The sequence below is a fragment of the Microcebus murinus genome, chromosome 13 (genome assembly GCF_040939455.1).
Source record: "Microcebus murinus isolate Inina chromosome 13, M.murinus_Inina_mat1.0, whole genome shotgun sequence".
Taxonomy (NCBI): domain Eukaryota; kingdom Metazoa; phylum Chordata; class Mammalia; order Primates; family Cheirogaleidae; genus Microcebus; species Microcebus murinus.
In genome coordinates, this window is record NC_134116.1 from 82,550,457 (window position 1) to 82,694,635 (window position 144,179).

Genomic DNA, 144,179 nt, shown 5'->3' on the forward strand with positions numbered 1-144,179 from the left:
GGCTCCGCGGCGGGGCCGCCCACGACAGCCACCGCCATGCGGAGAGCGCGGGCGGCTGTCCCCAGGCCGGCTCGGGCGCCGCTACGGGTCTGCGGGGGGAGACGGCGGCGCGGGTCGCCGGGCCGCAGGAGCGCGCGGGATCCGAGCCCGCGGGGTGTGCGGGCCCTCCGCCCCGCGCCCGGGCCTGGCTGGCGGACGCGCCCTTCCCGGCGGGGGGCAGCCGTGTGTGTGTGTGTGTGTGTGTGTGTGTGTGTGTGTGTGTGTGCGTGTGTGTTCTGTGGGAACAGTTTGTCAGAAGTGGCTTTGCAGCCGTGTGTGTGTGTGTGTGTGTGTGCGCGCGCGCTGTGTGAACAGTTTGTCAGAAGTGGCTTTGCAGACCTGTGTGTGTGTGTGTGTGCGCGCGCTCGCTGTGGGAACAGTTTGTCAGAAGTGGCTGCCGTGTGTGTGCGCGCGTGTGCTCGCTGTGGGAACAGTTCGTCAGAAGTGGCTTTGCAGACCTGTGTGTGTGTGTGTGTGCGCGCGCTCGCTGTGGGAACAGTTTGTCAGAGGTGGCTTTACAGCCGTGTGTGTGTGTGTGTGTGTGTGTGTGCGCGTGTGTTCTGTGGAACAGTTTGTCAGAAGTGGTTGTTTCCCCAAGGAGAGAGACTGGCTTTGCAATTACGTTTTTCCTTGTTTACTTTACTTAAAACTGGTGGCGTCTTCTGAACTTAAAGTCTTAACGCCCTGCCCAGCTGGCTGACTGGAAGGCTCTGGCCGAGGGGACCCAGAAACACCCGAAGCTGAGTTGCTGGCCGCGGGACGGGAGCTCAGACTGTGCCACTGAATACACAGAGAGCTCGCTGAATCGGGATGTGCTAGAAACTCAAATTACAGAGTCATTTTGAAAGATTTAGTACAAAAAAACCAAACTTCATTAATAATATATCGATTACATGTTGTAACGATGTTTTGGAGACATTGGGTTAAATAAATTATTTCAATCAGTTTTGCGTCTTTCCTTCTCTGTTGCTACTGGAAACAGTAAGACGACACGCGGGGCTCGCCCTCACTTCCGCGGCATTTCCGGCAGCCGTGGCCGCTGAGGGGAGCCCTTCCTTTGCAAAGCTCAGGCCGCCTCCTCAAAACACCAGAGGCGAAGAAGGTTATGACATCGGGAATTTTAAAATAATCGTTATATTGCTTCCCGTGTTGAACATCATATGTGTTATCCATACATGGTTATAACCTTACACACAAGGTTAAATGCGCGGGTTCTCCCGCAGCGCCGGTCGCGCGCGGAGGGGGAAGCGCGCCTGGCAGTCGTGAACCTGTGCGGTCCGGTCCGCTGTCACTCGCGGCCCCAAGGGGCGGGGCTTGGCGCCCTACCCAATCAGGGACGCTGGGTGGGAACTGTCCAATCAGGGCGCGGCAGGAGAGGAAGGGGCGGCTCCCAGGACCCGCCGGGGCCTTTGTCTCCAGCCGCAGCCGCCCAGCAATAACCGTGTTCCCTGCTTTCTCCTCAGCGGTGGGAGGGCAGGTGCCCGCGCCGCAGCGTCTGTCGCCCTGTGACCTGCGGGGACTGGGAGGTCTGTAGGGAGGATGCCGGGACACCGCGGAGGCCGGGAGATGGTGAGCGCGCGGGGCCGGGTGTCCCGGGCGGGGGGTGGATGCGGCCGGAACTGGCTGTGGCGGAACTCGGGCCTCCAGCGTCCGCGGACCGGGTCCCCGCAGGCGCGGCGCGGCTGCAGACGCCTCTGGCCGTCCGGTGAGCTGGGCCGGCTGGCGGAGCTCTCGGCGTCCGTCCCCTTCCCGCAGGTGACCTCGGCCCTGACCGGAGCCTGTCTGGGCAGCTCTGCGCCCCCAGCCCCGCGTCTCCTCAGCGTGCGGGACGACCGGAGGGCCCTCGGGGAAGAATCCCCACTCGATGTGTGGGGCTCCTGCGTGGGCCGAGCTGGGGTCCGTGGGGTCCCCGTTCCTCCGTTCTCCTGTTTAAAATTAAACGAAGGCACCGTTAGAATAGGAGCTTATTAGAGCAAATGCGATTAATTAGGAAGCTCTCAGGCAGGTTTGCGGTTTGGGGTCCACCGGAGGGAGGGGCTTGAAGGAGAGGCTTTTATAGGTGCATGAGGATTCATAAATTTCTTGGTTACAGTTATGTAGTCGCCTTATTTGGACTATCCAAGTGGCTATGTTCTGGTTGCACAATCAGGGATTAATTAGCGGTTTAATAGCTGGTAAAGCTTAAATTTTGTTTCTCTGTAAATTAGTAATTTACAGGAAAAAAAATGCATTTGGATTAGATTTCAGTGTTGTTAGGTAGGAACCCAGATAACTAGAGGCAGTTCAGTCTAACTGCCTCTAAATAGTTATTTTAACACTCCACAGAGAGTCTACTTTGATCCTGCATTTTACAAATGTATGGCAAGTGGGGTCTCAAATCCACCACACTGTGGATCAAATCCCCCAGCAAAACTCGGCTAGGGCTTGCAGTAAAATTCTAAATTTCTAGTTCCTTCACACATTCCCAAATATTAACTTCCCCTCAGCAATTCACAACACTATCATCTATTTGTCCTTTATTTTACTTTTCATGGAGACAATGTTTTAGTTTTTTTTATCATTTTTTTCACAGAGCAGTGGGTGGCTATTTTAAAAATATTAATAAATTATTAAAAATTAAATAAATTAATAAATTTCCATTTCTGAATATTTCACATGAGAGAAAATCAGAATATTCACTTGACACTCCCCTGTAAAAGTGTCTTTCGCCTTTCTTCCTTCCCTAGGCAAACACAACTTACCAGAATGTCTTTAGGTTGAGGTTCTCCTTTGGAAACTCTAGAGGGTGAGGTGTCTTCAGCCATCCTCCTGTCTTTTTATGGTCCTGATTTCACAACTGTCTGTGATGACTCAGAATGCCCGTAAGTTTCCATGTCTCTTGGAGTGTCTAGTGAATGACAGTCCTGGGTCATCTCCCAGAGGACAGCCTGAGGTATGGGGCTGGAGCCTCTCAGAGGTGCATTTGGATGCCCTGGTACTGAGAGGAGTACGCTTTGGGATTTTAATATTTTCTTTCCCCATTTCCAGTTTCTATTTCTTGGAGACACATTGGTAGTCAGCCAGTTGGATGCAGATATTGAAGGGAAAAGATTTTTATTCTCTGGATTTTCTCACACTTATGTAGGGAGAAAAACTATCCTTCAAGAACAAGGAAAGCCCACACCAGCAAAGTGGTGCAGGAACCCACAAAGCAGTTTGCACTTTAGGCCCAAGGTGGAGCAAGTGCTATATTTCCTGGCAGGTTGGTCTTAGAGCTCTTTAGTAATCAGGATGAGGGTGGGAGAATGTCCCAACTGATAGGGTGGCCTGACTTGGCACTTGAGTTAGACATGTCTCTGTTCCTGTCACCACTGCTCCCTCCCTTTGTCACCTTGAAAGTATTTGTTCACTCAATTCAGTTTTTTATTAACTGTAAAATGAATTTTAGCAGTAGAGCTTGAATGATAAGAAAATATTTTCAAAGAGTCATGAAAAATGCAGATTTCAGAAAAAAAAATCTGGTCATATATTTCGTTTGTTAAAAATTCTCATTAACATATTTTCTTCCCCAGAGTGAGTAAATGAGAAAATACCCAGTGTTTGAAGAATCCAGCAAAATTGCTTTAACTCACTGTTTATCTTTATAGGAGGGAAGTAAATTCTGAAGGGAAAAAAATCAAACCAGAATATTTTTCCTCTGCTCTCATACCACAACAATCAACACAGAAGATTTCTTTGACCAAATGTGTGCAAATTTCTTCCTGTCAACAAACAATAAATTTTACAGGAGACACCAGCTAAACTTTAGTAAGTTTGGAGTAAATTTCTTAGGTCTTTTCTTTATTGGAGATGATTTTCAGAGCTTAGCTTTGGGAATCCTACCTGGGGCAAAAAATAGAAAAAAAAAAATCTCTCTTCCATTTTGGTTGCAGAAAAATGAATACAGATTCACAAGAAAGTGTGGTAGAAAAATGGGAGGCCAGGTGCTCAGAGGGATGGAATTTTTAGTCCCAACCCCAACCTCTGGCGAGGGGAGAGGCGCTGAAGGTTAAGTTGATTGCAAATGGCATATGGTTAAACTAATTATGCCTATGAAATGAAGCTTCCATAAAACCTCCAAAGGACAGGGTTTGGGGATCTTCCAGATGTCTGAACATGTGGAGGTTCCTGGAAGGTGGGGAGCCTGGCAAGGGCTTGAAAGCTCTGAACCCCTTTCTCCATACCTTGTCCTATGTTTCTCTTCATCTGACTGTTTATTTATATCTTTAAAAATATCCCTTATAATAAACCAGCATATATAAGTAAGTGTTTCCCTGAGTTTTGTTAGCTGGTCTAGCAAATGATTTAATCAAGTCTACGAGGGCACCATGGAACTCCACTTGAAGCTGGTTGGTCAGTTTTGTAGGCCTGGACTTGCAATTGGTATTGAAGGGGGGGACAGTTTTGTGGGAATGAGTCCTCAGCTTGTGTGATTTAACACTATCTCCAGGTATATAGTGTCAGAATTGAGCTATATTTGAGGATGTTTAGCTGATGTCTCCTGCAGAATCAATTGTTTGTTGATAGGAAGAAATTTGTACACATTTGGTCAAAGAAGTCTTCTGTGTTGATTGTTGCGGTGTGAGAGCAGAGGAAAAACATTTCTGGTTTGATTTTTTTCCCCTTCAGAATTTACTTCCTTTCTATAAATATAAACAATGAGTTAAAGCAATTTTGCTGGATTCTTCAAATACTGGGTATTTTCTCATTTACAATTTTTTTTTTTTTTTTGAGACAGTCTTGCTCTGTCACCCTGGGTAGACTGTGGTGGCATCTTCATGGCTCACTGCAACCTCAAACTCGTGGGCTCAGGTGATCCTCTTGCCTCAGCCTCCCCAGCACTCCTGGGACTACTGGCATGCATCAGGACACCAGCTAATTTTCTACTTTTAGTAGAGATTGGGTCTTGCTCTTTCTCAGGCTGTGAACACCTGAGCTCAAGCAATACTCCTGCCTAGGCCTCCCAGAGTGCTAGGATTATAGGCATGAGGCACTAAGGCTGGCCTCATCTACATTGATAACCCTGATTGAGAAGCAGAGACCTGAGCCCTGTGACTCCAAGCTAAAGCCAGTGTTGAGCCTGCAAAAGAAGGTGATTGAATGCCCAGTGAGTTCTTCCTGGGGAGCCTCACCTGCAGGTGTTCCTGTTCACACCAGCCATGGGAGCATGACTTTATACCGAGAGGTGCTGCAGATCCCTGGAAAGTTGGGGACCCACAGGGAGATTTGTTTGAGTTGGGATGGAAGGAGTGTTTGATGCCCTTTCTGAGAGTGCAATTGTTATTGTCCTGGGGCTGTTTTTAGACATTGACAAATAAAACAATTTCAGATTTAGATGAGAAATGACTTTATTGCAAAGGAGTATTGCAACAGGGGGAAAGTACCAAATATAAGATATGCAAGCCTCTTAAAGGTTAGGCAGAAAAGGGCTTTCTTTTCTAGGGAGGAGTAAATAAGACAGGTAGGAAGTGAGGGCAGGCTGTGGGGTGGCAAAATTACATGGTAAATGAGAGACTGATTTACCCTGAAGGCAGACTGTTCTTAGGAGGGACACAGACAGGGTCTGTGTGCTGGCTAAGGCTGAGGGGGCATCAAAGTTCAGGGGCCTGGCAGAAGGAGTGTAACTTAAATCATATTTGGCTAGCAAATATTTTGTTCAGACCAGTGAAAACACAGTTGTTCATCTAATTGTTTATGAGGCAAAAATGGGAATTTGTAGAATCTTTGGCTTTGTGATAAGTAAAACCGGGAGCACCATCTAAATCCAAACATAAAGGGTGTTTCTTTGCAGTGAGCTGCTCTTAATGAACAGAGGAGGGGGTTGCTGTAATCACAGCTGTTTACAGGATCACCTTCAAACCCCAGCTTCCCCACCACTTTCCCTGGCACACAAGTCCCTTCCATTTAGCCATTTAAATTTAGCCATTCATTAAATTGCTAAGTGTAGCAATTTAATGAAATAATAAATGTAACTAAAGTGTTTTGCTGAGTTCCGTGAATAGTTGTATCAAGTTATTGAACTTGAGAAACAGGTTATGGGAACCCCTGATTTACAAGCAGTTGTTGAGAAGTATAGATCGCCCCTCAGGGCTTGCATCTGGCATCTGAAGTGTGAGCACTGATGTGGGACTGATCCCTGAACTTATGGGTCCTGTGCTAACTCTGGGTGGTATCAGAATTGAATTGTTGGACAACAAATTAGTGTTGGAGAATTGAGTGATGTTCAACAAATGTCACACATTTGGTGTGAGAAGTGTTGACAGAATAATGACATCGCAGGTCAAACCCTTAAACCAACTTTAGGTGAGTGGTCACTGATGAGAATTTAGACCTTGCAGGTCTCAAGAATGAGACTTCAGACTGGGCGCGGTGGCTCACGCCTGTAATCCTAGCACTCTGGGATGCTGAGGTAGGTGGATTGTTTGAGCTCAGGAGTTGAAGACAAGTCTGAGCAAGAGTGTCCCCATCTCTACTTTAAAAAAAATGGAAAGAAATTAGCTGGACTACTAAAAACATAGAAAAAAATTAGCCAGGCATGGTGGCGCATACCTGTAGTCCCAGCTACTCAGGAGGCTAAGGCAGAAGGATTGCTTGAGCCCAGGAATTTGAGGTTGCTGTGAGCTAGGCTGATACCATGGCACTCTAGCCCACATGGGCAACAGAGTGAGACTGTCAAAAAAAAAGAAAAACAACTACCCATGGGGGTTAGAAAACGTTATAAATGGGTATTCCAAAAGGTCAAGTCATATAAATAATTTAAAACAAACATATCAGATTAATTTTTTTTTTTTTTTTGAAACAGAGTCTCGCTTTGTTGCCCAGGCTAGAGTGAGTGCCATGGCGTCAGCCTAGCTCACAGCAACCTCAAACTCCTGGGCTCGAGTGATCCTTCTGCCTCAGCCTCCCGGGTAGCTGGGACTACAGGCATGCGCCACCATGCCCGGCTAATTTTATATATATATATCAGTTGGCCAATTAATTTCTTTCTATTTATAGTAGAGACGGGGTCTCGCTCTTGCTCAGGCTGGTTTCGAACTCCTGACCTTGAGCAATCCGCCCGCCTCAGCCTCCCAAGAGCTAGGATTACAGGCGTGAGCCACAGCGCCCGGCCAGATTAATTCTTATAAATGTTTTTTGCCTAAGCTAGAGGTGTCCACTGAGAAAAGAATAAGTTTGTGGTAAGTGTAAAGAACTTTTCTAACTCCAACGGACAGAGAAGGGCATGGGGGAGGTTATTGTGTCCTTTATAAATCCTTCAGCAAAGTCCAACAGGCAGTTTGAGCATTTAAAGGGTTTTTTGTGGGAGTTAAAAGAGAGCTTTAGATTTCAGCCAGGAGAAAACAAAAAGTAGGCCTCCCATTAAATTTTTATGGTTTTAAAACTTTTTTCCATTTTTGTGTGCAAATATATTAGTTCAGGAATTTCAGAAAAGCTTTGTTTTGGCTGTTGTATATTTGGGTCATCTCAAGTCATGTGGGTCCACTTATGTAGATATTTGCAACCTGGAGCTACACAGGTAATATACATAAGTTTAGCTGGTGTTTCCAAGTGAGGTTGACCTATAAGAGAAAGCTCCAGTTTGACATGTAGTTTCCCAACATTTAGGTGCTTTTAAAAGTTACCAAGGCCAGAGTAGTGTACTAGGTCAAAGTGTGCTACTTCTGAGCATGGCTCCTCAAGGTGTCACCCAAGAGTTGTGAATCACTGTGTTACATGTCTTACAATCTCTGATCACCTTGTGGTAGAAGAGTGCTCAAGGTGCTGGGTGACCAACCCACACATGCACGTTCCAGCTGAGCAGAAAGTCCCCACAGATATTCTTGTAGGGAGGCCCTGAAACTGCTGCACATCAATGAGAAATGTCCCAACATATCGGTAAAGTCTGTGGTTGCCTAGAGCATTTAAATGGGTCAGAGGGAGCAATTGGTTCTTTTCAGGGTGAGAGAATTCATCCTTATGCAATTTTTGGTTTAAATGTTATAGGAATTGGTCACAAATTAAAAAAAAAAACAAGTCTGAATTATAAACCATAGAAATCAGCTGCAATTTTAAAAGCATGCTGTGTAATTTTATGCCAAAAGAAGTTGGAACCACCAGTGCTAGACTGTCAACCATGAACCAGACCTTCTGTCCAGAGGCAGAGGCAGAAAATGCAGGTTTGTTTATTGATTGATTGATTGACAGAGCCTTGCTCTCTTACCCAGGCTTGAGTGCAGTGGTGTTATCATAGCTCACTGCAACCTCAAACTCCTGGGCTCAAGTGATCCTCTTCTCTCAGCCTTCTGAGTAGCTAGGACTATAGGAATGCACCACCATGCCCTGCTAATTTTTTTCTATTTTTGGTAGAGATGGGGTATTCAACTACTGAGCTCAAGTGATCCTCCTGCCTTGGCCTCCCAGAGTGCTAGATTTACAGACATGAGCCACCACACAGGGCCAGCAGGTTTTTAAAATCTTGAAACCTGAATATCCTGTCTGTAGCCAGAGACAGAAACCTCTGTTTTAGAAGGGGAGTGGTTAAAAAAAAAAAAAAAAAAAAAGTTAAGTAAAGTCTAGACCTCACCAAAGAGTAGGACGATCTGAATTCACGGGGACTCACCCCTTATACTCAACGATGTATTTGGAGCCAGAGGAACACAGGGGGCTCTGGCTGGCCAGGTAGTGAGTCCAGGAGGACTGTTTGATGCTTGTGGTGAGGGAAGTCACTCTGCATCTTGTTCACAGCACCAGAAATGTCAACCTAAAGGAAGAAGCTTGAGACACAAAATTTAATTTTAAAGAATTTACTTCATCCAGTGCAAGGTCAGCAGCCTGGGAGACTCAGACTCACGTAACCTTGGATATGAGCCTTTGTACAGCCTTTGTTTTGACAACCCAAAATAAGTGACTGAGGCAAAGATCTCAGTCATTTGAGGTTTATTACACCAAAGTTTGAGGATGTGCCTGTGAAAAGTACAAACCATAGAAGAGAAGCATCTGTGATCTGTGCTTTCTGACGAGGGATGTGGGAAATCACTATTTAAGGGCAGAGTGCATACAGAATGAAAAATGATGGGACAAGTGAGGCAAATGGTTATATTCTTGTAAGACTTCTGTCAGTGCTTTGAAAATCTACATTTTATGTAAGACAAGGTGAATGTTTAAAGAGAAAAAGGGAGTAAAGGAAGAATCAGTTATGTAGATGTCCCTGGGTAGGTGGAAGAATGATTGATCTTGTCTTCTGCCCTATGCCTGAGAAGATTAACTTGGAATCAACATTAGTGTGGAATTAAACAGACTTTAGTTTTTGGAGTAGACTTAGCTTATAGACCTAAAATTACAATTTGTATGTCTTTATTTATGGGAGGCCAGCAAAGAATTTCCTTATGAATGCCTGCAGTGGCAGTCCTTGTAGATACCTGAGCCCTTTTACTTCTCATGAGGATCTGGCTGATGTATGATGTTAGTAACAGCTATTCATTTGGAAGGGAGTGTGGCATGACTCAGCCTTTAGACTTAACCTTCCTTTTTATATAAGTAGTTGGGGATGTTCTGAGATTTTTATTTTCTTTCAAGAGAAATTTATATGTAGTGTAATTATTCTTTTTTTTTTTTTTTGAGACATAGTCTCGCTTGTTGCCCAGGCTAGAGTGAGTGCCATGGCGTCAGCCTAGCTCACAGCAACCTCAAACTCCTGGGCTCAAGCAATCCTTCTGCCTCAGCCTCCCGAGTAGCTGGGACTACAGGCATGCGCCACCATGGCCGGCTAATTTTACATATATATATTAGTTGGCCAATTAATTTCTTTCTATTTATAGTAGAGACGGGGTCTTGCTCTTGCTCAGGCTGGTTTTGAACTCCTGAACTCGAGCAATCTGCCCGCCTCGGCCTCCCAGAGTGCTAGGATTACAGGCTTGAGCCACCGTGCCCGGCCTAATTATTCTTTATATAAGTTTTGGTCCACAAACTGGCTTATAGGGTAACCTGTGCTTGTCTTTTAAACTGTAGATTAGGAATATCCATAGAAGCTTTTAAAATAAATAATACTTTGGTTTACATAAAAGTAAGAATACAGGCCAAGTGTAGTTAGTGGCTCATGCTTGTAGTCCTAGCACTCCGGGAGGCTGAGGCAGAAAGATTGCTTGAGCTCCGGAGTTTGAGACCAGCCTGAGCAAGAGCAAGACCCTATCTCTACTAAAAATAGAAAAATTTGCCAGGCGTTGTGGTATATTCCTATAGTCCCAGCTACTCAGGAGGCTGAGGCAGGAGGATCACTTGAGCTCAGGAGTTTGATGTTGCAGTGAGCTACGATAATGCCACTGCACTCTACCCCGGGGGGAAAGCATGAGACTGTCTCAAAAAAAAAAGTTACAAGGTTCTGGTCATCAAGCCCTACTGGCCTGAGAATCTAAGACATGAGAGGGAGAGGATTATAAAAAACATATAAATCACTGAAATTTGTTTATAAATCCAGTTACAATAGTACAGAGATGTTTATTTTTGAGATCATCTACTTTATTAGCCTTTTTCAATGATACTTTTTATATGTTGTATCTTGTTTAAAAAGGGCTTTTATTCTTGATGCAAATGAACAGTAGTCTCTGTTATTGTCAGGTAATAATCCTAACCACAGCTTTTTGTTGTTGTTGTTTTGTTTTTTGCAGACTCTCTAATCATCTAGAAGTTTTAAGGTAGTAATCTCTCATACTTTCTGAATGAATGTGTAAGTCTTTGGACACTATGTGATAGTCTAACTTTTATCATACATTTCAGATATATCTTTTATTGGACACTCCATTTAAGTGCATTCTTTCTGGTACATTCTATGGATTAATAGATAATAGATAGAGATCATATATGTAGATATAGTTATCTGTTTAGACATGCTTTTTTCATAATCATGAACAATGACACTTTTTTATCTCTTAAACTAACTGAATATAACAACATGTTTTACATCTTCAAATATATATGCATTTCAGTGATATATACACATAAATATTAATGTATACAATGTATTATTTTTAATGAAATTCTGAGTTCAATTTAATCTTATTAGGATTTCGATACCTATTTTGACACTTGCAATTAACTTCAAGTTGTCTTGTGCTTACTTTATTCAGTTTTTACGTCAGGTAATACTATATCATAGAAACATATTGAAAGCATTCTATATTTTTATGTTTTGTATCAGTTTCTAAAACTTGGAAATTGTGTCATTTTGAATGTCTGGTGGAAACAATGCACTCCACTGAGGATGTCTTATCAGTATACTGCACTTTAAGATTCTTTTTTTTTTTTTTTTTTTTTTTGTATTTTTTTGTATATATGCTTTTAGTTCATCAATTAATTTCTTTTTATTAATAGTAGAGAACGGGGTCTTGCTCTTGCTCAGGCTGGTTTCGAACTCCTGACCTCGAGCAATCCGCCCGCCTCGGCCTCCCAGAGAGCTAGGATTACAGGCGTGAGCCACCGCGCCCGGCCAGTATACTGCACTTTAAAGTCAGAACAACTAAGCTTTTCTCTGATCATGTTGATATGATATATATTGATAGTTATTTTCATTCATTTTAATTTGCTTTTAGTTTTAGTGTTTGCTTTTGAATTTACTTCTTTTTAAATATGCATAACATTCACTTGAATCAAATGTTCCTGTCTTACACATAAAGCAGCAGGCATTTTTCTCCACCACGCTTACATTTTGTCTTTTGTTTGTTTACTCTGCAATATTCCTTGGCCATTGTTCCGTACAGGCAAAGAACTTTCATCTTCATGCCTCCAAGTGTTCCAATGTGAGGGTGTCATGAGACTAATCAACCTGTTCCTTAATAGACACAGCTGCTGTTTCCCTTATTTTGCTATGACATATAAAGCCACAGGAGTAACCTTGAAAATATTTCTTTCATGTTGGTAAAACTAATTGCACAATACATTCCTACAATTGGGTTTCTGAAGTCCAAGGATAATGCCATCGTACATTTCTGTCTATTCTGATTATATAATTTTGACTTCCTAGCAGAAATGCACAAAAGTGCCTGTTTCTTTATAGCATCACTGAAAATTGTGGGCTTTTTGACAACTGATAGATGAAAATAGATATCTCTCTGTGGTTTTAGTGTGCATTTCTATTTTCACTACATTATAAGCCACATGCCTTTATTTGTCAACTTTATGACTATTGTGTTAAACAACTGTTTTAAAATCAGTCTGCAGGTATTTCGCTATATTATTCCAATAATTTTAAGTCATTTTGTGTCTTTTGGGGTCTTAACATTTTCATTATATATGTTTTACATACTACTTTTAAAATTTTCTTTTGGATGTATTTATTGTAGTTTTGCTAATGTCTTTTCCACCATTACATTTGCTAATTTTTTTATTGGTTTTATGTATAAAAACCATTTTTTAAAAAGAATATTGTAAAATATTCTTTGAAATATATGTAAATCATCTTAACAGCTAAATAGGCCTTTGGTTAGTCTTTTTGACTAAGGAGAGTCATTTGCTAGAACCTTTAAGCCATTGCTTTGAAATGTAAATAGCAAAGAAGCTAGAGCTCTATCCCACAGTTTCTGTTGGAGAGTAGGAGCCTACTTTCAGCAGGCACCTGGCTCCAAGTTGCAAAACTACCTCCTATCATGAAGATGTAGAAAGTTTACTTTTTCTTTGAATATAGCCAAAACACAGATAACTTCCCCAATCATCTGGTGAATTTAGGATCAACGATATGTGACAAATGGTGCTGTCAAGAATTCTACTTTATTACTAAAGCAAACTGAGGTCTGCTGACCAAGCACAGCAAATGCAGTCACCGAGGCAGAGAGTTATAGTGGGAGAAAGAGACATTTTATTGCATGATGCCATGCAAGAAGAATGGGCAGCCAACACTTAAGACCCCAACTCTCCAGGGACTCACAAGGAAGGATTTTTAAAGACATGGGTACATTTCAGGAAAGCAAAAATTGCAGGCAAAATTACAAATCAGTACATGAAGGTTATACATTTGTTTGGCCCAAGAAAGGTGGGGTATCTTGAAGCAGGAACTATGAGCTATAGGTGGATTCAGAGATTCTTTGATTGGTGAAAAGGGATGTTAAAGTGAGTGTGACCTTCTCCAGGGCCTTCAGAAAGACATTTAGAACAAAGCTGCAGTCAGAGTTCAGTTCTCTAGTTTCCCATCTGCATTTTCCATTTGGTGGGGGTTTCTGATAAACAATTCAAGAACTTATGATAGCATGTTGTCTTTTAGTTTTCCTAGGGAACTGATACACTTCATGTCTCTGGCTTGGTTTGAAGACTATTGTTATTACTGTCTTCTTACCCAGCAGGCTCCCCATTCACTTTTCAAGGCTAGCTAGGTGCCTGGAATTTTTGTTGAAGGGAAATTCTGTCTTTTTCCCTTATTTCCATTCTTGTGGGGCCCTGCAGGCCCTTAAGAGGGGTCCCTGCTTCATCACAACTTTAGGACTAATTATAGTGACCTTGCTTTCTGTTTTTGCAACCTCTTAGCAGATTGCCTGTGTTGCACTTCATATTCTGGTTTAATTATGTAATAAAACAGTTTTCTTTCTGTTATACCATTGTCGAGATTTTTTCTGAGGTTGGAGATAATTTTATTTTTAATTATAATTCCAAACTCTGTCCAGAGTTATCAGACATGATATAAACATAGAAAGTGCCTACCAAGTTTCACTCTAGAGAGCCCTTTCCCTCTCAGGCTTCCAGTTATAACACAAAATTGTTGAGAAGAGTGCAAGTTGTCCCCAAATCTGCAGGCAGAATGGTCTCTCTATTTTGGATCCTCAGTCCCTTCTAGAGCAGCTTGTCCATATTTCTACAAAAATAGCTTCACAGGCAAGCAATCAGTCCTTCTACCTTTTTCAATGCCCATGCCATTGAAACCTGGAAATGATTCAGAGACTGTGGGGCCCAGAAAACCAGCCAGGCTCACACTGCATTGAGTAGGTCTGAGAATCTCACCTTCTCCCTCCTTCTCTTGCCCAAATGCCCACAAATGTGCAGGGGTTTCCTACTACTTCCTGGACCCTCCAAGACCTAAATCTGCAGCTTCAGATTCTGAATCCAGGTCCTAGGTTCTTCAGGATGTGATAGAGCAGTTTCTTGAGTTTCCCTCCTCTCACTTTAACACTGAGGGATACAAAGCCAGGTTAATCCCACCTAGAATCTGTGCTTAAGAACTGGCTTCCACCTGGGATTCATAAGACAGAGCCAGGATTTGGACTGACGATGTACAGAAAACCCTGGGGAGACGTTTTTGGCATTATGAGAGATCAGCATACATGTTGTAAATCCCCCTTTTTGCAGTGGGGCCCTCCCAAGTTTTTCACATTTTGTTTAGTGACCTGCTGCAGTTGTGAGGGGCTCCTGGTGTAAACAGGATCTGGTGGCAGAATCAATAAGGGTAAACAAGCACATCAGCAGTGAGAGGTGAGGGCCACAAAATATTCAGAGCCATGCCCACAACTATACATGCCTATACACTATATTACTGGACTAGAATATTGTTGTCCTTCCTCATATTCAAAGGTTAGCGGATCAGAGGCAGGTAGTATCACACGTGAATCCCAGGGTGGCTGCTATACCAGGGTAGTTCCATTTCTATCCTGGCCCCATAGAGTCATGGCGAGTCTCTCCTGACTGAATCACCTTGGGGAGGGACATCAGCCCAAGCTCACTGGGGCCATTGCCACCAGCTTCTAGGAGTATTTAAGACATTTGGGGATGTCCCGTGCAGACCAAGTTCAGGCTGACAACAGGATCTAATTCTGGTTCTATCTCAGGAAAGGGAAGGTTTCTTCCTCCCCTGACAGAAGAAATCTTGGTTGGAACCCAGTTAGGAGTTGCTCCAGTTTCCTGGTACTTGGGTAAATAACAATGAAGAGGTCTGGAGACACAAACTAACAGATAAACCACTTTCTTCCATTTCATATGGCCATTAGGAAAACAGATGAAGCAGTCACAATCCCTACCATCCAGGAACATTCACTCTGGAGCAAATGGAAAAATGGTTAAACTCAACATCATGTGGTCAGTATAAAGAAGGGAGATGTACAGGGGACTCTGGTTTCATTTGGACACTTCCCTTATATTGCTGTGAGTTCTGATGTGACCACCTGGAGGGTTACTTATGCACAGAAGAGTTGTTTTTATTGTTATTTCTATTGCTTTTACCTTGCTAAGAATAAATATTTAGCTTCTAATATAATTGTCCTAAAAAAAAACCTAAGGAATTTGATTAAATTGCTTGTTATTATATGTTATAGAGTATACTAGAAAGTGGTATAAATATATTGAAATTATACAGACTCTAGGAGTCAAGTTTCTCTCAAGTAGATTGAAGAAAGAGAACTGAATATACCCCATCTCTCTATACCCCAGGGTCATAGAGAGATGAGAAGACTGGAGCCCTCTCCCTGCCACAGCCCTGCCCAGATTCATCCTCTTCTGAGCCTGGTCCAGGTCTCGCCCCACCCTAGAATCTCCTTGCACAGAACTTACTAGAGGAGATCAGAGTATTGGCTGCTTCTCCTGCTGTCTCTCCAGAGCTGGTGCTCACAGTTCCTCCAAACGTAAAAGCAGATAAATGAGAGCAAAAGACTATTGTTTGGGGACCTTCATTTATTTCTCTTATATTAAAGCCTATGTTTCTGGAGATACTCCACCCAGCAATGTGTTTTCCATTCCGTTAGATTTAGTGTTAATGGTTGCTCTATAAGTTTCAGGAAAGTAAATATAAACATAAAAATGAAAAATCCCTCTGAACTTCCCTCCACCCTTCCTTCCTGTATCCCTCCCATCTGTCTATATTTAGCTTGTATTCTATGCATCTTCTTTTAAAAATCAATAGTAGATGAACAAAAAAAGAAATAGGGTGGGCACTTAATCTAAATACTGGGAATTATGGGACATTTAGTATCCACCTCCCAGGGTGTTAAGAGGATGAATTCACAAACTGAGTTTTCCATGCACTATAACATACTTGTGAGCCCACAGTACATGCTCAGCAAACATTGCATTAATGCATGTGCACATGTTGTTTTCCAAATGCAGAATAACTCAGACATTTCTTGCTGCCTTCTCTAGCTTCTGTAAACTTTAAAGGGAGTGCCATGTTTCAGCATGGTGATTGGTGGTCTTCACTTTGGACCAAAAGTATTTTTGCCATAAGAGTGTTGGGTGTGAGGCTCTCTGTGTGCTGTGCCAGCTTTCTCTATCTGAGTGCTACTGATAACAGGTCTAGGGGGAGCAACATCAGCACTAACAGAGGACTTCTTAAACGAGGCAATTCATGGTCCCCTTCCACACCTGCAGAATCACAGTACTTAGAGTGGGGCCAAGATTAGCAAATACTTATGTGCACATTCTAAGAGACTCTCAGTCCAGGTTTTCTATTAGAATTACAAGGTCAGCTTGAAATATCATCACCTGTTCCCTCCATGCAGATTCTGTCTGTTGATCTGGGTGGGAGCATCCATGTGGTTTTAAGTGCCCTGGGTGATTCTAAGTTGAGGCTAGGGTCAAGTACTAGGGCTCTGAGCTATATTCATGAGACTTGATTTCAGACTTTGTTCCAAAGGAAGGTCACAGGGCCTTCTGGCTTGGGTTTTGTAGCTGCAGCTCAGTGTGGCCCATATTTCCATTGTTATAGTAGAATTTACTGGTGACTGTGGCAGGAGAGGGCACCTGAGGTCAGGAAAGAAGAAACACACTTTGGTCTCCATGTAGAAGTTCCTGACTCTCCTGTAATGAAGGACAAGGAAGGATACACTTTTTATGCACTTCAGCGTCCTTCTGCCTGTGGGTGTGGTGGCAGCAGGAGAAGGGATTGTGCTGATGCCTTTAAAGGCATATTATCAAGATGCAGCTGTGATTTGTGCAGATCATCTTACCTAAGAAGGAATTTCAGAGAAGGAGGAAGAAATGGCTGGTTCTCAGGTAATTATGTCACAGGTCAGGGGCTATGTTCACTTTTCTTATTGGAATGTCATATGTTTACACTCTGCAAACCTTTACTCTCCTTTGATGTTTCTACCTGTTGAGTTTCTTTCAACATTTTTTTCCCTTTTTTTTCTTAATGATAGTCAAGAGGCTCAGAAAAATTGTTTTTTCTTATATACTAGGGCCTTCTCTCCATTCTCTCCATCCAGGCTTCTTTATGCCATGAACAATTCTCACCATAAATTTATGACCTCCAATATTAAAAATATTCCCTTTGTGGCTGTTGAACATCTTGGAAGCAAAATCTTTGATGTCCAAGATTCCCAATGGAGATGAGTTCAGGCCTTGGGATACCAGTGAAGAAGGGGACATGTACTGTTCACGTTCTATCTGGATGTTGCATCAGCTCTGTGTAGAACAAGATTAGTAAAATAGACATTAATTGCCCAGAATAACTCAGAAAGTTCTGAGAAAGAGAATAAGTAGAAGGGAGTTGCTCTCTAGGATCCTAAAGAAGGATTATTTACACTATTAGAGGCTGGGCGTGGTGGCTCGCACCACCTGTAATCGTAGAATTCTGAAAGGCTGAGTTGGGAGAATCATTTGAGCTCAGGAGTTTGAGACCAGCCTGAGCAAGAGTGAGACCTTGTCTCTATAGAAAATGGGAAAAAAACTATCTGGATGTGGTGGTATGCATGTGTAGTCTCAGCTACTCAGGAAGTGGAGGTAGGAGGATGACTGGAGCCCACGAGTTTGAGGTTGCAGTGAACTAGGCTAATGCCGTAGCACTCTAGCCTGGATAATAGAGTATAACTCTGTCTAAATAAATAAATAACAACTAACTATTAGAGATTACAGAATATGAGAGATGGCTGTAGTTTGAACTTTGCATAAAACTGACATTTCTTCATAATTAGATTCAGAAATTTAGTGTTTTTACACAGCCGTGATGTCTGTGTGCATTGGCATCTGAAAATAATTTGTCCTATTACAGTTGATGTTAATTTTATTTACTTGGTTAAGTTCTCGCTGACAGAGTTTTTTCACCGTAGAGTTAATTATTTTTCTTTTTATTAATAGGTCCCTATGAAGATTTACCAACTGATGTGCAGAAACCATCACATTTAATCTGGAAGCTCCTTTTTCTTTTTAGATTCCCTTTGCATATAACTTGCTTTGGAAAATGAAGGCCATGATCTTTGTTTCCTGGTCAGATGAACTAGAATACAGCCAGGCTCTGCCACTTACTGGATGTTTGAAAAACATTCCCCTTGAGCCAGAAGCATTGACATAACTGGTGAGCTTGTTAGAAATTCAGGCTTCAGTCCAGATCTCCTGAATCAAAATCTGCACTTTAACAAGATCTCCAGTTCATTGTTGTACACATTAAAGTTTGAGAGATACCTTTTAACTCAGCATGACTTTTTCATCTGAAATATATATACAACTTATCCTGTATGATATAAATATAGCACTCAAAAATGTAGAAGCTTGTGTTGGCAACCTGACTTTTATACTGTATCATCCAGAAAACTATAATATCTATACCAGTTTTGTGGATCTTATGTCATTTTTCTCCTCAGAGTTAGAGAATAAGTTAGAGAATATTTCTGTGTTAAAAATTGTCTTTTTTAATAAATCCAGTCACTCACATGAGTAAGAACCTGTATCCTTCTTTCTCCCATTTCACCTGGAGTCACATTAAGAACTCTTCCCACGGCCACTTTGTAAATATGTGTTTTTCTTTCAGGAACTGTTGACATTCCGGGATGTGACCATAGAATTTTCTCCAGAAGAGTGGGCATGCCTGGACCCTGCTCAGTGGAATTTGTATAGGGATGTGATGTTAGAGAACTACAGAAATCTGTTCTCTCTGGGTGAGGATAACTTCAATACACAATTTGTATTTCACACTAAGGATTTCATATCCCTTGTAGAATGTTTTCTGGGAGTTTCTGCTTTATATGAATGAATTTCAAATTATTGTTTCCAAGGAAAACTGAGGGATTTGTTGGTATAGAAAAAAAATCTTCAACAATCTTTATCTTAACATTAATCTTACTCTTTTTTGAGCTGATCTGTATCTTTCACTCTAGATCAGTGGTAATCCTGGAAATTTAGTGGTATAAAATACTGTTGTCCACAACTTAAAATCCAATTTCCACCATCAATTTCTGATTCACTAGTACTAGGTAACAGAGCTCAGGATGTACAAGTTTCAAGTACTTTCTAAATATTCTAAATTTTATCAGGAAATGGTACTTTGGGATTAATTTTCTAAAATCTTCTATAATGTTCACTCTTCTCTGCTGAGCACAGTATTAGGCTGGTGATTGCAGAATTCTAGCAAGAGTCATGTTACTTTCTTTTAATAAAACAGGTCTTGCAGCCTCTAAGCCAGACCTGATCACCTGTCTGGAGCAAAGAAAAGATCCCTGGAGTGTGAAGAGACCTGAGACAGTAGCAGAACAGCCAGGTAGGTGTGAATGAATGAAGCAGATGACACAGGTGGAGGGGTCCAAAGGTCAAGGAGGAAGCCAGACCTTAAAAGTGTGGTTTGGGAAGCTCTGATCCAGTGGAAATGGTTTCTGAGAAGCCTGGGTTTCTTTCTCTTGTTGTCACTTATGGGCATCTCTCCCTTCTTCTTATGTAAGAACTTGACTTTCCCTTCAGTGATCTTCCTTTGAGGTTACAGTAAAACCCAAGTCTTGTTCATGGTGTATAAGGGACTGCAGGATCTGGCTCTTCTTTCACTGCTTTTCATGACATGGGAATATCTGTGTATTTTTGAGGAACTCTATGTTAAACCATTTTGTAATTTTCCTTTTCGCATCATATCTGAAATGTGTGAGTATAGTGGTGATATTGGTACTAGGTTCAGAGATCCCAGGAACACCACAAGCAGATGTATGTTCTCTGCTCTATGGTTTCCTATCCTATGGAAGTATTAAATGTGATTCCACAGAAATTCATACTCTAGTATTATCAAAACACTAAGTATTTCCATTAATATAATAAAATCTAATGTTATTTTACTTCAAAATTCTGTTTTTAGTGTGTGATCTCTGATTAATATTTTAAACTCTATATCCTTAAATTCCTCAACTATATAGTTGAATTTATCTACTCCCTAAATTTCTTAAATATATTATGTCATTGGGGAGCTTGAAATACTGCTGAGCATATATTAAGCTCTAATATTGACTTTATTTTTTAATAACTTATGTTATTATTTTCTCTTTTTTTCTATGAAGCTTACTGGGACTGCATCGGTCATATATATGTATGTGTGGGTGACATGGATTTTCTTCACAAAGAAGTTGTATAACTATGTGGAATGTAATCATTCAGCATGTGTATACATTGTGAAATGATTAATGTAATCAAGTTAATGAACATATTTATCACTTCACAGTTACCTTTTTTTGGTAATGAGAACACTTAAGGTCTACTCTCAGCAAATTATAAGATACAAAACATTATTATTAGCTGCAGTCACAATGCTACATATCAGGTCCACACAACTTTTTCATCTTATCACTGAAAATTTGTACCCTTTGAACAACATTTCCCCATTTTTTCCCCACCTCAGGCCCTGGGAACAACTTTTGTACTTTCTGATTCTATGAGTACAACCTTTTTAGTTTTCTCCTATAAGTGAAACCATGCAGTATTGTCTTTCTGTGCCTGGCTTATTTCAGTTAGCATAATGTCCTCCAGGTCCCTCTATGTTACTGAAATGGTTAATTATTTTTTTATAGCTAGATAATATTCTATTGTATATATGTATCATATTTTCTTTGTCCATTTAGCATTCACAGACATTTAGGTTGTTTAAATGTCTTAGCAATTGTAAATAATATTGCAGTGAACATGGGAGTACATATATTTCCTTGAGATAACTGATTTTATTTCCTTTGGTTATCTACACACTAGTGGGATTGCTGAATTGTATGGTAGTCCTATTTTTTTTTTTCCAAAGAACTTTCATTACTATCCCAGGCAAGAGTACTGTGGCATCAGCCTAGCTCACAGCAACCTCAGACTCCTGAGCTCAAGCCATACTCCTGCCTCAGCCTCCCAAGTTGCTGGGACTACAGGCATGTACCACCATACTTGGCAAATTTTAGCTGTATTTAGAAGAGATGAGGGTCTCATTCTTGCTCAGGCTGGTCTTGAATTCCTGACCTCAAGTAGTCTGCCTCAGCCTTCCAAAGGATTACAGGTCTGAGCCACCACACTTGGCCCTAACAGGTGTTCTATCCAGGGGAATGTTACATTGTTGCATATTTTTTCCTTCAATTCTGTCAGCATATGCTTTTGTTTTGCAACCTTGACTTTACACAGACACACATGCACATATATAAAATATATATAATATAAAAATAAATCTCATGTTTCCAGTGAATGAACCATTTTTATTTAATTTTCTTTTTAATTTTTGAGACAGGATCTCCCTCTGTCACCTGACTAGAGTGCAATGGCATCATCATAGCTCAAGCGATCCTCTTGCCTTAGCCTCTATTTTTTGTAGTGAGGAGGTCTTGCACTTGCTCTTGCTCAGGATGGTCGAAAACACCTGACCCCAAGTGATCTGCCTACCTCAGCCTTCCAAAGTGCTATGATATAGGCATCAGTCAGTGTGCTTGGCCTAATATTTCTCTTTGTCTTTTGTGAAAGTTTTGACTTAAAGTGTATTTTATGAAGTCAGACAGGATTTGCCTCAAAATACATTGTGCCTAATTGTGACATCTACTGTCATTTGCCTGGGGTGACTAGTGGTGATAAACTTTTTCAGCATCTAGTTATCTTGATAAGTCTTTATTTTTTTCTTCATTTATTACAGAAGTTTTGCTTAGTATAGTATTTCTGCTTTTATGTGTTTGTTCCTTCAGCACTTTGACTATATTACCCAACTCTCTCCTCACATGCAAGGCTTCTGTTGATAAATCCACTAGTATTTTATGCCTTCATTTTTATTTTTAAAGACATTTGGGAGTTTATCAGTCTTTTCTTATTATATTCTTCAGCTCCACAATTTCTATTTCTTCTTTGTGCTTTTATTTTTTGCTGATATCTCATTTTTCTGATTTCATTTAGTAGTCTGTATTCCCATTTCACTTACTGAGCATCATTAAGTAAGTTGGGTATTTTCAATATTGTGGGTTTATTATACATCTCCATTTCTTTGTGGTTGATTTCTGATTATTCATTTCATTTGACTGGGCTGTGTTACTCTGGTGTTTTGTGTATGTTGTAATCTTTGGTAGAGATTTGAGAATTTTAATATTTGAGAATTTTAAAAAGCCACCTTTCACAAACTTTATAAAGTGTCTTTTTCCTGGGGGAGTTGGACACCAATTGACTGTACTAGAGATTTGAGGTGTCTCATATTCTATTCTTATGATATTTCTTTTGTGGAACTATGTTTATTTTCCAGTTAAAGCAATTTCCGCACATTTCTTTTTATGAACCTATACTTTTTATGAACCATCACTTGCTACACCTGTTTTCTGTCTACGGTAGTGAAGTCTCTGCTGCTATAACAATATTTTACCTTTGGTTTTAGCACACCCAGTCTATTTTTCAAACTATAGCAGCATTCCTTTCAGCACTCAGTGTTATGGGAAACAGAAACAAGTCTTGGAAAGGTCCCCAAAAGCTGGAAGGATTGACAGCTGGAAGGATTTTCTTTCTCTTTTGAGGCTGAAGCTGGGAGTTGGGAGTCTACTATGTATTAAGAAAGAGGAAAGGCTGTGGTGGTGGGTAAATATAACAAACTTTTCTTCCCCTTATATGTGGCTCTTGGCATTGTGCTCACCTGGTGTGCTGCAGACTCTTACCTAATTTTTAGAATTTCCACAAAGGCAATTTGGTCAGTTTGTTTTATTACATTTTACATAGCTAAAAGAGAATTAGAGCATGTGTATTGCATTAATATTATGTCATTTTTGTAATATGCTTGGCACAATTTTACATATTAAATTTGTAATATATATTTATCTGATTCTGAAAAATAAGTGGAATAATTTATTATTTTTAAAATTTCTTTCAGCTATGCCTTCTCATTCCACCCATGACTGTTTGCCAGAGCAGCACATAAATGTTTTATTCCAAAATGTGATACTGAGGAGATATGGAAGCTGTGGCCTTGAGAATTTAAACTTAACAAAAGACTGGGAAAGTGTGGGTGAGTTGAAGGAGCAGAAAGGATGTTATAATGGGCTTAAGCAATGTTCAAAAACTACTCAGAGCAAAATCTTCCAGTGTAATAAATGTTTGAAAGTCTTCAGAAATTTGTCAAATTTAAATAGACATAAGATGAGACATACTGTAGAGAAATCTTTTAAATGTAAAGAACGTGGGAAAACCTTTAAACAATGCTCATATGTTACTGAACGTAAGAGAATTTATAATGGAAAGAAATGTTACAAATGTGAAGAATGTGGCAAAGTCTTTAATCAGTGCTCATACCTTACTAAACATAAAAGAATTCATACTGGAGAGAAACCCTACAAATGTGAAAAATGTGGCAAAGCCTTTAATCAGTGCTCATACCTTACCAAACATGAGAGAATTCATACTGGAGAGAAACCTTACAAATGTGAAGAATGTGGCAAAGCCTTTAATCAGTGCTCATACCTTACCAAACATGAGAGAATTCACACTGGAGAGAAACCTTACAAATGTGAAGAATGTGGCAAAGCTTTTAACCGGTGCTCACACCTTACTATACATAAGCGAATTCATACCAGAGAAAAACCCTATGAATGTGAAGAATGTGGCAAAGCCTTTAATCAATGTTCATACCTTACTAAACATAAAAGAATTCATATCGGGGAGAAACCCTACAAATGTGAAGAATGTGGCAAAGCCTTTCACTGGTACTCAGACCTTTCTGTACATAAAAGAATTCATACAGGAGAAAAACCCTACAAATGTGAAGAATGTGGCAAAGCCTTTAATCAGTTCTCATATCTTACTAAGCATAAGAGAATTCATACTGGAGAGAAACCCTACAAATGTGAGGAATGTGGCAAAGCCTTTCATTGGTACTCAGACCTCTCTGTACATAAGAGAATTCATACAGGAGAGAAACCCTACAAATGTGACCAATGTGGTAAAGCCTTTAATACATGCTCATACCTTACTAAACATAAAAGAATTCATACAGGAGAGAAACCCTACAAATGTGAACAGTGTGGCACAGCCTTTAACCAATGCTCATACCTTACTGCACATAAAATAGTTCATACAGGAGATAAACCCTACAAATGTGGAGAATGTGGCAAAGCCTTTAGCCAGTGCTCATACCTTACTGCACATAAAAGAATTCATACTGGAGAGAAACCCTATAAATGTGAAGAATGTGGCAAAGCTTTTAATTGGTGCTCAGATCTTACTATGCATAAGAGAATTCATGCCAGAGAAAAATCCTAAGAATAAAGAATGTGGCAAAGCCTCTAACTGGTTCTCAGATCTTACTATGCATAAGAAAATCCATGCCAGAGAAAAATCCTAAGAATGTAAAGAATGTGACAAAGCTTTTATCCAGTACTGACACCTTTGGGTGCATAAGAATTCTTACAGGAGAGAAACCCTACAAATGGAAAGCCTTTAATAAATGTTTGTTCACATATTACTCAACATCAGAGAGTCATACTGGGTACAAATGGCATAAATTTAACAAATGTCAAAGTACCTTTCAGAAAATAAAAGTCTTAGAGTGCACCAGAGCATTTATACTGAAAAAAAAAATTACAACTATAAAGGGTGGTGAAGTACCTTTACTTATATTACAGATCTTATTGTGCCCAAGAGAATCTATTATGTAGGGAAACCCTCCATTGATTGCCCAAGCTTTATTTAAATTCCTAGAATTTTGATTGGAGAGAAACACTACAGACATAATGTATTCAGAAAAAGCTTTATTCAACAATCACACCTTTGAAAACACCATAGGTTATAGTAAAAGATATTTTACAGATGCCAGAATGTAAAAAAAAATTAATAAAAAATCAAGTCTAAATAAATATCAGAGTGCTTGCTAATGTGTCTGAGCAAGTGGAAAAAAATAAATAAGAAAAAGAAGTAAAAAAAAGACAACTAAGGTGCTAATACTTTTAGACATTAAAGGAAGAGTGTTGATTATAGAGAATAATCCAAAGTTAAAATAGTTCAGTAATTTATGTGTATGTATGTTTAGAAGGAAGAGGAGATTGATTTCATGGAGAGTTATAATTACATTCAAAGTATACTTTTTTGCATTAAAATTTTAGATTTTTTGGAAAATTAAATATTGATGTAATTCAACTCTCAAATTACTCGATGCTATGCCTTTATTCCTAGTGTTTCTGTGAAAGCATGTAGTCAATTCTGCTGCATCAGAACTATGAAATGTCCTTCTAAATTAGGTGGGCATCATTTACATACTCTTCCAAGGAACACTAAGGACACCGAAATGTATGATGCATGAAGAAATCTAAGTGGAAAGGCTTTCTGTTTAACTTAGAGTGTGGTAAGTGATGTCAGAGGTAGATGTTCATAGTAATATTCTCCATTATAGTTAGAAACATTTTGAATTTTAGGAGTTTTATCGGTTACATATTGAGGTAATAAAATACAGTGGATTTTGAAATGCTTTCCCCACCCCCTGTTTTTCCTTTCTCAACAATTGACTAGACCATGAAATGCTTTTTTAAAGAGTATGTATGAACTTGATTTGTTTTAATAAAACAAAATTGTGTTCAATGTTTAAGAGTGTTGTATATTGAATATAGTGTTATCTTGCCACAAACATTAACCTGTCCCACCTTATTCAAGGTTGTAGGTAAGAGATGGTAATAATATACTATTGGGTAGCATAGTGTAATAACATCTTTAGTGACCTTTATTCCAGTAGGCTATAAACTTTAAGTAATTTGAGGAATATCATTTCCATAGGTTATATTTTTACTCCTTATGTAGCTAAAGGGTTGTCAAAGGCAGACATTTCTGAATTCTGAGTGACAACTTATAAAATTTCACCCTGCATTTTTCTTTGACCAGGTGATCTCTCTGGCTTGCAAAACACAAACATTCTTTTATTTTTTTTACATGGAGTCAAATATAGAAGTGTATCACTCTAAAGATAAACTTTAGTTTATAAGAGGATTATGGAGAATATAATTAAGTAAATATGTACCTGTTTTGAGAAGAAAACAAATATAGGAACAAAACAGATAATTCCAAAAATGTCAAGAATTTACTAGTGAAGTAGAAACATCGTGAATTCTGAAAGTATATTTTCTCTGCTTTCTATTGAATTTATTTCTCAAAAATCTTACAGCTCCTGGTTCAGAATCCCCCATGAAAATCCTCTGGTTTTAATTGTCTCTTGTTCATGCTAGACCTAATCCATAATTTTCTTCTACCTAAGTTCATGAAGTTTTCTTTATATAACCTGCTCAGAGATTATATAAATGATTTCTATGAAATTTAATTGTGCTCACAAAATAATTTGAAGATATGAGCAATTCCACAGTGAGTGTATTAAGTTAAATTGTGTTAATTTGTACATTTCATTTTTTTCTTCTCAATTGGAGAATTCTACTTGAGGTAATTTTTTTAGTTATTATTTGTTTCCCTTTTTATAATTGACATGAGTTGGTTAACGTTATTGAGCCAATTTGTTTAGGAGAATCTGGGGAGGCTTCATACATCGTGCGCTGTTTTGATGTTTACATGAAGTGGACAAACACAAGACAGCATTAGGTGTGTAACAGATGCTCCATCATTAGCAGTAAGTGCTCTTTTTGGAGTAAGTTTGTGGCTCCACATAAGATAGAGAAAATAGTCACAAGTAGAAATGGCACTGATTCTTCAGGTGCAGAGAGGACACCTTTTCGTAAGCTACACAATTGACTCTGTGTGAACTTAGAAGGAGAAATTCTGTCTCTTTCATTCCCTAATTATCTCCAGTTCATCTCCAGAGTTGTGGGGGAGAGCAGGCCACCCCCCAGCTCCCAGGCCGGCTCCTCCGGCCTCTGCCCCTGTGTCCGCAGGCTCCCTGCAGCCACACGGGCCCCTTTCCTGTCGTCCTGCCACCGCACGTCACCTCCGCGAGGCATTCCGGACCCACCACACGGCGACTCCCCAGCCCTCCCTGCCAACAGGGTGCCCTGTTTTCACTACAACACTCTTCTTTCTCATGCGCTTGCTTTGGGGTTTTTGTCCGGCTGTCCGCAGGCCGCGGGCTCCGGCAGGGGCGCTGAGCGAACGAATAAGGGCCTCATTACGTGGAGATCGTCGGCAGTAACGGGAAGTACAGCGGGTCCGAGGCGAGGAGCGAAAGGAAGGACCAGGCGGGGCTCCCCCGGCCCTGCCACGCCGGCCAAGCTCGTGGGAACCGGAGAAACTGGCGTCTGCTGCCACCTGGTGGCCAACGCCAGCAACGCGCCCCTGCGGCAGCGTGACAAGCAAACGGCCGCTTGCGTTTGGGGTCCTCAGGATAGTGGCTCTCTAGGGTCTAGGGCAAGGGACATAAACAGGCTTTTCTCCAAAGAAGACACAGAATGACCAAGACATGAAAAAAAAAACAACTCTACATCACTAATCATCAGAGAAATTCAAATGGAAACCACAATGAGATATCATCTCATATGTCAGAGTGGGTATTAAAAAGTCAAAAAACAGCGTGGATGTGGTGGAAAGGTAACGCTTACACGCTGTTGGCAGGAACGTAAATTAGCACAACCTTGACGGAAAACCGTGTAGAGGTTTTTCTAAGAACTAAAAGTAAACCTACCATCCAATCCGGCAATCCTGCTTCTGGGTATCTATCCAAAGGAAAAGAAACCCTATCAAAAAGACATTTGCATTCACATGTTTATCGGGGCATCATTCACAACCGCAACAACGTGGAAACAACTGGTGACTGGATAAAGTGTGATGTGGATACCTCCATGGAGTACTACTCAGCCAGAACAGAGAATGTCTTTTGCAGCAACATGGTTGGAACTGGAGACCATTATGTAAGTTAAATAACTCAAAAAGTCAAATATTGCACGTTCTGACTTGTACGCATGGGCTAAGGAATGAGTGCACATGGACACAGAGTGGAATGATAGACACTGGAGATTTGGAGGGTGAGAGGGTGGTGTGGGATGAAAAATTACCCAATGGGTGCTTGGTACACTAACCAGGTGAGTGCTAGACAAAACATATCCGTGTAACAAATCTGCACGTACATCCCATAAGTGTACATCCCATAAATAAAAGGAAAAAGATGTAAAAGAATCAATATTTATTGGAACGCAGCCATGCTCATTCACTCCTGCACTGCCTAGGGCTGCTTCTGGTGGACAAGGGCAGAGCTGAGTAGTTGTGACAGAGACGAGAGGGCCCACAGGATCCAAAATGTTTATTGCCTGGTCTTTTACAGGAAACCTTTGCTGGCCCCTGCTCCAGATTAGGAGCATGATGAGGTAGAGGCTCATTGCTCCTGTGTGCCTCTGTGGTGCCATGAGTCAGCAAGGGCTCAGCACTCACTGCCTGGGATTGCTCTTGTCAGGCACAGCTGGGAGGAGGCAGCTGGGATCCCAGTGTGGAGGGACTGCCCCAGCTCCTCCTCCACCTGCAAAGATACTCCCAGGTTCTCTGTTTCCACCTCATGAAATCCTTTCCTGCCCAGCAATTGCTTTTGGATGGAACACCAGGCAGAGTCTGCGTAAGGCTGGGGATGGGGACTTCACTCCATGGCCTGGTCCTGCTCCCTGAGCTCTGCCTACTTCATGCCTAAGTACCCTGGGGAAGCCCTAACAGTGGTGGGGACAGCCACCTTCACGTGCAGGTGCTGTGTGCTGCCACGTGCTCGCTCACTGAATCCCCCAGGGGTTTCTCATTAGCTCTATTCAACAGACGAGGAAACCCAGGTACAGGGAAGTGAAGGAGCTTGTCAGAGTCTACACAGCTGGAAAGTTGCAGGTGGGTTTAGGAAAAGGGAATTGTCCACCTGCAACCCCCACAGGCACAAACCACATCCTGCTTGGCCTTGCTGTGCTGTGAGTCAGACTTGGACTCCCATTTCCGTCACCTTTCGGTCATGCCAACTGTCGTAGCCCGCTTGCAGGATGGGGGATGACACACATAATGACATAGACATAGAACTCGGACATAAGAGAATTGGCTGCAGTCCCGGAAAAATAAAGTACACAGACACAAAGACGGTTGAAGACTGCAGCACCTTGAAGCGCCAGTTGTTTTAGTTTTATACTGTTTAATTGGGCAAGCGTCCCGCAGCTATTTTCTCATGCCAGCTATTTTCCTAGCTACGTTTTGGTACGTGACTTCCCACGGCCAACAGCACCTGTTCCTCCAGTCATAGCACCAGAGATGCCCTTCAATGATATTTACATTCTCTCTTCTACTGTCTGTTACTGCATCAGGACACCAGACAACCCTGGCTCACATGCGAGACCACAGGTCCTCGGCCGTCTGCAACGTCTGGCACCGCGTGCAGGACACCAGACAACCCTGGCTCACATGTGAGACCACAGGTCCTTGGCCGTCTGCAACGTCTGGCACCGCGTGCAGGACACCAGACAACCCTGGCTCACATGCGAGACCATGGGTCCTTGGCCATTTGCCTGGAGGAACAGTTCTCTCTGCTGGTCAACAAGTCACGTCCTGCTAGTTGTGGGAACAAGCAATGGGCTCCCCGTTCTGCTGACTGGGTCTCGGCCAATCTGACCCAGGGACGGCTTGCATCACCAACTGGAAAGCTAGCTCTCTAAATATATTATTAAATAATAAAGCCTGAATGTATACACAAAATCTAAAATAAGGCAACCTCCCCCAAATTAAATATTTGTCCGCAGTTATATCACGGGATCTACTTAAGCTACTCAACATACCCATCACTTCATATATTTATCTTTTTTTTTTTTGTATTGTGAACATTTAAAACCTATCTCAGCAATTTTGATACATATTACCTTATTACTATTAATAACTATAGTCACTCTGTTTTGTAGTAGATCTCAAAAACTTACTCTTGTGGGTTTCTCACCTAAAGAATTTGACTAAGGGGACAGGGAGGAGACATTTTGACAAAACATTACATTCTCCCCACAATGCAAGTCATTATTACAGAGGGGGTTTGGAGTGAGCCCCTGGTCTTTCCCTGCTACCAATGCAGCAGGTGGAGAGAGAAGGCTCTTGAGAGCAGGGGCAGCTCTGTTTACAACGGGAAGCATCCCAAGCACCCCATGGTATGACCATCATTGAATCAGTACTACCCAGTGCTGTGCGTGAGGCAGAGCATCACGGGTAGAGTCTGCCACTACGGAGCTCAAATCTGTTACCATTCACTGTGGGGTCAGCCAGCACAGGGTAGCAGACTGATTACCAGGCCCACTTCCGTTGTGAAGGGAGAAATATTTTGTTCTTACCGGACTAGGCACTTACTCAGGATACAGATTAGCCTACCCTGGATGCAATGCTTCTGCCAAAAGTACCAACCGCTAACTCACATAAATCACCTGTCAACCAGCAAGACATTCTGGAAACATTATTTATGGTCAAGGGACTAAATCCAGAGATAATAATGTGTGGACTGGGCCTATGTTCGTGCGATTCTGTGGTGCTACCATATTTTCTCCCGCCCCCAGTCGGCTGGTTTGATGGAGTGGTGGGGAGGGGGCTTGAAGAGTCTGTTACAGCACCAGATCCCTGGCAATACTTTGCAGGGCTGTGGCAGGTTCTGCAGAAAGCTGTTATGCTCTGAATCAGCATCCAACATGGGTGCTGTTCCTCACACAGCTGTGACGTATGGGTCCCTCAATCAAGGTGCGGAAATGGGTCAGCACCAGTCACTGTTGCCTCTAGTGACCCTCCACAAAACGTTTGCCTCCTGACCCCACAGCTTCATACTCTGCTGGCCAGGAGGTCTCAGAGAGAAACACAGGAATGGAGACAGCAAGGGCCCTACTGAAGTGGAAGTCAAGACGGCATCCAGACACTGCCCTGCCTCTCAACCAACAGGCAAAGAAGGGACTCACGGTGCCGGCTGCGGGATTGATGCTTACAACCGTGAGGAAATCGGGCTTATTTTCCACACTGGAGGTAAGGAAGAGTGTGTCTGGAATACAGCAAATCTCCAAAAGCGACTCCTAGCATTACCATGACATTTTAATAAATTTAAGGGAAAACCACAAAAACACAATTGATACAGGACTACTAATGACCCAGACCTGTAAAGAGTGAAGGTTTTGGTCACCTCACCAAGGAAAGAACAGGGATTAGCTGAGGCGATTGCTGAAGGCAAAGGGAATATGGAATGAACAGTGCAAGAAGTTGGTTATGAATATGAACTTAAAACATGTGACCAGTTACAGAAACCAGGATTATAATTATCATGAATATTTGTTCCCTATTTTGGTATGAATATATGAATGTGTGTGTATATATATGTATGTATACACATCTATATGCATACGTGTATACACATTTATATACCTATATATATATACACGTGTGTACACATACCTACCTCTGTGTACACACACACACACACACACACACACACACACTACAACTATACTGCCTAGAACTGAAAACACACTAATCCTTTCCCAAGATGAGAATGCAGAGTCTTAGATGATCTTAACTCCTTGGTATCTGGTAACTTACTAAGGTGTCACATTAACAATACTTAGATAGTATCGTATAAAGTGAATATATCTATTACAGGATTTTTAAATTTCTTTTTACTTTTTAAAGTGATTGTAAATAGAATTGCCTATTTCATGTTCAGATTGTTCACTACTAGTGTATAGAAATTCTGTTGATTTTTAATATTGATCCTGAATCATGTGAACTTGCTGAACTTATTCTAGTGGGTTTTTGTGAATTACTTAAAAATTGTTATATACAGAATGTCATCTGTAGGTTTCCAATTCCCACCTAGAGGACATCAGGCTTTTTTTGTGGTGGTAGTGGTGGCATAATGTTGAATGGAAATAGCAAAAAAAGATATTCTTGTCTTGTTCCCACACTAAGGTCAAATTTTTATTTTATATTACATATACTATTAGCTGTAGGATTTTCAAAGATGCCCTTTAGCAGGTCTGGGAAGTCTTATATTCCTGGTCTGCTTAGGGTTTTTATTGTGACTGGGTGGTGGATTTTTCAAATGTTCTTCTGTATTTATTGAAATGATTCTTTTTTGTATTTTATTGTATTCTTATGCTGTATTACATTGACTGATTTTTGGATATTAATACAAATTTGCATTTGTGAGATAACCTCTCTTGGTGATGGTGTCTAATAATTTTTGTATGTTGCTACATTCAGTTTGGTCATATTTTTGAAGATTTCTTTCTATAGTCATAAGAATAATTGTGTGTAATTTTATTTTCTTGTGATGATTTTGCCTGGCTTTGTTATCTGGGCAATACTGGCCTCATATAATGAATTTGGGAAATTTTCTATATTCTTCCATTTTTTGGGAAATGAACTTGAAGAACTGGAATTCTTTATTAAATATTTGACGAAACTCACCAGTGAAATTATCCATGTCTGGGATTTTCTTCATGAGAAAATTTTAGATTAATTTAATCTCTTTTGTTGTTAGAGGTCTATTTATATATTCTATTTTTGAATTTCCTGTAATAATGTGTGGAAATTGTCTACGAATATATTTCTAATGTGTAGTATTACATGTTTGTATTAATAGATTTTCATGATATTTGACATTAAAGAGAAAGGAAGAATAATATGGGAAAATGAGTGTTTTGAGAATCTATGATACCTGGTGTCTCTTAGTCCTCTGTCATAGAAAAGGGAAGATTATTTCTGGAACTAAATGAGGTATGTATTCTAAAGTAAATTAAGGAACTGTGCCAATTGCGACCAAATGACAGGCTGAGCCTGCCTCTCTTTTGATCAACATTTAGATTGGACAAAAATATAAATCTGAATAAAAAACAAATACAAAATAATACAGTAAATAAATGGTATAAAGACACAAGAATCTGATGAATCAGAGTTGTTAATACTTAGGATATATATGGTGTTTCAGGCATAACTCCAAATTATTTACATGTGAAGACTTAATAACACAGAGTTTATTGAATAACTCAAAGTTGAATGCAAAGGAAAATCTGAAATCTTTACAACCATATTAGGTGACATTAAAACCACCATACATGCCAGTGAGGTCTTTGCTTAAAAAAAAAACAACAAAAAAAAAAACCACCATACAAATCAACTTTTCTGGTATGAAACGAATGAATGAACATAAAGAATGTTAAATAACGTTATTTAATAATTTGGCCAATCAGGTAGACAACTATACATCATTCTGAGCATAATACCTAGAATTAAAATGATTGTCAAACACTACAGAAAATTATTAAAAATTCCTAGGACTTAGGTTTGAAAAGGAATTATTAGTTTGATGAAAGCAGAAATCCTACAGGTGATATTTTCTAAGTATTATGAAATAACAATAGAAACCATCAATTAAAGTATAACCGATAAGTAATATGAAACCACATGTGAAATTTATTTAAAATCATTTAAAATAACTACTGGTGTAAATAGAAAATCTAAGTTGAGATTACTTTTACAGTGCCAGAGAATTGCTAAAGAATAAGCATTTCAGCTAGAGTAAAAAGACTTAAATTCATGTAATTAACTCTACCATAACTAACTTAATGTTAGAGGAAAGCAGTAATTCTGCACATAAACAGATAGTATTCATTAAATTGAAAGATTACCACTTAACAGATTTGTGTAAAATATAAACGTATTTTCAAATATTAAGAAAATAATTACACTTCATCAATAATGTGACCATGTGGCAGCTATTAGCGGTGGTGTTCTAAATGAAGGAAGTTAGGATTTCTAGTGAGATACCACTCTGCCACAAAATATCATTGTGAAATAGTTTAATAATATGTGCAATATAGATATTTGATGTTTTTAAACACACACACATATATATATATATATATATATATGTATTTGCAAATAGCATTTGATGCAACTGAACATCTTCATGATTACAAGACTTTGTAAAATGCCCCAAAGAGCTAATAGGAAAATACAGAAACTTCCCAGGATCAGAAGCAAACTAAAAGGAGAATCTGTGGGAGTAATCAATTATCAAACTGAGAAGCCAGAGCTCCCTGCAGGTACCGGCTGGTAACATAAAGCTCAAGCCTTTGGAGATTGTACAACTTGTCTTCTTGGAATGAAGAAAACTACTGACTAACGTTATTCCCAATGTAAAATTTCCCAAATGTAAAAACCAAATTATAAACTATGAGACACAAGGAAATAAGCTACTAGGATAAAGGATCAGAAGAAATTAGACATCACATAAGCTTCACATATTGGAAATATGTTTAAAATGTTAAGTAAAGTCAATAAGAAAAAATAGAAAATCAAAATGATTTTGAAAAATTAGGAAATTATAAACTGAACAAACATATTTGGAAATAAATGAAGCAGAAATTAAACAACAAAAATAAATAAAATTCAATGTACAGTGTTTGGGTTAAAATTAAATTAGAATGAGCTGATAAAAGGATTAGTGAGATAGAATGATGAGAAGGATGAAAATCAAATAAAATTAATAAAAATGCCAATATAATTATAGATCTATAAAAATAGAACGAAAAGAGAAAATAATTTAATTGCACCACTAAAGAACAGAAAACAATAATTATAATAATAAAATAAATGATTTATTAACTGCTAAAATTGAAACCCAGACATGTATCCATAAAACCATAATTGCACTGTTTCAAAAAGAGATAAATACTCCAGTAACAGCAAAACTGCGTAACACCAAAGAAAAAAAGTCTGTGAGACAGGACAGAGAGGTGAAAGCAAAAAGACAAGGGCGAAAGCAAAATCTGCACAGCTTGTGTAGACACAGAAAACAGAAAGTGCTGAAAGAATTTATTGTTCAATCTGTAATTGGATACTTAGCTAGAATCTCTTTAACAAATAAGGGTACTGAAAAAATATTTTCAGAAGCAAAAAAGAAATAAACATAAAGTAAAACATGGATAGATTTTATAACCAATATGAGTTTCTTAAGTATACATCTCAAAAAGATAGAAAGTTTTTTTATAAGAAGGACAGAGAATCAAAAGAAAAATTAACACATTTCTAAAACATAGAACAGTAAGTTGTGATGGAAACTACACTAAAGAAACCACAAAGTCTTTGCCAGTGACTGTTTCAAAATATTTAGCTATAATAGAAGTGCAATTTTACACGTGTTAAGTAAATCAAATAACAAATTTTCTGCCACTTGAATAGTTTAACTGAAGGCAGAAACACTCATTTTTCAGAGAATTATTTTTATTATTTTGTTAAAAATCTATGACCTTTCTGTGGCATATTTTGCAGAGTACTGATTATTCTTTTATCAAAAACGATTATTACCAAAGGACTCACTGTGGCATAGGCATTGACCACCAGCGTCTGGACACCCAGCATAACGGGGCCATATGCCAGCAACACAATCGTGCAGAAGGAGATGACCAGGTCCACCCAGTACATGACCACAAAGAAACTGACCAGGAGCAGGATGATCTGGGTGGCCCTTTTCTCCGGGGAGATGCTCGGGGAGAGGGACATGTGCAGGTGCTGGGATCGCCTCTGATGCCTGAACAAGAGAGTCACCATGTACACACTCGAGAGCAGCATGCCGCCTACAAAGGACACGTCTCTCACTTGTATCATCATGAAAAACAGGCTCCACCTGAGGTACCTTGCAGAGGAAAGTGAGCAGTATTTACCAAAGCTCAGCACTAGGGTCTGGGTCACATTAGAAGCAGCCATGGTAAACAAGAGCAGGTTACTACTGAAGGAAAAACAGAGAATCCACAAAAAGAGTAAGGAATGGATGACGTAGTGTCTGGATTTCTGTTTGAACAGCCCCAACCAGGAGGAGCTGGGGCTGATGGTGACGGCCTGGAGCATGCTCAGGAGGCAGGTGGTGCAGATGGAGAGGCCCCGCATCACCCTGCTCAGGTAGAACAGAGCCTTACACTTGATGTCATTCTGCAAACGCAGGGACTCAAATGGGCCTGGAGAAAGAAACAGCATGGTGAGCATCATCAGTATGTGGACGAGGGCCAAGTTACCGGTGAGCAGGTCGTGGGGCTTCGGCCTGTGATCCAGAAAGAGCGTGAGGATGCGGAAGAGCAGGAGGAAGGTGTTGGCTGTGAGTCCAATGCCAGCTTGCAAAAGAAAGGCATTTTTCAATGGTAACATAAGGGAAAAGTGATTGTTTTAATGGCATTGAGAAAACAATTTTTATATCTGGAAAAAAATTAAAGGATATATCATCAATTTTTTTGTTCAGTAGTCTACCCTTCATCATTATTGTTACTTCACCTAATTATTATTTTGTTATTTTACAATATTTATGTCATGTAAAATTTTTAGGGCCTTTAACGACCCTGATGTTTTTAATAACCCTGATTATCCCATATAAATTATTGAAAATACAGCCTTAGCCATAGATTCTCCTGAAAATAACACAGACTTGTGTGTTTCTATGTATATATAATTTATACATCATGTCTAGATTATATATATATCCCAATAACCACAATTTTGCCTCAATATAGTGTCAACTATGTATGCTTCTATCTGAGTTGGGCCTCTAGCCTTAGAAAATATTTCTTTATTCTTCTGTATTCTTTCATTTAATATTTAGACCCCAAAGCATGATGGGCATATAAGATTACTCAATATTATTTGTAAAACTGAACTGAATGAACTTTTATGCTGATGGAAAAAGACTCAACCAAAAATTTAGAAAAAAACCCATTTGCATCTCACAGCACGTCACCTTCACACCTTCTATTTTCATCTGTCTTTCATGTTTATGGAAATCTATGCTTGTCCCCTCTGACATGATAGTCCAGAAAATCTGCCTCTTTTATATAAGAAGATTATTAGCAAGGTGGATTTCATATGCAATCTTTTTTTTTTTTTTTTGAAACAGAGTCTCGCTTTGTTGTCCAGGCTAGAGTGAGTGCCGTGGTGTCAGCCTCGCTCACAGCAACCTCAAACTCCTGGGCTCAAGCAATCCTCCTGCCTCAGCCTCCCGAGTAGCTGGGACTACAGGCATGCGCCACCATGCCCAGCTAATTTTTTCTATATATATTAGTTGGCCAATTAATTTCTTTCTATTTCTAGTAGAGACGAGGTCTCACTCTTGCTCAGGCTGGTTTTGAACTCCTGACCTCGAGCAATCCTCCCGCCTCGGCCTCCCAGAGTGCTAGGATTACAGGCGTGAGCCACCGCGCCCGGCCTCATTTGCAATCTTATTTCTCTTTTCCATAAGATCTAACGTATTCTCAATTACTGGAGATTTAGGATGTATTTTTGGGGGGAGGCTTTAGTTTACTTACCACAAGTCTTTTTTTAAAATTTTTATTTATTTATTTGAGACAGAGTCTCACTCTGTTGCCCCGCCTAGAGTGCCCTGGCGTCAGCCTAGCTCACAGCAGCCTCAAACTCCTGGGCTCAAGTGATCTTCCTGCCTCAGCCTCCTGAGTAGCTGGGACTACAGGCATGCGCCACCATGCCTGGCTATTTTTTTTTAATATGTATATGTATATTTAGTTAGCCAATTAATTTCTTTCTATTTATAGTAGAAATGGGGGTCTCACTCTTGCTCAGGCTGGTCTTGAACTCCTGACCTTGAGCAATCCACCTGCCTCGGCCTCCCAGAGTGCTAGGATTACAGGTGTGAGCCACCGCGCCCAGCCACCACAAATCTTTTTAATGGTATTTCCTTGAAATGACCCTCTCTCGGTTTAGTTTCCAATCCAGAGATATCACACGCATAGTCACTGCATCTTAGCAGTGATTGCCAAAGTCCAGCTCTCAACTATCAGAACAAGAACTCCATTTATCATCAGAATAGTAGCGTAATATGGGACCAAAGTGTTTATGTTCCCATAATATTCTGAAATTAAAGATGAGAATAATAACATAGTTGTCCTTTCATTGAGACTTCACTTCTTGTACAGGCAGCCTCCCATGCCAGAAAAAGTATTTTAGGTTTTCAATATTAGATACTTCCCTTCAAGTTTTTATCAGGACATCACCAAAATCATAACACTTTACAAAATTTCACTAGAAAATTTTGCAAGTATTGTGTCATGTTATTTGTCCTGGATGCAGGCATCATTACTTTATGAAATTAGCTGAATACACAGCTTAGAAGACTTCAAGTGTATGAGAGGAAAAAATGGAAAACCACCACAATCACTCAGATTCCTCTGAGATGGAAGAAGGTTTCAAGATGTTTTCAAGGACAGTTCGAATCATAGCAGCCCGCAAATGTGAATGTGTATGACAATGCAGAAACACCGATGGTTTGTTTTATTGGCTCATCCTCTGGAAGTCCATGACTCAAGTAGAACACTGATCTCAGACTCCTGATAAATAGAAGAAATCACTCATTTGATTTAATAGTTGCTACCCTTTCTCCAAAAGCTGGAACTAGCAAAATGGCACATGTGTCTTAACCTCTAGAACCAACTGAGCAAGTGACATTCACCAAGAACATTGATCTGCAGCCTCAGTGTCACTGCCCAGTGGATGTAAAATAGTATTTGTGCCTGTACTACTAATATATAAATAATTACGTATTAACGATATATGTGAGCAACTTTATTTATAGATGACATGTTTTATAAGTTATAACCAAAAAATAATTACATAATGTTATAAAATGTTATAGAGAATAATTTTAATATTTCCTTCCTTTACACTATGGGGTATCTGGCTCTCTCCCCCCAGTCTATGCTGCTCGCCCTGTAAATGGCCACCACATACTGAAAACGGGCAGATCTTCTAGGCTGTCAAGTGATGCCTTCCTGTTTGCCATGCATTTGTGTTGATAGCTAAGATTCCTTATGTGTATTAAAACTTCTGTAAGTTTTCTCCAGTGCCAGAATAAAACAGATGATATTTGGTACTAACATACATCTTCCCCCAAAAGAGGCATTTGCTGTTGATCCAAATTATAATCTTAGCCCCGTGTCCTGCATTTTTACTTGATGAATCTGAAATCCCCACCATGGAGGAATCCTGGGAGTGACAATGGTACGGTGCCATCCTGGGAGCAAGAGAAGAGAAGAAAATCCACAGAGGTCACCTACAGATGGGTCAGAGTGCCAAAGAGAAGTGGGCCCTCACTGATTCATTAATAGTTTAGTAATTTGAATTTACATCTCAGCACTCACTGTGAGAAGTGACGACCAGAGATCTGCTGGGGCCGAAGGTGAAGCCAGTGACCAGATGGTGCAGAGAAAGTGCAGCCTCACCCCACTGGCTCTCACCTTACACTGTCCTCACTGTCACAGCCCCAGGTATAGACACAACGACACAATCACAGGTAACGGAAGAGAAAATACTGGCATTAAAGTCAACAGGACCGAGAGACTGACTGATCATAAAGTCTGGATTAGGTCTCACAGCTGAGTTAAAGACAAAGACTGCACTGAAATGAAGACTTTTACAAGAACCTAAGTGCTATTTCACATATGAACATTCTTTTGGACAAAGTGAAGCTTGGTAAAATCCTTTGCTTTTTCCCTTTAATAATAAGTAATTTTAGAGTGGTGTTACTTAATGTATGATTTTATTTGAAGAGAGATCTTTGCACTTTGTTTCGTGCAGATTTACGAATATAATCCATAAGACGAAAATCCTGTCTTTGTTATATTAATTTAAGGTGGCCTTTTCTCCATCAATTTCATCACCCTCTGTGAACAGCACTGCCAGTCCTATGACCAGACACACCCAGCAAAACATGACTATGAAAACTGCAGGTGACAAGACGAGGGAGTCTGCTGGTTTAGTGGCAGTGGTCGGCCACATGAGAATCACAGCTGACAACCACAGGAAAAGACATCATCTTTTTCACCAATGTTACCTCCGTAAAAAGACCTTTATGCAATGTATGAATAGCAAGACACTAAGCAGGATGAGCATCAGACCCCACTGGGTAGCAGCGAGCCATCCTCTACTCTCTGGCTGCTGAACTTAGCCTGGGTGTGGCCGGAAGCCCAACCCTGCTGACTCCACACTGCTCAGGGCCTCTAACCCTCAGCTCCCTGCAGAAAAGCCGAGGCAGATCCTAGCACTCTGGGAGGCTGAGGCGGGCGGATTGCTCGAGGTCAGGAGTTCGAAACCAGCCTGAGCAAGAGCAAGACCCTGTCTCTACTATAAATAGAAAGAAATTAATTGGCCAACTAATATATATAGAAAATTAGCCAGGCATGGTGGCACATGCCTGTAGTCCCAGCTACTCGGGAGGCTGAGGCAGGATTGCTTGAGCCCAGGAGATTGAGGTTGCTGTGAGCTAGGCTGACACCACGGCACTCGCTCTAGCCTGGTCAACTAGCGAGACTCTGTCTCAAAAAAAAAAAAAAAAAAAAAAAGAAAAGCTGAGGCAGGGACAGTGTCACCACAGGTGATGGGGACAGGGAAACTCCAGAAGGGCTTGATAAAGAGTCCTGTGTAGCAATTTGGGGAAATCCTATAATTCCTATACATAGTGTGTTTTCTTTTCACCACCATAGCCTAGAAGATATCAGCAAAATATAACACAACTTTTTTTTTTCTTAAAGGTTTTCTTTTCTTTTGTTTTTCTTTTTTCCATCATGTTCCTGTGCATCATAGTAACATGGCAAGGAGAGTCACACCAACTGTGCCAAATATTGAATTTAGAGACAAATTTCCTATTTGGAATTTAGAGGGAAGTATTCTCTGTTCTGACATAACCTGATTAGGATGATTTGTGCTCTGTCCCCACTGACATTAGCCTCCCTAAATATATGAAATTCAGGGCCTTTAGTATTAAACATACTTAAATGTTTACAATATTCAGAGACACAGAGGTTTTCTACCATTAGGTATCTTCAGGGTTTGACATCCTCATGTGACACAAATGAAAAATACTTATTATTATTTTTCTTCTGTTTCAGTCTTTTGTTATTCCATTCTCTATGCCTTACCTTAATAAAAATATATGCTAAAATATACTATTAATATCATTACTGAACTCAAATTGGTTATGAATTTAAATGACAAAATTTAAATATGTAAATATAAGTTTTAAGAAACTATGATTTGAAACTTTTAGCGGGAACAGCAGAAACACAAAATTTAGAGTATATTTTTAGACTGGGCGTGGTGGCTCACGCCTGTAATCCTAGCACTCTGGGAGGCAGAGGTGGGCAGATTGCTTGAGGTCAGGAGTTCGAAACCAGCCTGAGCAAGAGCGAGACCCCGTCTCTACTATAAATAGAAATAAAACTAATTGGCCAACTAATATGTATAGAAAAAATTAGCCGGGCATGGTGGCGCATGCATGGTGGTGCATGCCTGTAGTCCCAGCTATTCGGGAGGCTGAGGCAGAAGAATTTCTTGAGCCCAGGAGTTTGAGGTTGCTGTGAGCTAGGCTGACGCCACGGCACTCACTCTGGTCTGGGCAACAAAGTGAGACTCTGTCTCAAAAAAAAAAAAAAATAGAGTATATTTTTAATAACTGGATGGCTTGTCTTTCAGATTTGAAAATGGTTATTCTCTCGTTACTAAGCAATCTTATCTAAAGACATGTACAAAAAGGTTATATAAATTTAATTTACTTAGAAGACATAAAATAATGAGACTGAGTTTATTTTATGTAAGTATTAAAAGCATGCTTAAAGTTATTAGATCACTTCATGTAAGATATTCATTAACTCTACAAAGATTTGATAAATCACAAAAACTGATATTTCTAGACAGTTTTATGGTATCCTCCCAATTTTATTGTAACAGAATAAAACAAAATAATCTTTATGGTAAACTGATAAAATATAAGAAATATAAATGGTGAAAACATCTAATTTTATGATATTATAATTTTAAGCAGCTATCCAATATTATAAATATGCTAAGAAGTCTTAAAACCTAAAAGAACAAAGAAGTATGACTAAGTCATTTTGAATTTGTTCAGATTTCCTGCATTATAAAAGGTAAATTTTTATTTAATTAAATGCAACAAGTTCAACTGGTAAAAATTAGTAAATAAGAAGATCAAATACAATTCCAGTTCAAGTACAACATCACAAAACTATGTGATGTTTAAATCATGTTCTTTAAAAATTCTATAATTTAATGGCTTCATAAGATCTATAAAACTGATCATTCATTTGGAAAAGTCTACTAGATTTAATCACAATTCATAGAGATGTGACTGAAATTACGAGGAGAGACTCTCCCAGCTCTTCACTGAGACAATCCTGCCTCCTCCCCTCCCTCCTCCCCCAGGTCTTGAGCTCTCACCGCTGCTGAAGCAGAGAGACACACACTCACCCAGCTGAGTCTGCCGCGGAGTCTGTGCCTGAGACGGGCCGAGACATGGTTATGAGGAAGGGGCGCCACCAGCTCCTCTCCCCCAAGGCCCCAATTGTCATGTCATCTGTGGAGTCAGGACGGCCCTCGCCTTGGGATTGCTGGAAAGGGGAGCCCACAGGGGAAACTGAACTCCTAATTCCTGGAAAACAGCAGGTGAGGAACAGCTGGGCTGCAAACTCCCCTGTGAGCTCCTTGTCCTGATCACCAGCCTGGGGGGTTGGGAGTCTCCAGCTCACCCTGATACAAACACGAGTAGATGCCCCTCCTAGTTCTCAGTGTGTCCCCACCGGGGCAGGGGATTCCCGGTGTCTTCACACGTGCCCTCAGTGACCTCTGGCTGTGAGGGTCAACACTAGATGACAAACAGCTTTGAAAGAGTAAGGACGACGCCACCTCTGCCACAGGGCCTCGTCCTCCAGGGACACAGGGCACTGCCGTGGGGGCAGAAGGCAGGAGCAACGTCAGCTATGCCTTGGAATTGCCTTCATCCTGCTAAATTATGAATATAAGCAAAACTTAACTTGGTTCATTTCTGGTAAATAATTATTCTAGACAAATATACAACTTAACTTCAGCCAATTGCAAACAGCCACCAGCATGTGGCCATGTGACTGGGGACTTTTCAAACAAGACAAACCAAAGAAGCCAAATTAATACACGTCTCTGGGCCTTGCCAGGGCTGTGCCACACCCCGCACTGGGGCCTCTGCTTCCTGGAGTGAGGTGAGTGGGCCAGGGTGGGAGTCAGCCTAGCACCAAGGAGGGGGATGAGCCTGTTTCATTTCCTGTTGGGGAAATGCCAGGCTCTCTAGTCCCTCCTGCCCTCCCCACTCTGTGCCCACTGCTGGCCCGAAGCCAGCCCTCACTTCCCAGAGATGCCCACCAGGATGGTGTGCCAGACATGGGGAAGGTTGACCTCGGGCCATGCAGGGGTGCACAGCACTTTCCTGAGCACGCAACATCCAAGCCTCATGACCACCAGCGGGGCCACCTACAAGCAGGGACTTTGTGCTCCAGATGTGGCTCCTGTGCCTCCAGCAGTCTCATGGGGCAGAGGGTGCAGGGACAGCTGCAGCCGAGCTTAGGTCAGATGAGGAGGCAGGTGGGCTTGGTCCCGAACCTGTCCCTCACTGGTGGCGTTCTCCATTCAGGGCCTGTCTGCTGTGGCCCGTTTACAGGACGGGGGATGAACACAGAACACAAAAAAAGACACGGACACACACAAAGACGGTTACATGGCTCGAGTGCCGAATGCACTGGTCAGTTTTATTTTATACTCTAAAAAAATTAAAGTTAGTTCCCTGTACGTGACCACCCAGGCATTACAGCAATGGCCATAAATTCTGGAACACGTAGACTTAAGGACACAGATGTCCTGACTCAAGGTTTCCAGGTGGTTGCTCTAGCCGCCAGGCAGAGATCACAGACTGAGATTAGCAAGGTTGGACAAGGCAGCCACCGTTCCTCTAGGCTGACCCCCCTGCGGCTGTGCATGTCTTAGGTCGCCCCTCTCTTGAGGGGGTCTTACCTGCCATTGACTAACCAGCCATCTTATGGGGCTTAAGCAGGAATCACAGGAACAATATGTTTATCCTTTGGCCTCCGGACCCCCACTGCTGTGGGGCTGGGCAGCTCTTGCAAAAACTCAGGTCCTTTGTTATGCCCCTAGGCAGCAACCTTGTTTGTCACAGGGACCCTGTCCGGAATACATTACCCTCAAATGCTTGGGCAGAGCACATACATTACTCACTAAATTTAATTCTTAAACCAGGAAAGTATAATGTCAGTCCCCAACACCTGTCCCTTCTCTTGGGAACCATGTACACCAAGCCTCCCCTTATCCCTCTGGAGTGGTGACAGGGTTTTGAAAGGGCCTGCCTTGCTGCAGGGGGGTGGTGTGTGTGTGGGGAAGGCACTCTTCAATGGCAGTGAGGCCTCCACTGGGGCTCTCTGGTGGCAATAGGAGGAGCTTAAATCTTTGAGACTAGGACAGTGCTACAGTCAGTTATTTATGTAACAAGCACTTCCATAGCCTCTCTATGGGCCGGGCACTATCCTGATAGCCTTATACTCCTTTAATTATCTTCACACTTGAAAGAGGCAGGTGGAGTTACCACCTCTGTTTCCTAGGTGAGTCAATTGAGGCAGGAAGAGGCTAAGTGATTTGTCCAAGGTCAAAGAGCTGGGAATTGGAGTTGCATAGGTGTGAGCCCAGGTGTCCTGGTGTCAGTCTGTGACATTAACCCCTGAATGACATTGCCCATCCTGCAGCGACTCTCATGGCTGTCACTGGGACTTGTCTGTCAAGGGATTTACCTCAATGTCAAAGTGCCTTCCAAAGAGGCCATGCTAGAGGCTGTAGCACCACTGTGGTCCTGTTGTGGGAACAGACCTCCAGCCACCCTATTCCTGGAGCAAGACCACTCAGAAACTCCACCTCATCCTCAGTTTCCTCATCGTCAGATAGGTGGGAAGGCAGCAGTGACCATCCAGGTGAGCGGGTTTGGAAGTACTTCCCAGGCTGGGCAGAGCGTAGGCAGCACCTGCCAGAGACGAGGGGCCCACCCCGCTTCCCACAGTGTGGCTGCGGCAGCTGCAGGCGCCTCTGGCTCCCTGGGCCTCGGCCACCTCATGCCTGCGCCTACCTTGTGGGACGCTGAGAACAGGGACAGGAACATGCAGGAAAGGTGCCATGCACAGGACCTCTGTGACCAACATTGGTAACTTCTGTTCTGGAAGGGAGGATGTTTGAGTTCAAATAAGGTGCTTTAGGACATGAGTCTGCAGGAAAATTCAGTGTTTGCTAACAGTCTTCACTCTGAGAATTCTGAAGCTGAGGTGACTGACCCTACCTGCTAATGTCTACCCAGGAGGGAGGTTTCACTCTGGGACCTGGAGGGAAGGAAAGCATACTTCTTCTTCGTAGTGATAGTTGTCAGTTACCAGTGACATCTAGTATTTTTTTTCCCAGTTGTGCACTATATTAATATTTCTTAAAAATAATATTTTAAAAATAACCTCTCATTATGGCATAATTGAAACACAATGAAATGGACATACCAAGTGTTACAGATATAAATTGTGCCATCTGATACACTTTGCATATGTATACATCCATGAAACCACAACCACAATCGAGATGGTAAATGTATTTATACCCAAGAAGTTTCCTCACACCTCTTGGTAATCCCAGCCTCCTGCCTCTCCCTGCCCACATTATCCCCATTCAACCATTGTCCTGCTTCTTGTGCAAAGATTAGTTTGCATTTTATAGATTTGTGGATACATGGAATCATACAGAATGTACTTTTTTAAATGGCCTCTTCTAATCAACATAGTTACTGAGATGCCCTCATGTTGCAAGCATTAGCAGTTCCTTAAATATTATTCCATGGGATGGGTGCCCCACAAATTATCCATTCAACTACTGGAGGATGTTTGTGTAATGTTTCTAGTTTTGGGGTATTAAAATAAAGTCACTATGAAAATTAAAAATAAATAAGTAAATACGTGTCTCCAGTGTTTTGTCATCAGAGCACTAAACCTCCTTTTGGTTTGCTGCTTCCCAAATCAAGAGCTGTTATTTGCCACAATAAACTGTTTAAATCTTTATTGTGCCTCAGATTTTTGTGTTACAGAAATGCTAGAGAAGTTCCTCAGTCTGCAAGTAAGTGACCACTGAGAGTGAATTGAAAGCACAGAAAACACAAAGGTCAGGGAGAAAGAGCCTTGCAGTTATAAAACAGTAGGAATACTTAGTTGATTTCTTTTGTCTTGTTTATTTTTACATTCTGCTTTACTATTATATGTTTTCAAATTCTTAGTAATTAAAAACAAAATGCACATTTAATATGTTTTAAATGATAAAAAATATAACTATATAGACAATAAAAACCTTGGTAATTGAACACATAGACACTGTTAGCTATCTAGTTTATACACATCCATCAGATCTTTGCCTAAAGAAATACAGTGATACATATACATTTATGTAAGTTCACATATGATTTTCAAAGTACAAATCATAACTATACCCACATATATTTATTAATGGATACACAATATTAAAAAAACTATGTTTTGACATAAACAGAATTTAGTTCAAATGTGGGCAAGTGAAAATGTACATTTTTGTATGTGATTGAAGTTAACTTATTGCTTAAAACTGACTGCTATTAACTATGAGAACTTTTATGCAAGTTTCATGGAAACCACAAGAAAAAATTCAGTAGATATAAAAAGCACAAAAGAAAACCTTTAATAAGTACAAACTAAAGAGAAATGAATCTAACTCAATCACTAAATCAAACAAATATCATATCACAAAGAACAATAGCAAGCAGAATAGAGGAATAAAAGAAATATAAAACAGAAAACCATTAACGAAGTAGTAATAATTCATCTTTAACTATAAATAATTTAGTTGTATTTACAAAGATTAAACTCATTAATCAAAAGATTTTGTGTTTGAATGGATAGAAAACCAATATCCAGCTATTTGCTATCTACAAGAGACCCACCACTTTAGATTTAGTAGAAGGAAGAAAATAAAGATTTGAGCAGAATTTCTTCATTTAAGAAAAAAATGGAGGGTGGAGCAAGATGGCAGATGAGAAAAACCACTAGCCAGAGTGTCTCTGTGAAACAAAGGACAAATTTTAGAAGTAAGTGGAAGGAATAAGCAAGCAGACAATCATACATTGGAGGAGGGTCGAAAGGAGGGGTACTTGAGACTACTGGAGACCCAATGGGAGGAAGTTGTGGAGGAGAACTGGAAGGAGAGAGCCACCAGGAAGCTTGGAGACCAGCAACAGGGGTATGTGGAGCAGTTAACTTCCCCCTCCCTTGCATTTCGGGCTGCTGGTGGGCTCCCCAGCCATTGAAAAGACCTGCTGACACCAGCCCAGAGAATAATGCTGCCAGTGAGCGGTCAGCCTCTTGCGGATGTGGCACCAGGCTCCCAACTCACTCGAGGCCCCTCCCTGTGCACAGATCTCAGCCAATGGGCAGGTGCCATATTGCTTCATTCTCCGGTCTCCCTTCCTTATGTCACTGCTGAGAAAGACAATTTAGCCACCACCCAGAGGCATCTCCAGGGAACAGGAACTTTCCTTTTGGGGCCCTACAGAAGACTGAAGGGTACTCAGACAGTGCGCTTCCTACCTGACAGCCCTCCCAATTGCTCCTGGCCTGGTGATTCCAGGAGAACGGGGCAGATCCTGAGGCTGAGAGACATTGACCCAGCTTGGGCACCCCATGGGTGACTTAGGACCAGCACTCCTATCCCTGGTGGGGTCAGGGATTGAGTTCCAGGGCCCAGGGGTCAGACCTGCAGACCAAATCCCGTGCACCCAAGTCTTGCATTGCTCAGGGACACAGAAGGGATATTTATGAATGAGCCTACTAAGGTGTGTGTGCCTTCAGGGGCAGATCAGTATGCTTGAGGGGTAACTCTCTTACCACAGGAAGGGCATGTGCCCAGCCCAGGCTGCTATCCTGGGCAGGGAACCTCCTGGCCTGCATCACAGCCATGGGAGACCCACTGGCAGGGGCCCAGGAGAAGCCATGGAGTGGGAGACGGTGGAAAGGAGTGAGGCCTGCTCCAGACTGCAGGTCTCAGCCAGTCCCACCTCTACACGCAGACTTGCTGACTAAGTGGGGCCATTCCAGCCCCTCCCTGACATTTTTGTCCAGAAGCAGAGAATAGACCTTTGACCCTTGATAACAGGATTTGTGGTGCTTGAGGGAAAGCTCACACAACCCAACTTTGCCCAGACTCACTCCCAGACCTGCCCACACTGAGGTGGAGAATAAGGCCACACTTGGAAGTCCCAGAGCACCACCTACCATGTGAGGCACAAGAGTGCCTCTCCAGAGGAACAAGAGCTGGTTACAGGACCCCAAAACAACAGTGTAGCATGCTTCTCCCAGCAAGCGCCACCTACTGAAAGGAAAGTTATTCTGCACACCCTTTTACTGCATCTACTGACTCATCATACAGGTGTGGTTGATCTCACTCACAAATACCACATACTGGGTCAGAGACTAAACAGGGCATGTCATTAGCCAAATGAAAATCTAAAGGTAAGCAGCAACAACTGATCCAGATGGGAAGAAATCAGTTTAAGAACTCTGGAAGAATTAAGAATCAAGCAGAAAGCACACACCCAAAGGGGAACACCAGCTCTCTTGAAATGGATACCAACCAAAGTCAGAATCCTAAAATGACAGAAGAGTAATTTAAACTTGGATTGTGAGAAAACTCAATGACTTGCAAGAAAAAATGGATAACCAACACAAAGAAACCACAAAAAGATTCCAGGACCTGGAAGAAAAAGTCACTAAAGACATTGAAATAATAAAGAAAAATCAAACCGAACTCCTGGAAATGAAGAATCTATTCAGGGAACTACAAAACACAGTGAAAAGCCTCAAGAACAGGATAGATCAAACAGAAGAAAGAATCTCAGGGACTGAAGATAACACCTTCTAATTAAATAAGTCAGTCACAGAGATAGATCAAAGAAACAACAGAAAAGAGCAAAGCCTACAAGAGATGTGAGATTATGTGAAGAAACCTAATGTGAGAGTTATAGGGTTACCCAAAGGGGAAGAAGAAAACACTCAAGGGTTGGACAAGCTATTTGAAGATAGAATAGAGGAAAATTTCCCAGGCCTTGCTAAAAATCTGCATATACAAATTCCAGAAGCTCAAAGGATCCCTGGGAGATTCAATGCAAACAGGAAGACATCATGACATGCAGTCATCATACTGACCAAAATATCAACTAAAGAGGCCCTTCTATGAGCTGTAAGATGAAAGAAGCAGGTAACATACAAAGGAAAGCCAATCTAAATAATGCCAGACTTCTCTACTGAAACCTTACAAGCAAGGAGAGACTGGGCCCCCATTCTCACTCTTCTGAAACAAAACAATGTCCAGCCTAGAATCTTGTTCCCTGCAAAACTAAGTTTTGTATATGAAGGAGAAATGAAGACATTCTCAGATAAGCAAAGACTGAAGGAATTCACCAAGACATGACAAGCCCTTCAAGAAGTACTCAAAACAATTTTACTCATGGATCAGCACAATAAACATTCAGGAATGTAAATTCACTCAAAAGCTAAAGATCAAAGGCCAGATACTACAATGGCTCAAGAGAGAAAACAAAGCAACAAAGTTCAACCCAGCATAATGAACGGAAATATGCCCCACCTATCAATTATCTCAATAAATGTGAATGGCTTGAACTCCCCCCTCAAGAGACTTATGCTGGCCAAATAAAAAAATAAAAGTCAAGTATTGGCTTTCTTCAGGAAACACATCTAACCTGCAAGGAGGCAGTTATACTAAAGGTAAAGGGGTGGAGAACAATATTTCAAGCAAACAGAAGCCAAAAGAAAGCTGCCATGGCTGTGTTGATTACAGATAATTTAGTTTTTAAATCAAAATAATTACTGAAAGAGAGAGAAGGTCATTACATAATGGTGAAGGGTACAGTTCAACAAGAAGAGATAACAATTCTAAATATGTATACACCCAACTTAGGTTCACCCAGATTCATAAAGCAAACTTTACATGATCTAAACAAACTAATAAACAAAAACACCATAATAACTGGAGACTTCAACACCTCACTGACAGCACAGGACAGATCCCTCAAACAGAGAATTAACAAAGAAATAATGGACTTAAATAGAATGCTATAACAAATGAGGATGACTGACATTTACAGGACATTCTACCCCAAAACCACTGAATATACATTCTTCTCATCAGCTCATGGGACATTCTTTAAGATTGACCATATCATAGGACACAAAGCATGTCTCAAAAAACTAAAAATAGAAATTATTCCAAGTATCTTTTCAGTTCACAGTGGAATAAAAGTCGAAATCAACTCTAACAGAAACTCTCATTTCTACAAAAAGTCATGGAAAATAAATAACCTTCTGGTGAAAGATTCTTGAATAAACAAAAAAATCAAGAGAGAAATAAAAAAATTCTTTGAACTTAATGACAAAGGAGACAAAAGTTATCAAAATATATGGGACACAACTACAGCAGTCCTGAGAGCAAATTTTATTTCCATTAATGCCTATATCCAAAAGTCAGAGATATCACAAACAAACAACATAATAAATGAACTCAGAGAGCTGGACAAATAAGAACAGACTGACCTCAAACCCAGCAGAAGAAGTGAAATCATTAAGATCAAATCAGAACTAAATGAAATTGACAATAGGAAAACTATATGAAAGATTAAGAAAACAAAAAGTTGGTTCTTGAAAAAATAAACAAAATTGACATGCCTTTGGTTAGACTAATGAAAAGCAGAAAAGAAAAATCTCTAATAAGCTTAATCAGGAACAATAAAGGAGAAATTACAACTGATGCCAAAGAGATACAAGATATAACTGATCAATACTACAAAAAACTTTATGCACACAAACTGGAAATGTGGAGGAAATGGACAAATTCTTAGAAACACACAGCCTCCCTAGGCTCAACCAGGAAGAAATAGACTTCCTGAACAGACCAATATCAAGAACTGAAATTGAAACAGCAATAGAAAACATTCCTAAAATAAAAGTCCCAGACCAGATGGTTTCACACCCTAATTTTACCACACCTACAAAAAATAACTAGTGCATATCCTGCAGAAATTATTTCACAACATTGAGAAAGATGGAATCTTCCTCAACACATTTTCTGAAGCTAACATAACCCTGATACCAAAACCAGGAATGGATGCAACAGGAAAAGAAAACTACAGACCAATATCCCTTATGAACACAGATGCAAAAATTCTCAACAACAAAATCCTAGCTAACCGAATAAGTGTTTATCAAGAAAACAATCCATCACAACCAAGTGGGCTTCATCCCAGAGATGCAGGGATGTTTCAACATACACAAATTTACAAATGTAATTCATCACAAAAACAGAACTAAAAACAAAAACCATATGATTTTCTCAATCGATGCAGAAAGCATTTGACAATATTCAACACCTTTTTTATGATAAGAACTCTTAACAGAATAAACATAGATGGGGCTTACCTAAAAATGATGCAAGCCATATATGACAAACCCACAGCCAACCTCATACTGAATGGGGAAAAATAGAAAGCATTCCCACTTAGAACTGGAACCAGGCAAGGCTGCCCACTATCTCCACTTCTATTCAACATAGTGCTGGAAGTCCTTGCTATAGCAATCAGACAAGAGAGCAGAATTAAGGGTGTCCAAATGGGGGAAGAAGAGAGAAAGCTACAGAAAAACAGCTTTAAAATACCAAATTTGGTTCAAGCTCTGAAGATAAAAACAAAAATTGTATCCACTTCCACTGCTCTGACTTTGCCCACATTCTTGGTTGTGATTCTCTGTGCAAGTTTGGTAGATCAGGCAGGCTCTGCATTATTTGTACAGAATAACTCCAGCCAGACTGAGGCTTTAGAAAATACATCTTAACAAGCAATTTCGGAAAACACATCACTTATTTCCCCACCATATCAGTTTAAGTAGCCCAATTAGTTAAGTGACCCTATTAAAACTCTATTTACAGAAATGCCATTTCCTAAGCTAACTGATACAGATAATTAAATTCAATAATAAGAGCAGAAAAAGGCATTTTTTGTTGTTGTTTTTCACAGTCAACAGCTTTACTACACTATCTTCTGAAAATCACAATATTTTAAAAAAGTAATGCCTGAAAAAAGTTTCATAAAGGACATCCAAAGTGTGATTATTATTATTTTGAATGTAATATCCAATTATGTTCTGCCAGTTACACTCCACCACTCTCAGATAGCTTAGTGAGGCATGAAGAAATGCCATCTGCCATAGTTTCTATACATTTTACATCACCAATATTACTTCTTGAAGCCCACAACAGCATGAAGTCTTTTTTTTTTTCTTTTTTGAGATGGAGTCTCACTTTGTTGCTTGGGCTAGAATACTGTGGCGTCAGCCTAGCTCACCTCAGCCTAGCTCAACCTCAAACTCCTGGACTCAAGCAATCCACCTGCCTCAGCTTCCTGAGTAGCTGGGACTACAGTCATAGGCCACCATGGCCCACTAATTTTTATATATGTTTTTTAATTGCCAGTTAATTTCTTTCTTTTTTAGTAGATATGGGGTCTCTCTCTTGCTCAGGCTGCTCTCGAACTCCTGACCTCAAGCGATCCTTCTGCCTTGGCTTCCCAGATGCTAAGATTACAGGCGAGAGCCATCATGCCTGGCCATGAAGTCTTAACAAACACAAATTTTAATTTCTGAACACTCCTCCAGTAAGATTAGGGGAGGAAAAATTAAGAGACTTGGTTTTTTTTTTTTGTATTCCTGGTCTACTTCATTGAAATGTAATCTTCAAAGAGTGTTTCAGGTGGCTATCCACCCTGCTGAGTAAGATTAGGATAAATGCATCGCTTCTTTCCAGGATAAAGAATGGCATTTTATTTATTTTTATTTATTTATTTATTTTTTTTGAGACAGAGTCTCACTTTGTTCCCCAGGCTAGAGTGAGTGCCGTGGCGTCAGCCTAGCTCACAGCAACCTCAAACTCCTGGGCTCAAGCGATCCTCCTGCCTCAGCCTCCCGAGTAGCTGGGACTACAGGCATGCGCCACCATGCCCGGCTAAATTTTTTGTATATATATTAGTTGGCCAATTAATTTCTTTCTATTTATAGTAGAGACGGGGTCTCGCTCTTGCTCAGGTTGGTTTCGAACTCCTGAACTCAAACGATCCGCCCGCCTCGGCCTCCCAGAGAGCTAGGATTACAGGCGTGAGCCACCGCGCCCGGCCCAGAATGGCATTTTAAAAGAACAGAATTGCTATGACATAAATTTTTTAAGTATAGGGCACAACTGAAATCATTAGTACATTTAGAAATTCTACAGATTGGTATACACCACTGCACCAGATTTTCCTTTATTATTCCAAGGACTATAGGGAATTTTCAAATACATTTTCATCTTACTGAAATTAAAATTCAATAATATAACTGATCTAGAAACTATAACAAGAGTACAAATATGTAGCCAGAGATATCAGTTCCTCCTGAAAAAAGAATATTCACCTCCTCTCATTGAAATTTTTCTGAAGTTATGTTACTCATTTCAGATAGACTTTAAAATTAACCTTAAAATGGAAACAAGCAAAAGGACTAGCTACACTGACCAAAACTACTAATATGCTCAAATTTACTGACAGAATTATAGGTACATCATACAATATTAATAAATAGTCCCTAATGGGTTTTAAGTCAAATAAAAAAATAGAAGGCTAGTCTTTCCCCTTGGAAAAACACAGAGCCATTCTTTTTGTTCTTTTGGTGTTTGTTGTTGTTGCTGTTCTGTTTTCTGACAAACTCACTCTGACACTCAGGAGCAGTGCAGTGGAATCACCATATGTCACCGCAGCCTCCAACTCCTGAGCTCGAGCGATCCTCCTGCCTGGGCCTCGCAGAATGCTGAAATCACAGGCGTGAGCACCGAGCCCATGTAGGAGCCACTTTTCCCCAGTTGCTCCCCGCAAATACAGGCACGTCCCCCGTAGCCCTAGCAGGGTGTGCTCTGCCCACGAAATGGTGCAGGGGCTCTGACGCCCTCTGGGCCGGGCCCCGGGGAATTTGTGGGGCAGCGGGTCACACACAGGGTCACTTCTGTCATAACTTTTTTCCAGCTTTGAGAGACTGCCTCCCCTAACAACGAGGCCTCAGAAGCAGAAGTGCACTGTGAGTCCAGGAGAGCCGGCAGCAAAGGGAAAGGTGAGGACAACGGAAATAAAAGTAATGCCACTCTCAGGACTGTATCTCTTCCAATAACCCGGGACCACGTGTACAATATTTTTTAAAAAAGAAACAGTAATTTGAGTTTGAGAATTACCTTGAAAAGGTTCAGGACTGCATCGTGGAAACCTTTATCTAAGCATTTTCACATGTAGAAGAGGCTGTACTGCATAATTGGGGTCAGCTACCAAAAGGATGAGGGAGACACATGACCAATTTCTAGGCTCCATTTTCTTTTTCTCACTAATGTACCACATATACGCCTTATAGGAGAAAAGAATGAAAAGTCATGGAGTACAATTTTGAATTTTCCAATGAACACATAAATTCTTTTTGTATGCTCACGTTTTATCTTTAAAAAGATCATCACAGAGGCGGAGAGTGGTGGCTCACGCCTGTAATCCTAGCACTCTCAGAGCGGAGGCAGGAGGATTGTTTGAGCTCAGGAGTTCAAAACCAGCCTGAGCAAGAGTGAGTCCTCATCTCTACTAAAAAACAGAAATTAGCTAGACAACTAAAAAATATATATACATAAAAAAAATTACCCGGGCATGGTGGCGCATGCCTGTAGTCCTAGGTACTCATGAGGCTGAAGCAGCAGGATTGCTCGAGTCCAGGACTTTGAGGTTGATGTGAGCTAGGCTGACGCCACGGCACTAATGCTCAGGCAAGAGAGTGAGACTTTGTCTCAAAAAAAAAAAAACCAAAAACCTGTTAAACTTAAGTCAATAAGACAAAATAGAAAATCAAAATGATTTTTAAAAATTAAGAAATTATAAACTGAACAAGCATATTTGGAAATAAATGAAGCAGAAATTAAACAACAAAAATAAATAAATTCAATGTACAATATTTGGATTAAAATTAAATTAGATTAGCTGATAAAAGAATTAGTGAAATAGAATAATGAAGAATTAAAACCATCAAATAAAACTAATAAAAATACAATATAATTATAGATCAATAAAAATACAATGAGAAAATAGTTTAATTGCACCTATAAAGTACAGAAAACAATGATGACAATAATAAAATAAATGATTTACCAGCTTCTACAATTGAAAGCCTAACATGTGTCCATAAAAGCATAATTGCACTTTTTCAAAAAGAAATAAATACTCCAGTAACAGTCAAATGCATAACACCACAGAAAATACAAAATAAAAATCTGTGAGACAGGACAGAGAGAAGCCACAAGGGTGAAAGCAAAACCTTCACAGCTTATGTAGAGGCAGAAAACAGAAATAAACAAAAAGTGCTAAAAGAAATTATTGTTCAATGTGTAATTGGATACTTGGCTAGAATATCTTTATCATATAATGGTAATCAGAAATTTTAAGAAGAAAAAAAGAAATAAATATAAAGTAAAACTTTTATAAATTTTATAACCGATATGAGTTTCTTATGTATACACCTCAAAAACATACAAAGTTTTCCTATATGAAGAACAGAGAATCTAAAGGAAAATTAACACACTTCTAAAACATGGAACACTAAGTTGTGGTGGCAACTAAACCAAAGAAACCACTAAGTCTTTGCCAGTATCCATTTCAAACTATTTAGCTATGATAAAAGTGCAATTTTACACGTTAAGTAACTCAAATAACAAATTCTCTGCTACTTGAAAAGTTTAATTGATGTCAGAAACACCCATTTCTCAGAGAATTAGCATATTATTTTGTTAAAAATCTATGAGCTTTCTGTTGCATATTTTGCAGAGCACTGATTATTCTTTTATCAAAAACGATTATCACCAAAGGACTCACTGTGGCATAGGCATTGACCACCAGCGTCTGGACACCCAGCACGACGGGGCCGTATGCCAGCAACATCATGGAGCATAAGGAGATGACGAGGTCCACCCAGTACATGACCACAAAGAAACTGACCAGGAGCAGGATGATCTGGGTGGCCCTTTTCTCCGGGGAGATGCTCGGGGAGAGGGACATGTTGTGCAGGTGCTGGGATCGCCTCTGATGCCTGAACAAGAGAGTCACCATGTACACACTTGAGAGCAGCATGCCGCCTACAAAGGAGACGTCTCTCACTTGTATCATCATGAAAAACAGGCTCCACCTGAGGTACCTTGCAGAGGAAAGTGAGCAGTATTTACCAAAGCTCAGCACTTGGGGCTGGGTCACATTAGAAGCAGCCTCAGTAAAGAAGAGCAGGTTACTACTGAAGGAAAAACAGAGAATCCACAAAAAGAGTAAGGAATGGATGACGTAGTGTCTGGATTTCTGTTTGAACTGCCCCAGCCAGGAGGAGCTGGGGCTGATGGTGACGGCCTGGAGCATGCTCAGGAGGCAGGTGGTGCAGATGGAGAGGCCCCGCATCACCCTGTGCAGGTAGAACAGAGCCTTACACTTGATGTCATTCTGCAAACGCAGGGACTCAAACGGGCCTGGAGAAAGAAACAGCATGGTGAGCAGCATCAGTATGTGGACGAGGGCCAAGTTACCAGTGAGCAGGTCGTGGGGCTTCGGCCTGTGATCCAGAAAGAGCGTGAGGGTGCGGAAGAGCAGGAGAAAGGTGTTGGCTGTGAGTCCAATCCCAGCTTGCAAAAGAGAGGCATTTCTTAATGGTAACATAAGTGAAAAGTGATTGTTTTAATGGCATCGACAAAACATTTTCTATATCTGCAAAAAAATTAATAGAGATATCATCATTTTTTTGTTGAGTATTCTAGCCTTCAGCATTACTGTTACTTAACCTAATTATTATTGTTATTTTACAGACTTTACGTCATTGAAAAATTTTAGGGCTTTTAGCGACTTGATTTTTTAAATAATCCTGATCATCCCATATAAATTATTGAAAATATAGCCTTAGCCATAGTTTCTCTACAAAATAACACAGACCTGTGCGTTTATATATATATAAAATTTATATATCATGTATATATTATATATATATCCAAACAACATATGCACCATTTTGCCTCAATGTAGTGACAAAACTGATTGCTTCTATTTGAGCTCGCCATACAGCCTTGGAAAATAATTTCTTTATTCTTCTGTATTCTTTCATTTAATATTAGACCTTAAAGCATGATGGGCATATAAGATTACTCAATATCTTTTGTAAAGCTGAACTGAATGAACTTTTCTGCTGATGAGAAAAAACTCAACAAAAATTTAGAAAACAAACCCATTTGCATCTTGCAGCACATCACCTTCACACCTTCTATTTTCATCTGTCTGTCATGTTTATGGAAATCTATGCTTGTCCCCTCCCGCATAATCCAGAAGATCTTCATCTTTTATCTTATTAGCAAGGTGGATTTCATCTGCAATCTTATTTGTCTTTTCCATAAGATCTAACATATTCCCAAGTACTGGAGAGTTAGGATGTATGTTTGGGGGAGGCATTAGTTCACTTACCACAAGTCCTTTTAATGGTACTTCTTCGAAATGACTCTCTCTTGGTTTAGTTCCAATCCAGAGATATCACACACAGATTCACTTCATCTTAGGTGTCAATTTCTAAAATCCAGCTCTCAATTATCAGAACAGGAACTATATTTACCCATTATATGACATCCATAGATGTGCATCACAATAGTCACATAATAGGTAACCAAAGTATTTGTGCTCCCATAATATTCTGAAATCAAAGACAAGAATAATCACATAGCGGTCCTTTCATTCAGACTTCACTTATTGTACAGGTAGCCTCCCATGCCAGGAAAAGTATTTAGGTTTTCAATATTACATATTTTACTTCAAATTTTTAACAAAATATCACCAAAATCATAACATTTTAAAATATTTCACTAGATAGTTTTGCAAGTATTATCTCATGTTATTTGTCCTGGTTGCAGGCATCATTACTTTATGAAATTAGTTGAATACACAGCTTAGAAGACCTCAAATGTATGAGAATAAAAAAATGGAAAAGCAACAGGACTGAGAGACTGACTGATCATAAAGTCTGCATTTAGGTCACACAGCTGAGTTAAAGACAAAGACTGCACTGAAATGAAGACTTTTACAAGAACCTAAGTGCTATTTAACATACAAACATATTCTTTTGAAGAAATTGAACCTTGGCAAAATCCTTTGCCTTTATCTTTTTAATAATAAGTAATATTAGAGTTATGGAATTTAATGCATGATTTTATTTGAAGAGAGATCTTTGCACTGATTTAACAATATGATCCATATAATGAAAATCCTGTCTTTGTTATCTTAATTTAAGGTGCCATTTTCTCCATCAAATTTGCCACACTCTGTGAACAGCAATGTCATTCCCATGACCAGACACCCCCAGCAAAACATGACTGTGAAAACTGCAGGTGACAAGGTCAGAGAGTCGGTTGGTTTAGTGGCAGTGGTTGGCATCGTGAGGAACACAGCTGACAAAGGATGAGCATCAGACCCCACTGGGTAGCAGCGAGCCATCCTCTACTCTCTGGCTGCTGAACTTAGCCTCGGTGTGGCCAGAAGCCCAACCCTGCTGACTCCCCACTGCTCAGGACCTCTAACCCTCAGCTCCCTGCAGAAAAGCCAAGGCAGGGACAGTGTCACCACAGGTGATGGGGACAGGGAAACAGCAGAAGGGCTTGATAAAGAGTCTTGTGTAGAAATTTGAGGAAATCCTAAAAATCCCATAGATACTGTGTTTTTTTCTGACCACGATAGCTTAGAAGATACCAGCAAAATGTAACAGTATTTTTTTTTCTTAAAGGTTTTTTTTCTTTCTTTTGTTTTCTTTTCTTTTTCTTTTGTCCATCATGTTCCTGTGCATCACAGTAACATGGCAGTGAGAGTCATACCAACTGTGCCAAATATTGAATTTGGAGAGAAATTTCCAAATTGGAATTTAGAGGAAAGTGTTCTCAGTTCTGACATATCCTGATTAGGAATGTTTGGGCTCTGTCCCCCCTGACATTAGCCTCCTTAAATATATGAAACTCAGGGGCTATAGTAGTAAACAAACTTAAATGTGTACAATATTCAAAGACAGAGAGGTTTTTTACCATTTAAGTTTCTTCAGGGTTTGACATCCTCATGTTCCACAAATGAAAACTGCCTATTGTTATTTTTCTTCTGTTTCAGTCTTTTCTTATTCCATTTTCTCTACCTTACCTTAATAAAAATATATGCTAAAATATAGTATTAGTATCTTCACCGAACTCAAATTTTTATGAATTTAAATGACACAATTAAAATAGGTAAATATAAGTTTTAATAAACTACAGTTTGAAACATTGCGAATGAACAGTGAAAATGTAAAATTTAGAGGACGTTTTTAGTAATTGGATGCCATGTATTTCAAACTTAACAATGATTATTCTCTCATTACTAAACAATCTTATCTAAACACATATACAAAAACATTATATAAATTGAATTTACTTAGAAGACATAAAATACTTAAACTGTGTTTATTTCATGTAAGTATTTAAAAGCATGCTTAAGGTTATCAGATCACTTCATGTAAAATATTTATTAACCCTACATAGATTTGATGAATACCCAAAAGTGATATTTCTAGACAGGATTATGGTAACCACACCCAAATTTCATAGTAAGAGAATAAAAGAAAATAATCCTTATGGTAAACTGAAAAAATATAAGAAATATAAAATTGTGAAAGCATTTAATTTTATGATATTATAATTTTAAGCAGCTATTCAATATTATAAATATCCTAAGGTGTCTTCAAAGTTAAAACTACAAAGAAGTATGACTAAGTAATTTTGAATTTGTTCAGATTCCATGTATTATAAAAGCTAAATTTTCACTTAATTAAATATACCAAGTTCAATTGGTAAAACTTAGTAAATAAGAAACTCAAACACAATTCCAGTTCAAGTACAACATCACAAAATTATAAGAGCTGTTTAAAAAATGCTGTAATTTAATAGCCTCATAAGATCTATAAAACTAATCTTTCATTTGGAAAAATCTACTAGATTTAGTCACAATTCATAGAGATGTGACTAAAATTATAAAGAGACAATTCTCTCAGCTCTTCGCTGAGACAATCCTGCCTCCTCCCCTCCCTCCTCCCCCAGGCCTTGAGCTCTCACCGCTGCTGAAGCAGAGAGACACGCACTCACCCAGCTGAGTCTGCCGCGGGAGTCTGTGCCTGAGACGGCCAGAGACATGGTTATGAGGAAGGGGCGCCACCAGCTCCTCTCTCCCAAGGCCCCCAATTGTCATGTCACCTGTGGAATCAGGACGGCCCTCGCCGTGGGACTGCTCGAAAGGGGAGCCCACAGGGAAACTGAACTCCTAATTCCTGGAAAACAGCAGGTGAGGAACAGCTGGGCTGCAAACTCCCCTGTGAGCTCCTTGTCCTGATCACCAGCCTGGTGGGTTGGGAGTCTCCAGCTCCCCCTGATGCAAACAGGAGTAGATGCCCCTCCCAGTTCCCAGTGTGTCCCCACCGGGCAGGGGATTCCCGGTGTCTTCACACGTGCCCTCAGTGACCTCTGGCTGTGAGGGTCAACACTAGATGACAAACAGCTTTGAAAGAGTAAGGACGACGCCACCTCTGCTACAGGGCCTCGTCCTCCAGGGACACAGGGCACTGCCATGGGGGCAGAAGGCAGGAGCAACGTCAGCGAGGCCTTGGAATTGCCTTCATCTTGCTTAAACTACAAATATAAGCAAAACTTAACTTGATTCATTTCTGGTAAATAATTACGTTGGACAAATATAAAGCTTAACCTCGGCCAATCCCAAATGGCCACTAGCATGTGGCTATGCGACTTGGGACTTTCTAAAAAAAAAACCACACAAGCCCAATCAATACGCTTCTCCGGGCCTTGCCAGGGCTGTGCCCCACCCGGCACTGGGGTTCCTGCTCCCTGGAGTGAGGTGAGCGGGCAAGGGTAGGAGCTGGCCTTGCACCAGGCAGGGGCATGAGACTGACACTTTCCCGTCAGGAAAATGGCAAGCTCTGTATTCCCTCCTGCACGCCGCACTCTCTGCCCACTGCTGGCCCAAAGCCAGCCTGCACCGCCCGGCGATGCCCACCAGGACGTGGCTGGAGACCTGGGGAAGGTTGGCCCCAGGCCATGCAGGGGTGCACAGCCCTCCCCCGGGCCCCCAACATCCAGGCCCCAAGACCACCCGCAAACCACCCAGGGGCAGGGACATCGCACTCCAGATGTGGTTCGTGGCCTCCCCCAGCCAGGTGGGCAGGGGCACAGGAACAGCTGCAGCCAAGCTCAGGACAGGAGGAGGCCCGTGGCCTTGGTCCCGGCCCTGTCCCTTGCTGTCGTGTGCTCCATTCAGGGCCTGGTCCTCTCCTTGGGAACCACGTGCGCCAGCCTCCCCTTATCCCACTGGAGGGATGACAGCATGTGGGAAGGGCCTGCCTTCCCAAGGAGCTTGGGACTGGAGGGGCCTAGGTGTGAGCCCAGGTGGCCTGGTGTCACTCTGTGACATTAACCCTGCATGGCGCTGCCTCTCCTGCAGCCACCCCGATGGCTGGCACTGGGACTGGTCTGCCCTGGGATTTCCCTCAATGAGCAAGCGCCTTCCAAAGGGGCCACCCTAGAGGCTGCAGGACCACTGTGGGCCCGTTGTGGGAACAGACCTCCAGCCACCCTGTTCCTGGGACAAGACAACCCAGAACCCTCCACACAGCCTCAGTTTCCCCATCTGCAGACAGGTGGGAAGGGAGCAGTGGCCACCCAGGTGAGCAGGGGTGGAGGTCCTTCCCAGGCTGGACAGAGCCCAGGCAGCGCCTGCCAGAGACGAGGGTCACCCCGCTTCCCGCAGTGTGGCTGCGGCAGCCGCAGGCGCCTCTGGCTCCCTGGGCCTCGGCCTCCCCACGCCTGCGCCTGCCTTGCGGGACGCTGAGAACAGGGACAGGGACATGCAGGAAAGGGGCCGTGCGCAGGACCTCCGTGACCAACATTGGGAACTGCTCTTCTGTCCTGGAAGGGAAGATGATTGAGCCCAAATAAGGGGATTTAGGACAAGAGTCTGTAGGAAAATTCGGCCTTTGCTCACAGTCTTCACTCTGAATCCAGAAACTCAGGTGACGGATCCTCGCTGCTGCTGTTACCCAGGAGGGAGGTTTCACTCTGGACCTGGAGGGAAGGAAACGGGCTTCTTCCTCCTAGAGATACTTGTCAGTTACCAATTTAAAAAAGTATATTTTTCTCAGTTGTGTGTTAATACTTTTTGAAAATAATATTTTATAAATAACCCTTCATTATGGCATAATAGAAACACAATGAAGTGGACATACCAAGAGTCCCACATTTAAAGTGTGGGGATGATACAGTTGCTGGGGTAAATACCCATGAATCCACCTCCACAATCGAGATGGTGAATGTATTCGTTACCCCAGAAGTTTCCTCACACCTGCTGGTAATCCCAGCCTCCTGCCTCTCCCTGCCCACCCCATCCCCAAGCAACCATCCATCTGCTTCCCATCCCACAGATGAGTTTGCATTTTCTAGATTTGTGGCTTATGGAATCATACAGGATGTGTTTTTAAAATGGCCTCTTCTAATCAACATAGTCACTGAGACGCACTCATGTTGCAAGTGTCAGCAGTTCCTTTACTTAAATATTATTCCATGGAATGGGTGCCCCACAAGCTATCCATTCAAATACTGGAGGATGTTTGCCTTGTTTCCACTTTTGGAGTATTACAAATAAACTTACTATGAAAATTAAAAAAAAAAAAAACCAAGTAAATAGGCATCTCCAAATATTTGTCTTCAGAGCACTAAACCTCTTTTAGTTAGCTGCATCCCAAACCATGAATTGTTGTTTACCCAAATAAACTGTTTAAATCTTTATTGTGCCTCTTATTTTTGTTTTACAGAAATATTAGGGATGTTCCCCCATCTTAAAGGAACTGACCCCACAGAGTGAATTGAAAGCACAGAAAACACAAAGATCAGGGATAAAGAGCCTTGTAGTTATAAAAGACAGCAGGAATACTTACCTGATTTCTTTTATTTTGTTTATTTTTACATTCTGCTTTACTTTTATATGTTTTTAAATTCAGAGTAATTAAAAACAAAATGCACACTATGAGATATTTTAGAACAGCCACTCCACACTCTTGTGCACAGTCATGTGGCCGTCAGCCACCACTGCGGACTCACGCCTGCCCTCCTGTCATCACAGGTGCCCAACACACACCTCGTGGTGCTTTCTATAGGGGCCACGTTTTCTGCTTATTACAGCTGTATTTTCCCCAATCTTAATTATGTATGTTTTAAATTCTAATGAATTTCTGATAACCTTTAAAACATTTTATTTAGATCCAGCTACATGAAGATTAAAAGGTAAATACAGAACCTTCACATCATAGTCCCTCCCCTGACAAATCACACTATCAAATATCATGGAACTCAATCAAAAATCTATAACTTCCCTTAATACAAAATTTAACATTAGTTTTTATGGGTTGTTTTATGTGAAAATATAAAAACAAACACAACAGATTATTTCCAAGTGTACCTTTATGCTATTGATTTCTCCTGTTTTGCTTATACCTGCTGTGGAATTTTCCTGATGTAAAACTGATTTAATTTGAATTTACTCTCTATCTCTGCACTGAAATCTGCAGAAATCCAGCTTTAAAATACCAAAACAATTTGGTTTAAGCCCTCAGTATACATAAAAAGAAAATATCCACTTCCACTGGTCTGACTTTGTGGACATCCTTAGTTGTGATTCTCTGTGCAAGGTTGGTAGATCAGGCAGGCTCTGCATGATTTGTACAAAATAACTCCAGGCAGAGTGAGGCTTTAGAAAGTACATCTTATCAAGCAATTTGGGAAAACACATCACATTTTTCCCCCACTATATCAGTTTAAGGAGTCCAATTAGTTAAGTGACCCTGAGATCTATTTACAGAAAAGCCATTTCCTAAGCTAAAAGATACAGAAAATAAGATTCAATAATAACAGCAGAAAAAGGCATTTTTGGTTGTATTCCATAGTCAACAGCTGTAGTAAGGTATCTTCAGAAAATGAAAAATTTTTTTAAAAAATAGTGCATGAAAAATTTGATCAAGGAAATCCAAAGTGTGATTATTATTTTGAATATACTATGCAATTATGTTCTAATTTACATTACACCACTTTCAGATAGCTTAGTGAGGCATCAAGAAAAGGCAACTGTCCTGGTTTTACATACATTTTATATCACCTGCATTCCTTTTGAAACCAACAACAGCATAACATGTTTTGGTTTTATTTGTTACAGGGTCTCACTCTGTTGCCCGGGCTACAGTGCCAGGGCATCAGCCTAGCTCACAGCAACCTCAAACTCCCAGGCTTAAGCAATCCTCCTGCCTCAGCCTCCCGAGTAGCTGGCACTATAAGCATGCGCAACCATGGCCCGCTAATTTTATAAATATATATACATGTTTTTAGTTGTCAGGCTCATTTCTGTCTATTTTTAGTAGAGATGGGGTCTTACTCTGGCTCAGGCTGCTCTCACTCCTGACCTAGAGTGATCCTTCCATCTTGGCCTCCAAGAGTGCTAGGATGACAGGCAAGAGCCACCACGCCTGGCCATGATATCTTAAAAACACAAATTTTAATTTTTGAACACTCCTGCAGTAACACTTGTAATGATAGAGGAAACACTAATGGACTTTATTTTTGGATTCCTGGTCTACTTCATTAAAATGTACACTTTTGTTTTTGTTTTAGTTTTGAGGCAGATTCTCACTGTGTTGCCCTGGCTGGAGTCCTTGTTGTCACCTAGCTCACAGCAACCTCAACTCCTGAACTCAAGCAATCCTTCTGCCTCAGCTTCCCAGGTAGCTGGGACTACTAAAATGTAATCTTCAAAGCATGTTTTAGGTGGCGATCCAGCCTTCTAAGTAAGGTTAGGATAAATGCATTGCTTCTCTCCAGGGTAAAGAATGGCATTTTAAAACAGCAGAATTGCTATGACATAAAATTTTCAAGTATACCCACAATTGAAAACATTAGAACATTTAAGAATTCTAAAGATTGGTATACCACGACTGCACCAGAATTTCTTTTATCATTCCAAGGACAATAGGGAATTTTAACATAATTTGTATATTACTGAAATTAAAGTCCAATAAAAAACTGACTTACAAATTATAACAAGAGTCCAAAGATTTACGCAGAGATATCAGTTCCTCCTAAAAAAAGAATATTTACCTCCTCTCATGAAAATTCTTTGACATTATGTTACCAATTTCAGATAGACTTTAAATTTAGCCTCAATATAGAAACAAACAAAAGGACTAGTTACACTGACCAAAACTACTAGTATCCTCAAATTTACTGACAGAATCATAGGTACATCATAGAATATTAATAAATAGTCTCTAGGAGGTTTTAAGTCAAATAAAAAAAATTGCAAGGGCAGTCTTTCCCCTTGGAAAAACACAGAGCTACTTTTGTTTTGTTTTGTTTTGGAGTTTGTTACTGTTATTGTTTTGTTTTTTAACAGAGTCCCTGTGTTACCCCAGGTAGAGTGCACTGGCATCGTCATAGGTCATAGCAGCCTCCAACTCCCGAGCTCCGGTGATCCTCCTGCCTCGGCCTCCAGAGTGCTGGGGTCACAGGCGTGAGCACCGAGCCAGCCGGAGAACCACTTTTCACCAGTTTTCCCCACAAATACAGTTTTCCCCTTATAGCCCTAGTGGGGCGTGTTCCAGCCCGGGACACTGCAGGGCCCCAGGTCCTCCTGTCCTGGGAGCCTGGCCACAGCAACCCCTGGGGCAGCGGCTCACACACAGCGTCACGTCCGTGATGACGTCCTTCCGGCTCTGTGAGCCCGCCCCCCTCACAGCCAGGCCTCCCAGGCGGAAGTGCGCTGTGAGTCCAGGAGAGCCGGCGGCGAAGGGAAGGTGAGTGTGACGGAAATAAAAGTAGAAATGGTCAAGCACTCGGAGAGAGGCCAGACTCCACCCTTCACTGGCAAAGTATTAGGCTTCACTTGCTCAACTATGGGAAGAATTAGGAAGAGTGAGTGGGAATAAGGGAACATGTGAAGGAGCTCCAGGGAAAGCAGCAGTCCCTACTAAGCAGGATCGTGGATTCATTACTGAAATGGAAAGGGCATTACTGATTCGGTCAGAAGATCCAAACAAGTGTAACATTCCTCTTCTCCGAGTGTTGATGCCACACTAGGTGAGTGTCAACCTTTAATATTCTTTTTTGGAAATTTCTCTGATCTTCCGTCTAAAATTTTGTATGAGTTTGTTTTTATATTCTGTTTGTTTGCATTAAAGCAACAGAACAATAATTTTGTAACTTACTATTACAGTACAGGGTGTTGTTATCACAGTATCACGCCGCACTATTCGTACCACACTGCGCCCTTACAGGGCTGTTGTCACTGCCTGTGCTGCTCATCGAGGATCTGAGTTCAGACAAATCCATCCTAATGACGCTCCCAAGACTGTATCTCCTCCCTATCCAATCCTGTGTGTACAATGTGCTTTCTAAAACAATCAGTAATTTGATTTGATAATTACTTTGAGAAGGTTCAGGTCTGCATCATGGAAACATTTATCTAAGCATTTTCACACGAAGAAGAGGATGTACTGAATAATTAGGGTGAACTACCAAAAGGATGAGGGAGACAACTTCGCATGATCGATTTCGAGGCTCAACTTTCTTTTATTCAGTACTGTACCACCTGTACGCCTTATAGGGGAAAAGAGGGAAAAGTCATGGAGTATGATTTTAAATTACCCATTAAAAACATAAATTCTTTTTGAATGCTCACGATTTATCTTTAGAAAGATCACACAGATGGGGTGTGGTGGTTCAGTCTTGTAATCCTAGCACTCTGGGAGGCTGAGGCGGGAAGATTGTTTGAACTCAGGAGTTGGAAACCAGCCTGAGCAAGAGCGAGAAACCGTCTCTACTAAAAAAAGAGAAAAAATTAGATGGACAACTAAAAACTATATATATATAAGAAAAATTAGCCAGGCATGGAGGCTCATGCCTTTAGTTCCACCTACTTGGAGGCTGAGGCAGGAGGATTGCTTGAACTCAAGAGTTTGAGGTTGCTGTGAGCTACGCTGATGCCAAGGCACTCTAGCCTAGGCAACACAGTGAAGTACTGTCACAAGAATATATAGAAAATCAAAATGATTTGGGAAAATTAAGAAATTATAAACTGAACGAGAATAGTTGGAAACGAAAGAAGCAGAAATTAAGCAACCAAAATAAAGACATTCAATGTACAATATTTGGGGTAAAAATTTAATTACACTGAGCTCATAGAAGGATTAGCGAGGTAGAATAAGGAGAAGGATGTAAATCATCAAATAAAACTAACAAAATGCCAATATAATTATAGATCTATCAAAATAGAATGAAAAGAAAGAATAATTTAATTGTGCCACTAAAATACAAAAAATAATGATTACAAGAATAAAATAAATGATTAACTAACCTCTAAAATTGAAACCCAGACATATATCCATAAAAGAATAATAGCACTGTCTCAAAAAAATAAATACTCCAGGAACAGTCAAACTTCATAACACAAAAGAGAATAAAGAATAAAAATCTGTGAGCCAGGACAGAAGAAGCCAGAAGGTTAAGAGCAAAATGTGCACAACCTGTGTAGAGACAGAAAACAGAAATAAACAAAAACTGCTGAAAGAATGTATTGTTCAACCTGTAACTGGATACTTACCTAGACTATCTTTAACAATGAATTCGGTAAACTTTCAGGGTATAAAATCAAGACACACAAATCAGAAGCATTTATATATGCCAAGAACCATCAAGCAGAAACCCAAATAAAAAATGCAATGCCCTTTACTATAGCCCCCCCCAAAATTAAACACCTTAGTAGTTTACTTAACGAGAGATAAAAAGATCTATACAAGGAGAACTAAGAAACACTAAAAAAGAAAATTGCAGATGATTTAAACAGATGGAAAAATCTACCATGTTCATGGATTGGTAGAATCAATATTGTTAAAATTTCAATATTACCTAAGGTGATCTATACAATCAATGCAATCCACATCAAAATACCAACAGCATTCTTAACAGATCTAGAAAAAATAATTCTTCGCTTTGTATGCAACCAGAAAAAACCACATATAGCGAAAGCAATCTTAAGTAAAAAGAACAAACTGGGAGGCATCAGTCTTCCTGACTCCAAACTGTACTATAAAGCAATAATAGTAAAATCTGCATGGTACTGGCACAAGAACAGAGGCATTGATATTTGGAATAGAACTGAGATTCCAGAGATGAAACCATCTGTATACAGTAACCTAATCTTTGATAAAGCAGACAAAAATATACAATGGGGAAAAGATTCTCTCTTCAATAAATGCTGCTGAGAAAACTGGTTAGCAACATGCAGAAGAGTGAATCAGGATCCCAACCTCTCACAAAAATTCACTCAAGATGAAAACAGATCTAAACCTAAGGCATGAAACGTAAGAATCCTACATGAAGAGATTGAGAAAACCCTATCAGATATTGGTCTGGGTTAAGAATTCATGAGGAAGACCCCCAAGGCAATCACTGCTGCATCAAAAATAAACAAATGGGATCTGATCAAATTAAAAAGTTTCTGCACTGCCAAAGAAACAATCATTAGAGCAGGTAGACAACCCACAGAGCGGGAGAAAATATTTGCTCTCTACACTTCCGATAAAGGTCTAATAACAACAATCTACCTAGAACTTAAAAGAATAAACAAGAAAAAATCAAACAACCCCATCAGGAAATGGGCAATGGAAATGAGCAGAAACTTCTCTAAAGAAGACAGAATAATGGCCTGCAAACATATAAAACAATGTTCAACATCTCTAATGATTAGAGAAATGCAAATCAAAACCACAATGAGATACCCCCTACCCCAGTGAAAATGGCCTGTAGCAAGAAACCCCAAAACAACAAATCCTATTGAGGATGCAGAGAGACAGGAACACTCTTACACTGCCTGTGGGACTGCAAATTGTGCAACCTTTGTGGAAAAGAATTTGGAGATACCTCAAACAGCTAGAAATAGAAATACCATTCGACCCAGCAATAGCATTGTTGGGCATCTAGCCAAAAGAAGATAAGTCTCTCTATTATAAAGACATCTGCACCCGAATGATTATGGCAGCACAATTCACTATTGCACGGTCATGGAAACTACCCAAGTGCCCATCAATTCATGAGTGGATAACTAAAATGTGGTATATGCTCACAATGGAATATTACTCAATCCTAAGAAACGACAGTGAGCTAGCACCGTTTATGCTATCCTGGATGAAGCTTAAGCCCGTTATACATAGCGAGACGACACAAGATCTGGACAATGGGCTCCACATCTACTCGCCATCAAATTGGTACTGACTGACTAAAACTATGGTGCTCCAAAAATGGTAGCGTTCAACAGGGATTTGGGGGTGGGGGGAGACCCACATATTAAGGAAGTGGTGAGCACTGTGGGGGGAAGGGATTACCTCTATCCCTTTTTAGGGAGAGATAAAGATATACATTGTAATCAAAATGTCTGAAAAAAAAAATGTAATGGGGAAGTGGGCAGGGGTTGGGGGGAGGAGGGGAAGGTGTGTACTTACACGGGGGGTGCTGGACACACTAGAAGCTCTGGCATAGCGGGGTGGGGAGGGGACACAGGGGCAAGATATGTAACCCTAACAATATTTGTACTCCCATAATGTGAAGGAATAAAAGAAAACCAAATATTTTGACAAGTAACAAAATAAATGAAAATAAAGTAAAAATTGATAGAATTTTTAACCAATAGGAGTTTCTTAAGTATACACCCCAAAAAGGTAGAATGTTTTCTTATATGAAGAACACAGATTCAAAATAAATATTAACACACTTCTAAAACATGGAACACTAAATCATGCTGGAAATTAAAGAAACCACAAAGTCTTTTCCAGCGTCTGTTTCAAAATATATAGGTATAATAAAACTGCAATTTTGCATGTTTTAAGTAAATCAAATAACAAGTTCTCTGCTACATGAGTAGTTTACCTGAAGGCAGAAACACCCATTTTTCAGAGAATTATTTTTATTATTTTGTTAAAAATCTATGAGCTTTCTGTTCATATGTTGCAGAGTACTGATTATCCTTTTATCAAAAACGATTATCACCAAAGGACTCACTGTGGCATAGGCATTGCCCACCAGCGTATGGACACCCAGCACGACCGGGCCGTATGCCACCAACACTACTGAGCAGGAGGAGATGATGAGGTCCACCCAGTACATGACCACAAAGAAACTGACCAGGAGCAGGATGATCTGGGTGGCCCTTTTCTCCGGGGAGATGCTCAGGGAGAGGGACATGTTGTGCAGGTGCTGGGATCGCCTCTGATGCCTGAACAAGAGAGTCACCATGTACACACTCGAGAGCAGCATGCCGCCTACAAAGGACACATCTCTCACTTGTATCAGCCTGAAAACCAGGCTCCACCTGAGGTACCTTGAAGAGGAAAGTGAGCAGTAGTTACCAAAACTCAGCACTTGGGGCTGGGTCACATTAGAAGCAGCCACGGTAATGAAGAGCAGGTTACAACTGAAGGACAAACAGAGAATCCATAGAAAGAGTAAGGAATGGATGACGTAGTGTCTGGATTTCTGTTTGAACCGCCCCAACCAGGAGGAGCTGGGGCTGATGGTGACGGCCTGGAGCATGCTCAGGAGGCAGGTGGTGCAGATGGAGAGGCCCCGCATCACCCTGTGCAGGTAGAACAGAGCCTTACACTTGACGTCATTCTGAAAACGCAGGGACTCAAACGGGCCTGGAGAAAGAAACAGCATGGTGAGCAGCATGAGTATGTGGACGAGGGCCAAGTTACCAGTGAGCAGGTCGTGGGGCTTCGGCCTGTGACCCAGAAAGAGTGTGAGGATGCGGGAGAGGAGGAGGAAGGTGTTGGCTGTGAGCCCAATCCCAGCTTGCAAAAAGAAGGTATTTTTTAATGGTAACATAAGTGAGTAATAATTTTTTGGAAGGGTTTGGAGCAGGGTCTCACTGTGTTGTCCGGGCTAGAGTGCCAGGACATCAGCCCAGCTCACAACAACCTCACATTCCTGGGCTAAAGCAATCCACTTGCTTCAGCTTCCCGAGTAGATGGGACTACAGGCATGTGCCACAATGCCTGGGTAATATTTTCTGTATATTTTTAGTTTACCAATTTATTTGTTTCTATTTTTAGCAGAGACGAGGTCTCCCTTTTGTTCAGGCTGGTCTCAAACTCCTGACCTTGAGCGATCCTCCAGCCTCAGCCTCCCAGAGTTCAAAGTGGTTGTTTTAGTGGCATTGAGTAAAATAATTTTTATATCTGAAAAAAATTAATAGAAATATCAATAATTTTTTTGTTCAGTATTCTAAGCAGCCCTCACCATTATTTTTCCTTCATCTAAATATTATATTTTAATATTTTCTAAGTCATGTAAAATCTTTTGGGGTTTTAATAACCCAGATTAATAACCCTAATTATCCCATATAAATTATTGACAATGTAGCCTTAGCATTGTTTTCACTACAAAATATGACACACATGTGTGTTTCTATGTATATAATTTATATATGATGTACATATTATATGTATATCCTGCCAACATATCCACAATTTAGCCTCAATATAGTGCCAACTATGTATGCTTCTATTTCACTTGGGCCTCCCTCTGTACAAAATATTTCTTTATTCTTCCGTATTCTTTCATGTAATATTTAGACCTTGAAGAGTGATGGGCATATAAGATTACTCACTATTATTTGTAAAAATCCCATTTGCATCTTACAGCACATCACCTTCACACCTTCAATTTTCATCTCTTTTTCATGTTTATGAAATTCCATGTTTGTCCCCTCCCCCATGATAATTCAGAAAATCTTCCTCTTTTATATGAAAAGATCTTTAGCAAGGTGTATTTCATTTGCAATCTAATTTCTCTTTTCCATAAGATCTAAGACATTTCCAAGTATTGGAGACTTAGGATGTATTTGCAGGGGGAGGCATTAGTTCACTTACCACAAGTGCTTTCCATGGTATTTCCTCAAAATGACCCTCCCTCAGTTTAGTTTCCAATCCAGAGATATCACTTCATCTTAGGAGTGAATTGCTAAAGTCCAGCTCTCAATTATCAGAATAAGAACTACATTTATCCATTATATGACATCCATAGACGTGCATTAGAATAGTCACATAATATGTAATGAAAGTATTTGTGTTCCCAAATATTCTGAAATTGAAGACGAAATAATCACACAGTGCTCCTTTCATCGACACTTCCCTCAGTGTGCAGGCAGCCTCCCATGCCAGAGACAGTATTTAGGGTTTCAATGTGAGATGCTTCCCTTCAAGCTTTTATCAGGATATCACTAGAATCATAACACTTTATAAAACTTCACTAGATCATTGTGCAAGTGTTGCTTCATGTTATTTGTCCTGGATGCAGCCATTGTTACTCTATGGAATCAGTTTATTACACAGCTTAGAAGACTTCAAGTGCATGAGAGGAAACATTGGAAAACCACCACAATCACTCAGATTTCTTTGAGATGGAAGAATGTTCCAGTATGTTTTCAAGGAAACTTGAACATGTCCTTCCCATGACCAGACACACCCAGCAAAAAGTGGCTATGAAAACTGCAGGTGACAAGGTGAGGGTTTAGTGGCAGTGGTTGGCAACACGAGAAACACAGCTGACAACCCTAAGAAAAGAGATCACCTTTTTCATCAAAATTAGCTCCGTAAGAAAACTTTTATGCAATGTACGAATACCAGGTACTAAGCAGGACGAACATCAGACCCCACTGGGAAGCAGCGACCCATTCTCTACTCTCTGGCTGCTGAACTTAGCCTGGGTGTGGCCAGAATCCCAACCCTGCTGACTCCACACTGCTCAGGGCCTCTAACCCTCAGTTCCCTGCAGAAAAGCCGAGGCAGGGACAGTGTCACCACAGGTGATGGGGACAGGGAAACAGCGGAAGGGCTTGATAAAGAGTCCTGTGTAGAAGTTTGGGGAAATCCTAAAATTCCTATACATTTTGTAATTTTTTCTGACCACCATAGCCTACAAGATATCAGCAAAATACTTCCTTTTTAAAAAAATATTTTCATTTCTATTTCTTTTTTCTATATCTTCCTGTGCATGACAGTAACATGGTAAGGAAAATCATACCAGCTGTGCCAAATATTGAATTTGGAGAGAAATTTCCAATTTAGAATTTATAGGAAAGCATTCTCTGTTCTGACATATCCTGATTAGGATCATTTGTGCTCTGTCCCCAATGACATTCTCCTGCCTATATATATGAAATTCAGGGCTTTAATACTAAACAAATTTAAATGGTTATTCAGAGAAATAGAAATTTTCTACTGTTTAAGTTTCTTCAGGGTTTGTCATCTTCATCTGCCACACATGAAAAATAGCTATTATTTTTTTCTGTTTCAATCTTTTATTATTCCATTCTCTTTGACTTATGTTAATAAAAATATATGCTAAAGTATCCTATTAATATCTTCATACTGAAATCAAACAAATTGCTGACGCATTTAAGTTACAAAATTAAAATATGTAAATATCAGTTTTAATAAATTTGAATTTGAAACTTTCAGAGGGAACAGCAGAAATACAAAATTTAAAGTATAATTTTAATAATTGGATGCCATATTTTTCAAAATTGAAAGCAATTATTCACTCATACTAAATAATTTTATCTAAACACATGTAAAAATGTTATATACATTTAATTTATCTAGAAGACAAAAAATATGGTAACTAAGTTTATTTTATGCAACTATTTAAAAGCATGCTTAAAGTTATCAGATCTTGTTATGTAAGATAATCATTAACTCTACAAAGATTTGATTAATAGCACAAAGTGATATTTCCAGACAGCTTTATGGTAACCCCCTAAAATTCATTGTAACAGAATAAAACAAAATAATTTTTACCATAAGCTGATAAAATGTAAGTAATATAAAATGGTGAAACATCAAATTTTATGATATTATAATTTTAAGCAGCTATACAATGTTATAGATATACTAAGGCGTCTTCAATCAAAAAGAACAAAGAAGTATGACTAAGTCACTTTGAATTTGTTCAGATTTCCTGCCTCATACACGGTAAAATTCCACATAATTAAATGCAGCAAGTGGAAGTGGTAAACATTAGTAAATAAGACACTCAAACACAATTCTAGTTCAAGTACAACACCATAAAACTATGAAAGTTCTTTAAAAATTCTATAATTGAAAAGCCTCATAAGATCTATAAAACTGATCTTTCAATTGGAAACGTCTACTAGATTTACTCACAATTCATAGAGATGTGACTGAAACCACGAGGAGAGACTCTCCCAGCTCTTCACTGAGACAATCCTGCCTCCTCCCCTCCCTCCTCCCCCAGGTCTTGAGCTCTCACCGCTGCTGAAGCAGAGAGACACACACTCACCCAGCTGAGTCTGCCGCGGGAGTCTGTGCCTGAGACGGGCCGAGACAGGGTTATGAGGAAGGGGCGCCACCAGCTCCTCTCTCCCAAGGCCCCCAATTGTCATGTCACCTGTGGAATCAGGACGGCCCTCGCCTTGGGACTGCTGGAAAGGGGAGCCCACAGGGAAACTGAACTCCTAATTCCTGGAAAACAGCAGGTGAGGAACAGCTGGGCTGCAAACTCCCCTGTGAGCTCCTTGTCCTGATCACCAGCCTGGTGGGTTGGGAGTCTCCAGCTCCCCCTGATGCAAACACGAGTAGATGCCCCTCCCAGTTCTCAGTGTGTCCCCACAGGGGCAGGGGATTCCTGGTGTCTTCACATGTTCCCTCAGTGACCTCTGGCTGTGAGGGTCAACACTAGATGACAAACAGCTTTGAAAGAGTAAGGACGACGCCACCTCTGCCACAGGGCCTCGTCCTCCAGAGGACACAGGGCACTGCCGTGGGGGCAGAAGGCAGGAGCAACGTCAGCTAGGCCTTGGTATTGCCTTCATCTTGCTAAATTATGAATATAAGCAAAACTTAACTTGGTTCATTTCTAGTAAATAATTACATTAGACAAATATAAAGCTTAACCTCAGCGAATTGCGAACAGCCACCAGCACATGTCTATGCTTTGGGGGACTTTCCAAACCAGACAAACCAAGGAAGCCCAATCAATGTGTGCCTCTGAGCCTAGCCAGGGCTGTGCCCCACCCTGCACTGGGGCTCCTGCTTCCTAGAGTGAGGGGTGCAGGCGAGGGTGGGAGGTGGCCTTGCACCAGGCAGGGAGAAGAGCTTGTCCCATTTCCTGTCGGGGAAATGCCAAGCTCTCCAATCCCTCCTGCTCTCCCCGCCCTCTCCCCACTGCTGGCCCATTGCCAGCCTGCACTGCCCAGAGATGCCCACACTGGCTGCGGGTGAGACGTGCAGAATGGAGGCCTCGGGCCACTGAGGGGTGCAGAGTTGTACCCCGGGCCCCCAATATTGAGGCCTCAGGATCACCAGGAAAGCCACTTACCCAGGTGGGGACATTGTGCTCAGATATGACTCCTGTCCCTCCTGTGGTCCCGCGGGCAGGGACCAAGGGACAGCTCAGCTGAGCTCCCCCCTGAGGAGCAGGCAGGTGAGCCTGGTCGTGGCCCCGTCCCCGGCTGGCGGTGTGCTCCACTCAGGTCCTGCACCTCGTTTTGGGAACCGTGTTCACCAAGCCTCCCCTTTCTGGCTGGAGTGACGACGGGTTTTGGGAAGTGCCTGCCTTGCTGCCTGGAGGAGGTGTGGGGGTGGGGCAGGCGCTCTTCAATGACAGCAGGGCCACTAGAGGGGCTCTCTGGGTGGCAACAGCTGGAGCCCAGATCTTTGGGACGAGGTCAGGGCTGGAGTCATTTATTTATGTAACACGCACTTCCGTAGCCTCTCCCCAGGCCAGGCTGTTCTCATGGCCTTCCACTCCTGTAATCTCTTCACTCCTGACACAGGCAGGTGCTGTCACCGACTGTTTTCTAAGTGAGTCAAGGGGGCAGGAAGAGGCTAAGTGATTTGCCCAAGGTCAAACAACTAGGAACTGGAGGAGCCTAGGTGTGAGCCCAGGTGGCCTGGTGTCAGTCTGTGACATTAACCCTGCATGACGCTGCCTCTCCTGCAGACATCCACGGTGCTGTCACTGGGACTGGTCTACCCTGGGAGTTACCTCAGTGACCAAGTGCCTTACAAAGAGATGACACTAGAGGCTGCAGGACCACTGTGGTTCCATTATAGGGAACAGACCTGCAGCCACCCTGTTCCTGGAACAAAATCAGTCAGGACCCTCCACCTTAGCCTCAGTTTCCTCATCTGCAGAGAGGTGGGAAGGGAGCAGTGGCCATCCAGGTGAGCGGGGGTGGAAGAACTTCCCAGGCTGGACAGAGCCCAGGCAGCGCCTGCCAGAGACGAGGGTCACCCCGCTTCCCGCAGTGTGGCTGCGGCAGCTGCAGGCGCCTCTGGCTCCCTGGGCCTCGGCCTCCCCACGCCTGCGCCTGCCTTGCGGGACGCTGAGAACAGGGACAGGAACGTGCAGGAAAGGTGCCGTGCACAGGACCTCCGTGACCAGCATTGGGAACTGCTCTTCTGTCCTGGAAGGGAGGATGATTGAGCCCAAATAACGGGATTTAGGACAAGAGTCTGTAGGAAAATTCCGCCTTTGCTCACAGTCTTCACTCTGAGAATTCAGAAACTCAGGTGACTGATCCTAGTTACTGATATCTACCCTGTGGGGAGGTTTGACTCTGGGACCTGGAGGGAAGGAATATGTACTTCTTCCTCCTAGAGATAGTTGTCAGTTACCAATGAAAACTAGTATTTTCTTTCCCAGTTATACACTATATTAATATTTCTTGAAACTAATATTTTTAAAAGTTACCTTTCGAAAGAAAAAGGGGTGGAATAAAAGAAACCTCCAGGATTACTGCTCTGAGATAAAGGGGCATAGATCTCAGTCTCCCACACACGAGTGGATCTCTCCCCCACAAGAACAGCATTGTGAATTGGCGGAGATTCAGCCGTGATACACAAAACAGGACCAAACAAGGTGAACAGGAGATAAGATTGTGATCTCTGGAGAGTGCAAAACAAACAACAGAGCATAGAGAGTGGGAGGGCTCTAGCTCGCCAGGCCAGCAAGTGAAGTGGGATCAGACCCACATTAGAACTTGCTTCCCCACTGACCTCCACACCCCCTCAGACAGGGACCTGCCCAAGTTGGTGCAAATTGCAGTGGGAGGCATGGAGTTCTGTGGACAGGGGACAATAGTGGGAAGCACCTTGACCTCCCTGGAGCTCTGTGCCAGGACTGCACTAAGCCGGGAGGGGAGGGGGATCCAGTATGAGCTGCTGTGGGAAGTAGTTAGGAGTCAGGTAACTTTCCTCTGGCACCCAGCAGGTCCAGACCTATGGAGCTGTTCACTGAGTCATCAGCTCTAAACTGGGGCTCTAAACAGGAACTGCTTCAGGTGAATATGTCCATTCACGGTGGGTCAGTAAGAGTGACAGATCCTGTTGGACAGGCCTGAGACTGTGGGAGGGTGACATAAAAGAGACAATGAGCCATCCTGATGACCCAGCTTCCCAATCTGGCACCTGCCATCTCCTGAGCAGTCGCCCCCAGTGCTGGCAGCACTCTGCGATGGACAGGCAGTGGCCATTGTTGGGGTCCATGGCCCAGGCGCTTTGCTGTGATACGGTGTGCCAGGCAAATCCCTCCCCCCAGCACAGGGACTCTCGTGATAAGTTCCACTCTCACACAATCTATGATCAACTAGCCAGGCCTGTCTTGATGGATGAACTCTGAACACTTCCCTAGTCATGAGGAAGCTAATGCCAGCAGGACTTACAGGTGCTGCGGCACTAGGGCGCTGGGCTGACCGGGGAATTACCCTTCCTCCAACCGGCATCTTTTGTGCTGACAATGGTAGGCTCCACCCCTGGAGGTAGGGTGAGACAAGAAAAGCAACTTTCTCTTGGGACTAGCGTGAATCCACTGGACCTTGGCATAGACCAATAGCTGCTAGCCCAATGACTTTGCTCTTCAGACCGGTTTAGGTGACCCAGGAGATCAAAACGCTGGGGCTGGATATCCTTACCTGGTCAGCTGTCAACAGTGAAGTCCATGGTCAAGTAACAAGCATCCCCACAAGAGGCCACAATAGACTTGACAAATAATCCCTCCCAACAGGAGTAGTCTCCCTACTGTGGTGGAACAGCTCCCCCCAGTGGCAGATCAAGAAACCATAGAAGTGTGCACATCCAGGCTGCCTCTTTAATATAGCACCTACAGAAACAGAGACTACACAGGGTCTGTTACTTTCCAATTGAAAAAACAATGGCTGATGCAGATGGAGAGGGTTCAGTGACAGAATTCTGGAAGTATGAAGAATCAAATGGAAAGCACTCCCCCAAAGAGGTACAACAGCTCTCAAGCAATGGATAGTAACAAAATTCAAATTACTAAAATGACAGAAGAAGAATTTCAAATATGGATTGTAAGAAAGCTAAATGATATTCAAGAAAAAAAATCAATAACCAAAAGAAAGAAACTGCAAAATAAAATTAAAAAAAACACAAACAGGACTTGGAAGGAAAATTCACTAAGAGATTGAAATATTAAAGAAAAATCAAACCAAACTCCTAAAAATGAATAATCTACTCAGGGAACTAGAAAACACAGTCGAAAGCCTCAAGAACAGGTTAGATCAAACAGAAGAAAGAATCTCAGAGATTGAAGATTACAGATTCAAATTTTAAAAGTCACAGAAATAGAGCAGAGAAATAAGAGAAAAGATCAAAATTTACAAGAAATGTGGGATTATATCAAGAAACCTAACTTGAGGTTGTTATGGATTCCAGAAAGGGAAGAAGAAAATACACTGGGTTGGATAACCTCTTTGAAAATATAATTGAAGAAAATTTCCCAGGCCTTGCTAACAATCTAGATATCCAAGAACAAGAAGCTCAAAGGACCCCTGGGAGATTCAATGCAAACAGGAAGACACCACGACATGTCGTCATCAGACTGACCAAAATATCAACTAAAGAGGCACTTCTACAAGCTGTAATGCAAAAGAAGCAAGTAACATGCAAAGGACAGCTGATTCGAGTAACGCCAGACTTCTCAACTAAAACCTTACCAGCAAGGAGAGACTGGGGCCCTATTCTCACTCTTCTGAAACAGAATAATGCCAAGCCTAGAAACTTGTACCCTGGAAACTACTTTGTATGTATGAAGGAGAAATAAAGACATTCTCAGATAAGCAAAGACTGAGGGAATTCACCAAGACAAGACCAGCCCTCCAAGAGGTACTCAAAACAGTGTTACCCATGGATTAGCATAATAAACACTCACAAATGTAAATTCACTCAAAAGCTAAAGATTAAAGACCAGATGCGAGAATAGCTCAAGAGGAAAAAGAAAGCGACAAAGTCCAACCCAACTGAATGAATAGAAATCTGCCCCAACTATCAGTTCTCTCAATAAGTGTGAATGGCTTAAACTTCCCACTCAAGAGACATAGGTTGGCTGAATGGATAAAAAAAATACAAGCCAAGTATCTGTTGTCTTGAGGAAATACACCTGATATGGAAGGAGGCACATAGATTAAATGTAAAGGGGTGGAGATCAGTATTTCAAGCAATCAGAAGCCAAAAGAAGGCTGGTGTGGCACTTTTAATTTCATATAATTTGGTTTTTAAACCAAGAAAAGTAATGAAAAACAAAGAGGGTTATTATATACTGGTGTAGGGTACAGTGCAACAAGAAGACATAACAAGTCTAAATATATATGCACCCAAGTTAGGTGCACTTTGTTTCATAAAGCAAACCCCAATTGATCTATGCAAAATGATAAACAGCAACTCCATAATAGCTGGAGATTTCAATACCCCACTGACGGCACAGGACAGATCCTCTAAACAGAAAATTAATAAAGAAATAATGGACTTAAACAAAACTCTAGAACAATTGGACATGACTGATATTTTCGGGACATTCTACCCAAAATGCACTGAATATATGTTTTTCTCATCAGCTCATGGGACATTCTCTAAGATTGACCATGTCCCTAGGATACAAAGCAAGACTCAAAAAATATAACAAAATGGAAATTAAACCATACATCTTCTCAGATCACAGTGGAATAAAAGTAGAAATCAACCCTAATAGAAACTCACATTACTACATAAACATGTGGAAATTAAATAACCTTGTGCTGAACGATAACTTCATAAATGAGGAAATCAAGATAGAAATAAAAAAATTCTTTGAACTTAATGACAATGGAGACACAAGTTATCAAATTCTGTGGGACACAGCTAAAGCAGTCCTGGGAGGAAAGTATATTTCCATAAATTCCTATATCCAAAAGTCAGAAAGATTACAGATAGAAAACCTAATGAATCGACTCAAAGAGCTGGAAAAAGAAGAACAGACCAAATCAAAACCCAGCAAAAGAAGTGAAATTAATAAGATCAAATCAGAACTAAATGAAATTGAAAACAGGGAAACTATATAGAAGATTCATAAAACAAAAAGTTGGTCTTTCAGAAAAAGAGACAATATTGACACACCTTTGACTAGACTAATGAAAAGCAGAAAAAAGAAATCTCGAATAAGCTCTGTCAGGAACAAAAAAGGAGACATTACAACTGATGCCATGGAAGTACAACATATAATCTATGAATACTACAAATACCTTTATGCACACAAACTGGAAAATGTGGAGGAAATGGAAAAATTTTTAGAAACACAAAGCCTCCCTAGGCTCAACCAGTAAGAAATAGAACTCCTGAACAGACCAATATCACATACTGAAATAGAAACAGCAATGAAAAGCCTTTCTGAAAAGAAAAGTCTTGGACCACACCTACAAAGAACTGGTGCCTATCCTGAAGAAATTATTCCACAACATTGAGAAGGATGGAAGCCTACCCAATTCATTTTATGAAGCCAACATCACTTTGAAACCAAAACCAGAAAAGGACACAACAAAGAAGACAACTATAGACCAATATCTTTTATGAATATAGATGCAAAAATTCTCAACAAAATCCTAGCTAACCAAATCCAGGTGCTCTTTAAGAGAATAATCCCATCACAACCAAGTGGTCCTCTTCCCAGGGATGCAGGGATGGCTCACCATATGCAAATCTATTAGTGTAAGTAAAACATAAACAGAAGCAAAAACAAAGGCAATATGAGCTTTTAAACAGATGCAGAAAAAGCATTTGACAAAATTCAACACCCTTTTATGATAAGAACACTTAACAAATTAGGCGTAGAGGTTCTTCCCTAAAAATGATACAAGCCATATATGACAAACCCACAGCCAAATTCATACTGAATGGGGAAAAATTGAAAGCATTCACACGTAGAACTGGAACAAGGCAAGGTTGCCCACTATCTCCACTTCTATTCAACATAATGCTGGAAGTCCGGGCTATAGCAATCAGACATGAAAGTGAAATTAAAGGCATCCAAATGGGGACAGAAGAGATCAAACACTCTTTGCTGATGAGATGATATTATACCTGGAAAACTCCAGGAATTCAACCAAAAGACTCCTTGAATTGAGAAATGAATTCAGTGAAGTCTCAGGATACAAAATCAATACACACAAATCACAAGCATTCATATACACCAGTAAAAGTCAAATTGAGAACAAAATCAAAGACTCAATACCCTTCACAATAGCAACAAAGAAAACAAAGTACCTAGGACTATAGTTAACCAAGGAGGTATAAACCTCTACAGGGAGAACTATGAAACACTGAGGAAGGAAATAGCAGAGAGGTACACAGATGGAAAACGATACCATGCTTGTGGGTTGGCAGAATCAACATTATTAAAAGGTCTATACTACCCAAAGTGATTTATAGATTCAATGCTATACCTATTAAAATGCCAACATCATTTTGCACAGATAAAGAAAAAATACTTTTACGCTTTGTATGGAACCAGAGAAGACCCCGTATGGCAAAAGCAATTCTAGGCAATAAAAAAAAGGGAGGTATCAATTTGTCAGATTCAAAACTATACTACAAGCTGTAGTAATTAAATCAGCTCGTGATTGGCACAAGAATAGGGACATAGACCTGTGGAACAGAACGGACAACCCAGATATAAAACCAGCCTCACATAGTAACCTAATCTTCAACAAAGCAGACAAAAACATCCACTGGGGAAAAATCCTTATTCGATAAATGGTGTTGGAAAACCTAGATAGCCACATGTATTATACTGAAACAGGATCCACACCTTTCACCTCTCACAAAAATCAACTCATGCTGGGAAACAGACTTAACCCTAAGGTATGAAACTATTAGAATTCTAGAGGAAAATGTTGGAAATACTCTTCTAGACATTGGTCTAGGCAAAGAATTTATGAAGAAGACTCCCAAGGCAATCACTGCATCAACAAAAATAAATAAATGGGACCTGATCAAATTAAAAAGCTTCTGCACAGCCAGAGAAACAGTCATGAGAGGAAACAGACAACCACAGAATGGAACAAAATTTTCGAAAGCTACACATCCATTGAAGGGTTGATAACTAGAATCTATTTAGAACTCAGTAAAATCAGCAACCTCTCGTTTCACACTGTCGATTCACAGAGAATGCACAGCACTGGGAGTGAACCCTAATGTCAACTAGGCTTTGTGTGATTGTGATGTGTCATTGTAGGTTCGTCAATTGTAAAAAATTGTACCACCCTGGTGTGTCAGTTTACTAGAAGGAAGGTGGTGAGGATGGGGTGCTCTAGTATACAGAGCTGGGGTGTGTATGGAAACTCTGTGCTTTCCTTTCAGGTTTACTATAAAATAAACTGCCATAAAAATAAAATATTGAAAAAAATCAAGAGGCAATTTTGATATTTTCAGATAAACAGATTTTATGGTATTTCTTGACAGTGCACCTGTCCTACAGGAAATGCTAAATGATGTTCCTGAGCCTGAAAGGAAAGGACTCTAGATAGTAACAGAAAGTCCGTGGGGAAAATGAAGAACACCAGTAATGTTACTGACATAGGAAAATATTAAGGCTTACTGTATTTTCAGTTTGCAAATAGAAGTTTTTTCTTTCTTGTCTTTGCATGCTTTAAAGGACTAATGCAGGAAACGGTAATTATCACTCTGTCATCAAAGAGAGGAAAACACCTGTACTGATGGTCAGAGGCCACAAGACCCATATATTACATATTTCCTTTTTTCCCTTTTCTCAGGCCTCATGGCTTAAGTGAATTTCTAAAGGTAATGTTTCCAAAGCAGAAGCCATGTGACCTAGAAATGACACTTAATTTACAATCCTTACTGTTAGTAGAGATAGTTTCTAGAAAATTTCTCATACACAATATATAGAACAGCCACTCAACACTCACGAGGACAGGTATGTAGCTGTCAGCCATCACTGTGCACTCTCGTCTGCACCTTGTCAATCACAGGTGCCCAACAGACTCCATCAGGATGCTTTCTATAATGGTCACTAATTTTTGCCTATTATAGCTGTATTTTAACCAATCCTAAGTGTATATGTTTTAAATTATAATGCATTTCCGATAACCTTTAAAACATTTTATTTAGACCCAGCTACGTGAAGATTAAAAGGTACATACAGAACCATCACATCATAGTCCCTCCCCTGACAAATCACACTATCAAATATCATGTATCTCAATCAAAAAGCTAGAAATTAATACAAAATTTAACCTTAGCATTTATCGGTTGTTTTATGTGAAAACATAAAATCAAACAACAGTGTATTTCGATGGTGTACTCTTATGCAAATGATGTCACCTGTTTTGCTTATATGTGCTGTGGATTGTTCCTGATGTAAAAAACTGATTTAGTTTCCATTTACTTTCTTTCTCTGTACTGAAATCTTGGAAATCCACTGATAAAATACCAATTTGGATTAAGCTCTCAAGGTAAAAAAGAATGTATCCACTTTCACTGCTCTGACTTTGCCCACATTCTTGGTTGTAATTCTCTGAGCAAGGTTGGTGGATCAGGCAGGCTCTGCATGATTTGTACAAAATATCTCCAGCCAGAGTGAGGCTTCACAAAGCACATTTTTTTAAACTTTTTTTTGTTTTATTTCGACATATTATGGGGGTACAAATTTTAAGGTTTCAATAAATGTCCTTTCCTCCACAAGTCTGAGTTTCCAGCATGACCGTCCCCCAGATGGTTCACATCTCACTCATTATGTATGTATATACCCGCCCCCCGCCCCCCTCCCACCTGCCCAATACCCTATTACTGTAGGTCCTATGTGTCCACTTAGGTGCTGCTCAGTTAATACCAGTTTGCTGGTGAGTATATGTGGTGCTTGTTTTTCCATTCTTGGGATACTTCACTTAGTAGTATGGGTTCCAGCTCTAACCAGGAAAATATAAGATGTGCTATATCACCGTTGTTTCTTAGAGCTGAATAGTAATCCATGGTATACATATACCACATTTTATTAATCCATTCTTGGATTGATGGGCACTTGGGTTGTTTCCACAGCCTTGCAATTATGAATTGTGCTGCTATAAACATTCGAGTGCAGGTGTCTTTTTTGTAGAGTGTCATTGGATTTTTTGGGTAGATGCCCAGTAGTGGGATTGCTAGATCAAATGGTAGATCCACTTGTATCATTTTAAGGTTTCTCCTTATTGCTTTCCACAGAGGTTGAACTAGTTTGCAGTCCCACCAGCCATGCAGGAGTGTTCCTCTCTCTCCGCATCCACGCCAGCATTTATTGTTTGGAGACTTTTTGATAAAGGCCATTCTCACTGGAGTTAAGTGATATCTCATTGTGGTTTTGATTTGCATTTCCCTGATGATTAGAGATGTTGAGAATTTTTTCATGTTTGTTGGCTATAGTACATCTTAACCAGCAATTTGGGAAAACAAATCACATTTTCCCCCTCCATAGCAGTTTAAGTAGCCCAATTAGTTAAGTGTCCCTGTTAACGATCTATTTATAGAAGGCCATTTTCTAAGCTAAAATACAGAAAATAAAATTAAATAATAACACCAGAAAAAGGCATTTTTGTTGTTGTTTTCCATAGTCAATAGCTTTAGTAAACTATCGTGAGAAATTATAATATTTTAAAAAAAGTACTGCCCGAATAAAATTTGACAAAGGATATCCGAGGTGTGATTATTATTACTTTGAATATAATATCCAACTACGTTCTGCAAGTTAAGTCAGATAGCTTAGTGAGACATGAAGAAATGTCCACTGCCATGGTTTCCATACATTTTATATCACCTATATGACTTCTTAAAACCCACAACAGCATGAAGGCTTTTTTCCACTTTTTTTTTTGAGGCAAAGGCTCAGTGTATTTCCTGGGCTAGAGTGCCGTGGCATCAGCCTAGCTCACAGCAACCTCCAACTCCTGGGCTCAAGTGATCTTCCTGCCTCAGCCTCAGAGTAGCTGGGTCTACAGGTATGCGCCACCATGCCCCGTTAATTAGTTGTGTATTGTTTTAGTTTTCCAGCTAATTTATTACTAATTTTAGTAGAGACGTGGTCACCTTCTTGCTCTGTCTCCTCTCGAACTCGTGACTTCGAGCAGTCCTTCTGCCTCGGCCTCCCAGAGTGCTAGGATTACAGGTGACAGCCGCCATGTCTGGTCCTGAAGTCTTAACAAACACAAATTTTAATTTCTGAACACTTCTCCAGTAAGATTTGTAAAAGTGGAGAGAAAATTAAGGGACTTTGTTTTTGTATTCTTTGTCTACCTCATGAAAATATAATCTTCAAAGAGTGTTTTACTGTCTATCCACCCTGCTAATTAAGGTTAAGATAAGTGCATTGCTTCTTTCCAGGGTATAGAATAGTATTTTTAAATGACAGAATTGCTATGAGTTAAATTTTTAAGAATTCTAAATATTGGTATAGCACCACTGCACCTAATCTTCTTTATTATTCCAAGGACTAAAGGGAAATTTTAAATCGATTTTCACATAAAATAACTGACTTAGAAACCATCACAAGGGTACAAATATTTAGCCAGGTATCAGTTCCCCCTAAAAATGAACATTCACCTCCTCTTATTGAAATTTTACTGAAGTTACGTCAGTCATTTCAAACAGACTTTAACATTAGCCTTAAATCAGAAACAAACGAAAGGACTAGTGACACTGACGGAATCTACTCACATGCTCCAGTTTGCTGACGGAATCATAGGCACACCGTACACTATCAATAAATAATCCCTACCGGGTTCTAAGTAAAACAATAGAAATGCAAGCTAGTCTTCGCCGTGGAAACACGCAGAGCCACTTCCCGCAGTTGCTGTGGGGTGCGTGTCCTTGTTCTGCTCTTTCATGACGGAGTCACCCTGTCACCCCGGAGGATGCAGCGGCCTCACACAGGCCCGCGGTCTCGGCCGCAGAGCCAGCCCTGCTCCTGCCGCGGCCTCCGGAGGGCCGGGACACAGGCCGCCCCCGCGCCGCCTGGGAGCCGCCGTCAGCGGTTCCACCTGCGGACACCGCACGTCCGCACCGCCCAGCGGGCGCGCGGCCCCCGGCCAGTGCGGGGCTCTGGGCCTCTCGGCTCCGGGCCTGGCGCCCTGGGCTCGGTGGGGCGGGGTCACGCACGGGGTCACGTCCGTGATGACGTCCTTCCGGCTCTGTGAGCCCGCCCCCCTCACAGCCAGGCCTCCCAGGCGGAAGTGCGCCGTGCGTCCTGGAGAGCCGGCGGCGAAGGGAAGGTGAGTGTGACGGGAACAAAAGTGGAAACGGTCGAGCACGTGGAGAGAGGCCGGACTCCACCCTTCACTGGCCACGTATCAGGCTCCAGTTGCTCAACTATGGGAACAGTTAGGAAGAGTGAGTGGGATGAGGGAACGTGTGAAGGAGTCCAGGGAAAGCAGCAGTCACTGCTAAGCAGGGTGGTGGATTCATATTGAAGTGAAAGGGCATTACTGATTCCGTCAGAAGATCCAAACAGGTGTGACATTCCTACCTACCTAGTGTTGAGGCCACAGTAGGTGAGTGTCAACCTTTAGTATTCTTCTTTGAAATTTCTCAGATCTCCTGTCTAAACTTTTTTTATGAGTTTGTTTTTATGTTGTTTTTTCCCATTAAAGCTAAAGCACAATAAATTTGTAACGTATTATTACAGTCAAGGGGTGTTGTTATTACAGTTTCACACTGTGCTGTTCTCACCACCTGTGAGCCCTTAGAGTGCTGTTATTGCCGCCTGTGGGCTGCTCATCCAGGATCGGTGCACATAAGACTCCAATCCAATGATGCTCTCAGGACTGTATCTCTCCAATAATAAGGGACCACGAGTACAATACGCTTTTTAAAGGAATCAGTAATTTAAGCTTGATAATTACCTTCATAATGTTCAGGACTGCATCATGGGAACTTTTATCTAAGCATTTTCACATGTAGAAGAGGATGTACTCATTAATTAGGGTGAACTACCAAAAGGATGAGGGAGAGAACTTCAGATGGCCAATTTCTAGGCTCAGTTTACTCTTTCTCAAGAATGTACCATAATTATGCCTTATAGGAGAAAAGAATGAAAAGGCATCAAGTATAATTTTAAATTTTCCAATGAACACACATTCTTTTTGAATGCTCTCATTTTATCTTTTAAAAAATCAAAAAGGCAGGGAGTGGTGGTAGCACTCTGGGAAGCCCAGGCACGAGGATTGTTGGAGCTCAGGAGTTTGAAACCAGTCTGAGCAAGAGTGAGACCCTGACTATACTTAAAAAAAATAGAAATTAGCTGGAAAACAGAAATATGTATATATATTTATATATATAATTATATAAATAATATAATTATATATAATTATATAAATTATAATATTTATATAAATAAATAAATATATATATATAATTAGCTGAGCAAGTGGCACATGCCTGTAGTTCCAGCTACTCGGGATGCTGAGGCAGGAGGATCACTTGAGCCCAGAAGTTGGAGAGTTGGAGGTTGCTGTGAGCTAGGCCGATGCTATGGCACTCTAGCCCAGGAAAAACAGTGAGACTCTGCCTCAAAAAGAAAAAAAAACTGTTTCAGTAAAGTCAATAAGAAAAAATAGAAAATCAAAATGATATTTAAAAATTAAGAAATTATAAAGAAAACAAGCATATTTGGTAACAAATGAAGTAGGAATTAAACAACAAAAATAAATTAATTAAAAGTACAATATTTGGTTTAAAAATTAAATTAGAAGTGCTTAGAACAGGATTAGTGTGGTAGAATGATGAGAATGATGAAAATAATCTAATAAAACTAATGAAAATGTTAATTTAATTATACATCTATAAAAATAGAATGAGAAGAGAAAATAATTTAATTGTGCCACTAAAGTACAAAAAACAATGATTACAATAATAAAATAAATGATTTACTGACTTCTAAAATTGAAACCCAGACATATATCCATAAAACTATAATAGCACTGTTTCAAGAAGAGATAAATAGTCTAGTAACAGTCAAACTACATAACACCAAAGAGAATAAAGAATAAACAAGAAGGGTGAAAGCAAAATCTGCACAGCTTGTGTAGAGACAGAAAACAGAACTAAACAAAAAGTGCTGAAAGAAATTATTGTTCAACGTGTAACTGGATACTTAGGTAGAATATCTTTCACAGATAAGGGTACTCAAAAATATTTTCAGAAGTAAAGAAGAAATAAATATAAAGTAAAACATGGATAGATTATATAACCAGTAAAAGTTTCTTAAGTATACACCTCAAAAAGATAGAAAGTTTTCTTATATGAAGAACAGAGATCAAAAGGAAAATCAACACACTTGTAAAACATAGAACACAAAGTCATGGTAGAAACTACACTAAAGAAACCACAAAGTTTTCGACGGCATCAGTTTCAAAGTATTTACCTATACAAGTGCAGTTTTACATGTGTTAAGTAACTCAAATAACAAATTCTCTGTTAGTTTAATAGTTTAATTGATGTCAGAAACACCCATTTCTCAGAGAATTAATTTGTTATTTTGTTAAAAATCTATGACATTTCTGTTGCATATTTTGCAGAGTACTGATTATCCTTTTATCAAAAACGATTATAACCAAAGGACTCACTGTGGGATAGGCATTGACCACCAGCCTCTGGACACCCAGCATGATGGGACCATAAACCAGCAACACAATCGTGCAGAAGGAGATGACCAGGTCCACCCAGTACATGAACACAAAGAAACTGACCAGGAGCAGGATGATCTGGGTGGCCCTTTTCCCTGGGGAGATGCTTGGGGAGAGGGACATGTTGTGCAGGTGCTGGGATCGCCTCTGATGCCTGAACAAGAGAGTCACCATGTACACACTCGAGAGCAGCATGCTGCCTACAAAGGACACGTCTCTCACTTGTATCAGCATGAAAAACAGGCTCCACCTGAGGTACCTTGCAGAGGAAAGTGAGCAGTATTTACCAAAGCTCAGCACTTGGCTCTGGGTCACATTAGAAGCAGCCACGGTAGAGAAGAGCAGGTTACTACTGAAGGACAAACTGAGAAACCACAAAAAGACTAAGGAATGGATGACATAGCGTCTGGATTTCTGTTTGAACCGGCCCAACCAGGAGGAGCTGGGGCTGATGGTGACGGCCTGGAGCATGCTCAGGAGGCAGGTGGTGCAGATGGAGAGGCCCCGCATCACCCTGCTCAGGTAGAACAGAGCCTTACACTTGACGTCATTCTGAAAACGCAGGGACTCAAACGGGCCTGGAGAGAAAAACACCGTCGTGAGTAGCACCAGTATGTGGACGAGGGCCAAGTTACCGGTGACCAGGTCGTGGGGCTTCGGCCTGTGATCCAGAAAGAGCGTGAGGATGCGGGAGAGGAGGAGGAAGGTGTTGGCTGTGAGTCCAATGCCAGCTTCCAAAAAATGGGCATTTTTTAATGCTAACATAAGTGAAAAGTGATTGTTTTAATGTCACCATGAAAATATTTTTTCATATCTAAAAAAATAACATATATCATCAATTTCTTTTTGTTCAGTAGTATAATCCCCATTACAATTATTTTTACTTCACCTAATTTTTATTATTATTTAATTTTAAGTTTTTATGTCATGAAAAATTTTTAGGGGTTTTAATAACCCTGATTTTTTTAATAGACCTGATTATCACATACAAATTATTGATATTATAGCCTTAGCAATATTTTCCCTAGAAAAAACACACACATGTGTTTTTATGTATATATAATTTATATATCATGTATATATTATATACATATCCCACCAACATGTCCAATTTTGCCTCAATATAGTGCCAACTATGTGTCCTTTTATCTCACATATCTTGGATCCCTGTATAGAAAATATTCCTTTATTCTTTCGTATTCTTCCATTTAACATTTAGACCCTGAAGACTGATGGGCATATAAGATTACTCAATATTATTTATAAAGCTTAACTGAATGAAATTTTATGCTGATTTGAAAAGACTCAAACAATAAATTTGGCAAAAATTTTCCAGTTGCATCTTACAACACATAACCTTCACAACTTCTATTTTCATCTCTCTTTCATTTTTATAGAAATCTATGCTTGTCCCCTCCCCCATGATAATTCAGAAGATCTTCCTCTTTTATATAAGAAGATCATTACCAAGGTGGATTTTATTTGCAATCTCATTTCTCTTTTCCATAAGATCTAACATATTCCCAATTACTGGAGATTTAGGATCTATTGTTGAGGGCAGACATTAGTTCACTTACCACAAATACTTTTAATGGTTTTTCCTCAAGATGTCTCTCTCTCCATTCAGTTTCCAATGCAGAGATATCACATGCAGACTCACTTCATCTTAGGAGTGAATTGCTAAAATCCAGCTCTCAATTATCAGAACAAGAACTACATTTATCCATTACAGGACATCCATAGACGTGCATCAGAATAGTCACATAATATGTAACCAAAGTGTTTGTGCTCCCATAATATTCTGAAATTACAGATGAGAATAATCACATAGTCATCCTTTCATTGAAACTTTACTTCTTGTACAGGCAGCCTCCCATGCCAGAAAAAGTATTTAGGTTTTCAATATTAGATACTTCCCTTCAAGTTTTTATCAGGATATCACCAAAATCATAACACTTCATAAAATTTCACTAGATAATTTTGCAAGTATTATCTCATGATATTTGTCCTGGTTGCAGGCATCATTACTTTATGAAATTAGCTGAATACACAGCCTAGAAGACTTCAAGTGTATGAGAGGAAAAAGTGGGAAACAACCAGCATCAGTCAGATTCCTCTGGGATGGACATGGAAGAGTGTTGCATCATGTTTGCAAGGACACTTCTAATCATAGCAGCCCGGAAATGTGAATGTGTATGACAAGGCAGAAACGCTGATGGTTTGTTTTATTGGCTCAGACTCGAAGTCCGTAACTGAAGCAGAACACTGCTCCAAGACTCATGATATGTAGGAGTTTATAAAGGAGAGATCGCTCACTTGATTTAATAGTTGCTACCCTTTCTCCAAAAGCTGAAACTAGCAAAATGGCACATGTGTCTCAACCTCCAGAACCAACTGAACAAACGATAGTCACCACCAACATACACCTGCAAATTCAGCGTCACTGCCGTGTGGATGTAAAACAGTATTTGTGCGTGGACTACTAGTATATAAAGATTTATGTGTTTACTGTATATCAGAGAAATTTTATTCATAGACGACATGTTTTATAAGTGATAAACAAAAAGACAAATAATTTTATACAATGTGATAGAGAATAATTTTAATATTTTCTTCTTTTACACCATGGGATATCTGGCTCTCTCCCCACAGTCTATGCTGCTCACCCTGTAAATGGCCACCACATACTAGAAAAGAGCAGATCTTCTGGGCTGTAAGTGATGCCTTACTCTCTGCCATGCATTTGTGTTGATAGGTGAGGTATAATTATCTGTACTAAAACTTTTCAGAAGTTGTCTCGACTGCCAGCATAAAACAAATGACATTTGGTACTAAGGAACATCTTCTCCAAGAAAAGGCATTTGTTGATGATTCAAATTATAATCTTGGCCCTGTGTCCTGCATTTTTACTTGATAAATCTGAAATACCCACCATGGAAGAATCCTGGGATTGACAATGGCACGATGCCATCCTGGGAGCAAGAGAAGAGAAGAAAATCCACAGGGGTCACCTACAGATGGGTCAGAGTGCCAAAGAGAAGTGGGCCCTCACTGATTCATTAATAGTTTAGTAATTTGAATTTACATCTCAGCACTCACTGTGAGAAGTGACAGCCAGAGATCTGCTGGAGCCGAGGGTGAAGCCAGTGACCAGATGGTGCAGAGAAAGTGCAGCCTCACTGCACTGGCTCTCACCTTACACTGCCCTCACTGTCACAGCCCAAGGTATAGACACAACAATACAGCCATAGGTAAGGGAGGAGAAACTACTGGCATTAAACTCAACAGGACCGAGAGACTGACTGATCATGAAGTCTGGATTTAGTTCACACAGCTGAGTTAAAGACAAAGATTGAACTGAAATGAAGACTTTTATAAGAACATAAGTACTATTTCACTTATGAACATATTGTTCTGCATAATGTGAAGCTTAGTAAAAATTTTTGTCTTTATCTTTTTAATAATAAGTAATTTTAGAGTTGTGTGACATACACATGCTTTTATTTGAAGACAGACCTTTGCTCTTTGCTTCATGCAGATTTAGGAATATAATCCACACAATTCAAATCCTGTCTTTGTTATCTTAATTTAAGGTGTCATTTTCTCCATCAATTTTATCACCCTCTGTGAACAGCACTGCCAGTCCTATGACAGACACACCCTGCAAAAGGAGACTATGGAAACTGCAGGTGACAAGGCGAGGGAGTCTGCTGGTTTAGTGGCAGTGGTTGCCAACACGAGAAACACAGCTGACAACCCAAGGAAACGAGATCAGCTTTTTCACCAAAATGGCTCCATAAAAAGACCTTTCTGCAATGTACGACTACCAAGACACTAAGCAGGATGAGCATCAGACCCCACTGGGTAGCAGCGATCCATCCTCTACACTCTGGCTGCTGAACTTAGCCTGGGTGAGGCCGGATGCCCAACCCTGCTGACTCCACACTGCTCAGGGCCTTTAACTCTCATCTCCCTGCAGAAAAGCCGAGGCAGGGACATTGTCACCACAGGTGATGGAGACAAGGAAACTCCGGAAGGACTTGATAAAGAGTCCTGTGTAGACATTTGGAGAAATCCTAAAATTCCTCCTATAGGTACTGTGTTTCTTTCTGACCACCATAGCCTACAAGATATCAGCAAAATATAACACTCCCTTTTTGTTTTTTGAGGTTTTCTATTTTTTTGTTTTCTTTTCTTGTGTGTTTTCTTTTCTTTTTCTTCTTTCCATCATGTTCCTGTGCATCACAGTAACATGGCAAGGAGATTCATCCAACTGTTCCAAACATTGCATTTGGAGAGAAAATTCCGATTTGGAATTTAGAGGAAAGAGTTCTCTGTTCTCACACATCCAGATTAGGATCATTTGTGCTCTGTCCCCACTGACATTTGCCTCCCTAAATATATGAAATTCAGAGGCTTTAGGATCAAAGAAACTTAAAAAAAATGTTTACAATATTTAGAGACATGCAGGTTTTCTAGCATTCAAGTTTCTTCAAGGTTTGATGTCCTCACATGCCACAAGTGAAGAATACCTATTATTTTTTTTTCTGTTTCATCTTTTCTTATTCCATTCTCTCTGCCTTACCTTCATAAAAGTATATGCTAAAATATACTATTCATATCTTTGTACTGAACTCAAATTGCTTGTGAATCTAAATGCCAAAATTAAAATATGTAATTATACGTTTTAAGAAACTACAATTAGAAATTTTCAGAGGGAACAACAGAAATAGAAAATTTAAAAGATATTTTTAATAATTGGATGCCATGTCTTTAAAACTTAAAAATGATTATTCTCTCATTACTAAACAATCTTATCTAAACACATATACAAAAATGGTATAAGAATTTAATTTACTTCAAAGACATAAAATACTGACACTGAGTTTGTTTTATGGAAGTATTTAAAGCATGCATAAATTTATCAGATTACTTCATGTGAGATATTCATTAACTCTACCAAGATTTGATAAATAGCAAAGATGATATTTGTATACAGCTTCTTGGTAACCTCCCCAAAATTTCATTGTGACAGAATAAAACAAAATAAAATCTTTCTGTTACACTCATAAAATATAAATAATACAAAATGGCAAAATCATCTACTTTTATGATACTATAATTTTAAGCACTTATCCAATATTATTTATAAGTATAGTAAGGTGTCTTTAAACCTAAAAGAAAAAGAAGTATGAGTAAGTCACTTTCAATCTGTTCAGTTTTCCTGCATTATAAAAAGGAAATTTTCACATAATTAAATGCAGCAAGTTCAGTTGGTAAAAATTAGTAAATTAGAAGCTCAAACACAATTCCAGTTCAAGTACATCACAAAACTATGAAAGTTCTTTAAAAAATCTGTAATTGAAAAACCTCATAAGATCTATAAAGCTGATCTTTCATTTGGAAACGTCTACTAGATTTAGTCACAATTCATAGAGATGTGAGTGAAATCACGAGGAGAGACTCTCCCAGCTCTTCCCTGAGACAATCCTGCCTCCTCCCCTCCCTCCTCCCCCAGGTCTTGAGCTCTCACCGCTGCTGAAGCAGAGAGACACGCACTCACCCAGCTGAGTCTGCCGCGGGAGTCTGTGCCTGAGACGGCCCGAGACATGGTTATGAGGAAGGGGCGCCACCAGCTCCTCTCCCCCAAGGCCCCCAATTGTCGTGTCACCTGTGGAGTCAGGACGGCCCTCGCCTTGGGACTGCTGGAAAGGGGAGCCCACAGGGAAACTGAACTCCTAATTCCTGGAAAACAGCAGGTGAGGAACAGCTGGGCTGCAAACTCCCCTGTGAGCTCCTTGTCCTGATCACCAGCCTGGGGGGTTGGGAGTCTCCAGCTCCCCCTGATGCAAACACGAGTAGATGCCCCTCCCAGTTCTCAGTGTGTCCCCACTGGGCAGGGGATTCCTGGTGGTCTTCACATGTGCCCTCAGTGACCTCTGGTTGTGAAGGTCAACACTAGATGACAAACAGCTTTGAAAGAGTAAGGACGACGCCACCTCTGCCACAGGGCCTCGTCCTCCAGAGGACACAGGGCACTGCCGTGGGGGGCAGAAGGCAGGAGCAGCGTCAGCTAGGCCTGAAGTTGCCTTCATCTTGCTTATATTACAAATATAAGCAAAACTTAACTTTATTCAATTCTGGTAAATAATTATGTTAGACAAATATAAAGCTTAACCTTGGCCAATCCCAAACAGCCACCAGCACGTGGCTGTGTGACTGGGGACTTTCCAAACCGGACAAACCAAAGAAGCCCAATCAATGCACGTCTCTCGGCCTTGCAGGGCTGTGTCCCACCCCGCACTGGGGTGCCAGCTCCCTAAAGTGGGGTGAGCGGGCAAGGGTGGGAGGAGGCCTTGCACCAGGCAGGGGCATGAGCATGTCACTTCCCTGTCAGGAAAATGACAAGCTCTGTATTCCCTCCTGCCCTCGCAGTCTCTGCCCGCTGCTGGCCTGAAATCAGCTCACACATCCCAGCGACGCCCACCAGGACATGGCTGGAGACCTGGGGTGTTGGGGCAGTGTGCATGGCTAGTGCCACAGCCCTTATCCATCGACCGGGGAAAGACCCGAGCGGCACACGAAGAATCAGAGAACAGTCTTTATTCTTCTACAGCAGACTCAGCACACCTACTGTACAGCTCTCTTCGTGTCTTCCCATGTTCCCCCTCTTCCTGCCCTTCTGCCCCTGCTTTTATAACCGTGGTAGGGCTCAAGAAGCGTCCAATCAACTACAAGCTTTAACATCCAATCAGCAACAAGCTTTAACATCCAATCAGCAACAAGCTTTAACATCCAACCAAACACAGTGGGATTCAAAAATTGCCCAATCAGGATCGCGCAAGCAGCGTGGCCGGAAACAGGCCGCGGCACGTGGGCCTGGGGCACTCCGGTACGCAGGGTCCGGGCGGCACTCGGGCATCAGGGGCGGCTGTGGGCAGCGGGGCCCGGCCCCAGCAGAATGCCTCTAACCGGCCACGCACAGCACTGGCCCCTGGAGATGTGGAACTATGGGGAGGTGGCAATCGGCCACATCCCCGGCGTCGACATTTTCCACATCATTCCCCCCTTCTGATGCCCTTATACACAGAGGCATCAACCTCTCTATGAATCTGATAACTACATTGGGCCCCATGGTTACCACAGCCCTTTGACTTTGGTAGTTACAATTCCTGAGTGGCTTACATTCTTCCCCAGAGAGCCCCAACCAAGAACACAGAGGCACCCCATGTAAACCCAGAAAAGGATTACCAAAGCAAGTTAGTCCAGTCTCTTGTAGCAAAGGCCCCAAGTCCAATTCCCATGACAGTCCAGACCAGTGGTCCCATACAGTCCAGCCATATTCAGGGCCAACTTGTAGACGAGCGTCTGAGCCGGATCTTCTTGGGTCGCTTCACTGGGGAATGATAACTTTGACCGCAGTAGGGGTAACCAATATTTACCCTTGCGGTCAATAGCCCTCTTTCCTTGTCGAAGGCATATTTGGAGTCTGTATATACATTGGCCCTTTTGCCGTGGGCATACCTGAGGGCTTGGATGAGCGCCCATAACTCTGCCCTCTGGGCTGACCATCCCTGAGGCAGAGGGGCTGACGTGTCGACTTCGCTCCCTGTGGTGACTGCGTAGCCAGCCAACCGTTTGCCATCCTGGATGTAGCTGCTGCTGTCTGTGTAGAGCTCGAGGTCAGGCGCTGGCAACAGACCATCGTCAAGTCTGGCCGGCTTGCACAGACCTCCTCCACGGCCTCAGCATAGTCGTGGTCCGGGGGCCCTGGCCTGGTAGGAAGGTAGGTGACAGGGCTCAAGGTCCACACACGGACATCCTGCCCAAACACGCCAGTCTGCCTTCTTGACCAACAACCGAGGCAGCCATCCCAACACTACCGAGTCCAGCCGCTTAGACAGACAGGCCTCTGGCCTCTGCCAGGGCCCACAGTCAGCACCAGGACCCCCACAGGTACCTGCCTCTCGCCTCTGAGGGCAGCTTGTTCAGCCTTAAGTCGGGCCTGGAGCTCCCACACCGTCTGTTCCAGTGTATTCTGTTCCAGGTGTGCACTTGTGTTCTGCTCTTTCTTCAGTTCCTCAGCCATCATGCTGGCATTGGTGATGGCCTTTTTGGCCTTCTCTGCTTCCCCACTCAGGTGGGCCAAATCCACCCCGAGCTGCTTCTTCTGGTTCAGGAGGCCTGTGTTCTGCAAATGCAGGAGGTTGAGGCGCTCGGTGGCCTCCAACAGTTCCTGCTCCGCCAGCCGCCGGCTGTGCTCACCCTGCTTCAGCGCAGCCCGCAGCTCCTCCAGCTCAGAGGCCAACAGCGCAGCCCAGCGCTCCAGGGCCTGCGCCTGCTCTCGGAGCTCAGCCACCAGCCGCTGCTCCTCATCCCGCCCTGCCTGCTCCTCCTTCAGCAGGGCCTGCAGCAGCCGTGTGGCCGCCTGGGCCTCTGTGGCCTGCTGGGTAGCGTGGCCCAGCTGCAGCTCCAGGTCCCTGAGGTCACCTTCCATCTTTTTCTTGAGCCTTAGTGCTTCCTTGTGGGCCTGGGTCTCAGCACCCAGGGAGGCCTGCAGGGACTCCACTGCCCCCTGGTGGTTGTGCCTCAGGTCAGCGCGCTCCTTGTCTTTCTCTGCCAGCTTCTTCTTGGCCTCCTCCAGCTCCTCGGTCCTCTGGTTGACGTCTGCCTCATACTGGCTCAGCAAGTCCCGTCCCAAGAGAGGCACCGGACAGTCTGGCATGTGGAGGACCTCGTGCCTTATCACAACTGAGTGTTCTTCTCCAATGTCCACAGATGTCATCTGTTGGCCCCCTACTTCCATCTTGACTGTGGGTTCCTGAGGGCTGAAGGAACCTGGTTGGCCCAACTCGGACTCAATGCCAGCGAGCCCCACTAGCTCTTGGGCTTCCAGTTTCTGTTGGGTTGTCCTGAAAGGGGCCCTCCTTTGCAACAGGTGACTTCTCTTGTGCGGACATTCATTCTTCCAGTGGCCAAACCTTTTGCAATTGGCACACTGGTCTCTTGCCAGGGGCACCCGCCCTCTGTTTCCCCCCTTTCGTGGGGTTCCAGGCCACACTATCTGACTTGCCTTGTGGGGGCATTCATTCTTCCAGTGGCCAAACCTTTTGCAATTCGCACACTGGTCTCCTGCCAGGGGCACCCATCTGGTTCCCCCCTTTCGTGGGGATCTAGGCCGCACTATCCCACTTCCCTTGTGGGGACATTCATTCTTCCAATGGCCAAACCTTTTGCAATTGGCGCACTGGTCTCTTGCCAAGGGTGCCCGTCCTCTGGTTCCCCCCTTTTGTGGGGGTCTGGGCCGCCTGGATGGGTTGGATCTACCGAGGGCAGCAGCCAGGAGGGCGGCCTTTTTCTTCATCCTCTGGTCTTCCTCCCTCTGAGCAGTCCGGTCCCGGCTGACGTACACCTTCTGGGCCACTTCCATAAGTGCATGATACCCATGCCTGCAAATCCTTCGAGTTTCTGCAGCTTCCTCCGAATGTCGGAGGCCAATTGCCCGACAAATGCTGCATTCACCATTCTCTGGTTTTCGGCTGCCTTCCGGGTTGATAGGTGTGTATATCCGGCATGCCTCACAGAGGCGCTCATGGAAGTCATACGGTGACTCCTCTGGCTTCTGGGTAATGAAGGCAGCCTTGCTCATGTTGGTCAGCTTTTTGGCCCCTTCTTGCACTCCTTGGAGAAGAGCCTCTCGGTACCATTCCAGTGCTGCTTGTCCTCCTGGTGCGTTGAAATCCCACTCTGGTTGGTCTCAGGCACCGCTGGCGATGCCCACTGTTCCACATCCAGGGTGCCCATTGGCGCCCGTTCCTGCAGCCACTTCCGAGTTCCAGTCATAATCTGATGCCGTTCTTTGGTATTGAAGAGAGTCAGCAGGAGATGCCGGCAATCTTCCCACGTGGGACGATGAATCTGGAAGATGGACTCCAGGAGGTCGATGAGGGCCTGTGGTTTCTCCCAGTAGGACAGCGTATGGTGTTTCCAACTCAATAGATCGGTGGTGGAGAAAGGCTGATAATGCAGGGCAGGTTGCCCCGGCTGGATGGTTCTGGCATCCCAAACCTGCGGTGGACCTCGCATTTCACACAGAGGCATCTGGAAGGCCGGGGCACACTGCAACCGGCAGACGAGTGGTGGAGATGCCAGCAGTGGAGAAGCCGATGGTGGTGGGGTGTCGGATGCAGTCCCAGTCACCACTCTCCACAACGAACGCATGAAACTTATCAGCATGCACCTTGCAACTGTTGGCTTGGATTCGAACCCTCCCATGTTCATCCAGCACTCCTGTCCCCTACACCGCCCAACACTCCTTTTCTGAACCTTGTCCCTGCCCAGACTCTGATCCCTGCTCTAGCTCCTAACCAGCGTTCCCATTCCCTACGCCACCCGACAACACTCCTTTCCTGCTCTCAGGTGTCTGCCTAGCTGTGTCCCTTGAGGGAACTTAGGCACATCTTGGCAATCACCGTTATGCCAACGTCGCCATAGAACCCCAGGTTAGGACCCACTCAAACCCCGTAGCTGAAGCTGTGGGGCTACCGACACAATGACCAGTCACTCTTCCCTCCACTCACATTCACTCAGAGGTTACACATTCTCTCCCCTGGGAGATCCCTGTCCTTAGGAGCTGATGGGGCTCCTCTTCCATCCCACTGACGGGCCAAACCCTAGGAGCCAATTGGGCTCCTATTCTGCCCCACTGACAGGCCTATCCCCTAGGAGCCGATGTGGCTCCTCTTCCGCTGATAGGCTGATCTCTGGCGGGTCCCAGGGACCCTACCTTATCCAACCTCCTGGCCTTGGTCTGCCGCTCCAGCTGGCTAAGCCCAGCACCCACCTGCTCAGCCTCCTGCTATTGCCCTTGGGCAACAGCACCGTGGAGGCCAGCACCTGCCGGGAGGCCTGTCGAAGTGTGGGCTGCATCAGTGTCCCTGCTTCCCCTCCCTCAGCAAGGCCTTGGCAAGCTTATTGCCCTTGGCCAATAGCTCTTGGTGCTGAAGGAGAGAGATGCTGCTCAGTGCCGTCCACTGTCCGGGTGCAGTCCGCTCGTCCGAGCCATCTGCACCGTTTGATGTTCTCGTGGCTTCAAGGAGCCATCTCCACCGATGCCGTCCACCGTCCGCCCCGTTCACCAATCCGGTGACTTCAAGGAACCAGCTCGGTCGGCTTTCCCAGTCAGGGAACCAAAATGTTGCGGCAGTGTGTACAGCTAGTGTTACAGCCCTTGTTACAGCTCTTATTCGTTTGACCGGGGAAAGAACCGAGCAGCACACGAAGAGTCGGAGAACAGCCTTTATTCTTCTACAGCAGACTCAGCAAACCTAGTGTTACAGCTCTCTTTGTGTCTTCCGATGTTCCCTCGATGTTCTCCTGATGGTCTCCCGCTTCCTGCCCTTCTGCCCCTGCTTTTATACCCTTGGTAGGGCTCAAGAAGCATCCAATCAACTACAAGCTTTAACATCCAATCAGCAACAAGCTTTAACATCCAATCAAAAACAGGGGGATTCAAAAATTACCCAATCAGGATCACGCAAGCAGCATGGCCGGAAACAGGCCGCTGCACGAGGGCCTGGGGCATTCTGGCATGCGGGGTCCTGGTGGCACTCGGGGTCCCGGGGAGGCTGGGTGATGTGGGGGTCCAGGGCGGCTGGGTGCCACGGTCCAGCGGCGTGCCTTTAACTGGCCACGCACAGCACTGGCCCCCTGAGGTGCGGAACTACGGTGAGGCGGCAATTGGCCACGTCCCGGCACCCGACATTTTCTGCATCAATCAAAAAATTCTTTGAACTTAATGACAATGGAGACACAAGTTATCAAATTCTGTGAGACACAGCTAAAGCAGTCCTGGGAGGAAAGTTTATTTCCATAAATTCCTATATCTAAAAGTCAGAAAGATTACAGATAGAAAACCTAATGAATCGACTCAAAGAGCTAGAAAAAGAAGAACAGACCAAATCCAAACCCAGGAAAAGGAGTAAAATTAATAAGATCAAATCAGAACTAAATGAAATTGACATCAGGGAAACTATAAAGAAGATTCATAACACAACAATTGGTTCTACAGAAAAAGAGACAATATTAACACACCTTTGACTAGACTAAGGAAAAGCAAAAAACAGAAATCTCTAATAAGTTCCGTCAGGAACAAAAAAGGAGACATTACAACTGACGCCATGGAAGTACACGATATAATCTAGGAATACTATAAATACCTTTATGCACACAAACTGGAAAATGTGGAGGAAACGGAAACATTTTTAGGAAAACACAGCCTACCTAGGCTCAACCAGTAAGAAATAGAACTCCTGAACAGACCAATATCACATAGTGAAATAGAAACAGCAATTAGAAACCTTCCTGAAAAGAAAAGTCCTGGACCGGATTGTTTCACACCCGAATTTTACCACACCTACAAAGAAGAACTGGTGCCTATCCTGAAGAAATTATTCCACAACATTGAGAAGGATGGAAGCCTACCCAATTCATTTTATGAAGCCAACATCACTTTGAAACCAAAACCAGAAAAGGACACAACAAAGAAGACAACTATAGACCAATATCTTTTATGAATATAGATGCAAAAATTCTCAACAAAATCCTAGCTAACCAAACCCAGGTGCTCTTTAAGAAAATAATCCCATCACAACCAAGCCGTCTTCTTCCCAGGGATGCAGGGATGGCTCACCATATGCAAATCTATGAGTGTAAGTCACCACATAAACAGAAGCAAAAACAAAGGCAATATGAGCCTTTAAACAATGCAGAAAAAAGCATTCGACAAAATTCAACACCCTTTTATGATAAGAACACTTAACAAATTAGGCGTAGAAGGGGCTTACCTAAAAATGATACAAACCATATATGACAAATCCGCAGGTAAATTCATACTGAATGGGGAAAAATTGAAAGCATTCACACGTAGAACTGGAACAAGGCAAGGTTGCCCACTATCTCCACTTCTATTCAACATAATGCTGGAAGTCCTGGGTATAGCAATCAGACATGAAAGCGAAATTAAAGGCATCCAAATGGGGACAGAAGAGATCAAACACTCACTCTTTGCTTATGATATGATATTATACCCAGAAAACCCCAAGAATTCAACCAAGAGACTCCTTGAATTCAGAAATGAATTCAGTAAAGTCTCAGGATACAAAATCAATACACACAAATCAGTGGCATTCATATACACCAGTAACAGGCAAATTGGGAGCAAAATCAAAGACTCAATACCCTTCACAATAGCAACAAAGAAAACAAAGAACCTAGAACTATATTTAACTAAGGAGGTAAAAGACCTCTACAGGGAGAACTATGAAACACTGAGGAATGAAATAGCAGAGGACGTACACAGATGGAAAAGCATACCATCCTTGTGGGTTGCCAGAATCAACATTATTAAAAGGTCTATACTACCCAAAGTGATTTATAGATTTAATGCTATACCTATTAGAATGCCAACATCATTTTGCACAGATAAAGAAAAAATACTTTTACGCTTTGTATGGAACCAGAGAAGACCCTGTATGGCAAAAGCAATTCTACGCAATAAAAAATAAGGAAGGTATCAATTTGTCAGATTCCAAACTATACTACAAGCTGTAGTAATAAATCAGCTCGTGATTGGCACAAGAATAGGGACCTGTGGAACAGAACGGACAACCCAGATATAAAACCAGCCTCCCATAGCAATCTAATCTTCAACAAAACAGACAAAAACATACACTGGGGAAAAAATTCTTATTCGATAAATGGTGTTGGAAAACCTAGATAGCCACATGTATTATACTGAAACAGGATCCACACCTTTCACCTCTCACAAAAATCAACTCATGCTGGGAAACAGACTTAAACCTAAGGTATGAAACTATTAGAATTCTAGAGGAAAATGTTGGAAATACTTTTCTAGACATTGGTCTAGGCAAAGAATTTATGAAGAAGACTCCCAAGGCAATCACTGCATCAACAAAAATAAATAAATGGGACCTGATCAAATTAAAAAGCTTCTGCACAGCCAGAGAAACAGTCATGAGAGGAAACAGACAACCACAGAATGGAACAAAATTTTCGAAAGCTACACATCCATTGAAGGGTTGATAACTAGAATCTATTTAGAACTCAGTAAAATCAGCAACCTCTCGTTTCACACTGTCGATTCACAGAGAATGCACAGCACTGGGAGTGAACCCTAATGTCAACTAGGCTTTGTGTGATTGTGATGTGTCATTGTAGGTTCGTCAATTGTAAAAAATTGTACCACCCTGGTGTGTCAGTTTACTAGAAGGAAGGTGGTGAGGATGGGGTGCTCTAGTATACAGAGCTGGGGTGTGTATGGAAACTCTGTGCTCTCCTTTCAGGTTTACTATAAAATAAACTGCCATAAAAATAAAATATTGAAAAAAATCAAGAGGCAATTTTGATATTTTCAGATAAATAGATTTTATGGTATTTCTTGACAGTGCACCTGTCCTACAGGAAATGCTAAATGATGTTCCTGAGCCTGAAAGGAAAGGACTCTAGATAGTAACAGAAAGTCCGTGGGGAAAATGAAGAACACCAGTAATGTTACTGACATAGGAAAATATTAAGGCTTACTGTATTTTCAGTTTGCAAATAGAAGTTCTTTCTTTCTTGTCTTTGCATGCTTTAAAGGACTAATGCAGGAAACATGAATTATCACTCTGTCATCAACGAGAGGAAAACACGTGTATTGGTGGTCAGAGGCCACAAGAACCATGTTACATATTTCCTTTTCTCCCTTTTCTCAGGCCTCATGGCTTAAGTGAATTTCTAAAGGTAATGTTTCCAAAGAAGAAACCATGTGACCTAGAAATGACACTTAATTTAGAATCCTTACTGTTAGTAGAGATAGTTTCTAGAAAATTTCTCATACACAAAATATAGAACAGCCACTCAGCAACCACAAGGACAGGTACGTAGCCGTCAGCCATCACTGTGGACTCTCGTCTGCACCTTGTCAATCACAGGTGCCCAACAGACTACATCGGGATGCTTTCTACAGTGGTCACTATTTTTTGCCTATTATAGCTGCATTTTCCCCAATCCTAAGTGTATATGTTTTAAATTATAATGCATTTCTGATAACCTTTAAAACGTTTTATTTAGACCCAGCTACATGAAGATTAAAAGGTACATACAGAACCATCACATCATAGTCCCTCCCCTGACAAATCACACTATCAAATATCATGTATCTCAATCAAAAGGCTACAACTTAATACAAAATTTAACCTTAGCGTTTATGGGTTGTTTTTTGTGAAAACATAAAATCAAACACAAAAGGGTGTTTCGATGGTGTACTCTTTCTTATGCAAATGATGTCACCTGCTTTGCTTATATGTGCTCTGGAGTATTCCTGATGTAAAAAACTGATTTAGTTTCCATTTACTTTATTTCTCCGTACTGAAATCTTGGAAATCCACCTATAAAATACCAATTTGGATTAAGCTCTCAAGATAAAAAAGAAAAGTATCCATTTCCACTGCTCTGACTTTGCCCACATTCTTGGTTGTGATTCTCTGAGCAAGGCTGGTGGCTCAGGCAGGCTCTGCATGATTTGTACAAAATAACTCCAGCCAGAGTGAGGCTTTAGAAAGCACATTTTTTTTAACTTTTTGTTTTATTTCTGCATATTATGGGGGTGCAAATCTTAAGCTTTCAATAAATATTCTTTCCTCCACAAGTCTGAGTTTCCAGCATGACCATCCACCAGATGGTGCACATCTCCCTCATTATGTATGTATATACCCGCCCCCTCCCCCTGCCCAATATCCTATTCCTGTAGTTCCTATGTGTCCACTTAGGTGCTACTCAGCTAATACCAGTTTGCTCGTGAGTATATGTGGTGCTTGTTTTTCCATTTTTGGGATACTTCACCTAGTAGTATGGGTTCCAGCTCTATCCAGGAAAATATAAGATGTGCTATATCACTGTTGTTTCTTACAGCTGAATATTACTCCATGGTATATATGTACCACATTTTATTAATCCATTCTTGGATTGATGGGCACTTGGGCTGTTTCCACAGCCTTGCAATTATGAATTGTGCTGCTATAAACATTCGAGTGCAGGTGTCTTTTTTGTAGAGTGACTTTGGATCTTTTGGGTAGATGCCCAGTAATGGGATTGCTGGATCAAATGGTAGATTCACTTGTATCATTTTAAGGTATCTCCAAATTGCTTTCCACAGAGGTTGAACTAGTTTGCAGTCCCACCAGTAGTGTAGGAGTGTTCCTCTCTCCCCGCATCCACGCCAGCATTTACTGTTTGAAGACTTTTTGATAAAGGCCATTCTCACTGGAGTTAAGTGATATCTCATTGTGGTTTTGATTTTCATTTCCCTGATGATTAGAGATGTTGAGAATTTTTTCATATGTTTGTTGGCTATAGCACATCTTAACCAGCAATTTGGGAAAACAAATCACATTTTCCCCCTCCATAGCATTTTAAGTAGCCCAATTAGTTAAGTGTCCCTGTTAATGATCTATTTACAGAAGGCCATTTTCTAAGCTAAAATACAGAAAATAAAATTAAATAATAGCAACATAAAAAGGCATTTTTGTTGTTGTTTTTCATAATCAACAGCTTTAGTAAAGTATAGTGAGAAAATTACAATTTTTTTAAAAAGTACTGCCCGAATAAAGTTTGATAAAGGACATCTGAAGTGTGATTATTATTATTTTGAATATAATATCCAACTATGTTCTGCAAGTTACGTCAGATAGCTTAGTGAGACATGAAGAAATGTCAACTGCCATGTTTTCCATACATTTTACATCACCTATATGACTTCTTAAAACCCACAACAGCATCAAGGCTTTTTTCTGCTTTTTTTTTTTTTTGAGGCAAAGTCTCAGTGTGTTGTCCGGGATAGAGTGCCGTGGCATCAGCCTAGCTCACAGAAACCTCCAACGCCTGAGCTCAAGTGATCCTCCTGCCTCAGCCTCCAAGAAGCCCAGGAACGGGCAAGGCCCACCATGCCCCGTTGATTAGTTGTGTATTTTTTTATTTTTCCAGCTAATTTATTACTAATTTTAATAGAGACGTGGTTACGTTCTTGCTCCGGCTCCTCTCGAACTCCTGACTTCGAGCAGTCCTTCTGCCTCGGCCTCCCAGAGTGCTAGGATTACAGGCGAGAGCCACCATGTCTGGTCATGAAGTCTTAACAAACACAAATTTTAATTTCTGAACACTCCTCCAGTAAGATTTGTAAAGGTGGAGGAAAAATTAAGGGACTTTTTTTTTGTATTCTTTGTCTACTTCATGAAAATGTAATCTTCAAAGAGTGTTTTATTGGCTATCCACCCTGCTAATTAAGGTTAAGATAAGTGCATTGCTTCTTTCCAGGGTAAAGAATGGTATTTTAAAATGACAGAATTGCTATGACATAAATTGTTTAAGTATGGGCATCAACTGAAAACATTAGTACATTTAAGAATTCTAAATATTGGTATACCACCACTACACCTAATCTCCTTTATTATTGCAAGGACTAAAGGGAAATTTTAAATCGATTTTCATATTACTGAAATTAAAATCGAATAAAATAACTGACAGAAACCATCACAAGGGTACAAATATTTAGCCAGGTATCAGTTCCTCCTAAAAATGAACATTCACCTCCTCTTATTGAAATTTTACTGAAGTTACGTCAGTCATTTCAAACAGACTTTAACATTAGCCTTAAATCAGAAACAAACGAAAGGACTAGTGACACTGACGGAATCTACTCACATGCTCAAGTTTGCTGACGGAATCATAGGCACACCGTACACTATCAATACATAATCCCTACCGGGTTCTAAGTAAAACAATAGAAATGCAAGCTAGTCTTCGCCATGGAAACACGCAGAGCCACTTCCCGCAGTTGCTGTGGGGTGCGTGTCGTTGTTCTGCTCTTTCATGACGGAGTCACCCTGTCACCCGGAGGATGCGGCGGCCTCACACAGGCCCGCGGTCTCGGCCGCAGAGCCAGCCCTGCTCCTGCCGCGGCCTCCGGAGGGCCGGGACACAGGCCGCCCCCGCGCCGCCCGGGAGCCGCCGTCAGCGGTTCCACCCGCGGACACCGCACGTCCGCACCGCCCAGCGGGCGCGGCCCACGGCCAGTGCGGGGCTCTGGGCCTCTGGGCTCCGGGCCAGCGCCCTGGACTCGGTGGGGCGGGGTCACGCACGGGGTCACGTCCGTGATGACGTCCTTCCGGCTCTGTGAGCCCGCTCCCCTCACAGCCAGGCCTCCCAGGCGGAAGTGCGCGGCGCGTCCGGGAGAGCCGGCGGCGAAGGGAAGGTGAGTGTGACAGAAACGGAAGTGGAAACGGTCGAGCACGTGGAGAGAGGCCGGACTCCACCCTTCAATGGCCACGTATCAGGCTCCAGTTGCTCAACTATGGGAACAGTTAGGAAGAGTGAGTGGGATGAGGGAACGTGTGAAGGCGTCCAGGGAAAGCAGCAGTCACTGCTAAGCAGGATGGTGGATTAACATTGAAGTGAAAGGGCATTACTGATTCCGTCAGATCCAAACAGGTGTGACATTCCTATCCACCTAGTGTTGAGGCCACAGTAGGTGAGTGTCAACCTTTAGTATTCTTCTTTGAAATTTCTCAGATCTCCTGTCTAAACTTTTTTTATGAGTTTGTTTTTATGTTGTTTTTCCCATTAAAGCTAAAGCACAATAAGTTTGTAACGTATTATTACAGTCAAGGGGTGTTGTTATTACAGTTTCACACTGTGCTGTTCTCACCACCTGTGAGCCCTTAGAGTGCTGTTATCGCCGCCTGTGGGCTGCTCATCCAGGATCAGTGCACATAAGACTCCAATCCAATGATGCTCTCAGGACTGTATCTCCAATAATAAGGGACCACGTGTACAATACGCTTTTTAAAGGAATCAGTAATTTAAGCTTGATACTTACCTTCATAAGGTTCGGGACTGCATCATGGGAACCTTAGTCTAAGCATTTTCACATGTAGAAGAGGATGTACTGAATAATTAGGGTGAACTACCAAAAGGATGAGGGAGACAACTTCAGATGACCAATTTCTAGGCTCAGTTTACTCTTTCTCAAGAATGTACCACAATTACGCCTTATAGGAGAAAAGAATGAAAAGGCATCAAGTATAATTTTACATTTTCCAATGAACACAAGTTCTTTTTGAATGCTCACGTTTTATCTTTTAAAAAAATCACAAAGGCAGGGAGTGGTGGCTCATGCCTGTAATCCTAACACTCTGGGAGGCTCAGGCACGAGGATTGTTGGAGCTCAGGAGTTTGAAACCAGTCTGAGCAAGAGTGAGATCCTTACTATACTAAAAAAAATAGAAATTAGCTGGACAACAGAAATATATATATATATATATATATATATATATATATATATATATATATATATATTTAGCTGAGCACAGTGGCCCATGCCTGTAGTTCCAGCTACTCGGGAGGCTGAGGCAGAAGGATCGCTTGAGCCCAGGAGTTGGAGGTTGCTGTGAGCTAGGCTGACGCTATGGCACTTTAGCCCAGGCAAAACAGTGAGACTCTGTCTCAGAAAAAACAAAAAACAAAACAAAACAAAAAAACTGTTTCAGTAAAGTCAATAAGAAAAAATAGAAAATCAAAATGATATTTAAAAATTAAGAAATTGTAAAGAGAATAAGCATATTTGGTAACAAGTGAGGTAGAACTTAAACAACGAAAATAAATTAATTAAAAGTACAATATTTGGGTTAAAAATTAAATTAGAAATGCTCAGAACAGGATTAGTGTGATAGAATAATAAGGATGAAAATAATCTAATAAAACTAATGAAAATGTGAATTTAATTATACATCTATAAAAATAGAATGAGAAGAGAAAATAATTTAATTGTGCCACTAAAGTACAAAAAACAATGATTACAACAATAAAATAAATGATTTACTAACTTCTAAAATTGAAACCCAGACATATATCCATAAAACTATAATAGCCCTGTTACAAGAAGAGATAAATACTCCAGTAACAGTCAAACTGCATAACACCAAAGAGAATAAAGAATAAAAATCTGTGAGACAGGACAGAGAGAAGCAAGAAGGGCGAAAGCAAAATCTGCACAGCTTGTGTAGAGACAGAAAACAGAACTAAACAAAAAGTGCTGAAAGAAATCATTGTTCAACCTGTAACTGGATGCTTAGGGAGAATATGTTTATGAGATAAGGGCACTCAAAAATATTTTCAGAAGTAGAGAAAAAAGACATATAAAGTAAAACATGGATAGATTTTGTAGCCAATAAAAGTTTCTTAAGTATACACCTCAAAAAGAAAGTTTTCTTATATGAAGAGCAGAGAATCAAAAGGAAAATCAACACACTTCTAAAACATAGAACACAAAGTCATGGTAGAAACTACACTAAAACCACAAAGTCTTCGCCGGCATCAGTTTCAAAGGATTTAGCTATACAAGTGCAATTTTACACGTGTTAAGTAACTCAAATAACAAATTCTCTGTTACTTTAATAGTGTAATTGATGTAAGAAACACCTATTTCTCAGAGAATTAATTTATTATTTTGTTAAAAATCTATGACATTTCTGTTGCATATTTTGCAGAGTACTGATTATCCTTTTATCAAAAATGATTATCACCAAAGGACTCACTGTGGGATAGGCATTGACCACCAGCCTCTGGACACCCAGCATGATGGGACCATAAGCCAGCAACACAATCGTGCAGAAGGAGATGACCAGGTCCACCCAGTACATGACCACAAAGAAACTGACCAGGAGCAGGATGATCTGGGTGGCCCTTTTCTCCGGGGAGATGCTCGGGGAGAGGGACATGTTGTGCAGGTGCTGGGATCGCCTCTGATGCCTGAACAAGAGAGTCACCATGTACACACTCGAGAGCAGCATGCCGCCTACAAAGGACACGTCTCTCACTTGTATCATCATGAAAAACAGGCTCCACCGGAGGTACCTTGCAGAGGAAAGTGAGCAGTATTTACCAAAGCTCAGCACTTGGGTCTGGGTCACATTAGAAGCAGCCACGGTAAACAATAGCAGGTTACTACTGAAGGACAAACAGAGAAACCACAAAAAGAGTAAGGAATGGATGACGTAGTGTCTGGATTTCTGTTTGAACCGTCCCAACCAAGAGGAGCTGGGGCTAATAGTGACGGCCTGGAGCATGCTCAGGAGGCAGGTGGTGCAGATGGAGAGGCCCCGCATCACCCTGGTCACATAGAACAGAGCCTTACACTTGACGTCATTCTGAAAACGCAGTGACTCAAACGGGCCTGGAGAAAAAAACACCGTCGTGAACAGCACCAGTATGTGGACGAGGGCCAAGTTACCGGTGACCAGGTCATGGGGCTTCGGCCTGTGATCCAGAAAGAACGTGAGGATGCGGAAGAGGAGGAGGAAGGTATTGGCTGTGAGACCAATGCCAGCTTGCAAAAAAAAACGCATTATTTAATGCTAACATAAGTGAAAAGTGATTGTTTTAATGTCACCATGAAAATATTTTTCATATCTGGAAAAAAGTAACATATATCATCACTTTCTTTTTGTTCAGTAGTATAATTACCCATTACTATTATTTTTACTTCACCTAATTATTCTTATTATTTTAAGTTTCTATGTCATGAAAAATTTTTAGGGGTTTTATTAACCCTGAATTTTTAATAGACCTTATTATCACATATAAATTATTGATAATATAGCCTTAGCAATATTTTCCCTACAAAATAACACACACATGTGTGTATGTATATATAATTTATATGTCATGTACATATTATATACATATGCTACCAACATGTCCAATTTTGCCCCAATATAGTGCCAATTATGTGTCCTATCCGATTTGGGTCCCTGTATAGAAAATATTTCTTTATTCTTCCGTATTCTTTCATTTAACATTTAGACCCTGAAGACTGATGGGAATATAAGATTACTCAATATTATTTATAAAGCTTAACTGAATGAAATTTTATGCTGATGAGAAAAGACTCAAACAATAAATTTGGCAAAAATTCCATATGCATCTTATAGCACATCACCTTCACAACTTCTATTTTCATCTCTTTCATTTTTATGGAAATCTATGCTTGTCCCCTCCCCCATGATAATTCAGGAGATCTTCTTCTTTTATATAAGAAGATCATTACCAAGGTGGATTTTATTTGCAATCTCCTTTCTCTTTTCCATAAGATCTAACATATTCCCAAAGACTGGAGACTTAGGATGTATTGTTGAGGGGAGACATTAGTTCACTTACCACAAGTCCTTTTAATGGTATTTCCTCAAGATGTCCCTCTCTCCATTCAGTTTCCAATGCAGAGATATCACATGCAGACTCACTTCATCTTAGGAGTGGATTGCTAAAATTCAGCTCTCAATTATCAGAACAAGAACTGCAGTTATCCATTATATGACATCCGTAGATGTCCATCAGAATAGTCACATAATATGTAACCAAAGTGTTTGTGCTCCCATAATATTCTGAAATTACAGGTGAGAATAATCACATAGTCATCCTTTCATTGAAACCTTACTTTTTGTACAGGCAGCCTCCCATGCCAGAAAAAGTATTTAGGTTTTCAATATTAGATACTTCCCTTCAAGTTTTTATCAGGATATCACCAAAATCATAACACTTCATAAAATTTCACTAGGTAATTTTGCAAGTATTGTCTCATGATATTTGTCCTGGTTTCAGGCATCATTACTTTATAAAATTAGCTGAATACACAGCCTAGAAGACTTCAAGTGTATGAGAGGAAAAAGTGGAAAACAACTACCATCAGTCAGATTCCTCAGGGATGGAAGACTGTTCCATCATGTTTCCAAGGACACTTCTAATCATAGCAGCCCAGAACTGTGAATGTGTATGACAAGGCAGAAACACTAATGGTTTGTTTTCTTGGCTCAGACTCGAAGTCCGTAACTGAAGCAGAACACTGATCCAAGACTCATGATATTTAGGAGTTTATAAAGGAGAAATTGCTCACTTGATTTAATAGTTGCTACCCTTTCTCCCAAAGCTGAAACTAGCAAAATGGCACATGTGTCTTAACCTCCAGAACCAACTGAATAAACGATAGTCACCACCAACATACACCTGCAAATTCAGCGTCACTGCCCCGTGGATGTAAAATAGTATTTGTGCGTGGACTACTAGTATATAAAGATTTATGTGTTAACTGTATATCGGAGAAATGTTATTCATAGATGACATGTTTTATAAGGGATAAACAAAAAGACAAATAATTTTATACAATGTGATAGAGAATAATTTTAATATTTTCTTCTTTTACACCATGGGGTATCTGGCTCTCTCCCCACAGTCTATGCTGCTCACCCTGTAAATGGCCACCACATACTAGAAAAGAGCAGATCTTCTGGGCTGTCAAGTGATGCCTTACTCTCTGCCAGGCATTTGTGTTGATAGGTGAGGTATAATTATCTGTACTAAAACTTTTCAGAAGTTGTCTCGACTGCCAGAATAAAACAAATGACATTTGGTACTAAGGAACATCTTCTCCAAGAAGAGGCATTTGTTGTTGATTCAAATTATAATCTTAGCCCTGTGTCCTGCATTTCTACTTGATTTATCTGAAATCTCCACCATGGAGGAATCCTGGGAGTGACAATGGTATGGTGGCATCGTGGGAGCAAGAGAAGAGAAGCTAATCCACAGAGGTCACCTACAGATGGGGCAGAGTGCCAAAGAGAAGTGGGCCCTCACTGATACATTAATAATTAGTAATTTGAATTTAATCTCAGCACTCACCGTGAGAATTCACAGCCAGAGATCTGTGGGGGCCGTGGGTGAAGCCAGTGACCAGATCGTGCAGAGAAAATGCAGCCTCATTGCACTGGCTCTTACCTTACACTGTCCTCACTGTCACAGCCCAAGGTATGGACACAATGACACATCGGAGGTAAGGGAGGAGAAAATAATGGCATTCAAGTGAACAGGACAAAGAGACTGACTGATCATAAAGTCTGGATTAGGTGACACAGATGAGTTAAAGACAAAGACTGCACTGAAATGAAGACTTTTACAAGAACCTAAGTGCTATTTTGCCTACGAACGTGTTCCTCTGAAGAAACTGAAGCTTGGTAAAATCCTGTGTCTTTATCTTTTTAATAATAAGTAATTTAGAGTTGTATTATTTAATGCATGATTTTATTTGAAGAGAAATCTTTGCATTTTGCTTTGTGCAGATTTTAGAATATAATGAATATAATGAAAATCCTGTCTTTGTTATGTTAATTTGAAGTGCCCTTTTCTCCAACAATTCTATCATATTCTGTGAATGCACTATCAATCCTTTGACCAGACATGCCCAGCCAAAGTGACTCTGAAAACAGCAGGTGACAAGGTAAGGTAGTCTGCCAGTTTCGTGGCAGTGGTTGGCAACATGAGAAATGCAGCTGACAACCCAAAATAAGGTATGTGCAGTGTGCACAGGAAATTGTTCATAGTTTTTGTAAAACTACAGTCCGGCCCTCCAAAGGTCTGAGGCACATTGAACTGGCCCCCTGTTTAAAAAGTTTGAGGACCCCTGTGCTAAAATATAATATTAATATCTTTACTAAACTGAAACAAATTACCTATGAATGTAAATGACAAAATTAACATGTAAAAATACATTTTAGTAAAGTACAATTGGAAACTCTCAGAGGGAACAGCAGAAATACAAAATTTACAGGATATTTTTAATAATTGTATGCTATGCCTTTCAAATTGAAAATGATTATTCTCTCATTACTATATAATCTTATCTAAACACATGTACAAGAATGTTATATAAATTTAATTTACTTAGAAGACATAAAATACTGACACTGAGTTTATTTTATTGAAGTATTTAAAAGCATGCTTAAAGTTACCAGATCACTTCATGTAAGATATTCATTAGCACTACAAACATTTGATAAATAGCAGAAAGTGGTATTTCTAGAGATTTTTATGGTAACCTTCTGAAAATTTCATTATAGCTGAATAAAACAAAATAAAATCTTTATGGTAAGCTTATAAATATAAATAATATAAAATGGTGAGAACATCTAATTTTATGATATTATAATTTTAAGAAGCTATCAAATATTATAAAAATACTTGATGTCTTCAAACATAAAATGACAAAGACATATAACTAAGTCATTTTGAATTTGTTCAGATTTCCTGCATTATAAAAGGTAAATTTTCATGTAATTAATGCAGCAAGTTCAATTGGTAAATATTAGTAAATAAGAAACTCAAACACAATTCCAGTTCAAATACATCACAAAATTATGAAAGTTCTTGAAAAATTCTATAAATTAATGGCCTCACAAGATCTATAAAACTGATCTTTCATTGTAAAAGTCTACTAGATTTACTCACAACTCATAGAGATGTGACTGAAATCACGAGGAGAGACTCTCCCAGCTCTTCGCTGAGACAATCCTGCCTCCTCCCCTCCCTCCTCCCCCAGGTCTTGAGCTCTCACCGCTGCTGAGCAGAGAGACACGCACTCACCCAGCTGAGTCTGCCGCGGGAGTCTGTGCCTGAGACGGCCCGAGACATGCTTATGAGGAAGGGGTGCCACCAGCTCCTCTCCCCCAAGGCCCACGATTGTCGTGTCACCTGTGGAGTCAGGACGGCCCTCGCCTTGGGATTGCTGGAAAGGGGAGCCCACAGGGGAAACTGAACTCCTAATTCCTGGAAAACAGCAGGTGAGGAACAGCTGGGCTGCAAACTCCCCTGTGAGCTCCTTGTCCAGATCACCAGCCTGGTGGGTTGGGAGTCTCCAGCTCCCCCTGATGCAAACACGAGTAGATGCCCCTCCCAGTTCTCAGTGTGTCCCCACCGGGGCAGGTGGTTCCCGGTGGTCTTCACACGTGCCCTCAGTGACCTCTGGCTGTGAGGGTCAACACTAGATGACAAACAGCTTTGAAAGAGTAAGGACAACGCCACCTCTGCCACAGGGCCTCGTCCTCCAGAGGACACAGGGCACTGCCGTGGGGGGCAGAAGGCAGGAGCAATGTTAGCTAGGCCTGGAGTTGCTTCCATCTTGCTTCAATTATGAATATAAGGAAAACTTAACTTGGTTCATTTCTGGTAAATAGCTATATTAGACCAATGTAAAAGTTATCCTGAGACAATCCCAAACAGCCACTAGCATGTGGCTATATATCTAGAGCCTTTCCTAACAAGATAAGCCAAAGAAGCCCAATAGTGCGCATCTCTCGGCCTTGCCAGGGCTGTGCCCCACCCTGCATTGGGTTTCCTGCTCCCTGGAGCGACGCGAGTGGGCGAGGGTGGGCTTCATCCCAGAGATGCAGGGATGTTTTAACATACACAAATCTACAAATGTAATTCACCACAAAAGCAGAAGTAAAAACAAAAACCATATGATTTTCTCAACACATGCAGATAGCATTTGATAAAATTCAACACCTTTTTATGATAAGAACACTTAACAGAATAAGCATAGATGGGGCTTTCCTACAAATGATGCAAGCCATGTATGACAATCCCACAGCCAACATCATACTCAACAGGGAAAAATAGAAAGCATTCCCACTTAGAACTGGAACAAGACAAGGTTGTACACTATGTCCACTTCTATTCAACGTAGTGTTAGTAGTCCTTGCTATAGCAATCAGACAAGAAGCAGGGCGTCCATATGGGGGCAGAAGAGAGGAAGCTCTCACTCTTTGCTGATGATATGATATTACATCCTGAAAACCCCAAATATTCAACCAAGTGACTCCTGGAATTGGTAAATGAATTCAGTAAAGTCTCAGGATACAAAATCAATACACACAAATCAGAGGCATTCCTATATGCCAATAACAGTCAAAGTGAGAACCAAATCACAGACTCAATTCCCTTCAAAACAGCAACAAAGGAAACAAAGTACCTAGGAATATATTTAAGTAAGGAGGTAAAAGATCTCTACAGGGAGAACTATGAAACACTGTAGAAGGAAATAGCAAAGGACGTAAACTTGTGGAAGCCCATATCATGCCTGTGGGTCAGCAGAATCAACATTGTTAAAATGTCTATTTTAACAAAAATGACCTACAGAGTCAATGCAATCCGTATTAGGAAAGCATCATCATTTTTCACAGGTATAGGTAAAATAATTTTATGATTAGTATGAAACCAGAGAAGACTCTGAATAGCAAAAGCAATCCTATGCAATACAAACAAAATGGGAGGTATCAATTAACCATACTTCATACTATACTATAAGGCTATAGTAATTAAAACAGCTTCAAACTGGCACAAGAAGAGGGACATTGACCAGTGGAATAGAACAGAAAACTCAGATATAAAACCATCATCATATAGCCATCTAAGATTTGACAAAGCAGACAAAAACATACACTGGGGAAAAGAATCCTTATTAAGTAAATGGTGCTGGGAAAACAGGATAGAGACATGTAGAAGACTGAAACAGGATCCACACTTTTCACCTCTCATAAAAATCAGCTCATGCTGGGTACAGACTTAAACCTAAGGGATGAAATTGTTAGAATTCTAGAGGAAAATGTTGGAAATACTCTTCTAGACATTGGCCTAGGCAATGAATTTATGAAAAAGACACCAAAGGCAATGACAGCAGCAAGAAAAATAAATAAATGGGAGTTGATCAACTTAAAAAGCTTCTGCACAGCCAAACAAACTGTCAAGAGAACAAATAGACAACCCACAGAATGGGAGAATATTTCTAAATGCTACACATTCGATAAAGGGCTGATAAGTAGAATCTATTTAGAACCACAAATATCAGCAGGAAAAAAATCAAACAACCCTATCAAAAAGTGGGCAAACGACATGAACAGAAACTTTCCAAAAAAAGACAGAATAATGCACAACAGACATATGAAAAAATGCTCAACACTTCTAATCATTAGGGAAGTGTACATCAATACCACAATGAGATGTCACTTATCTCCGGTGAGAATGGCCTTTATCAAAAAGTCCCCAAACAATAAATGTTGGCATGGATTCAGAGGTATAGAAACACTTCTACAGTGCTGGTGGGACTGTAAACTAGTTCACCTTCTGTGGTAGCAATATGGAGATACCTTAAAGCAATGCAAGTAGACCTACCATGTGATCCAGCAATCCCTTACTGGGCATCTACCCAAAAGAACCATAGACACTCTATCAAAAAGACACCTGCACTCGAATTTTTATAGCAGCACGATTCAAAATTGCAAAGATGTAGAAACAACTGAAGTGCCCATCAATACATGGAGCGGATTAATAAAATATGGTATATGTATACCATGGAGTACTATTCTCATATAAGAATCAATGGTGATATAGCACCTCTTGTATTTTTCTGGATAGAGCTCAACCCATGCTACTAAGAATGGAACCCATCCCAAGAATGGAAAAAGAACACTACATGTACTCACCTGCAAATCAGTATTAAGAGATCAACACCTAAGTGGACATATAGGAATAACATTTATCGGGTATCAGGCAGTTTGGAGAAGAGTTGAGGGGATAGGTATATACATACATAATGAGTGCGATGTGCAGCATCTGGGGGATGGACATGCTTAAAGCTTTTACTCCAGGGGGATAAAGGGGGTAAAGGCAACACACATAACCTAAACATTTGTACCCACATAATATGCTGAAATAATAAAAAAAGAGATGAAGTTGTATGTCTCAAATATATAATATTTATTTCTGAACAACACCTCCATACAGCTATAAAAATAAAATCAAGTGGCATACATACAAGCAAGTAATATACATTTTCATTTGTGCAATATGAATAAATACTAGAGATCTACTGTACAGCATATTTTCCATAGTAAGTAATATTGTATTTTATACATAAAAAGTTGCTGAGAGGATGGATCTTGTCACAAGACAATAAAAAATAAGAGTGCAGAAGAAAATGTTGGTGTTCTTGGATGTATTTATGGAATGGATGGTAATTGTGGTTTCTGAATGCATATTTATTTCTAAATCTATCAAATTTTATATATAAAATATTTACGGTTTTTGTATGTTATTGGGTGTTGGCCCTGACAACCAGAATTGGATAAAGGGTGTTGTGGAGGACTGAACAACGACAGTTAACAAATGAAAGAGTCAGGTCAGGGGACTCAAGATTAGACCAAGAGCCCCAAGCTGAACTCCTCACTCTCATTCATTTCTCTTAAAAAAACAGTGTCATCAATAAAGATAAAGTTTAACTTTAAGAAATTTTTCCTATACAAAAGGAGGTGCTATAAGTTTCCATTCTGATAGCAATCCAAAGCAAGAAATCATTAAACCATAAAGAAAGACACATGTCATGCATGTGATCTTAAGAGATTACAGTAAAGATTTACATTTTCCAGTCACAAATTCTTTTTAACAAAGCTATTGATCTAGGCTAAGCTATTTCTAGCCTTCAATTATACAAACTCATTAAGCATGAACCTCTAGCAAAGGCTTCCTTTTGCCTAGCGGGACATTTCCTTAAGAGTCCCAGAGTGGCTTCCTGCCATAGGGTGAGCTGCTGTTTTCAACATCTCCTGCCTCTCCACATATTCTGACTTTTACAAAGGCAGCTGGTCTTGGAATCAAGTTCTTATCTATGCTTTCTCACACTCGCTATGCTCAGTGGTCGTCTCAGCTGTTCTCGACCATCACAGCAGTATATAAATCATACCTCCATAAACCACTTTAAAAAAACAGAGAGGGCAGGACAATAATGAAGGAAAAAATTAAAATAAAGAACAAATGCAGTGACTAGAAAAAAGTAACAAATATGGTAGATAATTCAATTTCATCAACAAATATTTAAATTTCAATGGTCTAAATAGAGCAATTAAAAGACAGATGGTAGAATGAATCAACAGACAAGATACAACTATATGGTGTCTACAAGAAACTCTATTATATATGGAAATACACATAGTTTAAAGTAAAGGAATATAGAAAGATACTATAACTAATTAAAAGAAAGCTTAATTTGTCAAGATATATTTTAGAAAAATAGAATTCATTGGGAATAAAAGGGGCATTAGTCAATGAAAAATATGTCAATTTTTCAATAAGGCATAACAATCCTTCATATGTATATGCCTAATAACGGAGCACCAAAACAGAATAAGCAAACTGTGACAGAACTTCAAGGAGAAGTAGACAAATCTACTACCACAGTCAGAGACTTCAACACCGCTCTATCAGTAATGGACTGATGTAGCACACAGAAAATCAGGAAGGACAAAGTTGGACACCACAGCACCTTAAAACAATGAGATAAAATTGACGTCTATAGAATACTACATCCTGCAACAGAATAAGAGAACATTCAACAAGACAGGACACAGTTTTGGCCATAAAATACACATTGAAATGTAAAATAATAAATATCACATTATGTATGCTTTCATTCTCAAAAAGTGTCAAGACAATCCAAAATAAATAAAGGTTAATGGAAAAAAAACTCTTCCCAATAAATATGACACACCAGGGAAATGTTTAAAATATTAATAGAACCAGATGAAAGGAAAAATACAGTTTTCTCAAAGTTTGTGGAATGCAGCAAAACCAGTGCTTATCGTGAAATGTATGGCATAGAATTCACACATTAGAAAAGAAGATCTAAAATCAGTAATCTAAGCTTCCACTTTCGAAACTAGGAAAAGGGAAGGAAATTAACTCCAAAGTAAGCAGGAGAAAAGAAACACGAAAAATAAGAGAAGAAATCAATAAAATTGAAAAGAGAATATCCAAGAAAAAATTAATAAAACAAAAATCTAGTTCTTTGCAAAGATGAATAACATTGACAAACCTCAATCTGGCTGATTAAGAACAAAAGAAATATATGCCAAGCTAATATCAGAAATCAAAGAGAGTATATCACTATAGATCCTATGGACACTGAAATGATAATAAATATTATGAACACCTCTATGCCTTCAAACTCAATAGCTAGATCAACTGGACCAAGTCTTTGAAAGACATGGTCTTCTAAATTTAGACAAAAAGGAATAGACAATCTGAATACGTCTATGAAAATCAAAGATACTGAATCAATAATCAATAACTTTCCAAAACAAAATGGATAAGGCCCAGATTGGTTCACAAGTTAATTTTACCAATTTTTAATCTGTAAGAATTCTCCGTAAACTCATACAGAAGATAGGAGCAGAGAGTACACCTTCTAACTCATTCTAAGAGGTCATGAGTACCACAATCAGACAAAAACATTATAAGAAAATAAAAGTACAAAAAATTTCCATTAACACAGATGCAGAAATCTGAACAAAATATTGGCAAATCAAATGCAACAATGTACAAAAAGTAATTACAAGCCATAACCACGTAGGGTTTATGTAAACTTGGTTCAACATTTAAACAAATAATTCATACAATCTATTCCATGGATATCCTGAAGAAGAAAAAAAATTATCATATAAATTGGCAGAAATCTATTTGAAAAATTTCAACACCCATTCAGGGTAAAACTCTGATCAAAGTAGGAACAGAAAGAAACTTCCTCAACTTGATAAAGCATATCAAAAAATCTATAGTGACCATCATAACCTATGTAGTGAGCAACTACAAGTTATCCTGCTGATGAGGACCAAAGTAATGATGTCTCTTATTATCGCTCCTTCTCAATGTGGAAGTACTAATTGATGCAATAATATGAAATAAAGAGCATGATGTTTGGAAAGAATAAAATAAAACTCCCTTTTTCTACAGACGACAGGATTTTCTATGTACAAAATCTAAAGTAATCAACCAAAACAATTTCTAGAGTAAGTGATTATAGTAAGGTTGCAGAATACAAGATCAATATGCAAACTAAATTGCTTTCCTATATACCAGCAGCAAAAAACTAGAATTTTAAATTTAAAATGCATTACTATTTCTTTTCTTTTTCTTTTTTTATTTTTTGGTTACAATGTATATCTTTATCTCTCCCTAAAAAGGGATAGAGGTAATCCCTTCCCCCCCCCACAATGCTCGCCACTTCCTTAAAATGTGGGTCTCCCCCCTAAATCCCTGTTGAACACTACCATTTTTTGAGCACCGTAGTTTTAGTCAATCGTACCAATTTGATAACAAGTAGATGTGTAGCCCCTTTCCCAAATCTTGTGTCGTCTCGCTTTGTATTACGGGCTTAAACTTAATCCAAGACAGCATAAACGGTGCTAGCTCACTGTCGTTTCTTAGGATTGAGTAATATTCCATTGTGAGCTTATACCACATTTTAGTTATCCACTCATGAATTGACAGGCACTTGGATAGTTTCCATGACCGTGCAATAGTGAATTGTGCATTACCATTTAAATTACCACTTTCCAAAATGAAATACTTTTTAAATCCAACAAAATATGTACAAGATCTATTTGATGAAAACTACAGTATTCTGATGAAAGAAATCAAAGAGCAAAATAAGTAAAAACATATTCCATTTTACACATAGAAGACTGCATATTGTCAAGATGTCAAATCTTTTCAACTTGATATACAGATTCAACACAATCTCACTCTAAATCAGCATGAAATTCTGGATGATTGAGGAACTCTTTCTAAAGTACATCTGAGGAGGAACGAGGCCAGGAATAACCAAGAGAATACTGAATAAAAAGAAAGTCAGAGGACTGATGTTAACTAACTTTAATACGTCATATAGTAATCCAGAGATGTTGATATTGGGGAAACTATAGTCAAAAAGACAAATGGAACCACATACAGAAGCCAGCTATGTACACATCAAATACATTCAGATGATATTTCATAAAGAAACAAAGGCAGTACAATGGAGAAATGATAGTCTTTTCTTTGAGAAATAATGTGTAACAATTGATTATCCACTTGTAAGTTAAAAATGAATCTAGACATGTTTTTACATTCTGCTAAAAATTAACACAAAATGGATCATAGACTAAATTTAAGCAACAACAAAAAACCTATACAATTTGCAGAACAAAACAGTAGATAATCTATATATCTTTAACTATAGTAATAATGTGTGGCCCTTCATTGAAATGTAAAAGGAAAAACCAAAAAACACAAGAACTTTGACAAAGACATTGATAAGAGAATGAGAAGACAAACCATATGTAGGAGAAGAAACTATTTCCAAAATACATATCTGGAAAGGAATATTATTCAAGATATACCAAGAATACTTTACACACAACAAACAGACATTAGCAACCTAATGAAAAATGGGAAATAGCCCTGAACAGACATCAAAGAAGATTAAAAAATGGCAAACATATGAAAAAATTCGCAACATGATGCGTCATTATGGAACTGCAAATTTAAACAACAATGAGATGACACTGAACTTCTATTACACTAGGTAAAATACAAAACACTGACAACATGAAATGCTGGTGAGGATGCAGAGCAACAGGAACTCTCATTCATTGCTGCTGGGAATGCAAAATGTTACCACCACTTTGGAAGGCAGTTTCTTACAAAGCTATCAAACATACTCCTCCCATACAATTAATCAACCACACTCCTTGGCATTTTCACAAATCAGTTCAAAACATATGCAAACAAAATCTGCACAGTGATAGGTATAGTAGCTTTTTAAAAATAGTTTTCAAAACTTATAAGCAAACAAGATGTCCTTTAGTAGGTGAATGGATAAATAAACCAGCACATCAAGACTATGGGGCATCATTCATTGCACAATGAAATCAGCTATCAAGCCATGAAAAGACATGGAAGTACCTTAAATGCACATTGCTAAGCGAAAGAAGCTCATCCAACAGGGACACACCCTGTATTATTACAAAGGCATGACAGGCTGTAAGAGCCAAAAGCATGGAGTCAGTGAAGAGAAGTTGGAGGGATGGATTCATTAGAGAATCACAAAGTTTTAGGACATTGAAACTATTCTGTACGATGCTCTGAGTTGTGAACACCTGTCGTTACACACTGTCGACTCACAGAGTATGCACAGCACTGAGAGTGAACCCTAATGTCAACTAGGCTTTGTGTGATTGTGATTGTCAGTGTAGGTTGCTCAATTGTAAAAAAATGTACCACCTTGGAGTCACAGTTTATTAAAAGGAAGGTGGTGAGAATGGGGTGCTCTAATATATGGTGCAGGGATTGGCAGTGCTGTGAGATGAGGTACTTCTCCCTGTGAAGCCAGGTCCCATAGATAGGGGTCGCCACAGAGGATAAGAAAATGGATAGGAAATAGAATAATAGAATACACAGAGACTGAGGTATAGTTTATAGATTTATATAAGAAGTACAGAATAACAGTGGGGATACTCAGGAGTCTGGACCACATCCCTGTGAATGGTCCAGCATTATGGTCAGATTCACATAGGTTTTTTAAATCATAGATATCAATTACTAGTTGCCATAGTGACACATTTACATATCAGATAGTGCAGTTGTTATGGCAAGAGGATTACACAGGTAGTGGGTTAGGGTCAAAAGTCCTCTCAAAGGGCTTCTAACAATTTCTAATCTATCTAGGTGAACAAACAGGTACAAAGTCTTTCAGGGGCTAACATCTAAGTTCTAAGAGATAGTTATCAATTAACAGAGGAATAACAAAAAAAGGTATAGTGGCTCTATATTTCTTTAATCTGTTTATTGTGGATTTAAGGCAGACAGTGAGGACAGAGCAGGAAGCCCATGTCTACCAAACAAGTTGTTTATAATCACAGGGGTGCCTCTCTGGGCAAAGGGCACTCATTTCACATCACCAATATTACCCCTTGAAACCCACAACAGCATGAAGGACTTTTTTATTTCCTTTTTGAGATGGAGTCTCATTCTGTTGCCTGGGCTAGAGTACCTTGGTGTCAGCCTAGCTCACAGCAACCTCAAACTCTTGGACTCAAGCAGTCCTCCTGCCTCAGCCTCCTGAGTAGCTGGCACTATAGGCATAGGTCACCATGGCCCACTAAATTTTTATAGATATATTTTTAGTTTTCCAGCTAATTTCTTTCTATTTTTAGTAGATATGGGGTCTCTCTCTTCCTCTGGCTGCTTTCAAACTCCTGACCTCAAGTGACCCTTCAGCCTCAGCCTCCCACAGTGCTACTATTACAGGCGAGAGCCACCGCGCCTGGCCACAAAGTCTTAACAAACACAAATTTTAGTTTCTGAACACTCCTCCAGTAAGATTTGTAAAGATGGAGGAAAAATTAAAGGACTTGTTTTTTTGTATTCCTGGTCTACTTCATTGAAATGTAATCTTCAAAGAGTGTTTCAAGGTGGGATCCACCCTGCTGAGTAAGGTTAGCATAAATGCATTGCTTCTTTCCAGGGTAAAAAGTGGCATTTTAAAATAACAGAATTGCTGCAAATGACATTTTTCATCGAAAAAAAAAAAAGAAAAATAAAATAAAAAATAAATAAATAAAATAACAGAATTGCTATGACATAAATTTTTTAAGTATGGCCTCAACTGAAAACATTAGAACCTTTAGAAATTGTAAAGATTGGTATACACCACCGCACCAGATTTTCCTTTGTTACTCCAAGGACTTAGGGAATTTTAAAATACTTTTTCATCTTACTAAAATTAAAATGCAATAGAATAACTGATGTAGAAACTATAACAAGAGTACAAATATGTAGCCAGAGGTATCAGTTCCTCCTGAAAATGAATATTCTCCTCCTGTCATTGAAATTTTTCTGAAGTGATGTTACTCATTTCAGAGAGACTTTAAAATTAACCTTAAAATAGAAACAAGCAAAAGGACTAGCTACACTGACCAAAACTACTAATATGCTCAAATTTACTGACAGATCATAGGTACATCCTACAATATTAATAAATAGTTCCTAATGGATTTTAAGTCAAATAAAACATTGCAAAGCTAGTCTTTCCCCTTGGAAAAACACAGAGCCATTCTTTTTGTTCTTTTGGTGTTTGTTGTTGTTGCTGTTCTGTTTTCTGACAAACTCACTCTGACACCCAGGAGCAGTGCAGCGGAATCATCATATGTCACCGCAGCCTCCAACTCCTGAGCTCCAGCGATCCTCCTGCCTGGGCCTCGCAGAATGCTGAAATCACAGGCGTGAGCACCAAGCCCATGTAGGAGCCACTTTTCCCCAGTTGCTCCCCGCAAATACAGGCACGTCCCCCAGTAGCCCTAGCAGGGTGTGCTCTGCCCAGGAAATGGTGCAGGGGCTCGGGTCCTGACGCCCTCTGGGCCGCGCCCCTGGGAATTTGTGGGGCAGCGGGTCACACACAGGGTCACTTCTGTCATAAGTTTTTTCCAGCTTCGTAAGACTGCCTCCCTCACAACCAGGCCTCCTCTGCAGAAGTGCCCTGTGAGTCCAGGAGAGCCGGCAGTAAACAGAAAGGTGAGGACAACGGAAATAAAAGTAGAAATGGTCAAGCATTTGGAGAAAGGCCAGATTCCATCCTTCACTGGCAAAGTATCAGGCTCCAGTTGCTCAACTATGGGAACAATTAGGAATAGTAAGTGGGATGAGGGAACGTGTGAAGGCGCTCCAGGGAAAGCAGCAGTCGCTACTAAGCAGGATCGTGGATTCATATTGAAATGGAAAGGTCATTACTGATTTGGTCAAAAGATCAAAACAAGTGTGACATTATCACCTAGGGTGGATGCTACACTAGGTGAGTGTCCAACTTTAATATTCTTATTTTTTTATTTACTTTCCCCCAAATTCTGTGTGTACAAATATTGTTAGGGTTACATATCTTGCCCCTGCCCCCTCCCCACCCCGCTCTGCCAGAGCTTCAAGCGTGTCCAGTCTTCAGGTGGTGCGCCCTGCACCCCCCATGAAAGTGCGTACCCTCCCCTCTCCCCACTTCCGCCTGTTCACCTCCCATTAACAACATTTGTTTTTTAGACATTGTGGTTACAGTGTGTTTCTTTGCCTCTCCCTAAAAAGGGATAGAGGTAATCCTTTCCCCCCTACAATGCTCATCACATCCTTAAGACGTGGGTCTCTCCCCCTCAGATCCCTGTTGAACACTACAATTATTTCGACACCATAGTTTTAGGCTGTCTGTACCAAATTGATGGCAAGTAGATGTGTAGCCCATTGTCCAGGTCTTGTGTCGTCTCGCTTTGTATCACAGGCTTAAGCTTAATCCAGGATAGCATAAACGGTGCTAGTTCACTATCATTTCTTAGGATTGAGTAATACTCCATTGTGAGCATATACCACATTTTAGTTACCCATTCATGAATTGACGGGCACTTGGGTGGTTTCCATGACCGTGCAATAGTGAATCGTGCTGCCATAAACATTCGGGTGCAGATGTCTTTATAATAGGGTGGCTAAATTTCTCTGATCTCTTGTCTTAAATTTTGTATGAATTTGCTTTTATGTTCTGTTTGTTTGCATTAAGGCAAAAGCACAATGATATTTGTAACTTGTTGTTAGAGTGCAGGGGTATTGTTGTTACAGTATCACACTGTGCTGTTCTTACCACACGTGAGCCCTTAGAGTGCTGTTGCCACTGCCTGCGTGCTGCTCATCCAGGATCTGAGAACATAAAATGAAACCTAATGACGCTCTCAGGACTGTATCTCTTCCAATAACCCGGGACCACGTGTACAATACTTTTTAAAAAAGAAACAGTAATTTGAGTTTGAGAATTACCTTGAAAAGGTTCAGGACTGCATCATGGAAACCTTTATCTAAGCATTTTCACATGTAGAAGAGGCTGTACTGCATAATCAGGGTCAACTACCGAAAGGATGAGGGAGACACATGACCAATTTCTAGGCTCCATTTTCTTTTTCTCACTAATGTACCACATATACGCCTTATAGGAGAAAAGAATGAAAAGTCATGGAGTACAATTTTAAATTTTCCAATGAACACATAAATTATTTTTGTATGCTCACATTTTATCTTTAAAAAGATCACACATGTGGGGAGTGGTGGTTCACGCCTCTAATCCTAGCACTCTCAGAGCGGAGGCTGGAGTATTGTTTGAGCTCAGGCGTTCAAAACCGGGCTGAGCAAGAGCGAGTCCTCATCTCTACTAAAAAATAGAAATTAGCTTGACAACTAAAATATATATATACATAAAAAATTACCTGGGCATGGTGGCGCATTCCTGTAGTACTAGGTACTTGGGAGGCTGAGGCAGAAGGATTGCTCAAGCCCAGCACTTTGAGGTTGATGTGAACTAGGCTGACGCCAAGGCACTAACGCTCAGGCAAGAGAGTGAGACTTTGTCTCAAAAAAAAAAAAAAAAATCTGTTAAACTTAAGTCAATAAGACAAAATAGAAAATCAAAATGATTTTGAAAAATTAAGAAATTGTAAACTGAACAAGCATATTTGGAAATAAATGAAGCAGAAATCAAGCAATAAAAATAAATAAATTCAATGTATAATATTTGGATTAAAATTAAATTAGATCAGCTGATAAAAGGATTAGTGAAATAGAATAATGAGAAGAATTAAAATCATCAAATTAAACTGATAAAAATACAATATAATTATAGATCAATAAAAATACAATGAGAAAATAGTTTAGTTACATCTCTAAAGTATAAAAAAAATGATGACAATAATAAAATAAATGATTTACCAGCTTCTACAATTGAAAGCCTAACATGTGTCCATAAAAGCATAATTGCACTTTTTCAAAAAGAAATCAATACTCCAGTAACAGTCAAATGCATAACACCACAGAAAATACAAAATAAAAATCTGTGAGACAGGACAGAGAGAAGCCACAAGGGTGAAAGCAAAACCTTCACAGGTTATGTAGAGGCAGAAAACAGAAATAAACAAAAAGTGCTAAAAGAAATTATTATTCAACATGTAATTGGATACTTGGCTAGAATATCTTTATCATATAATGGTAATCAGAAATTTTAAGAAGAAAAAAGAAATAAATATAAAGTAAAACCTTTATAGATTTTACAGCTGATAGAAGTTTCTTATGTATACACTTCAAAAACATACAAAGCTTTCCTATATGAAGAACAGAGAATCAAAAGGAAAATTAACACACTTCTAAAACATGGAACACTAAGTTGTGGTGGCACCTAAACCAAAGAAACCACAAAGTCTTTTCCAGCATCCATTTCAAAATATTTAGGTATGATAAAAGTGCAATTTTACACATGTTAAGTAACTCAAATAACAAATTCTCTGCCAATGAATAGTTTAATTGATGTCAGAAACACTCGTTTCTCAGAGAATTAATTTATTATTTTGTTAAAAGTCTATGACATTTTTGTTGCATATTTTGCAGAGTATTGATTATTCTTTTATCAAAAATGATTATCACCAAAGGACTCACTGTGGGATAGGCATTGACCACCAGCGTCTGGACACCCAGCATGACGGGGCCGTATGCCAGCAACACAATCGTGCAGAAGGAGATGACCAGGTCCACCCAGTACATGACCACAAAGAAACTGACCAGGAGCAGGATGATCTGGGTGGCCCTTTTCTCCGGGGAGATGCTCGGGGAGAGGGACATGTTGTGCAGGTGCTGGGATCGCCTCTGATGCCTGAACAAGAGAGTCACCATGTACACACTCGAGAGCAGCATGCCGCCTACAAAGGACACGTCTCTCACTTGTGTCAGCATGAAAACCAGGCTCCACCTGAGGTACCTTGCAGAGGAAAGTGAGCAGTATTTACCAAAGCTCAGCACTTGGGGCTGGGTCACATTAGAAGCAGCCACGGTAAACAAGAGCAGGTTACTACTGAAGGACAAACAGAGAATCCATAGAAAGAGTAAGGAATGGATGGTGTAGACTCTGGATTTCTGTTTGAACCGGCCCAACCAGGAGGAGCTGGGGCTGATGGTGACGGCCTGGAGCATGCTCAGGAGGCAGGTGGTGCAGATGGAGAGGCCCCGCATCACCCTGCTCAGGTAGAACAGAGCCTTACACTTGACGTCATTCTGCAAACGCAGGGACGCAAACGGGTCTGGAGAAAAAAACAGCATGGTGAGCAGCATCAGTATGTGGACGAGGGCCAAGTTACCGGTGAGCAGGTCGTGGGGCTTCGGCCTGTGATCCAGAAAGAGCGTGAGGATGCGGGAGAGGAGGAGGAAGGTGTTGGCTGTGAGTCCAATGCCAGCTTGCAAAACAAAGGCATTTTTTAATGCTAACATAAGTGAAAAGTGATTCTTTTAATGTCACTGAGAAAAATTTTTTTTAATCTGGAAAAAAGGTAACAGATATATCATCAATTTCTTTTTGTTCAGTACTATAATTACACATCATGATTATTTTTACTTCACCTATTTATTATTATTTTTTTACAGTTTCTATGTCATGTAAAATTTTGGGGGTTTTCATAACCCCTAATAGACCTTATTATCACATATAATAATAGACCTCATTGTTACATATAAATTATTGAGAAGATAGCCTTAGCAATATTTTCTCTACAAAATAACACACAGAAGTGTGTTTGTATGCATATAATTTATATATCATGTATATGTTATACAAATATCCCAGCAACATATTCACAATTTTGCCTGAATACGGTGCCTACTATGTCTGCTTCTATTTGACTTGGGCCTCCATCTTTAGAAAATGTTTCTTTATTCTTCTGTATTCTTTCATGGAATATTTAGTCCCTGAATAGTGATGGCCATTAAGATTACTCAATGTTATTTGTAAAGCTGAGCTGAGCTGAATGACATTTTATGCTCAACAAAAAATTCAGAAAAAACCCATTTGCGTCTTACAGCTCATCACCTTCACACCTTCTATTTTCATCTGTTTCATGTTTATTGAAATCTATGCTTGTCATTTCCCCTTGATAATCCAGAAGATTTTCCTCTTTTATATGAGAAGATTATTAGCAAGGTGGATTTCATTTGCAATCTCATTTCTCTTTTCTGTAAGATCTAACATATTACCAATTACTGGAAATTTAGGATGTATTCTCGGGGGAGGCATGAGTTCACCTACCACAAGTCCTTTTAGTGGTATTTCCTCAAAGGACCCTCTCTTGGTTAATTTCCCATCCAGAGATATCAAACTTACACTCTCTTCATCTTATGAGAGTCACTAAAGTCCATCTCTCAATTATCAGAACAAGAACAGCATTTATCCAGTATATGACATCCATGGACGTACATCAGAATAGTCACATAATATGTAGCCAAAGTGTTTGTGTTCCCATAATGCTCTGAAATTAAAGACAAGAATAATCACACAGTGCTCCTTTCATTGAGACTTCCCTTAGTGTACAGGCAGCCTCCCATGCCAGAAAACGTATTTAGGTTTTCAATATTAGATACTTCCCTTCAAGTTTTTATCAGGATATCACCGAAATCATAACACTTTATAAAATTTCACTACATAATGTCGCAAGTATTATCTCACATTATTTGTCCTTTATGAAATTGCCATCATTACTTTATGAGATTAGCTGAATACACAGCTTAGAAGACTCCAAGTGTATGAGAAGAAAAAATGGAAGAGCACCACAATCACTCAGATTCCTCTGAGACGAAAGAATGTTCCATCACATTTCCAAGGACACTTCTAATCACAGTAGCTCATAAACGTGAATGTGTATGACAAGGCGAAAATGCTGATGGTTTGTTTGATTGGCTCGGACTCGGAAGTCCATGACTGAAGTAGGACACTGAGGTAAGCCTCCGGATACGTGCGAGTTTATAAAGGACAAATCGCTCACTTCATTTAATAGTTGCTGCCGTTTCTCCAAAAGCTGGCACTAGCAAAGTGGCACATGTGTGTTACCTGCCAGAACAAATGAACAAATGACAGTCACTACCAGTATAGACCCGCGACCTCAGTGTCACTGCTCGGTGGATGTAAAACAGTGTTTGTGCATGGACTAGTAACACACAAATAATTATGCATGAACTATGTATCAGAGCAATTTTATTGATAGATGACATGTTTTTAACTCATGACAAAAAGGACAGTTAAATAATGTTCTAAAATGTGAGAGAGAATAATTTAAATATTTTCTTCCTTTACACCATGGGGTATCTGGCTCTCTCCCCCCAGTCTATGCTGCTCACCCTGTGAATGGCCACCACATACTGAAAAAGAGCAGATCTTCTGGGCTGTCAATGATGCCTTACTCTCTGCCATGCATTTGTGTTGATAGGTAAGGTGTAATTATCTGTACTAAAACTTTGGAAAGTTGTCTTGACTTCCAGAATAAATGATATTTTGTACTAACATACATCTTCTCCAAAAAAAAGGCATTTGTTGTTGATTTCATTATAATCTTAGCCCCGTGTCCTGCATTTTTACTTGATCAATCTGAAATCCCCACCATGGAAGAATCCTGGGAGTGACAATGGTACGGTGCCATCCTGGGAGCAAGAACAGAGAAGAAAAACCACAGGGGTCACCTACAGATGGGTCAGAGTGCAAGAGAAGTGGGCCCTCACTGATACATCAATAGTTTAGTAATTCAAGTTTACATCTCAGCACTCACTGTGAGAAGTGACAGCCAGAGATCTGCTGGGGCCGAGGGTGAAGCCAGTGACCAGATGGTGCAGAGAAAGTGCAGCGTCACCTCACTGGCTCTCACCTTACACTGTCCTCACTGGCACAGCCCAAGGTATAGACACAACTACACAATCACATGTAGGGAAGGGGAAAATAATGGCTTTAAAATGAACACGACTCATAGACTGACTGATAATAAAGTCTGTTTTTGAGTAACATAGTGAAACGAAATGAAGACTTTCACAAGAACCTAAGTGCTATTTTGCCTATGAACATATCCTTTAAGACGATGAAGCTTGGTGAAATCCTTTGCATTTATCTTTTTTTTAATAATAAGTAATTTTAGAGTTGTGTTAGTTAATGCATGATTTTATTTGAAGACAGATCTTTGCACTTTGCTTCATACAGATTTAAGAATATAATCCTTATAATGAAAATCTTGTGTTTGTTATATTAATTTAAGTTGCCCCTTTCTCCATCAATTTTATCATATTCTGTGAACAGCACTGCCAGTCCTATGACCAGACACACCCAGCAAAAAGTGACTGTGGAAACTGCAGGTGACAAGGTGAGGAGTCTGCTGGTTTAGTGGCAGTGGTTGGCAACACAAGAGACACAGCTGACAACCCTAGGAAAAGAGACCACCTTTTGCACCAAAATTAGCTCCGAAAAAAGACCTTTATGCAACGTACGAGTACCAAGACACTAAGCAGGATGAGCATCAGACCCCCTGGGTAGCAGGGATCCATCCTCTATGCTCCGGCTGTGGAACTTAGCCTGGGTGTGGCCGGAAGCCCAACCCTGCTGACTCCACACTGCTCAGGGCCTCTAACCCTCAGCTCCCTGCAGAAAAGCCGAGGCAGGGACAGTGTCACCACAGGTGACGGGGACAGGGAAACACCGGAAGGGCTTGATAAAGAGTCCTGTGTAGAAATTTGGGAAAATCCTAAAACTCCTATACATGGTGTATTCTTTTCTGATCACCATAGCTTAGAAGGTATCAGCAAAATACTTCTTTTTTTTAAAATATGTTCTTTTGTTTCTTTTTTTTTTTTCATATGTTCCTGTGCATCACAGTAACATGGTAAAGAGAGTCATACCAGTGGTGCCAAATATTGAATTTGGCGAGAAATTTCCAATTTGGAATTTAGAGGAAACTGTTCTCTATTCTTATATATCCTGATTACGATCATTTGTTTTCTGTCCCCACTAACATTATCCTGCCTAAATAGATGAAATTGAGTGCTTTAATACTAAACAAACTTACATGTTTACAATATTCAGAGAAATTTTCTACTGTTTAAGTTTCTTCAGGATTTGACATCCTCATCTGCCACAAATGAAAAATGCCTATTATTATTTTTTCTGTTTCAATCTTTTGTTGTTTTGTTCTCTCTGCCTTACTTTAATAACAATATATGCTAAAGTATACTATTAATATCTTTATACTGAACTCAAATCGATTGCTAATGATTTTAAGTGACAAAATTAAAACATGTAAGTATCAGTTTTAATAAACTTTTATTGAAAACTTTCAGATGGAAGAGCAGAAATATAAAATGTAGAGGATATTTTTAATAATTGGAAGCCATGTCTTTCAAAATTGAAAATGATTATTCTCTCATCACTAAATAATCTGATCTAAACACATATAAGAATGTTACATAAAGTTAATTTACTTAGAAGATATAAAATACTGAAACTCAGTTTGTTTTATGCAAGTATTTAAAAGCATGCTAAAAGTTATCACATCACTTCATGTAAGATATTCATTAACTCTACAGAGATTTGATAAATAGCAAAAAGTGATGTTTCCAGACAGTTTTATGGTAATTCACTGTAATAGAATAAAAATTCTATTGTAATAGAATAAAAAATTCACTGTAATAGAATAAAACAAAATAATCTTTACCATAAGCTGATAAAATACAAGTAATATAAAATGGTGAAAACATCTAATTTTATGATATTATAATTTTAAATAGCTATCGAATATTAGAAATATACTAAGGTGTCTGCAAAGAACAAAGAAGTATGATTAAGAAATTTTGAATTTGTTCAGATTTCCTGTATTATAAAAGGTAAATTTCAACTTAATTAAATGCAGCAAGTTCAATTAGTAAAAATTAGTAAATAAGGAGCTCAAACACAATTCCAGGTCAAATACAACATCACAAAATTAGGAAAGTTCTTTGAAAAGTTTGTAATTTAATGGCCTGATAAGATCTGTAAAACAGATCATACATTTGGAAAAATCTACTAGATTTACTCACAATTCATAGAGATGTGAGTGAAATGACGAGGAGAGACTCTCCCAGCTCTTCCCTGAGACAATCCTGCCTCCTCCCCTCCCTCCTCCCCCAGGTCTTGAGCTCTCACCGCTGCTGAAGCAGAGAGACACACACTCACCCAGCTGAGTCTGCCGCGGGAGTCTGTGCCTGAGATGGGCCGAGACATGGTTATGAGGAAGGGGCGCCACCAGCTCCTCTCCCCCAAGGCCTGTGATTGTCATGTCATCTGTGGAGTCAGGACGGCCCTCGCCTTGGGACTGCTGGAAAGGGGAGCCCACAGGGAAACTGAACTCCTAATTCCTGGAAAACAGCAGGTGAGGAACAGCTGGGCTGCAAACTCCCCTGTGAGCTCCTTGTCCTGATCACCAGCCTGGTGGGTTGGGAGTCTCCAGCTCCCCCTGATGCAAACACGAGTAGATGCCCCTCCCAGTTCTCAGTGTGTCCCCACCGGGCAGGGGATTCCCGGTGTCTTCACACGTGCCCTCAGTGACCTCTGGCTGTGAGGGTCAACACTAGATGACAAACAGCTTTGAAAGAGTAAGGACGAGGCCACCTCTGCCACAGGGCCTCATCCTCCAGGGACACAGGGCACTGCCGTGGGGGGCAGAAGGCAGGAGCAACGTCAGCTAGGCCTGGAGTTGCCTTCATCTTGCTAAATTATGAATATAAGCAAAACTTAACTTTATTCAATTTTGGTAAATAATTATGTTAGACAAATATAAAGCTTAATCACGGCCAATCCCAAACAGCCACCAGCACGCGGCTGTGCAACTGGGGACTTTCCAAACCAGACAAACCAAGAAGCCCAATCAACACACGTCTCTCGGCCTTGCCGGGCTGTGTCCCACCCTGCACTGGGGTGCCAGCTCCCTAAAGTGGGGTGAGCGGGCAAGGGTGGGAGGAGGCCTTGCACCAGGCAGGGCATGAGCATGTCACTTCCCTGTCAGGAAAATGACAAGCTCTGTATTCCCTCCTGCCCTCCCAGTCTCTGCCCGCTGCTGGCCTGAAATCAGCTCACACGTCCCAGCGACGCCCACCAGGACATGGCTGGAGACCTGGGGTGCTGGGGTAGTGCGCACGGCTAGTGGCACAGCCCTTATCCATCGACTGGGGAAAGATCCGAGCGGCACACGAAGAATCAGAGAACAGCCTTTATTCTTCTACAGCAGACTCAGCACACCTAGTGTACAGCTCTCTTCATGACTTCCCACGCTCCCCGTCTTCCTGCCCTTCTGCCCCTGCTTTTATACCCTTGGTAGGGCCCAAGAAGTGTCCAATCAACTACAAGCTTTAACATCCAATCAGCAACAAGCTTTAACATCCAATCAGCAACAAGCTTTAACATCCAACCAAACACAGTGGGATTCAAAAATTACCCAATCAGGATCACCCAAGCAGCGTGGCCGGAAACAGGCCGTGGCACGTGGGCCTGGGGCATTCCCGCTCGCAGAGTCCCGGGGGCGCCTGGGCATCTGGGGCGGCTGTGGGCCGCTGGCCCCAGCAGCTTGCCTCTAACCGGCCATGCACAGCACTGGCCCCCGGAGATGCGGAACTATGGGGAAGCAAGAATTGGCCACATCCCCGGCATTGACATTTTCTGCATCAGGGGAAGGTTGGCCCCAGGCCATGCAGCTGTGCACAGCCCTTCCCCGGGACCCCAACATCCAGGCCCCAAGACCACCGGCAAACCACTCAGGAGCAGGGACATGGCACTCCAGATGTGGCTCCTGCCTCCCCCAGCCAGGCGGGCAGGGGCGCAGGGACAGCTGCAGCCAAGCTCAGGACAGGAGAAGGCGCTCCAGCCTCCCCTTATCCCACTGGAGGGATGACAGGGTGTGGGAAGGGCCTGCATTCCCAAGGAGCTTGGGACTGGGGGAGCCTAGGTGTGAGCCCAGGTGGCCTGGTGTCAGTCTGTGACATTAATCCTGCATGACCCTGCCTCTCCTGCAGCCACCCCGATGGCTGGCACTGGGACTGGTCTGCCCCGGGATTTCCCTCAATGAGCAAGCGCCTTCCAAAGTGGCCACCCTAGAGACTGCAGGACCACTGTGGTCCCGTGGTGGGAACAGACCTGCAGCCACCCTGTTCCTGGAGCAAGACCACTCAGGACCCTCCACACAGCCTCAGTTTCCTCATCTGCAGACAGGTGGGAAGGGAGCAGTGGCCATCCAGGTGAGCGGGGGTGGAAGAACTTCCCAGGCTGGACAGAGCCCAGGCAGCGCCTGCCAGAGACGAGGGCCCACCCCGCTTCCCGCAGTGTGGCTGCGGCAGCCGCAGGCGCCTCTGGCTCCCTGGGCCTCGGCCTCCCCACGCCTGCGCCTGCCTTGCGGGACGCTGAGAACAGGGACAGGGACATGCAGGAAAGGGGCCGTGCACAGGACCTCCGTGACCAACATTGGGAACTGCTCTTCTGTCCTGGGAGGGAGGATGATTGAGCACAAATAAGGGGATTTAGGACAAGAGTCTGTAGGAAAATTCAGCCTTTGCTCACAGTCTTCACTCTGAATCCAGAAGCTCAGGTGACGGATCCTCGCTGCTGATGTTACCCAGGAGGGAGGTTTCACTCTGGACCTGGAGGGAAGGAAGACGGGCTTCTTCCTCCTAGAGATACTTGTCAGTTACCAATTTAAACTAGTGTTTTCTTTCTCAGTTGTGTGTTATATAAATATTTTTGAAAATAATATTTAATAAAATAACCGTTCATTTTGGTATAATTGAAACACAATAAAGTGGACATGCCTAGAGTCCCACATTTAGTGTGTGATCGGATGCGCTGTGCAGTGTGTGTACATCCATGAATCCACCTCCACAATCGACATGGTGAATGTATTCGTTACCCCAGAAGTTTCCTCACACCTCTTGGTAATCTCAGCCTCCTGCCTCTCCCTGCCCGCCCCATCAGCAAGCAGGCAGTGATCTGCTTCTCGTCCCACAGATTAGTGTGCATTTTCTAGATTTTTGGCTATATGGAATCATACAGCATGTGCTTTTTAAATGGCCTCTTCTAATCAACATAGTCACTGAGACGCACTCATGTTGCAAGTGTCAGCAGTTTCTTTCCTTAAATATTATTCCAAGGAATGGGTGCCCCACAAACTATCCATTCAACTACTGGAAGATGTTTGCCTTGTTTCCAGTTTTGGGGTATTACAAATAATGTTACTATGAAAATTAAAAATAAACAAGTAAATAGGCATCTCCAACCTTTTGTCTTCAGAGGACTAAAGCTCTTTTGGTTAGCTGCTTCCCAAACCATGAAATGTTATTTACCCCAATAAACTATTTAAATATTTTTTGTTATTTCAGCACATCATGGGGGCACACGTTTTAAGGTTTCACATAACGTCCTTGCCCCACCCCCCACAAGTCTCAGCTTCCAGCGTCACCACCCCCCAGACGGCGCTCGTCTCACTCCTTATGTCTAAATCTTTATTGAGCCTCAGATTTTTGGTTTACAGAAATGTGAGTGCAGTTCCTCCGTTTGACAGCAAGTGACCCCAGAGAATGAACTGAAAGCCCAGGAAACACAAAGCTCAGGGAGAAAGAGCCTTGTAGTTATAAAAGACAGCAGGAACACTTAGCTGATTCTTTTATTTTGTTTATTTTTACATTCGGCTTTACCTTTATATGTTTTTACATTCTTAGCAATTAAAATCAAAATGCACACTATGAGATACTTTAGAACAGCCACTCCACACTCACGTGCACAGTCACGTGGCCGTCAGCCACCACTGCGGACTCACGCCTGCCCTCCTGTCATCACAGGTGCCCAGCACACACCTCCTGGTGCTTTCTGTAGGGGTCACCCTTTTTTGCTTATTACACCTGCATTTTCCCCAATCTTAAATATAAATGTTTTAAATTATAATAAACTTTTGATAACCATTAAAACATTTTATTTAGATCCAGCTACATGAAGATTAAAAGGTCAATACAGAACCATCCCATCATAGTCCTTCCCCCGACAAATCACACTATCAAATATCATGGAACTCAATTAAAAATCTATAATTTCCCTTAATACAAAATTTAACCTTAGCTTTTATGGGTTTCTTTATGTGAAAATATAAAAACAAACACAACAGATTATTTCCATGTGTACTTTTATGCTGTTGATTTCACCTGTTTTGCTTACACCTGCTGTGGAATTTTCCTGATGTAAAACTGATTTAATTTCAATTTACTCTCTATCTCTGCACTGAAAACTTCAGAAATCCAGCTTTAAAATACCAACACAATTTGGTTTAAGCCCTCAATATATATAAAAAAGAAAATATCCATTTCCACTGCTCTGACTCTGCGGACATCCTTAGTTGTGATTTTCTGTGCAAGGTTGGTAGATCAGGCAGCCTCTGCATGATTTGTACAAAATTACTCCAGGAAGAGTGAGGCTTTAGAAACTACATCTTATCAAGCAATTTGGGAAAAAATATCACATTTTCCCCCCACCATATCAGTTTAAGGAGTCCAATTAGTTAAGTGACCCTGTGAAAGATCTATTTACAGAAAAGCCATTTCCTAAACTAAAACATATAGAAACTAAAATTCAATAATAACAGCAGAAAAAGGCATTTTGGGTTGTATTCCATAGTCAACAGCTTTAGTAAGGTAGCTTCAGAAAATGAAAATTTTTTTTAAAAAACAGTGTATGAAAAAGTTTGATCAAGGACATCCAAAGTGTGATTATTATTATTTTGAATATAATATGCAATTATGTTCTTATTTACGTTATACCCCTGACAGATAGCTTAGTGAGGCATGAAGAAAAGGCAACTGTCCTGGTTTTACATACATTTTATATCACCTGCATTCCTTTTGAAACCAACAACAGCATAACGTGTTTTGGTTTTTTTTGATACAGGGTGTCACTCTGTTGCCTGGGCTACAGTGCCAGGGCATCAGCCTAGCTCACAGCAACCTCAAACTCTTGGGTTCAAGCAATCCTCTTGCCTCAGCCTCCCGAGTAGCTGGCACTATAAGCATGCGCAACCATGGCCCGCTAATTATATATATATATATATATATATATATATATATATATATGTTTTTAGTTGTCAGGCTCATTCCTGTCTATTTTTAGTAGAGATGGGGTCTTACTCTGGCTCAGGCTGCTCTCACTCCTGACCTAGAGTGATCCTTCCATCTTGGCCTCCAAGAGTGCTAGGATGACAGGCAACAGCCACCACGTCTGGCCATGATATCTTGAAAACACAAATTTTAATTTTTGAACACTCCTGCAGTAACACTTGTAATGGTAGAGGAAAAACTAATGGACTTTATTTTTGGATTCCTGGTCTACTTCATTAAAATGTACACTTGTGTTTTTTGGTTTTTATTTTTTGAGGCAGAGTCTCACTGTGTTGCCCCGGCTAGAGTCCTTGTTGTCACCTAGCTCACAGCAACCTCAAACTGCTGAACTAAAGCAATCCTTCTGTCTCAGCTTCCCAGGTAGCTGGGACTATTAAAATGTAATCTTCAAAGCATGTTTTAGGTTGCTATCCACCCTTCTAAGTAAGGTCAGGATAAATGCATTGCCTCTTTCCAGGGTAAAGAACGGCATTTTAAAACAGCAGAATTGCTATGACATAAATTTTACAAGTATACCCTCAATTGAAAACATTAGAACATTTAAGAATTCAAAAGATTGGTATACCACGACTGCACCAGAATTTCTTTTATCATTCCAAAGACAATAGGGAATTTTAACATAATTTTTATGTTACTGAAATTAAACTCCAATAAAATAACTGACTTACAAATTATAACAACAGTCCAAAGATTTAGGCAGAAATATCAGTTCCTCCTAAAAAAGAATATTTACCTCCTCTCATTGAAATTCTTTGACATTATGTTACCAATTTCAGATAGCCTTTAAATTTAGCCTCAATATAGAAAAAAACAAAAGTACTAGTTACACTGACCAAAACTACTAATACCCTCAAATTTACTGACAGATCACAGGTACATCATAGAATATTAATATTAATAAATAGTCTCTAGGAGGTTTTAAGTCAAATAAAAAAATTGCAAGGGCAGTCTTTCTCCTTGGAAAAACACAGAGCCACTTTTTTTTTTTGTTTTATTTTGTGGTTTGTTACTGTTGTTGTTTTGTTGTTTGACAGAGTCCCTGTGTCACCCCAGATAGAGAGCAATGGTATCGTCATAGGCTATCCAGCCTCCAACTCCCGAGCTCCGGTGATCCTCCTGCCTCGGCCTCCAGAGTGCTGGGGTCACAGGCGTGAGCACCGAGCCAGCCGGAGAACCACTTTTCACCAGTTTTCCCCAGAAACACAGGCACGTCCCCTTATAGCCCTAGTGGGGCGTGTTCCAGCCCGGACACTGCAGGGCCCCAGGTCCTCCTGTCCTCGGAGCCTGGCCACAGCGACCCTGGGGCAGCGGCTCACACACAGCGTCACGTCCGTGATGACGTCCTTCCGGCTCTGTGAGCCCGCCCCCCTCACAGCCAGGCCTCCCAGGCGGAAGTGCGCGGTGCGTCCGGGAGAGCCGGCGGCGAAGGGAAGGTGAGTGTGACAGGAACGAAAGTGGAAACGGTCGAGCCCGTGGAGAGAGGCCGGACTCCACCCTTCACTGGCCACGTATCAGGCTCCAGTTGCTCAACTGTGGGAAGAATTGGGAAGAGTGAGTGGGATGAGGGAACGTGTGAAGGAGTCCAGGGAAAGCAGCAGTCACTGCTAAGCAGGATGGTGGATTCATACTGAAATGAAAGGGCATTACTGATTCCGTCAGAAGATCCAAACAGGTGTGACATTCCTATCCACCTAGTGTTGAGGCCACAGAAGGTGAGTGTCAACCTTTAGTATTCTTTTTTGGAAATTTCTCTGATCTTCCGTCTAAAATTTTGTATGAGTTTCTGTTTATGTTCTGTTTGTTTGCATTAAAGCAACAGAACAATAATTTTGTAACTTATTATTACAGTACAGGGTGTTGTTATCACAGTATCACACTGCACTATTCTTACCACACTGCGCCCTTACAGGGCTGTTGTCACTGCCTGTGCTGCCCATCGAGGATCTGAGTTCAGACAAATCCATCCTAATGACGCTCCCAAGACTGTATCTCCTCCCTATTCAATCCTGTGTGTACAATGTGCTTTCTAAAACAATCAGTAATTTGAGTTTGATAATTACCTTGAGAAGGTTCAGGTCTGCATCATGGAAACATTTATCTAAGCATTTTCACATGTAGAAGAGGATGTACTGAATAATTAGGGTGAACTACCAAAAGGATGAGGGAGACAACTTCACATGATCAATTTTGAGGCTCAATTTTCTTTTTTTCAGGAAGGTACCACCTGTACGCCTTATAGGGGAAAAGAGTGAAAAGTCATGGAGTATGATTTTAAATTACCCATTAAACACATAAATTCTTTTTGAATGCTCACAATTTATCTTTAGAAAGATCACACAGACGGGGTGTGGTGGTTCACTCTTGTAATCCTAGCACTCTGGGAGGCTGAGGCAGGAAGATTGTTTGGGCTCAGGAGTTCGAAACCAGCCTGAGCAAGAGCGAGAAACCATCTCTACTAAAAAAAGAGAAAAAATTAGATGGACAACTAAAAACTATATATATATATAAGAAAAATTAACCAGGCATGGAGGCCCATGCCTTTAGTTCCACCTACTTAGGAGGCTAAGGCAGGAGGATTGCTTGAACTCAAGAGTTTGAGGTTGCTGTGAGCTACGCTGATGCCAAGGCACTCTAGCTTAGGCAACACAGTGAGATACTGTCACAAGAATATATAGAAAATCAAAATGATTTGGGAAAATTAAGAAATTATAAAGCAAACGAGAATAGTTGGAAACGAAAGAAGCAGAAATTAAACAACCAAAATAAAGACATTCAATGTACAATATTTGGGGTAAAAATTTAATTACACTGAGCTCATAGAAGGATTATCGAGGTAGAATAAGGAGAAGGATGTAAATCATCAAATAAAACTAACAAAATGCCAATATAATTATAGATCTATCAAAATAGAATGAAAAGAAAGAATAGAGGTCGGAGAAAATGGCGGAGTAGGGGTGCCCTCCTGGCTCTCTGCTCCCAGAGCAAATAGTGAAGAAAGCGGATAGCCACACTCCAGCGATCCACACTTCCACGAGACCAGCTTTGCCAGACTGCAGACACTCAACAGGAAATAGAGGGATAAGATCATCTACAGCCTAAAGCAAAGGTGAACCGATCATTCTCCCGCAAAACTCGGGGATTCGGAGGCACACATCAGGGAGGGAGCGAGGCGCGGATTAAGCCGCTGCCGGCGGGCAGTGGCGCCAGCCTCTAACCGGCGCTGAGAAACACCCCCTCCCACACCGAGCTCCACTCCCACGTAGGCCGGGAGGTGCCTGAAGCTGGTGAGAAGTGGCAGCGCGGGATTAAGCTGTGTGGAGAAGAGACTAGAGTAGGGAACGCGCTGAGTCGCCAGAGCACACAGCGGCCGGCCGCGGTTTAAGGCGGGGGAGGGTCCGCGCGCAGCCACCGCTCTCCGCGCAGCAGGAACCAGAGCCCGCTCGGGCATTTCCCTGCCGAATACTCCCAGGTCAAGAGTAAGGGGAGTTTACACAGCAGGAGGCTTTGACTCTGGATTTGGAGGAGGTTTGGGATAGCACTGAGAGGTCAGAGTGCACAAAGTTAGACTCCTTGATCCATTAGGACCCCCCTCCCTCTGCCCCTCCGGCACCACCGCTCCGCCCCTGCATTCCAGCGCTGACTCGGCATTCCAGCGCGGACTTGCGCTCGGGGTTTGGAGAGGCGGCGCAGAGAAAGCGCCGGTACGGGCCGCTGCTCCACCAATTTGATATTGGACCATCACTTGCTGCACAAGCGGCACTGACTCTGTGCTCAGAGAGTAGACCCTGCCTGGATGGGGCAGAGCTACAGGGGAGATTGATTGCCCTTGGCGAATTTAAGGCAGAGAAAGGGTGCCTTCCACACTCTCCTGCGACCCGGTGCCCCGCCCTGGGCTCCAAAGTCTCTGCCCCAGCCTTGGGGGCGGAGCTGAGATAGAAACTGTTCTCATTCCTGCCGCTTATCTCCACCTGGGTAATTCAAGAGACAAAAGGCAGGGACAGGTGGGTCCCATTGACTGCCTGCCAGCTTTTGGTCAGTCTCACCCTGCACAGGTCTCCTGCACGCTGCGCCCAGAGTGTGGAGCGCTGGGCCTTGCAGGAGGCAGCCGTCAGTGGCTATAAGGCAGAGATATTTTACGGACCCCCACACCCGGGGATTTGGGGCTAGGCCTTTGGCTCCAAAGTTTGTATCCCCGCCTTGGGGGTGGAGCCGAGATAGAAACTGCTCCCGTTCCTGCCGCTTATCTCCACCTGTGGAATTAAAGAGACAGAACAAGGGGCCTGGTGGGTCTGGCTTCAGGACAATCTCTCACTGCACAGGTCTCCTGCGCTCTGTGTCCAGAGTGCAGAACCTGCCTGGCAGGAGACACCCACGAAGGAAGTTACCCTTAGCTGCTATAAGGCAGAGCGTCTTTACATCTACCACCGTCCTGTTTCTTGTGGCTGAGCCTTGGCTCCAAAGTTTCTGTCCCCGCCTTGGGGGCAAAGCTGAGATAGGAACTGTTCCCATTCCTACCGCTTATCTCCACCCGTGCAATTAAAGAGACAGAAGACGGGGTTCCCTGGGTTTGGCTACGGGCCTGCCGGCTTCTGGCCAATCTCTGTCTGCACAGGTCTTCTGTGCTCGGTGTCCAGGCCCTGGAGTTTGCCTGAGCAGAGCCGAGCCTTGTAGGAAGCAGGCTTCAGCGAATACAAGACAGAGAGACGTTACTACCCACACACTCTGGTGACTTGGAGCTGGGCCTTCGGTTCCAAAGTCTCTAGCCCCACCTTGGGGGTGGAGCTGAGAGAGGAACTGCTCCAGATCCTGCCATCTATTCCCACCTGTGTAATTAAGGAGACCAGCAGGAGGGGTAGGGTAATTAGCTGTTTCCCCTCCTCTACATCTCGGACTGCTGGATCCCCAGTGGGGTGAGAGACCTGCAGACACCACCCCAGCGAAGGCTGCTGACAGAGAGCAACTCCACCTACTGGCTCAGAAAATAAATAAGACGTGTGAATACCCAAACGAAAACCTAAAGGAAAGAAACAACAACTGAGCAAAATGGGAAGAAATCAGCGAAGGAACTCCAGAAATACGAAGAAACAAACGGAAAACACACCCCCAAAGAGGAGCACCAGCC

The 144,179-nt window shown here is 41.2% G+C and overlaps 1 protein-coding gene and 1 long non-coding RNA gene across 2 annotated transcripts; one reads left to right on the forward strand and one right to left on the reverse strand.

Moving 5' to 3' along the window:
- Window positions 1–1,425: 1,425 nt before the first annotated feature.
- Window positions 1,426–27,575, forward strand: LOC105878811 (uncharacterized). Its single transcript, XM_012778548.3, is given in 5 exon segments — window positions 1,426–1,608; window positions 18,746–18,872; window positions 19,376–19,471; window positions 23,051–24,419; window positions 24,421–27,575. Coding segments are annotated over 5 exon segments (1,719 nt in total). The 5' UTR covers window positions 1,426–1,578; the 3' UTR covers window positions 24,518–27,575.
- Window positions 27,576–69,979: 42,404 nt separating this feature from the next.
- LOC142874987 (uncharacterized) lies at window positions 69,980–107,570 on the reverse strand. Its single transcript, XR_012922567.1, has 3 exons — window positions 107,024–107,570; window positions 90,841–91,064; window positions 69,980–71,477 (listed from the first exon to the last, which is right to left on the reverse strand). It is a non-coding gene; the product is annotated as an uncharacterized LOC142874987 (long non-coding RNA).
- Window positions 107,571–144,179: the final 36,609 nt, after the last annotated feature.